The sequence below is a fragment of the Epinephelus moara genome, chromosome 4, assembly GCF_006386435.1.
Source record: "Epinephelus moara isolate mb chromosome 4, YSFRI_EMoa_1.0, whole genome shotgun sequence".
NCBI classification, from domain to species: domain Eukaryota; kingdom Metazoa; phylum Chordata; class Actinopteri; order Perciformes; family Serranidae; genus Epinephelus; species Epinephelus moara.
In genome coordinates, this window is record NC_065509.1 from 23,499,738 (window position 1) to 23,623,124 (window position 123,387).

At 41.4% G+C, this 123,387-nt stretch overlaps 10 protein-coding genes across 16 annotated transcripts; 7 read left to right on the forward strand and 3 right to left on the reverse strand.

Annotated features, from left to right (window-relative positions):
* Positions 1–2,323: 2,323 nt before the first annotated feature.
* On the forward strand, positions 2,324–19,150 carry p2rx3a (purinergic receptor P2X, ligand-gated ion channel, 3a). Its single transcript, XM_050042003.1, has 12 exons — positions 2,324–2,664; positions 4,779–4,914; positions 5,207–5,278; positions 6,998–7,067; positions 9,266–9,362; positions 9,465–9,542; positions 9,706–9,847; positions 14,237–14,373; positions 14,459–14,552; positions 16,165–16,230; positions 16,326–16,403; positions 16,522–19,150. The coding sequence occupies exons 1-12, from the start codon at positions 2,531–2,533 to the stop codon at positions 16,663–16,665; spliced, it is 1,248 nt and encodes a 415-aa protein (XP_049897960.1). The 5' UTR covers positions 2,324–2,530; the 3' UTR covers positions 16,666–19,150.
* Positions 19,151–19,257: 107 nt separating this feature from the next.
* zgc:113229 (uncharacterized protein LOC550612 homolog) lies at positions 19,258–28,930 on the reverse strand. 2 transcript variants are annotated; one of them, XM_050042002.1, is made up of 8 exons: positions 28,794–28,930; positions 26,824–27,139; positions 25,666–26,523; positions 25,434–25,579; positions 22,429–22,828; positions 22,153–22,267; positions 21,816–22,030; positions 19,258–20,158 (listed from the first exon to the last, which is right to left on the reverse strand). In XM_050042002.1, the coding sequence occupies exons 3-8, from the start codon at positions 26,521–26,523 to the stop codon at positions 19,907–19,909; spliced, it is 1,986 nt and encodes a 661-aa protein (XP_049897959.1). In that variant the 5' UTR covers positions 26,824–27,139; positions 28,794–28,930; the 3' UTR covers positions 19,258–19,906. The 2 variants fall into 2 exon arrangements, with proteins under 2 accessions (XP_049897959.1, XP_049897958.1); XM_050042001.1 differs by having other exon boundaries at positions 25,666–27,139.
* On the forward strand, positions 28,381–34,876 carry rad9a (RAD9 checkpoint clamp component A). The gene is made up of 12 exons (XM_050042004.1): positions 28,381–28,676; positions 28,801–28,871; positions 29,004–29,077; positions 29,198–29,246; positions 30,604–30,718; positions 30,899–30,998; positions 31,364–31,467; positions 32,088–32,194; positions 32,442–32,506; positions 32,600–32,698; positions 33,627–33,879; positions 34,420–34,876. Exons 1-12 carry the CDS (start codon positions 28,643–28,645, stop codon positions 34,528–34,530), a joined length of 1,182 nt encoding a protein of 393 aa, XP_049897961.1. The 5' UTR covers positions 28,381–28,642; the 3' UTR covers positions 34,531–34,876.
* Positions 34,877–35,475: 599 nt separating this feature from the next.
* Positions 35,476–44,830, reverse strand: tbc1d10c (TBC1 domain family, member 10C). The gene is made up of 11 exons (XM_050042443.1): positions 44,741–44,830; positions 44,258–44,398; positions 41,373–41,472; positions 40,899–41,006; positions 39,749–39,855; positions 39,326–39,440; positions 38,950–39,015; positions 38,482–38,671; positions 38,211–38,368; positions 35,597–37,866; positions 35,476–35,545 (listed from the first exon to the last, which is right to left on the reverse strand). The coding sequence occupies exons 2-11, from the start codon at positions 44,392–44,394 to the stop codon at positions 35,476–35,478; spliced, it is 3,321 nt and encodes a 1,106-aa protein (XP_049898400.1). The 5' UTR covers positions 44,395–44,398; positions 44,741–44,830.
* Positions 44,831–45,331: 501 nt separating this feature from the next.
* Positions 45,332–50,152, forward strand: ndufs8b (NADH:ubiquinone oxidoreductase core subunit S8b). Its single transcript, XM_050042353.1, has 7 exons — positions 45,332–45,404; positions 46,421–46,469; positions 47,168–47,227; positions 47,338–47,427; positions 48,067–48,239; positions 48,763–48,891; positions 49,641–50,152. The coding sequence occupies exons 1-7, from the start codon at positions 45,372–45,374 to the stop codon at positions 49,770–49,772; spliced, it is 666 nt and encodes a 221-aa protein (XP_049898310.1). The 5' UTR covers positions 45,332–45,371; the 3' UTR covers positions 49,773–50,152.
* A 1,237-nt stretch (positions 50,153–51,389) lies between these two features.
* ran (RAN, member RAS oncogene family) lies at positions 51,390–54,983 on the forward strand. The gene is made up of 7 exons (XM_050042701.1): positions 51,390–51,484; positions 52,433–52,490; positions 52,648–52,732; positions 53,736–53,861; positions 53,990–54,177; positions 54,305–54,475; positions 54,592–54,983. Exons 2-7 carry the CDS (start codon positions 52,458–52,460, stop codon positions 54,634–54,636), a joined length of 648 nt encoding a protein of 215 aa, XP_049898658.1. The 5' UTR covers positions 51,390–51,484; positions 52,433–52,457; the 3' UTR covers positions 54,637–54,983.
* A 1,888-nt stretch (positions 54,984–56,871) lies between these two features.
* stx3b (syntaxin 3b) lies at positions 56,872–81,429 on the forward strand. Of its 3 annotated transcripts, none has more exons than XM_050042730.1 (11): positions 56,872–57,252; positions 67,877–67,951; positions 68,059–68,158; positions 69,575–69,649; positions 69,777–69,847; positions 70,024–70,132; positions 70,208–70,281; positions 72,244–72,378; positions 74,958–75,068; positions 80,575–80,667; positions 80,756–81,429. In XM_050042730.1, the coding sequence occupies exons 1-10, from the start codon at positions 57,223–57,225 to the stop codon at positions 80,650–80,652; spliced, it is 858 nt and encodes a 285-aa protein (XP_049898687.1). In that variant the 5' UTR covers positions 56,872–57,222; the 3' UTR covers positions 80,653–80,667; positions 80,756–81,429. The 3 variants fall into 3 exon arrangements, with proteins under 3 accessions (XP_049898687.1, XP_049898686.1, XP_049898688.1); XM_050042729.1 differs by lacking the exons at positions 74,958–75,068; positions 80,575–80,667; positions 80,756–81,429 and adding exons at positions 74,593–74,703; positions 76,986–77,102; positions 77,438–80,145; XM_050042731.1 differs by lacking the exons at positions 74,958–75,068; positions 80,575–80,667; positions 80,756–81,429 and adding an exon at positions 72,558–72,650.
* A 1,527-nt stretch (positions 81,430–82,956) lies between these two features.
* Positions 82,957–96,892, forward strand: kdm2ab (lysine (K)-specific demethylase 2Ab). Its single transcript, XM_050041720.1, has 23 exons — positions 82,957–83,151; positions 83,589–83,629; positions 85,133–85,271; positions 85,864–85,942; positions 86,096–86,142; positions 86,334–86,512; positions 86,775–86,881; positions 87,055–87,148; positions 87,426–87,579; positions 87,689–87,804; positions 89,681–89,807; positions 89,919–90,208; positions 90,343–90,420; positions 90,607–90,867; positions 91,047–91,175; positions 91,292–91,378; positions 91,472–91,696; positions 92,193–92,222; positions 92,339–93,387; positions 93,853–94,016; positions 95,546–95,692; positions 95,824–96,039; positions 96,171–96,892. Exons 2-23 carry the CDS (start codon positions 83,594–83,596, stop codon positions 96,350–96,352), a joined length of 3,936 nt encoding a protein of 1,311 aa, XP_049897677.1. The 5' UTR covers positions 82,957–83,151; positions 83,589–83,593; the 3' UTR covers positions 96,353–96,892.
* Positions 96,893–97,978: 1,086 nt separating this feature from the next.
* Positions 97,979–109,169, forward strand: ankrd13d (ankyrin repeat domain 13 family, member D). 3 transcript variants are annotated; one of them, XM_050041722.1, is made up of 17 exons: positions 97,979–98,870; positions 98,986–99,121; positions 99,226–99,350; positions 99,630–99,675; positions 100,985–101,128; positions 101,292–101,481; positions 101,685–101,751; positions 102,952–103,033; positions 103,365–103,426; positions 103,537–103,667; positions 103,776–103,933; positions 104,257–104,370; positions 105,050–105,222; positions 105,463–105,542; positions 106,014–106,247; positions 108,577–108,671; positions 108,780–109,169. In XM_050041722.1, exons 1-16 carry the CDS (start codon positions 98,787–98,789, stop codon positions 108,638–108,640), a joined length of 1,890 nt encoding a protein of 629 aa, XP_049897679.1. In that variant the 5' UTR covers positions 97,979–98,786; the 3' UTR covers positions 108,641–108,671; positions 108,780–109,169. The 3 variants fall into 3 exon arrangements, with proteins under 3 accessions (XP_049897679.1, XP_049897678.1, XP_049897680.1); XM_050041721.1 differs by having other exon boundaries at positions 108,577–109,169; XM_050041723.1 differs by having other exon boundaries at positions 98,989–99,121; positions 108,577–109,169.
* A 593-nt stretch (positions 109,170–109,762) lies between these two features.
* Positions 109,763–117,865, reverse strand: LOC126388543 (signal-transducing adaptor protein 1-like). Of its 2 annotated transcripts, none has more exons than XM_050041725.1 (10): positions 117,584–117,865; positions 117,335–117,406; positions 115,723–115,839; positions 115,543–115,599; positions 114,700–114,902; positions 113,944–114,075; positions 111,996–112,065; positions 111,808–111,910; positions 111,600–111,734; positions 109,763–111,473 (listed from the first exon to the last, which is right to left on the reverse strand). In XM_050041725.1, exons 1-10 carry the CDS (start codon positions 117,683–117,685, stop codon positions 111,316–111,318), a joined length of 1,149 nt encoding a protein of 382 aa, XP_049897682.1. In that variant the 5' UTR covers positions 117,686–117,865; the 3' UTR covers positions 109,763–111,315. The 2 variants fall into 2 exon arrangements, with proteins under 2 accessions (XP_049897682.1, XP_049897681.1); XM_050041724.1 differs by having other exon boundaries at positions 111,561–111,734.
* Between the last annotated feature and the right edge of the window lie 5,522 nt (positions 117,866–123,387).

Here is a 123,387-nt window from a genome sequence, read left to right on the forward strand (position 1 = left end):
GAAGTTTTTAGGGCGACACCTGTGACATATCTATTCTTTTTTTTAATGCAGCAAAGTTTTTGATAAGAGTGCCTCGAACTGTGACATATATGCACTAAGTGGGACATTTTACAGTTTACATTAACTTGTCAGCACTTCCTGGTGGTCAGACTATGTAATTAAGACACCACATCTACATTTTCAATAATATTTAATCATCATGGTTCCCATGGGTCTTTGAAATTCTTGAAAGTTTGTAAATTTGAGGGGGGAAAATAGAGGATTTTAAAGTTTTTGAAGGTAGACGAGACGGGTTATTTAAGGTGTTTGATTACATTTGTATACATGTTTGTACACACTTTGTGCATTAGAATAGAAACTGAAATTCTGTTGATTATTTTATTTAACGTTAATAGGCTCTGTTTAATTGTCTGTGAACCTCTGTAAAGCCTGCTGGTTGTTGTAACAGTAATTAACCCTGATTAATGTCTCAAACTATGCTGTGTTTGGTCCTTGAATTTGTGGGAAATTGGCCTTAAAAGTTCTGTTAAAGTCCTTGAATTTGATGTTTTAGAACGTGTGGAAACTCTGAGTCATATTTGATATTATGATTTTATGTCAATCATCAGTTGTCTTTTACAGAGTTACCAATATAACGATAATGCACAACTATTGGGGCGGCACGGTGGTGTAGTGGTTAGCACTGTTGCCTCATAGCACCATGTCAGCGTGGGTTTTCTACAGGAACTGGTTTCCTCCCACAGTCCAAAGACATGCAGGTTAATTGGTGACTCTAATTTGTCTGTAGGTGTGAGCGTGAATGTTTGTCTGTCTCTATGTGTCAGCCCTGTGATAGTCTGGTGACCTGTCCAGGATGTACAGTTGGGATAGGCTCCAGCCCGCCTGCGACCCCCAAGAGGATAAGCGGTGAATGAATGAATGAACCAATATTGGCTGATCTACAGGGTATTGGCTCGGCTGATTCTTTTGTCAGGCTATAATCTGATCTGTTTATATGTGCAGGCCTTCTGATGTGTCACAGCTTAACTGTAGAATAGATATATGATATATCTAGAGCAGACTTAAAGAGCAGCCATTTTGGGTATTTTGAAACTGATGAAAATAAAATGGCCATTAAGGCCAAACTGTACAAAAATACAATTTCACTTATTTGTTAAAAATAGCGCAGATTTTTTAAAGACTTTAACAGATGGATTAAAAAAAAGACGACATCATGAACCATTAAACAGCTTGAAATATGAAATTTCATGTGTAGCAGATATGTTAAAACTTCCCATTTCGTTATGTTTCAATTTTCAGTTTTATGTTGTGACAGTGCTGTGGTTAACATGGTTAGCAAACCAGTCAGTAACATCCTGTTTTGGCTTAAAATATCCAGTTTGGTTGCTACAAACATGACTGGACATGCTGCTGGTCCCTATCAGTGGTCTGTAGCTTGGCAGCCGTTTCACCTCGGTGTCATGCTATCCATCATCCCCTCCTTCTACTGATGAGAAACTCAGATTATACACATGTGATCTGAACTGTGTCACTTTAGAGTTGTTGATATGATACGAATGAAACGTACAAATGTGATGTATTCATGTTTTTTTTAAACGTATATTGCCAACATTCTGGTGACTTGGCTGAAAATTTCAAGTGGTTCTTCTTCTTTGTATTATTATTATTATTATTATTATTATTATTATTATTGTTATTATTAATATTATTATTATTATTATTATTATTACAGTAGTGGTTGTAGTATTAGGGAGTCTGCATAACATTTGACCAGAGTGAAGAAACGAACCTTTTGATTGACTCTGCCCATTTATAGTAGCGCCTGTTAAAGAGCCTCGTTGTGAAATAAACTAATTAATTAGCTAATGCATTACACAAACCATTATTATTAATTTTACAGCTTGTTGTTATTAAACAGCTTTAGATGTTGAGTGAAATGTGCAGGTCTGAGGGTTCGATTCCCTCTGAGTCACTTCCTAACACTGAAACATGAATGAAATGATGGTAGTGTACTTCAGATGAAGGCATCCAAGAAACATTAAAACCCTCTGAAAGGATGTCAGAAATGTGTCTGGAGTACATGAAAATGGATATATGGAATATTGATTAATGTCCCTGAATACTGTGTGTGTGTGTGTGTGTGTGTGTGATGAGTTGGTGAGAGAGAAGAGGCATGGGAGATGGGGATTTGTGGTGAAGGAAGAAGGAGAAGGAGGGAGGGACAAAAGAACATTTTCACATTTTCCTCTCGCTGATTTGCGTAAACGAAGGGGAGGTCCAGTTGGAGTCATAAACCAATGAAACAAAGAGGAGAGACAATGAGGTTTAACCATCAAATATGCAATGTAGCAGATGAGCACAGGCCACACCAAGTGAGTGAGAGACAGGAGGATTAAGACCTAACAGTGAGTTGCAGTTTTACCCCCCTCTCTTCTCTGAAGGCACTTGTTGAGGCTGAGCAGGAGCTGCACTTTTCTCTCAGACTCAGGAGGACCCGACCCCGTCGTCCGTCACTCTCTGACAAGCAGCCATGGGTTCCATGGTGTGGGGCTGCGTCACTGACTTCTTCACCTACGAGACCACCAAGTCTGTGGTGGTCAAGAGCTGGTCTGTGGGCATCATCAACCGGATCGTACAGCTGCTCATCATCTCATATTTTGTCGGGTCAGTGATGTTTTCTTGCATCTCGTAATTGTCATTTGTTATCTGTCCATCCCAGGCTAGAATCTTTGTGGCATTAAAAGCTTTAAGATTCCTCCCGTTAAAGGATCAGTTCTGTCAGATTACAAATACACATGCTCTTTTAAATCAAGCCTTGCAGATAGTTTTGGTTTTATTCGGACAGGTTAGAGATGTTCTCCTCAAGAATTTTTTCAGAGGAAATAGTTATGCAATAAACAACTACACACCACCTGCATTTGGTCTTAAAATATGTCCCTTTGTTGCTTTAATTTTAAACTAAAGAAAAAGTGAAGTGAAGGTGAAACTGAGAAACACCACCTCAACTTCCCCTTTATTAAACTTTCAAACAACAGAACCATGACAATTGAAAATTGTACTTAACTAATGGAAAGGAAGCATTATCAGCAAAATGTTATTAAAGTATCGAAAGTAAAAGTATTCACTGACCCCTGTTCGTGTTACATTATCATATATCTAATTATTTGAGTATAATTGCTGATGCATTAACATGTAAGAAACATTTTATTGTTTTGTTTACTGGCATAGAGTGAGATCATTTTAACTGATTTATACATTTGGGTAGTTTCAGAGTAACTTTTGCCTGTGGTACAGATACCTCAGAATTGTATAGTAAAGTACATACATGAGTAAATGTACTTAGTATTTTAAGTGCTCAGTTTATCTATAGTAGAAATAGACAGGAAACACAGCTGATATCGAACTGGGAATGTTTTAATGAAATGATATTAAACCAAGGACCAATCGGCAACAGGCATTCCCCAAATTTAATTTCAAAGTGATAAAAATCCGCAGGTAGGATCAGACTTTTTCGTGCTTACTTACATTGCAAGTAAATTTACTACTGAACTTACTTTTAGCCCCAGTTGCACCTCTCATGTATAGTAATCACATTAAACTTGCATATTAAAATATGAAATACAAAAAAGTGATGTGTTTAACAAGACTGCTGCTCTGAAAGTAGTTCAAGATTCCGTAAAGATTTTTTTGTTAACAATCTGGATGAAATAAGTGATCAGTTCGCGGCAGGATGAAAATAAGTATACAGTATATTGTCAATGCTTTGATTCTGCTATCAATACTTTTTTACTTATTTTACTTTACTTTACTTTACTTTACTTTACTTTACTTTACTTTACTTTACTGGCATCCTGAATATATTTTCCACCGAGATGGTTAAAAGAAATTTTTGATACATTCAGAGCTGCAGTAAGTGTTGTTAAACAACCCCGCTTGGGTTTACAAAGAGTGCTAGGTATTTATTTATTTTAATTCTTTTGGAAACTGGGATATTAGCTCTGTCACTTGAATGTAATACATGAGAGGCACAAAATGGGGCTACTTTATTGTTGAACAAAAAAAAAGGTAAAGATATTATTTTATTCGATTTTTCCCTTATTTTTTATCTAGCTTGTCTACGCATATTATCATCTGTCCTGCTGCCTACTGGTGAGCATAAAGTATTAAACTAATACTGAACTAAAATAACAAAACATTAAATGTTATTTTAGATTGAAGGTTAAAACCTTTTTTTATTAAAATAAAATTTGAAGGAGCTGTATATGACATTCAGCGCATATCTATGATTCAGAGTCTGATTCGGTTGTCTGCACATGGTTCCTAACAGTGTGTGAAACCACTAATAACGGCAACAGTGCTGACACAGCTAACAATGTTAATCGGGGGGGAGAATCAAAGGGCAACGGTACAGGATGTTGTTTCCAGTCATAACTGCCGTATTAGCGCAGTGCAGAGCAGCAGCAAATGTATGCAGTTTACAGTGGGATACAGTGGGGTGCAAATACAGCGACTCACATGCACACGCCGGCAGACCATCTACATGAACAACAGAGAAGCTTGAGATCAGAGCGCTGTTACTCTACTATGTCTTTACATAGCAAACAGTTGTTGGCCGCTATACTAATGTTCTGAATGTCATTTGGAGCTGCTTCAAGGCTGAATTTGATATATTCAAAATAAAAAAAGATGGATAATTGTCTCCACAAACAAGACTCTTAATGTTCTCCACTTCTTTAACTAAACTCTTAACCTGCTGTTAACTCTTTTGTGTCTTGTAGCTGGGTCTTCATCCACGAGAAGGCTTATCAGTCGATCGACACCGGCATTGAGTCCTCTGTGATGACCAAAGTAAAAGGCTTCGGTTACCATCACAACCAAGTGATGGATGTGGCCGACTATGTCTTCCCCCAACAGGTGTGTGACCCTGATAACCTCTGACCTTTGACTGCTTTCAAATATCTATCTTGTACTTTGTCTGAAGTTCCCATCAGACGGTCTACACACAGAACCTTTTTAAGGTGCAATGAAAGGTTTGGTGGTGGTTTGGGTGCATGTGAGTTGATAAAGCCATTGTTGGTGGAGATCAGTTTCATGATGAACAAGCTGTGTCTCAGTTTATGAGCTGATCCATTTATCTATGTGCAGCACATTCTGTGAGACAATACATAAACATACAGTATGCCACAAATGTTCTGCTGTGTTTCAGGGCGCAGGTGTCTTCTGCATCATGACCAAAGTCATCATCACACAAAATCAGTTTCAAGGAAAATGTCCAGAGGTGAGGACACATTCAAATCCATTTCACTGCTTTGTAACACTTCCCTTTATCTACATTAATGACCAAATGTGGCTTTTGTAGCCAGGACGCTCCATGAAGATGTAAGGCCTGGCAACTCAGGACCATATTTATAATTTTCTTTTTTTGCAAGGCTTTTCCTGATTTTTATTTTTCCAGTTCATGTCTTAACTTTTATGCTTATTTTATTCTTCTATATGTATTGTATTTTATTGGTGTACCTGATTTTAGTTGTCTAACGTCAAAGAACTCCAATGCAACCATTTATTTGAACATATAAAGACTGACATAACAGCAAACTGCATCTAACAGTCACCTGGCCAACATTTACAGTTGACAAGGGCAGGTGTTTTAAATCAGGGCAATCGTAGAAATAAGGCTCTTTTCATTTCTCTGTTTTGTGCCTCCTCGTCTCCTCTTTCCTCGATCCTCAATCTCAGCACGCTTTCTTGAAGGATGTCTCACTTAACCAATCCTAAGTCCTGCCTCCCTCAGTTAGGTTGCAACCAACCTGTCTGTCATTTTCCAAATCTCATTAATGTTACCACAGAAAAAAGGAGGAAGCAAACATATATTGGTTATCTGATAAAGTGGCTTTCTAATGAGTCACTACATTGTTGCATGTCAATGAGACCTGATTTACACGTACAGAAGGCAACAACTTTTCAGTTCATTCATTGACTCCACACATTTCTCTGGATTTTCTTTCTTTCATTACTTACATTCAATACTGCTTGTATCGAGAGACCATCAAGCAGAGTTGGGTAGCTTAATCGCATTGATTATCGTTTCACTATCTTCTTCCCTGATGCCATGACCAACGTCAAAAATGGTGTGCTTCCCAGGCACGCAACACACCTGGCTGCATTTCCCTGCCGATCTAAATGAAGCCCTGTTTCTATGCGACTGAGACATGTTAGCTATCTAGTTAGCTAATGTTTTGCCAACATTAGCTTAAGATGTGACTAAATATATAACGTCCCAGTCCCCCACAAGCCTAGCACGAAGGACATCAAAGTGTAACAGAAAAGGGGAAAGTTGACTGAGCGTCTGCCGAGTTCAAACTTGCTCAACTGTTACTGGAGCACAGAGTGAAAAGGGGCGGGACTTCGGATAGGCTAGTTCCTAAAATGCGTCTCAATGAGAGAGGCGTGACGAGTGAGCTTTGAAGACAGAGGAGGCTCGCCAGAGCGAGGAGGCACAGGTGTATCCTTTGCGGAAATCTCTTCGGCGCCAGATGATGCAGCTTTGCCTGGCATCATGTTTAAGTGATGTTGCTTTAAAATGGCGGCTCTGAAGCACGGATGTCTCATTTTGTTTAACGCCTTTTGCCTCGACTCTTCTCTTCTCGTGTCTCTTCCTTGCCTCTCCCTCTTGCATCACACACGGGAGTGACTTAGACGCAAGGAGAAACTGAGAAATGAGAAGAGGGGATAAGTTCTTAGAAAGGCCAGTTCAAGGAAGGTCGTGCAACCAAAACATGGTCACATATGATATCTTATAACTTATTTGCTTCTTCATCTCATTACTGCCATGTGTGATATTGAGATGTTTAATCATTTTGTCCAAAAAAGCTGCACACTTAATCCACATTTACTGAACCAGTAAAAAGGGTGTATGTATGAGGTCACACTTTAAGTTTCTGTGTGTGTGTGTGTGTGTGTGTGTGTGTGTGTGTGTGTGTGTGTGTGTGTATTTCAGAATGGACAGAGGTTTAGTTGTACCATAGATGAAGATTGCCACAGTCATTTTGGCAGCATCCAATCCAACGGTGAGTCAAACTCCTTACAATGAATGTATGAATGACTTAATTTTAAGCAAAATAAAAACTATAGAAAGACTATAGAATGAAACTTACACATAATTTTTAAAAGATGTTAAGATGTTACCCAAACATGTAGATGCAAACTGTTTTCAGGTACACTTAATATCATCCTCCTCCAAACACAAAAAGACTGCAGAGTGTTTGATTAGTTAAACATGCAGAATACCCTCAGAACTCCTCAAGAGTTTGATCATGCCAATTAAACTTTAAAGTTAATAATTGTAGGGATTTGCTGGGGTGGGATTTTGTTCGTAGAAGAATGAGGCGATCCCGGTGAACATTTTTGTAATTCTCAAATCCTATACATAGTGGCTGAAAAAATAACAAAACCAATGAGTTTTGTTCTGTTTTAAACCAAAGATAATCCAGTGGAGCAGGATTTATACTTATGTGTCAAATCGACGCCATAGCTACGGCGTAGCCTGACGTGCACCTTCCCAGTAATGTAATTACACGTTGGCAACGTAGTCCTGTCTATTTTTGTAAGCTGAAACCATTTCCCTCAGTGGAAATGAAGCCTTTATTTACTTTAATTTCACAGATAAGTAAAGTCATATGGATCGTTGTTGATTCTAATGACCAGTAGGAGTTTGTTGGGTCAGTCAGTGGTGGTGAAGGTGGGTGGGAATATGAGCTAAAAACCACATTCACACACTCTGCAAGTGGTGCACAAAGGACTGATATTTTTTATGGCTGCCACTGTTATTGACCCACCAAAGAAAAAAAGAAGACTGTGTCTAGACTTGGGGGGAATCTATCTTTTCATACCTTAATACCCTCCTGACATTTTATATGGTATATGATGGTATTATTGTGTGGCGCAACCCCTCCCCCCACTGCTACGTTCCACAGGCCCTATAAGCTTATTCAGTCTAGTAAATAAATGATACAAACTCATAAAATGTCAAGAACAGTTTTATTAGTTACAACTATACACCTTCTGAATTCAAGATTCTAGTCTAGCCTAAGTGCCTTGTTAACTCATTGTAAATCACTCTTTATTTAGACATGACAGAAACAAAATATAACTCACCAGATCATCTTGGTTAGTCTTGTTAGTCATCTAGATAGTTGGGCCACTGTTCCAACAATCACCAACTCGCAATTAATCCGTAGTTCACAGAGTTAAGCGAGATTTATACGTGTGCAGCAGAGCCTACGCCGTTGTGAGCATTTATACTTGTGCAGTGGTGTGTCTGTGTCACCACCTCCAAAACACTAGTCGGCGGCGGGGTTTCTGTGAAGTGCTGTAAAGTGTAGTTGATTCAAAAGGCACCCAAAACACACATTAAACATGGCTTAATAGAGACAATTTTAAACACAAGTACACAAATCAGCTTCACTATAACTCGCAGCATTCACAGACAAATTATTGTCTTTTGCCGGAGACATTTCCCCCACAAATACAACATGCTAATATTTTTAGCACAAGCCTATGGTATTTTACATTGTATAAATTTCCTCTACACATATGAAGCCAGGATAAATCACACACAAGACTTAAAATGCTATTTTCAATTTTCAATCAATCAATCAATTTTATTTATAAAGCCCAATATCACAAATTACAATTTGCCTCAGGGGGCTTTAGAGCATACGACATCCCTCTGTCCTTTGGACAAGGACAGAGGGATAAGGAAAAAAACTCCCCCCAAAAAAACCCCTTTAACAGGGGAAAAAACGGTAGAAACCTCAGGAAGAGCAACTGAGGAGGGATCCCTCTTCCAGGACGACAGACGTGCAATAGTTCTGTCGTACAGAACAGATCAACATGATAAATTAACAGTAATCTGTATGACACAATGAGACAGAAAGAGAGACAGAGAGAGAGATGCAGGACAGACGGTATTGACAGTAGCTTACAACAATAATCATATGTGTATAATAACAGTAGAAGTATGACGAATGACTAATGATCACAGCAGCATCAGGAGGCATCTGGCAGGACCACGGCACTGTGCTGTGTACTACGTCCAATACAGCGTCAGTACAGCCTCTCAGTATGAGTTTAAAAGAAAAGAATGAGCGTCTATATTTTTGACCGGATTAAAATTCAAACCGTCGGGATTTCTAAATACTCTGTTATACCTAATTGTGTCTCCCCGTAACAGACATCTTTCCTCTCCTTCTGGTTTGCACAACAGGGATAATAACAGGTGTTTGCATTAAATCCTTCAATGAGACTGTGGGTAAGTGCGAGATTAAGGGATGGTGTCCAGCCGAGAACGACCAAGTTAAGATGTAAGATTCACACACACACACACACATACACACACAGACATGTATGCTTGAAAGCTTCAACTGTTGTCCTCACCTCTCCTTCTCTGTCCACATCCTGTACAGCAAACCAATGCTAGATGTGAACAACTTCACCATCTTTATCAAAAACAGTATTCGGTTTCCCCTCTTCGATGTCACTAGGTATGTCACACACACATACACATGCACACACACTCAAATCTTAGCAGCTGAAAACAAATGTGTGGATAATATATAATTATCACACATAACCTGGTACATGCCCCTTTGAGAACTACACAGAAGTTTTTTTTCTAATCATAAACATGAAATTGTTTTCTCTCAGAGGGAACTTTCCCTCCACAATGACGGCCGCACAGATCAAGAACTGTACCTACCATCCGGACATCAGCCCCTCCTGCCCCATCTTTCGTGTGGGGGACATTCTGAACTACACCGGGCAGAACGTGGCCGGCCTGGCAGACAAGGTGGTTATTGCATCCTCTGTCTCCTCATTCCTCCTTTTTCCTCTCAAAATTTCCATAACTCTTCATCCTCTCGGCTAAAATGTTGCAACTGCATAGGACACACACAAAGAGACTGTTTCACTGACATGCATGGAAATAGGAGGATAAACCCAGTGAAAATCAAGTTTTTATCCTTGTAAAGATGTTCTGTGTTAACATAACATATTTGGTGTTGCTTTTATTGACATGAGCAAAATAAGCCGTCAACGCAATGGCTGAGCATTTCCAGCCTTGAACAGCAGTGTGCCAATGACAGTCTTAAAATATAGACAGGGGGCTCTAGTTTCACAGACCGGGCGCGGCGGGGGCGCAGCGCACCTGCGCTTCGCCAACTGGGTGTGGCCAGGCGGATTTTGCAAGTTTGGCACACCGTGCGCCTGGTGCAGCTACTCCTCCATCCCACCTCCGTCCCTCCTACCTGCGCAAGTCGGAAAGAGGGAGGAGAGAAGGCGTGGAGTGGGTTTTACACACATCACACCAATCAAATGAGCCCCTCTCCTCGCCCTTAAATGCGCCGCGCGAAGGCGTAATGAGAGTTTACTCAATTCGCCATGGCAGAAGAGAGCAGCAGCGTCAGACGGCCAAACTTCTCCCAGGAGGAAACTGATGTTTTGGTCCGGGAGGTCCAAGCTCGCAGTGTCCGAATATACGGAACTGCGAGCAGACCTCCACGGGCTGATGATGCAAAGGTAGCCTGGGAGGAGGTCACCACAATTGTAAATCAATGTTGCGTTTCTCTCGTGCGCGCGCGCTCTCTCTTTCTCTCTCGCAGTCTCACTCTGTTTCTTTTCTTTTGACTTTTCTAAGATGACAGATGCTGAATATATACTCCCTATCTGATGCTGTGGCTGTTTGTGGTTGGCTGAGAGGGATGTGAACTCATTAGTTTGCAGCTGTATCAGGTTGGGTTTCCATTACGGGTGCCAAACGTGCCAAACGTGCCAAACGGTGCCAATCCCCTTTGATCTGACATCAGATGTGACAGGACAGTCGATATAGAGATACATTTATGTGCTGATTGCAGATAGTTGCATTGAATAGTGTTTTTTTTTGGGTATTTATTGCATTGTTAATATGCCTGATATTCTGGTTTTGGTGACGTGTGCACACTGTCCGCTGGTCAGCCAAACTTCGGCTTACACCAGCTGCGCTCCCCCTGCGCTGACAGTAGACGTGGTTTCAGCTGGCGAGCTTTTAGCGCACCTTCGGCGAAGCCTTTTGGCACGAAACTGCAGCAGAAGCTGGATCTGTCGGCTCCTCCCCCTGCTGCGCTGCCACACCCATCTCAGCGCACCTCGGTCTGCCAAACTACCAAACTGAGCGCGCCTCGGGTTGCGCTGCTTGAAACTAGCTCTGCGTGGGGTTCGCCACCCTGCGCTGCGCCGGGAAACTAGAGCCCAGGGTTTCATATGTCACATACGTAAGGAAACAATCCCGTCAACTTGCACCTTCACTTCATCTTGTCAGAACTGGTGATCTGGAGCCAAGTTTATCTAGGATTAGCAACACATTATTCCCTGTTTTGACAACGTAGTCAAGCTTAAGGCTCTTGTTTTACTATATAATGACGAAAACTCTGAGTGTGTCTGTGTGTCTGTTCCATGTTTTTCTCCTCACTGACCATGAAATGTGGCACAGTGGTAGAGGGTCATGGGAGGATGCGAATGAAGCAATATTACATCAATTGGCCAAAGGGGGGCGCTATGCAAATTTTGAATGGGCATATCTCGTGCCCCGTATGTCGTAGAGACATGAAACTTTGCACAGAGATGCCTCTCCTCGTGAGGAACAAATTTGCCCCAAGAACCCATAACTTCCGGTTATACAGATTTTCCGCCATTTTGAATTTTTTGAAAAACACTTAAAATCGATCTCTTCCTAGGAAGTTTGACCGATCTTCATGAAACTCGGTGAACATAATCTAGGGACCAATATCTAAAGTTCCCTCTTGGCAAAAGTTGGAAAACTTACTAAAACTGAGCTTCTATAAGGCAATGAATATTGCGGAGGGCGTGGCTCATCACATAAAGGTGTATAACATCTCAAGGGTTTCACCGATCACCACGCAACTTTGTAGGCATATGACCACACATACTCTGAGGGGACCCCTCCATTATTGACCCCATCAAACAAAATGTGGGCGCTAGAGAGCTCATTTCTTATCTAGGCCTAACCGCCATATGGATTTTTACTAAACTTGGTAGGTATGTGGAACAGGACACGACCGATCGCTGTGGCTCCCCCTGTGGCCGAATGTTTTGGGGTTTTTTTCTAATTGTTGGTATGACTAAGTCATGGTATGGTATGCTGTACTCAGTGGGTATGGACTAGTTATGTATTACTCTTACAAGCAGAGGTTTGTCTGCTTGATGAGCACAGTCAAAGATGACCATGTATGTTTGAGCTGCGGGCAGACTCATTTGCATATTCATAGATCTGTGCTTAGAGTTACATCCAAGCCATTTTAAGGCATGGAGGGATATTTTTTTTATGGAAAAATCTTGTGAAGATGTAATTGTGATGAAAGGAGATGTAGGTTTTAGGTATTTAATCAATGCCAGGAAAGGAACTTTAAAATGGAAATGTTAGGGGCAAATTAAATTCACTCCAGTTGAATCACTGTGATGGGTCATTGTCAACTTTGTCCAGTGTGTGAATTCATGCTGTCGATCAATACCACACTGTCCTGGCAGTGTGGGCCCTTGAGGGGACAGAGAGCCAAAATAGGGGTAGCTTATTAGCAGTATTGTACCATTCACTATTATTTAACTTCCTCTGTTGGACTATAAGGCCTAGTCCACACATACACTGCTATTTTTGAAAATGGGGTTTGTCTTTCTTGGTTTACAAAAAAATCTTATCCACACAAGCTCTGTTTAAAAAAAATCTCCATCCACAACTGAAGCAATAGCATGCCAAAGCCATGTCCATCTAGGTCTCGTCCAAAACTAGGAACTTTTGCTTTGCCGTGTCGTGGGAGTGTTGGATTCGACGGAACTGTGTGTTTATGTTGTTTTTAAGAATTTGGGGTCTTATGATTTATGATGGATCTCACCTCTCACCCTTTCATAACCCTATGTTCTGTTTGTGTATCAAGATCAATTCAGTTCAATTCAGCTTTATTTAAAGTGTAAAATCACCATAAACATGGTCTCGAAACACTTTACAGTTTACATAGACAATAATACATAAGAAAAATACAAATTACAAATAAAAAATACAATTTACAAATAAGCACAATTATTTACAAAAACAATTAAAATAAAAACAATTATATAGGTTTGGGGATCTCTGATTAATGAGGGTGCTAGCCTGATTCCTGTCAGAGCCCCATTTACTATGAGATGTAATTGTAATTTGATATCGTTATAAGGTGCTCTGTGATTTTAAATGCCTTTTCTGTTTTCACTGTGTTCCACCCTTGTTTAATATTGTGGTACTGTATGACTAGACAAACATGGCTTCCATTTGTATGCCTCTCAGTTTGCCAGCCAGTATTAAAAAAAAAATACAACTCCCAGAAGGTGGAGCTCCAGCCACCAGGGTTGCACACAGGTGTGTTGCATACAGCCAGTGATTAGACTGAGATTGGTTACTTTTACCAGCCTGTCCATTGCTGCCGTATGTATGCTCTGATGAAGGTAGAAGCAGTATAGTGAGCCGCTGCATAGATGTAAGTGTGCGGAAATATTTTTCTACCAATCTGTACAAACATATTAAAAGTCCTGTTCACAAGGTTAGAACCAGCACTAATTTGGCTAATTTGCACAAAAGGCTTCCTCTTTTGTGACGCCTCACAAAGGAGATAATGTTTTCTGTTTTCTGTCATCACTGAAAACATTTCTGAACATCTTCACTCTGGAAGGGGTTATACAAAATGTGAACGAAAGGCCGTAACACATAATAAAAGACCACGTTTTAAAAGTTACCCGTGTACATGTGGACTAGGCCTAAAATGCTTCACAAAAGACAGTTTGGAGCTAAGCTAACAAGCTAACATGTTTGCTGACTGCCTATAAGTAAGCTTGTTAACTTTATTTTTCCTCTTCAGTAACTTTTTATCAAGCAGAATGGTGTCTAATGGTGCACAAAATGACAGGGCTGGCTGTTTAGAGGTTACCTCAGCAGCGACATAAGTTTACCAACTTGAGTAGTCATTACATCACTGAGCTTCTAGAGCCAAATATTTTGCAGACGCCCAGAAAACCTTTCACTTTACCACCTTCAGATATCAGCCAAACGCTGATTATTACAAGTTGAGCAAATAAAAGCTAAATTCGGAACTCTAGAGGTTTCCTTCTTATTTACCACATACTTACATGTGTCTCCTTTTTCTTCCTTCTCTTTCAGGGTGGAGAAATAGGAATTAACATTCAGTGGAAGTGTAACCTGGACCTGCACATTGAAAATTGTGTACCCAAGTACTCATTCACACGACTGGACGAACCGTTTGCCAAGAACGCCGTGTCCAAAGGCTACAACTTCAGGTAGCGAGGCTGATATTTCCTCTCAATGATCTTTTTATTTGATTTCAGTCTTCACTCACTTTTCTTTCCTTCTCTTTGAATGCAGATTTGCCAAATATTTCAAGACAGAGAACGGGACTGAGTTTCGGACACTTCACAAAGCATATGCAATCCGCTTTGACGTCATGGTCACTGGCAATGTGAGTTGTATGAAACTGTGGTAACTTGGGAATATGTGTGTGGATGTTTGTGTAAATATTTAAAAAAATATTTTTGAACCTAATGTTTTGGAGATTGCACTTAACATTTATTGTAATGATGTTTTCCATTGAAATCGCAATAAGTAAGTCCTTTGATGTTTTATAATGCTATAAATTGTTTCAAACATAAAGGATTACTCACCACGATTGTCAGTTTGGCAGCAACATGGTTGCCACTAAAATCCTGGATAGTGCTGATGGTGCTGCTGAGAGAATTAGCCACATCCCTGAAGGAATACGTGTTTACTTTCTCGCAGATAGTTAGATGAAAGCATCAATACCATTCTTGTGTCTGTATGCGAAATATGAAGCCGCAGCCAGTAGCAGGTTAGCTTAGCTTAACACAAAGACTGGAGACAGGTTGAATCAGTGAGCTTGTGTTTTTGGTATTTGGCTTTTGTTAGGAATAAAAAAATCTAAATGTAATGCTAAGCTAAACAGTTGCTGGCAGTTATAGGGCTGTAGTAAACCAAATAAACTCTAGGCTGACTGAAATTCTAATTCCTCTTCAACCAATTGATTTGCTGGTGGGGAAACAAAGCTGACGTTATCTCCTGGTTAACTAAGTCGGCACTGAGTGTGCTCTACCTGGTTGCTGTGTGTGTCCACCAAAGCATTTTTTCCCAGACATTAACACTTGCATAGGACAAGAAACCTAAACTCTGTGTTCAGGCAAGTGAAATGTCACATGCAGTTGTCTGATCGGGCAACTGAAATATTAATGTGATCTCTGACTTTCATGTAATGTTATCTGAATATTAACTGCATACTACATAATAACTGCATAATACATACTGTGTGTGCCTGTCTCAACACTAAGTGTTGAACAGGACTGATGAGAAAAATCACACATACCGAACACACAAAATAGAAGTTAACACTGGAGTCAACAATGTCGCATTCACCATAGTGTTACTAGCATTAAATATCTCTGGAACACTGGAACGCTTTTTACCCAGGTGCAATTGAATCCCTTTCAGAGGCTGTGAAACAAGCCTTGTACCTTGGTGTCTTTTTGGAGACTTTGCAATAAATCCATAACATCTTCTGTGATTATTTATCCCTCTTCCAATAGAAAAATAAGACTTGAAAAATGTTCAACCTTGGGTAAAACACTGCGCTTGGCACTGTCACTTTTTACCCAGCCTTCCCCTCACAGTGGAGCAGAGGCTGGACAAATACCACAAAGACCAACTGGCACACAAGTACAAGGGCTGAACAGCAGCTTGCACTTTCAGCTGTGAAAAAACGCTTTGGTGAACACACAGCCTTGTGATATTAACACCAGGGATTGTCCATCTAATGAAAATTTGGTCCGACAAGAGCATTTCAGCCAACCGACCAGGTGTCAGTCCTTCTGGCAATAGCTTCATTTTTAACATAAGTGTGAAAGTGGTAACTTCATCAGCTGTAAGAATTTATGCGCTATAACAAACAAGTTGTGCAGAATACTGTTTTAAAAAGTTGAATATAATTATTACTTAATTTACTTAATGTAAATTTTGGGACTGTTTGTACATCATGTTACTCAGACTGACTCCACCTTTTCCAGGCAGGAAAGTTTGACACAATCCCAACACTGATCAACTTGGTAGCTGCCTTCACCTCTGTTGGGCTGGTAAGAATTTCTAATCAGACTAAAGATGATAAAAAAATATTTTTCTTATTGCTGTCAGCTTTGATTTCACCTTTTTTTTAAATCTGTGTCTGCAGGGTACGGTCCTCTGTGACGTTATCTTACTGAACTTCTTGAAAGGAGCCGACCAGTACAAAGCCAAGAAGTTTGAAGAGGTGATGCAGTTTTTTTTTTATACAGCAGCTGCATGCATTTTGTCTGGCAATACATAAAGAGTCTACGTTAGCTTTTAGAGCTTCATCACAGACTGTCTTCTCTATTTTGTCCATGCAGGTGTCGGAGGCTCAGATTGAAGCCTCTCTTGCTCAGAGCCCAGGCAGCCAGCTGTCACTCAAACCTGGCATCAAGAGCTCTTACGACTCTGGAGCCATTTCCCTCGAAGCGTGTGACCAACCTGACCTGTCAACAACAATTTGAACAAACGGTCACCCTCCATTATCTCTCTCTTTCTCTTACAGCCTTAATTGAAGTGAAGACAATGTCTGCACACTGTCCTGTTACTTGCAATACACTCAAACTGATGAAGGACTGAGGATCAAAATGCTGTTTGCTTAATAAAGTTTATTGCAACTAAAAGGACAGCGTGCAGGAATCGTCTTTTCTTCACCTATGGACAATTTCCTCCTACGCACCTGTATACAAGTTTTTTAAGGTGTGCATGAGCCTTCTCATTTTAGTCTTAATGCCCTATTACAAGAGATTCACTACACATTTATTGTCAGGACCTTGCAGTTTGACTATGGCAAGTTTTTGGAAATGGAAAGTCACTGCCATCTTCACATTTTGCAACAGAAGGTTGGAGTCAGAAGAAAAGAATTATTGTCTTCAGCTCATAATAGTAACTGGATCCTTCTAGCCAACTCTTCACCATTTAGATTAGTTAAAACTAAAGCCTTTAAACTCATAGGGAAACATACAGTAGTAAAGAATGTTGTTTTATTGTGCGCAGTTTTAATTTACAAGGCATTTTACGGCTACAATAAACTGCAGCCTCCTGTTTTTCAGCCAAAAATATTAAAGCTGAATGATTTTCCTTCTCATTTCCTGTTAGCTTTGCTCGAACAAGCCGAGATTTTAAAAAACATGTTCAAAAAACAGTGCTGAAAATAAACTATTTGCACAATTTGGAGAATTTCTCTTTCTTGTCATGTCCACACACTCACCAACTGGCCTTTCTCTTTGTCCTGCGCAAATAAAAGCACTAAAGAGTCTCCTAATGGTGTAAAGACATAGTCAATGGTTACATGTGTGTGTGCGTTACTAGAGGGGGCTGCAGTGGGATAAATGCGTGTGTGGTTTGAGGTTTACAAATGGACCATTATTAGTCCACTTCTGGGCGATGACGCACAGTGGATGTTACTGTACAGACTAATGGACTGGTGTAATTCATCCTTTTCCAGTCTGAAATGACATTACAATTCTCTTTTTTCTCTCTGCTTATTTCTCATGTTTACTCCCACAGTTTCATGTCAGACATTCACATAATTATCTCAATGTCTTGCTCTCTCTGTCACACACATGGTGCACATTTTAGTGCCTCCCCCTCCTCTCCCTTGTTTCACTATAAACTGTGACCGGGGCACTAATAGATCAGCTAAAGAGCCTCTTAATGGCTCTGACAGCGATTTACGAGAGAAGATAGCTGTGAAGGGAGGCCGCAGAGGAATTGACAGCAGTTAGCCACCAAGTTTGATGTACTAATTTAATCATATAAATCTGTATAATGCATGTAATGGAAATGACAGAATATGATACACAGAGCCGTGAAGTAGTCTATCTCTCTGAATGATGCCTCTGGTCACTCTGAGGCAGGTCTGTAGCTCGTCTGCGGACAGCATGAACAAACAGTTTTCTGTCTGCTGGAGCAGCGCTTGAAGGCCAAGCAAGGCTGAGTATGTGTGTACACGCACACAGTTCTGCTATTGTAGAACATAACAGAATCTATAAATGTAACCGGGATAATGAGGTGGGGGGACTTGAGTCACATGACTTTACTTGACGGCATGTTCGCCTGCTGCAGCAGGTGCTCCGTCCCCACCGAGACCTGTTTCTGTCCTCACAGTGTGCCGGTGTCACACACACACACACACACACACACATTCTCATTGACTTATTAATGCTGCTGCTTATTTATATCATTGTGGCATATTGATTATGAATACAGTCCATCTGATGCTCATCTTGTTTATTTTTTTTTGCCGTTTCATCACTACTATAAATGCAGCTGTAGCCAGTATCTCATTATCACTGTCCTCATTCATATTTTAAAAAGCTACAAATTATATTCAGCCACAAAATAAGTCTGAAAAGCTGGAAATCAGAGTACAGAGAGTTGTTGCATAGAGATGATACTCCGTCTCATCTAGTTGCATTGGTGTGAACCGGCAGGTTTTTAGAATGTTGCATAACGGTGCGTTGCAAGTAGCTGCCTGTCATGAATCTTTGGTCTGAACTGGGTTTTGGAGCAAGAGTCTGTGCAGTAGCGACCTCCACGATGTCAAGTTCTTGCCCATCGCTATTAATTGTGAGCACAGCGTTTGGCACAGATAGCTGTCAATCATGACATCAAACACACTGTTTACAGCATCAAATAACTAATTGAAACCAAACTTGTGAGAAAAAGGAACAACTGAACACACAGCAGTGTGATAAGAACTACCAAAAATGACATAAACCCTCTTCGGGAAAACTCTATCTGAGGGGTACCTTCGTGTTTTAGTTTGAGAACAGTCGTATGCAAGGACTGCAGCTCAAAAATCAGTGATCTGACCACCACAACACCCAACTTAATTTGTCACCAAAGACCCATAACGAAAGGTTTGTGAATGTGTCTTTTTAGCTAACATCTGGGCCTTAGAGCCCATTTAGCTTATTTAATCATCAGAATTTTTATGACTTGACTTGTGACATGCTTGACTTGCTCAACCTGCTTAGCACTAAGACTGGGAACACAGGACAAACCCTGGCATGACTCTGCCCAAATGTAACATCAACCGTTCACTACTTAAATTATTATATCTCAGTTGTTTAATGCATACAAAAATCAAAGTGTTAAAACAACACAGTGAAGTTTTACAGGGGTTTATGTATCAGACTAGCAGCCAGCAAAGACTCTAGATTAAACATACACTTTCATACAGACATCAAAAAGGCTTTAAAATAAGGTTTTAACATTTCAACAGCTGAACAGAGAGCAGCAGACGATCGGAAACCACTGACTGTCTGAAACCACTGCTTCAGCTCCGACTCTCTTTCCTCTTCTGGGGTTAATTTCCCAGGATGGCCGGACAGGGAGCCATTACCCAGAGACAGTCTGCTGCTGGCCAGAGTGAGACTGAAGCAGCAGGAGGAGGAGAAGGGCAACACAACATCTCTGATAAAAGCCGCATAAAGCTGGTGAAAGAATATTTACTCCAGCAACCAAGCTGTCTCATTATTTACGGAGCTGATGCAACACTGGCAGTGTATAATCCAGTCTAGACAGAGAAAGTCTGTGTGTAGTTGCAAAGTCTTGAAATACTCTCAACAGCTGATCAGTTACCATTTTGAATAGTGGTGTTGTGGAGAGGAGCGAGGATCAATAAGACACAGGTGTGCTTTAAGTAACCAGAAAGAACTTGTTTTAAGAGAGATGCCCGTTCCTGCAGTTTTACTGTCTCTATCTGAGCTTCCTCCCCGTGTTCTTCCTCTTCAGAGCCCGTATCCACGCAGGGAGAGCGGCTCGGCGTGCTGGTGCTGCCACCTCCTCCATCGCTACCTGCCCCTTCTCCTCACTGTCCTGCTCTATCACAGAGTCCTCATCTGCTCCTGAATCCTCCTCCGAGTCTGTACCATCCATCTCCAGCACAGGAGGCTCTATGGTCACCACCTCCTCTGAAAAACGAACCCGCCTGTTCTCCTCGACTCGCCTCTGATCCAGAGTGGGATGAAGGGAACACAAGAGAAGGGAGGATGAACAGAAAGTGGCAAAAAGGAGTAGTTAATAAAATGTCATATTTACTTTAATCATTGATCACAATAATCTCTCAATATTTTGGGAAAACTATTATTTCTGAACAATTTACTAACAGTGTTAGTGTTGAGTGTAGTTTGGTACTAATTGTAAAAAAATGTCGCTGGTTCTTTTTCAATCAATCAATTACATTTTGCTCCAAGTTTAACTTTGAGAGTCTTTCCAATTTTAGTGAGCTGGACGTAACTTAATAATTTGTCTACAGGCAAATGTAAATTCAACATATTTGAAGCTTCTAAAGAATAATAATGAATTACATGTGTTAAAATTAAGAATTTCTCTTATGTACATCTCTATTTTTTCCCTTATAATTAGGTTCAGATTACATCATTCTTTTCCAGACACTTATTGAAAATGACTACAAAATTATTCAGGAAATACTAAACTGCAAAATAAGGTGTTGCCAATGCTTAAACAAAAAACAATGCAGACAAAGATATCAAAAATGTCTACAAATTAATATTTTTTTCCCCTTGTAGCACAAGTATGAAAATGCATTTTGTTAAAATAATCTAAATTTCAAACGAAACTTTTAAGATCTACAGTTTATGACCTCTTCAACCTCGTCTTTTTATTAAAATAAAAAAGTTCTAAGAGGCAGTGAGAGAGTGTATACAGGTCACAGTGTTAATACAAATACCTCTAGACCCTAAGCTTTTTATATTGTTTTTATTTCCACCTATTTATAACATTAGATGGAGAAAACTTTTTTTAATGGGTCTGTTATTGGTCAAAGGAGTTGTTGCTTTATCGTTGAAAAAGATTGATAAATTGAGTATGGGTTAATAGATTTCTTAATTATCTGTCTCTACCCTAAGGAAGAAAAGAAAACATTCAATCAGGGGTAATCAATCACTCCTTCACAAAATCTGGGGTCCCCTCATACGTTATCTAAAGATGTCAGACAACGACAGACAGCCCATACATATAGAGCTAGAACAGTGACAGTAATTTTTGCGGTTGAAAATAAAATTTAGCATTGAAAAAGGAAACATTGGTGCGAAAAAAAAAATCCACTAAAAAAATAAACACAGACATTAAAATCATTTCTATTTTATTTTGATTTTTTTTGTACTCTGATGTGTTTTTTTAAATGACAATCTTATTTTTTTCATTCTTTTTTCAGCGTCAGACTGCAAAAGAATATCAAAATTAAATAACATAAATTTTAATATCCATGTTATTTATTTCAGCAGGCCCTTTTCAGTGCCAATAGTTTCTTTTTCAATGCAAAATTTTGTTTTTGATGCCAAAACTGTCACAGTTGTAGCCACATACATACAAAGAAAACAATGGGTATACCATAAATAAACCTCTGTAATGTCCAAACATGTGTGCATTAGCATAAGATGTACCTAAACTGCAGTGTGTCTCCCTAAAAGGATTCTTAAATTATATATTTTTATTTATTTTATGTGCATATTTTATGTGTGTGTATGTATGTCTTTGTTGAATTCCATAAAGACATTGCTGGAATTTAAAAAAACAAAAAAGGAATCAGCGTGTAATATGTGATGTTACGTTTTATACCACAAAGAGGCAGTGTGACACATACCCTTTTTGTTGCTGTTTCCATTGAGCACTGTGAATCATGGGAAATGGAGTGTTTGAGGACGCCTCGGGGTGCAGGAGCAAAAGGAGCGGATGGAGAGAGAGGAGGAGGAGGAGGAGAGTGTAGGGTGTGTAGAGGCATGAGGTCATCATGTTGTGACTCTCCCGTCTCGTCCATCACGTGGTTGCTTGTTAGGCTCAGTGAAGATGTGGAAGCCTCTGTGAGACGAGAGCAGAGTTTTTAACTTATAAAGATCATAATGTCATTGTCGACTGACACCATCTAACATCTGTCAACTTCTAGGTGCCGGAAACATGAGACTGTGCAAAGTTGCTCTGACCTCTGTCTGCCCCTTTTCCATCATGTCCACCATCTATGTTGTCAGCTGACTGATGCTGTCTCTTCCTGCTGAGGCTGACTCTCTTCTTCAGTGCTGAGTTCAGAATATCTTCAGGCTGCAAATCAGAACAGTTCACAGGGTGACCAACTGTTAGTGATGGTAAATTTCATTAGAGTTTAGGAAAAGTGCTCATGGGTGTTGGATGTAGAGGAACTTCTTTTAAATTGAATGATTTCTGTTAAAATAGTAGATGATGTATTATTATTGATGTCTAACCTGTACAGATGAAGGAGGTCTACGATTACGTCCATGCTCCATGGGTTCTGTGCGAACTGCCTGAACATCCTGAGCCGCAGCTTGTTTTCCCTCTGACAAGTCCATGCTGACAGGTTGGAAAGCATCAGGTGATATTTGTGCCATGCTGAAATCTGAACCTGGTGATGTCCCCTCAGTTCCTCTGAAGCTCCACTGGTTGGTCACACCACCGTGTTGGTTCAGAATTGAAGATGACTGACCACTATCATAAGGATTTGTTGGAATGTTGAGTTCTGATGGTCTCTGATTGGCTGTGGCGCCTGATAGGTTGGGGTTTAGGAACTTGCCCCACTCTTGACCTGTGACTATCTCGTCCAGCAAGCTAAAGGAGCCCAGGCCAAACTCAAAGTCACCCATCGACCTGGAACAAGAGAAGAGAATCAAGTCAGGTAGATTTTAGGATATTTGATTTTAGTCAATCCACACATACGACGTAATGCTGCTGTATAGTGTTGTCACGATGCAGGAATTTCTGACTTTGATACAATACCTTCAAAAATATAATTATTTGATATCATTTTTGATACCATGGGGACACATTTACAGTGTGGGCATACAAGTTTAAATTTTTATTAAAATATTAATATGACCCTGTAAAAGGCCATCACGAAGAGATGGTTTAAGGCAGAACCACCAACACAATGTGAATGACTAAACGACAAGATGAGAGACTCAGTGACTGACGATGTTACAGGGATGAATAGCTTTTGAGAATCAGGGCAATCCTGACCTTTTTATATACTTATTTCTGTTTGTTTGTATTCTGTTTTGTATTCCCTTTTTTCCTCTACCTTTTTATAACACTTTGTAAAAACAATAAAAATAAATATTAATATGACAAGGCTGTAACATGACAACAACACCTTTTTCTTAACAATAAGAGAGGGAGAGAAAGCACAGCTGGTGTCAGTGTATCAATATTCTGCAAAATAAGTGTTGAAACCATTTTTAATATCAAGAATAAATATGTATTGATGAATCAATAATTTAGTACTGTAAGCTCTCATGAAAGCACCAAAAGTGTATAAATCAGTCATGCTTCAATTTTATGCGTAACACTTTGTTTTATATATTTATATTGTATTCTGAACAGTAAAACTGGTCCAAACCAATCCGCCGCAAAAAATAGTCCCTAACAAATGCCCTGTTTACTCATGTTAGAGTAACATTTGCCAAAAAACGAGAGTTCCCAAGTTTTATGAAATTACTGAGCCTTTTAAATTTTTTTAAAAAAAATTAAACTTTGTATTTGTTACTTGTTTTAACAAGTATGTGCTGTGAAGCCAAAGTCTGATACAGCTAATTCTTCTGTGCCATAAAGCTCCAATGTTGTTAAAACCCCCCGATTAAAAACACACAATTTAGTATCACTGTCACACTGAGTGACGTGTTCTTATGTTAAGATGAACATGGGCACTGTGGTTTGTTTTGACTCAGTCCCACATACACTGCCCTGCTGCTGTGAATACTCACTAGGGCACCACATGTGTATTAATCCACTGCTGAAAACAGTCCCCAAAAATACACTATATACTCATCTTTGAGTCAGGTTTGCAAAAAACTCCAGTGCCCAGCTGTTTGAGGACATTACTGAGACTTTTTAAAAAAACAAAACTACCGTATACATTTGTGACAAAGATTTATGTCTTCAGTTTAGGGATGTATATAAAGAGACCTGGATACAGTGTTGGAAGTGGGGCCCCGTTCATTCCTTTCAAAGTTGCTCAGTAGGAATAAAAAACCTGGATCTTCAGCATTGTGGAGTCCACAGAGCAAGCACGCTACAGACTTATATCAACCAAGCCGGCTAACTTCCGGTTTAGCCCTTTGCTAACTTGAATAGGGATACAGTTATTCAATCATGTGGCTCCTCTAGACCTTCGAAATATTATTAGACCAAATTGATCAAATTCTGATAGTGACACGAGTCATTTCATAGGGGTTGTGACACTCAAAAAAATGCATCTTCTGATTTACAGACATCGCTTTCACAATGTAAGCCATTGGGAAAATTTCTTTTTGGGCCAACTCGCATAGTTTGGTCGCTATATCAAATTGGCTTCAAAGCCTGCCGCTGTTCATCGGGCTTGCTTCCTGGCTGGCCACCAACATCTTTCGATGTTGATATTTGGCTGAATTTAGGTTGTCAGGACATTGTCTAATGCCACAGTCACTTGATGTAGAATCCTGACCACAGATGATGTTGACATTTTGTTGGTTTTAAGTTTTTTTGTAAAGTAACCGAAATCCAGCGTCTTCCTAATTCCAACATCATCCTGACATAGAATACAGACATTTACTTGTAAGGTATGGAGAACTAAATCCAACGTCTGCCAAACATCACAATGTAAACACCAACACAACATAAAATTCTAATGTTGTTAGACATTTAAAATATCGTCATTGCATTCCAACGTTTATCTGACGTCATTTTGACGTCTGATGCGAGCAGGGCAGTTGGGTTTGGTGTTGAGAGCCACAGACAGGGTAGGAAAGACAAAAGGTATTAAAAGACCGACTAAGGCAGAGAAATACAGAATAACTCCAGGCTTAACCTTCATTATATAAGAGTGATTGAAGGTCTCTGTCTATGTAAGCATGTATCTGTTTGACGATGTGTCGTCCTAAGGCATCTATGTTATGCTGTGCAGTAAAAATCTCATGAGACTTAGCGCACAATGAGAGTGTGACTGTAGATGACTGATGACAGATGCCGTCAGTGACAGGGGTGTGTTTGGCACATCAGACCACAAATATTAGGCCAAACTAATATCGCAGCTATGGTTGGAAACGTCTCAGAAATACCTTGCATATCTCAAGCATGTCGTTGTAGGGCTGAGAGACGAATCGACACAACCAGACTGTGAGAACTTTTATAAGAGCCTGTGTCATGTTGACTTCAGTACTGGTGGTTTGATTGTTTGTTTGTTTTTTCTAAATCTTAGGACAATTTGTTGGTAGATTACCTCATAAATCCCTGGTTAGTGCTGTCGTCTGTGTGAGGGGTGTTACTGGGACTACTGATGTCTTGTGATGGGAGGGTCCTTTCTTCTTCCTTATTTGATGTGTTGATGAAAGTTTCCATTGTTGATTGCTGGTTTTGAGGTGAAATCTGTGAAGTAAACAAGTTGCAGTTTCACCTCAACATGTTTATTTTTAAAGTTTTACAATAGAAAATAATCAAAATGCACTACTCACTTCAGTTCCTTCACTCCTCTGGTCCACTCGCCCTTCTTCTTTCCCCTTCTTGCCAAAACTCCCCTGCCTGTCCCTCCATCTCTCCTTGATCATCTGGGTCCATCTCCTCGTTTTATTCTCAGATGGTCGCTGTTTCCTTCTGGCGCTTCCATTCGCCGGGACAATCTGCATGTCTTTACTTTGTGCCAAAGCTCCAAATCCTCCATTTCCCATGTGCGACACTTCGTTCTCTTGACTTCCCGTGTCTGTGGGCTTCAGAGCCCACGTGTAGACTTTGGGTGTAAAACCCTGGAACTGGTCCTGATTCTGTCCCATGTTCGTGACAGCATCTTTGTCACTGGGGATGTTCCTTGTCATTGAAGAGCTGCTGCCAAAACTCCCCCTCTCCCCATTAGTCCTGTCAAAGGAAGTGATATCAGCATCCTTAAGTGATTTCGCAGGAAACAGCTGCCCTGTTCCTGTTGGGGTGATCCCAGGCTGCGTGACCTGTCCCAACACCCTGTCCTCACCCGTGCCACCATCAGTGTTGTCTTTTTGGGAGGGAAAGGAAACGACAACCCCGTCCACTACAGAGCCACGACCTGGTTGCTGGATTTCCCCACCTTTTAGGCCTAACTTACTGTCCGCAGCGGAGAACCCAAACTCTTTAGAGGGGATACCATTAGCTCCAAACTCAAAGCCATTCACAGGAGAGCTGGAGGCTCCTTTCTCTCCACCTTGCCTCCACGTGGAAGCAGCTGTGCTGGGTACAGGTGTGTGCAGGTATGGCTGGCCCTCTCTTCCTGGCTGGAGCTTCAGTCTCTGCAGCATGGACTGCAGCAAGGCCTGAGTGTCTTTTGGATCACGTGACTGAGACATCTAGGAACAGAAGTGCTGCGTATCAAGTCCAGAGGTCACAGAAAAGCATGTCAACAATGACTGCATGTAAACACAACAATATAGTCCATTAATCAGGGATGGATTCCACACTGTCTTGTGTCATGTGTTGCTTTAAAAACAAAACTGGAGACCATGACAGAAGACAATAGCTGTGTGTAAATCACGTCACCCTCTAAGCCTCCCGTGATGGTTGTGTCCCTCTGTTTTCATATTCCAGTCTTTTCCATTACTGTCTTAACTGTTTCTTAAGGAAAATATAAAGACAGATCCATCTCTTACAGTTTGAATTCCTCAGTTAGGATAGGAGTTCTTCTTTCTCTCTGTGCAGGCTGCTTCTTGTCATGGATGTTTCGCTGTCATACTCCTCCATAATCCACAAAGCAGCACTCTCTCTTTCTGTGTAGTTTTGGCACAGAGCTGAGCCAGACACTCAACTATTCCTGACTGTCGTCCTCTCGCGTCTATTCAAAGTCTCTGTCTTTCGTGGTTTCAGCACACAAATGTTGTTTTAGTCACACCTCTTCAGCAACGGCCATTTACATCAGCGGTGATGGGAGGAGAGCAGTGCACGGCAGCGTTCCTCAGATAGTACAAACTGAAGCAGACCAACGAGAAAGACCAGTGAGGTGAGATAATTGTGCATTGACAGTGACGCTCCCTCCCTCTTTCTCTCTGTCTCTGCCCATCTTTCTGTTTGCCCTTCCTTCCTTTCCCTTTCTGCCCCTGGCTCCCTTGCTCACACATGTGCACACACCCTCTTTCTTCCCACCGTGACCCCTGAGTTGTAATTACAGGGCATTTTTAGTCAGCAGCTGCTATTCATGTGTCTTCAGAATGAAAGAAATAAAAAAATGGCAGCATGAACTTTGGAATAACCCCTTTTACAGGAACTCAATGAACTCTGTGCCTTTTTTTGTGAAGTAAAAATGAAAAAGCAGGTCTTTACTGTTGTTGTGGGAATAAAAAACAAATAATAAAAAGTAGAAAAGAATAGTAAAAAAAGGGTTTTAATCAGTAAAGCTCCAATGAACTACCATACTGACAAAGAACAGATTTAAAAAATAAGATAAAATAAGATAAGATAAAATAAAATAAAATATATAGAATAAAATAAAACAAAATAATAATGCAGCTATAAACACACGAAAATAAAAGATACAAATAAATCCCAAAAGATATATACAAAATAAAATATTAAGTCTTTGAGCTTGGGTTTGTTTTCTGGTCAAAGGCGGATAATTTGTCAAATTTATAGCTGTATATAAAGCAGTTGTGGAAGAGGTACTCAAATTCTTTACTTAAGTGAAAGTAACAATGCCATAATGCAAAACAAAAAAGAAAAATCTACATTACAAGTAATAACACAAGTTGAATTATTGTGAAATTATTATCATCAAAAACTTAAAAAAGTGTGCATGCAGAATGGCCCCTTCCAGATTGGTATATTATTATTAGAATATTATATTACTGGATTGTCATTACTGATGAATTCATGTGAAAGCAACAGGCTGTATTAATGCTGCTGGTTGAGGTGGAGCTAGTTCAATGTGGAAAAATGCATCAAATTATTTTTTAACATAATCAAGTGTATTTAATTATTTTCCTATACTTACATAAAGCATTTCAATATAATCATTTAATTATAATTATTAATAATAATAGTCATAACATGTATTGCGTAATAAATATTTCATACACTGTCTTGTGTGTACAACGAGGCCGACTGTAAATATTTCACCACGTTTGTGACAGACATGCAGCTGCAAGAATATCTATCAGAAGCCCAATGCGCATGCGTTTGGTCAAACCACGCCTCTTTCAGTTTCGGCCTCTCTGATTAGTCAACTGTGAGGAAGCGGGTAATGGCGGCGTAAACAACGCAAATATGTCTCAAAGTCGAGTCGCTGTAGAAAATAAACCGTTGACATACAGCTGCTACTGAACGGAATATGTTTTCGGCACTAGAGGGATTTCTGCTCTCCGTACAAACTGTTCAAACCCCACTGGTTCACTTCTCGGTGGTGTTTAGCCGCTAGCTTTAGCTAACTTTTAGGAGAGTTCGCTAACTTAACGGAAAAGTCGTATGTAGATTGTAGAGATGGACTGCGTCGTGACGGGAGGAAACGTGAAAGGTAGCTAACATTTCCTGCTGTTTCACGCCTAATTGTTTAACCAAAACATTAGTATACGACAGTAACAAGCACCTAATAGTAATGATGTTGTGTATGTGTATGTGTGTGTGTGTGTACCGTCCAGTGCTGGCCAAAGCCATCCACTCTCTGTCCAGGATCGGTGATGAGCTGTATGTGGAGCCTCAGCAGGATGGGGTGAGCTGCTCTCATACCGTCAAAAAAAACAACACTTCCTCCTGCCATACATATAGCTTTGTTGCTTCCTGTTGGTGCACACTTTGCGTCAATGAATGGTACTGATTTGGGTGTTTTTTTTCTCTCTTGTAGCTGGCCCTGCGGTCTGTAAACTCTTCTCGGTCGGCATATGCCTGCTTCCTGTTCGCACCACTCTTCTTCAGCAGGTGCAGACTGAATGCGTGTGTTAAATATACTGAGTGTGTGAGAGAGTCAGTGAACATCACATTTTTGGTGTGTCATTTGGAGGAGCTTTATGCCAGCTTCCCCTCCCATTTCTTGTGCAGGTACACCATTCCCAGTGGGCACGCCTTCCGCTGCAAGATGGCAATAAAGGTGTGGTGAGAGAAAGAGATTAACTATGGTTCATCTAATTCTTTATACAGTCAAATACCTTTACAAGGACTGTAATCATCTATATCAGTGGTTCCCAACTTTCTTTTGTGTACGATACACACCCAAAGCCCTGTCAAGTACTCCTTCATCAACCACCTGTCCTTTGATATTAACATTTTTTCCTACAAGACATAGTGATCCAAGAGCTGTCCATGTTTAGTGTTGGTCTAGGTTTGGTCAAGCCTGTATTCCTTACCACTTTGTGAGGCAGAAGTTGGATGTTTCAATCATTTATCTATTTCTTACTGCTATCTATTTCGACTTCTCTGCTCGTGTACTCACTAGTTTTCTCTTGATCACACTATATAATGTTAAGGTGTGAGGCATGTCCTGTTTGGCTGGTAGTTATTGTCATATTAAATGTTCTGAAAATCAATATCACACCAATTTGTAATCCTATTTGTGTGTTTTTCTTCTGAAATACACACACACACACACACACACACACACACACATGTATTTTACATCACAATTTAATTAGTCATCTCTAATTTATGCCCTTGCAACTGCAGTACCGGCACCGCCCATGGTTGGGAATCACTGATGCCATTTACATGAGTCAGAGCCAAGCTGGCTTTAGGAATTAATCTGAGTGTCCTTTCAGTGCTCAACTTCAAACGCTGTCTTTCCTGTCTTGTTGATACTGTGGCGTGGCCTAATGTAAATTTTGCAAAACATCTGTACTTCCTCATTTTAACAGTTGCACGTGGCAGTTATTCAGAGCATGTGCCACCAAGAAATTGCAGTATCACAGAAAGCAAAAGCAAAGTTATAGAGTGCCGCAGGGATGACTTTTTTTGTTGTTGTTGTTGTTGTTGTTGTTTTTGTTGTAGGCCGACTCAGAAGTTGGCATCATCCTGGTTCCCAGTGGGATTTTTCCACTAGATTTTGTGTGGTTGCAGAAAATAAGCTCTGTGGCAAACAAACGTTTGTGATACTGACACGTTTTTTTGTTCAGCAAGATAACTTTCACAAATGGACACCACTTTTGTAATTTTTGAAGTGGCCATGCGATTACCAAACTGCTGACTTTGTGACAAGGGAATCGGGAGCGCTAAAATTCCTACTTACTCTGGGTTTTTAGACTTATTCCCTCACCCCTCCATAGTTTTAGAGAGTAATTTAAGGTGCATACATGTCTAAGATGTCCTAATATGTGACTGAAATGTTACTGTCATGGCAGCTTCAGTGTAGAGTATCAGCTAAATTGGGTTAATACCAGAATATTTCAGTGCATGTTGTCATGTTGTCCCTTGTGTTTTTTTCCCCTCGTTATGTTCCTCTATGTGTGAGTCAGAGTGTGCAGGCTGTGTTCAGGTCTATAGCGACTCTGGAGAAGACTGTGGAAAAGTGTCACATCGAGCTGGACGAGCAGAAGAACCGACTCACCTTCACCCTGCACTGCAAACATGGTATCGGTGCTTCACTTCCTGCTCAAATTGTTCACAATCCTTGGCAAAGATGATTTCAAAAGGATTACGTCTTATTTATAGTGGCACATATTTTAGCAAGTGTAGCACATTGTGCATTCATTGCATTGTATTCTTAGTACGTGTGAATTCAAAGTACTGGTGTTGGTATTTTCTCTGCAGGCCTCACGAAGACACATAACCTGTCTTTCCAGGATAGTGAAAGCTTACAGGCAGTGTTTGATAAAGACAGCTATGCCAATGTATTCAGGTCCAATCCCAGGTCTGTGAAATCATTCTACATTTTTTGTTATAAGACTAAAAGAGATCTGACAGTCTTTCTTTCTCTTTCTGCCTTAAATCCTCTGCCCCCCTCTGTGATGTTAATATGTGGTTTTCATATTGCTTTGTGGTCAGTGTTGAAAAAATATGTGATGTTTAAAGCTGATACAGATACTAAATATCATTTACAAATTAAGGGAAATTGTGTATCTGTTGTCAAAGAGGAACTTTCGTTGAGGCAAATGTCAACTCACCACATTAGTAATCGTTACAGTGGTCCAACCCCACAAGTAGTGTGTTTTTTTGCTTTACTTTTTCCTGTCGTTCCTCACTCCCAGCTCACTTTTTGTCTTCCCTTGCTTTCAGGCTGCTGGTGGACACAGTCGTGCACTTTCCTCCATCTCTGGAAGAAATAACCGTGTCAGTGAGTGATGAACGGATGTGGGTCAGGAACCATGTGGAGGAAGAAGGTGGTGGCTCTGTTTTTTTTTTTTTTTTTTTTTTTAACACCCAGAAGTTACAAACTTACTAAACAAAATTAGACAAACTTGTGAACTGTATATTCAAGTTATCTAAAATTAAGGAGATTAACATTTTAGTGGAAATCAAGCTTGTTTTTGCACCAAAGTTTCAAATAGTGTTTTCAGTAAAAACATTAATAAACCAGAGTTAGTATACCTTTCTGTCATAGAAGACAAGACAAAACAAAATAGCAAAATCAGCATAGCAGGAGTGTTTTTATTAATATTTACTAATCCCACAGCTCTAACAAGCCAAGGAGCTTTGTATTGCAAATAAATAAGTGGCTGTTATGTTGTGAATATTAAACATGCAGAAAATGGGTTTAAACCCAGTGGTGCCACCGTGTGGTAGAAATGCAGAACAACAGAATTGCACTGTGTAGTCTTGGCTGTTATCAGCCAATAGAGGAGGTCTTTGGGACTCTGCAAGTTCACAGCTATAGAATATAAGGAAATAAATGTGTTTATTAAAAAAAAGTTATTTTTTACAGTACTTTTTAAAAACTTGTCTCTGCTTTTGTCCCGTATTCACTTTTTTCTGTTTCTCTTGCCAACTGTTTCCCTCTCAGACCAGTCGAAGGCCATGCTGACAGAGCTGTGTCTGGCTTCAGACGAGTTTGACCATTTCGCCGTCCAAGCTCACAACAGCGTCACCTTTTGTCTGAAGGAGTTACGGGTGAGACAGAGGACAAAGGGAGGGAGCGACAGAATAGAAGGATTAGGCTGCAGGGAGAAGATTGGGAAATTTACCAGAGAGGGAGAGGACAAGACAGTTTCACATTACATTAATTTAGCTGATGCTTTTATCCAGAGTGACTTGCAATAGACGCATTTAACCATGTGGATACAACTCAAACAAAAATATGCTCTGATTGACCTTTGTTTATTTACTCGTTGTCACCATAATGTCATCTCTCCTCCAGGGTTTGTTGGTGTTTGCAGAGTCTACAGGTCTCCCTATTTCTATGTACTTTGATGAACCAGGCAGGTAAGCATACTCATATCACATACAGATGATAATTGATGCGTTGTGTAACTATAATGTACTGATGTTTACATTGTGTGTGTTTGTGTGTTTCAGCCCTGTCGTGCTTTCAGTGACAGACAGTGTCCTGGAGGGGAACTTTGTGCTGGCCACGCTGTCTGATGACCCCAACCACCGTAAAAACAACAGTAGACGGTAACTCACAAACAAATGTGAATGCATAAAATGATGTGGGGAAGAAATAGGCTGTAATTGTCAGCCAGTATTAGACAAGACCGGTGGCAGAACACAGTGAAAGTAAAACCTCTGCTATTCAGACACAACACTACCTGATGGACAAGAACATAATTGAGGACAGCTGTTTCTAGACACCTTATTTTTTGTGTCGTCTCCGTGGAGAAGTCAGCTGACCACAGGCTGCAGGTGTTCTATACTTCTGTCCAGTTGTAGCAAATTTGGTTTGTGGCTCAGTCTAGTTTAAGTTTGGCAGTAAAGTCTCACTGAATTGACACAAACAGCAGTGTAGTCCCCAAAAATGTATAATAGGACAAAATCTTACAGTGTAAAGGTGTCATAAATGTAGCATGTGTGATGCATAGCACGTGAGTGAGGTTGAAATTTCAACACTTCCTCTATCGTCACTTGTCAGAAGTGCAGCACAGGTTAGGTAACAGACATCTCGGTTTTTGATTGCTGTTCACAGTCAGGATTTCTTTAACTTGGTATTTGTAAATCCTCCTTTAAACTATTTGTGACCTCCTTCAAAAATGTGTACAGCACACATTTCTCCAACTTGCCCGCCAGCCCCGTCCAGGTAAACGGGACGTCACTTGTTGAAGATATATCACACTTTTGAAAAAGTGTCTGTCTGTGTCTTCATCACAATCAAAATCCGGTTTATTGCAAAAAAGTTTTCACATACAAATAAACGATGAATGCTCAAAATTTCGTGCCTTATATCAAGACTGAAGATACTGTTCAGATGAACAGTGAAATCTGTTCTGTACATTCTATTCAGACGTAACTACCTGCGCTGTCACTGTAACTGAAGCTAAATATGGAGCCACAGAGACATTTCTACCTCTCCCTCTCATTCATGTCATATTTCTCTTTCTGTTCTCAGAGCACACTCATCCCCTCCGCCCCCTCCTGATGACTTTATGAATGACGACATAGACTCCTACCTCATTGCCATGGATACCAGTATTGCGCCAGGCCCCTCAGCCGCAGGTCCGCCCACACCCCCGTCAGCTGCTTCCACATGTTTAAAACAGACTGCCGCTGCAGCCAATCACAGGACAAGGCTACACAGTGAGGAGGAGGAGGAGGAAGAGGAAGATGAAAGAGATGATTTAAGTGGACCGCCTAATAAGAAGGTATGGTTTAGTTGTCACATTCATAAATTAATTGATTAAAAGGGTCAAAATGGAAAAAAGCTGGTGGATCAATGTTTAATGGAAGGAGATGAGATACTGTAGCTGTCCATTTGTGTATGTGCTTTTATGGTAACTGATCAATCAATCAAACTATGAAAACAATTAATTACAAATGGTGTCATCTAGTCCAGGTCCTTAAACGCACCATAACACTGACAGCTAGATGAGAATGCCTTGAGTTTCCATGCAAAACAATTACCGAAGCCTGCTGCAGCCTCCAAGACGTTTCCTTCCTGACTGTTGTCATGTCATGTCCGTTGACGTAGGATTTTACAAAGTATACAGCTAATCTCAGACAAGGTGTACAAGATTATTCCAGTTAGAGACATCTATGACTGGAGCAAATGATTGCGATATTCATCCAGGTAACATCAGGATTAGGCTTTAAGTAACAATCGACCGGCTTGCAGAAATCGGTTGTGTTTCCATTTAAAATAAAACATATCCTCATAATACTCTTCTCTATTTTTCCTCTCACAGTTCTGCAACTTGTTCTTTGGATCGGTGCTTCCCCCGTCCTCTCAGATGACCACTCAACCAGTGACAACTCAGGAAGTGTTGGCAAGTGACAGTGACGATGACGCACAGTGAAGCAGAGTGGCAGTGTGCTGATGGATGAGAGCAGGGAGATGGACTGGACCTTAAAGTGTGTATTACAACACTTTTAAACACATGCCACCTGCAGGACTAGAAAAGAAATGGACACCTTGAACGATCTTACCAGCCTGTATCAGTGTTGTACATAGGTTATTTTTTTACGTGGTCAAAAATATGCAAAGACGGTGTACAGCATGGCCACTGCTAATGTTTCATTTTATTGAGCTATAATGGTGGACTTCAAAATATGGGATTATGTGAAACTGGACATGAAGCACTTCCTGTTTACTTTGGTTCAAAGTCTGTTTGGTTTGTGATCGAGGTGCAACAAAAAAGCTCCTCTAAATAAAGGAAACACATTTCACAAACACAAGTATGTAAACATTATTTAATATTTATGTACAAATCAAAAGGTTCAAGTATGACAGAGATTTAGATGAGGGCTTTAGATGAAGACCAATGAGACAGGATGTAGAGGACTTCGTAAAACACCTCCTCATTTTTCCAGATCCAGTCCGATAGATTTATTTATTTATTTGTCAGAAGTAAGATTCAGTAAAGGAAGCAGAATATCTAAGCGTCTGTGATGCAGTCTTTGCAGGTTTAGGCTCATCACTGCTCCCTTTCTCTCTTTGCACCTGGAAACTCTTCCCCCTCGTCTGCGGTTTCCTCCTCTCTCGCTCCCTCTCCTTCTCCAGCTCCTTCTCTTTCTTCTTCCTCGACTTTTCCTCCTCTTTCTCCTTTCTCTCTCGCTCCCTCCGCCTCCTCCTCCTTTCCCTGGAGCTTAGTTTCTCCTCTACCACCTCCTCCTCAACTGGTTTCCCCATCCCCGTCCCGTCACTGAAATCCTGGATCAAGATTTTGGGGACTTGCATTTTGGATGCCTTCTTGGGCTGCTCTCCTCTCAGTCTGCGGAAGAGACCAAAACGTTTACGGGGGTCAGGCGGCGGCTGCTCCTGCTGCGCTGCCGTCGTCTCGGTCACTGCTGCAGACGGTGACGGGGTGACATCTAAAGGAGTTTGGGTTGGATTTACAGCTCCAGGATTGGACTGTGATTCACCGAGGAGTTTGGGTTGGATTTACAGCTCCAGGATTGGACTGTGATTCACCGTGTTCAACCTCTGGGTGATTTGGGATAGATTGTGATTTCCTCTCTGGCATGATGAAGAGATCTTCAGAGAGCCGGCGTGCTAACCTGGTCCCACGGGAACTGGAAGGCTTGCGGATGCAGACATCCCCAGAGGACCGACTGCTGCATAAAGCGGAGGCTTGTGTCAAACTGCTGTCATTCGGCTCTTCCTGGTCTTTCACAAGGTGAGAGTCGTTTTCTTGGACTTGTGGGATGCTGTCAGTGTTGGGAGAGTCTGTTGGTGCAGTGGGAATAAAGACGTCGTCCTCTTCTACAGTGTTTTCTTGAACAGTTTCTGTGCTTTCTTCCTCCTCCACAGCACCCACAGTGACCTGGCTCGTTGGTTGTTCAGGTGCAGGTTCCTCAGAGATACTCATTTCCACTAAACTGGTCTCTCCATCAGGCTCAGTGGTGAGAGTCACAGCTTCAGCCTGTGTTGAAGTCACATCCTTCAGTGGAGGTGCTATCGAGTCAGTCGTCTCTGTTTCTGTTGTTTCCTCTGTTTGCTTATCAACCTGGGCCTCTGAGGGTGCAGTCAAACTTCCTTCTTCTTCCTCCTGTGTAGGTTCACATGCAGCTGCATCACACTCTTTCTCCAATGCTTCACTTGACTCTGTCACTATGTCACTTGCAGCTGGTGTTTCTGCTTCAGTCTCTGTATCACCTATTAAGTCAGTATCTTCTTGTTGTTCGATGCATTCAGGTGAACTCTGTATTAATGTTTCTGCGTCTGTGTGTGAATCTGTGTGCCTGTCAGCCTCCAGTTCATCCTGTGTGGCTGCATTGTTCTTGACTGTTTCTTGCGTCTGTGCCAGTGCATCACTTTCTGTCTCTGACTGGGTGTGGGGCTCTTCTGTCATGTCTATTTCTGCTAATGACTCATGACTCTGGTATTTTCCTTCAAACGCATCTCCCTGTGAGCTTTGGTCTGTCTCTGTGATCACGTCTTGCTGTTGTGTCTCTGTCTCTACTGGAGGATCTGTGACAGTTCGAGCTTCGATTTTACCGTCTGTCTCTGTGATCACGTCTTGCTGTTGTGTCTCTGTCTCTACTGGAGGATCTGTGATAGTTGGAGCTTCGATTTTACCGTCTGTCTCTGTGATCACGTCTTGCTGTTGTGTCTCTGTCTCTACTGGAGGATCTTTTACAGTTGCAGCTTCTGTTTTACCGTCTGTCTCTGAGCCCGGGCTTGTCTCAGCTGTGACTGCGTCCACCTGCGTCTGTTGCACATTTTCAGTTTCTGTGCTCTCCTCTGGTTTCACGTCCTGTTCCTCACTTGAGGCAACACTCTCTTGCGTCTCCACCTCTGTGCTTTTATCTGCATCTTCCTGTATCTCAGTCTGTTTCTCCTCCACAGCAGCTGTGTGTCCACTTTGTTCTTCTGTCTCTTTATTTGTGTCTTTCACCTCAGTTTCCAGGTGCTTGCTCTCTGGACTCTGCTGTTCCAAGACTTGTGACGGGCTGCTGGAGTCCAGCTCCTCTCCCTGTTTGTGTTCAGGCTGAAGAATATTTTCAGAAGTCTGATCTTCAGCTGGACTGTTGGTTCGTTCTGTCTCCACGTTTGTTTTTTCCGTCTCTTCTGAAAGCATTTTAGTTTCCACTGTCTCTTTGAGTGGGCTTTCTTCCTTTTCAGTTGTTCTTGTTTCCATTTGTACAATCTCGTCTTTTATGACTGTTTCTACATGCTCTGTTGGCACATTTTGGATCTCCATCTTTTTAGGTTCTTCTAAGAGTTCTTTCTGTTCAGTTTCTCCTGTTAGTTTTGTCTCACTCTGTTTTTTATGTTCCTCGAAAACTACGTCCTCCTCCTCCTGAACGCCCTGCACCTTCTTAAAATTCAACTCTGTGCAGCTCCTGAAGTCCTCTTTTGCTCCCATTGAGAGATGCCTCACAACTTTGCCGCCGCCCTCCCATTCGCGTGTGCTCGCCTTTCCCCCTTTCTTCCACCTCTTTTGAAGGAGGGAGGGAGACAGCGATAGAGTGGAGGCCGAGCGGGTAAGAGGCACAGACAGGTTCCCTTTCTCTCTCGCTTCCCTGTCCCGTGCCTCCTCACTCTGTCGTGCCCTCGCCCACGCCATCCGGTATCCCTGGCAGCGACCTCTGGGGTCAAAGGTGGATGAGGGTCTGTCTTTCCTCCACTTTTCTAACTCCTTCTCCGTGTGCTTCTCCAGATCTCTGGCTGACAGCTGCACCGAGCACACCTGAGAGAGGAAGAAAAACTTTAATCTCTCTTTTGTTTAAGTGTTACTTTCAAAATTTTTAAATAAATGTTCCCTCATTTGGCATTTTAATCTCTAACATGTCAGCACAAAATTCTCAACAGGTGTTCAGCTGGGTTGATATCAAGTTACTGCAAAGGCCATTACATGTGATTCACGCCATTTTCGTCTCAATCAAACCAGTCAGTGATCCAGTGTGCATTGTCATTCCTGAGGAGACCTTCCATCATGATAGAAATGTTTTGGAATTATGGGATAAAGGTGTTTACAGAGAATAGCAATTGGACCCAAAAGATGCCTGAAAAATGCACTCCGCTCATTCTTACCTCTGCTATGAAGGTGTCATCTTCCTCGTGGACCTCCTCCCTGACGCCCCTCAGCCTCTCCAGAGTCTCCATCTGGCCCTGACACTGCTTCCTCTGCTCGGCCCGGCCCAGCACCCGACGCACCAGGACCACCGCCACCTGGAGCAGCACCCGCACTCCTGCACAGAAGAGAGGAGAGGTGAGAGTGGGTAAATGATTTCTGAACTGATCATTACTCCTTTCAGGATATAATTTAGTTTTTATGACACAGCAGTCTATCTGGAGGATGTACCATAGCAGAAAAAGAGATCCCAGACTCGGAGCAGCGTGTTGAAAGGCAGGTGACGTGTGAAGAGACACATCAGCCAGTCTGTGGCGAACATGAGGGGCTCCACTCCGTGGTGCTGCAAGTGTTTGTGTGCAGCTGGACACGTTCTTTTCAAGACCCAGGTCAGCATGGCTGCATCAAACAGGACTCCCTCCTACAGAGGCACACACATACAACAGAGGTCCAGGTCATCATTTGCGTCATGGGTTTGTAATTTCATAATTAGATGTGTACTACATAAAATTATGCACAATAATCTGGCACTAATTATAGGGGAAAACAGGCTTTTCCTTAAAAGAACAGGTCTTAATTTGTTGTTAATCTGCTTTCAAATTCAGTTTACTGGCCCACATGTAAATTATTCATGTATAATATAAACAAGTGCAGTGTGAGGTACAGTATGTGTGCGTGTACATGTGTGCAGGTTCTCACCAGCAGAGGGCTGTAGTATCCAGGCAGGTACTGCTCGCTAATCTGCACCAGACACCAGAAGGCCTCCTGTCAGGGGGTTACATGAGGGGAAATGGCACATAACAATACTATAAGTCAATATCAGATGCCACACCTTTATGCTTTGGACAATTGTAAGTATGCAGAATTTTGTCACTCATTTCTATTATCATGTGTCTGTGAGACAGAATACCAAAAAACAGTATTTTAACAGATACATGAGACAAGAATTGATCCAGATTTAATGTCTGATATGGGCTTTTGTTCTCCACTGAATTCTAAATGAATGAAATGTTTCTGAGATGCATTTGCAGGCTTTTTATCGGACAGAAGGGTACACAGTTTTATTGATGGCTACCTCAGCAGGCATGTTCATCAGCAGCACTGCAGCAACAGGCCCCTGTGCCTGGCAGTAACCCTCCTCTGGTTGGTACTGAGTGTACGCTTTCAACACCCGGAACAAACCACGCTGCCTACACACAAACACACCACAGGAATCAGTCACACAAACCACATGTTCAGTTCACATGATTGTCTTTTAATAAATGTCACCTTTGAATAGAGAGGTGAATTTATAAAGTAAAGATGTAGATAACATCACTACCTTGCCTTATTGTTGTAATAACTTTTTTTTTTGGTAAAATACAGACACAAACTCGGCAGGACTTATAGAGATGGGGTGGTAACAACCGAGGCACACTGACGACTAGGGGAACTGTAGGACTGTTTTGTAGCTCTCAGTATGACAACAGAAAGAAAGAGAAGTAGAAGTGTTTCTCACCCGTGTCCGTCCTTGGAGAGGAACATCTCATGGAAAGGAAACTGTCGGTCCAGGTCTCTCTCAATCACATCCACCCAGCTCTGCAGAGCAGGCTGCGAGTCCAGAGACTAACACAGAGATGAGATAGTTTAAGTCAACAATTTACAAACTACTGGTCTTTAAGATCAGTCAAAAAACATGGACCTCCATTGTCTGCTGTAAGCTGTAAAATAGTTCACATATTGCACTGGGATGAGCCTAATTTAAATTTTGTGATGCAAATAACTGATTTATTGATTAGTTTGTGGAAAGAAAATTTGTTTGAAAAGTTCCTGCACCCCAATATAATGTGTTTAAACATCCTAAAACCCAATGATTTTCCATTTATAGTGATGTAAATCAGATTATAGCGACTTAAACAAGTATTCAATTTGTTTATAGAGCCCAATGTGTTAAAGGCACAGTCCACCCCAAAATCAAAAATACATATTTTCCCTCTTACCTGTAGTGCTATTTATCAATCTAGATCTTTTTTGGTGTGAGTTGCTGAGTGTTGGAGATATCAGCCATAGACATGTCTGCCTTCTCTCAAATATAATGGAACTAGATGGCACTCGACTTGTGGTGCTCAAAGCGCCAAAGAAATACATTTGAAGAACTCAACAGCAATGTCTCTCTCCAGAAATCATGACTCAGTTACTCAAGATAATACACAGACCTTGTTGTGAGCAGTTTCATGTAGGATATATTTTCTTTCAATAGAGCCACACCCACCAACCGAATCACTGCACAGAAGGAAGCGTGCATTTACTCATGGACACCCGTCTGCATGGCGATACAGATACTGGGTGTAGTCTGGTAGAAAGAAAGCAGTTTCTACATGAAACCGCTCACAACAATGTCTAGGTCTAGAGAGGGCAGACATCTCTACAGCTGATATCACCAACACTCAACTCACACCAAAACAAGCTAGACTGATGAATAGCACTACAGATGAGAGGGAAAATATGTAGCTTTGATTTTGGGGGTGAACTGTCCCTTTAAGCTGCTAAATTTTCTGCCAAGCAACTTATCAATCAAACACTGTGATTCAGATGCTGTAACGATTAGTTGTTGCTGCTGATATCATAGCACACATTTAGCACACAGTGAGAGCGTTTGGTTTTCGTACCTGGTAGAGGTTTTCATTCTGTTTCATCCTGTCAGTAGCTCCACACAGCAGAGGCCAGCACTTGGCTCTGAGTGAGGCCGGGATGCCTTTCTGACACTGCACTTTGACCTGACGGGACGTTGGCAACAGACACAGGATCAGCTCGGTGTTGTCGGCAAAAATGACTGTTGTTAGTGTGAATAATAACAGGCTTTTTTCACAGCGGACATTTTGACTCATAGCAGGAAAATTGCAGGCGTTACTTATCATATTAACACCAACTCTGTTCCAGTCAAGTGTCCCAATACGCCATGACAGTGAGCAAGCATGCACAATACCAGGACCCTGAAATTGAAGCGGCTAAAAGGAACTCAGCCAACATTGATTTTATTAATTACTGTGCTTTTTCCTGCTGTGACTGCATGTCTGTCATGAAAAAGGCCTCTCAGTCTCCATTCAGTTTGAAAGATTTTAGGTGTCTAAGACAGGACACACCTTACTGGTCTTCTTCAACAACATGCGATCCCATTGGCTAATGATGTTTATCCACTTGGTCTCCCTCTGCCTGACCAGCTCAGGCGGTGGGCCCACACTCCTGCGACAAAACAGCAGGTAAATATTTTAAACATGAAATATTCAGCACCAGAATCATAACCTTTTTTGTGTCTCATCTAATGTAGCATATTAAAGCTCTCCAGACACAAGTCATTAAACTGGAGACCTTTAACTCAGTGTGCAGAGCTGCTGCGTACACTTTTTGTGTGTTGTCATCATAGAAAGACAGCACACCGAAAAACAAGACAGGAAACAGGAAAACCACACGGTAGCACTGTGATGTCTCCATGGTAACATGTCAGGATGTTATCAATGGGGAAAGTGTGAAGACGGCAGGTAGCAGTTTGTTCAACTGGTCTTATCCTGAATTTACACTGCTTCAGTCTGGTCCGCCGCCAAGATTTGTTGTTTCATTGCTGAATAAATGATGTAAATATGTTGCTAACTGACTCTGAAGGGGTTTTGTTGGTAGCTGAAAGTAAAAATGCTCAGTTTTTTAGTTTGGATTCTCTTGTAATGTTACAATAGGTTTTGTCTCTTTCTGTCTTGCACTGTTTCCCATCATGTACATTCGGGTTGAGGTCTGACAGCTGCTTGCACTTCAAACAGGTCTGACACCGCTTTGCAGTAAAGGTCTCTGTCCTGCTTCAACATTAAGCCCTTTCAATACAATACCCAATCTGAAGAGGCTGCAGAGTTCCTAAAATAAATCTGCTCGTCTGGCACTCGGCTGCTCATACAGGACAAGTGTCAACTGTATGCATATCTAGCTAGGCTGATGGTTGAAAAGAAAATGTCTCTGTGTCTCCTAATGTTAGTGCAGAGCATCATTCGTAGCATCAACCCATCTGGACTGGCTTAGCAGATACACATGACCTCTGGACATGGTTAGAGAAGACGTGCAACCGTGCAAAAATCTAACTCTAAACTCGAACGCCTTGACTTTTCAAAACTACACAAATAATCTAGACATTAAATCCTATTTCCAGATCCTAAACAGCAACTCCAATCATACACTTCCTGCTCTACTTCCAAGTCACAACATAAGACAGCAACACATCACCTATTCCTGTACCACCTTACAAAAACAATTACGGTCCGAGATCATTTTGTCACACTTACACTAAGATCTGTAACGAGATCCCACACTACATTAGAGCAATAACCTCTATTACACATTTCAAACACGCATATAAACACTATCTGATGGAAGGACATACCTGCAACCACCGGTTTAAATCTCATATCCATATTTTGCTCACTCCACTTCAGTCCTCAACTCTGCAGTGTCTACATCGCTGCCTGTGTTTTGTTGTGTTGCCTCTGTTTATTTTGTATTGTAATGTGTTTTTGTTGCATAACAGGAACCTGCTGAAACCAGTCTTTAACGAGTCAGGCCAATTTAAACTGTAACACACAAGGCTACTTTTAATTCCTTTCCTGTATAAATAAATAAATGAAATGAAAATGACAAGATATAATAGCTACTGTCAAAGACAAAATTACCTCTAAAAAGAATTACAAAGAAATATCTTGCCACATCCAAAGATAAGCGCAGCGCTACTTGTATGTATATATGTTCTTTGCTGTGTCTTATGTTATATCATATTCTTTCATAACTTTATCTGTTTAGTCTGCTTGCCTTAGTGTCACTTTATGTATGTCAGGCATACTGACTGTTATTATATCTTAAATTGTCTGTACTATTATTGTAAGGCTGTAATGTACTTCAATGTGCAGGACCCCAGGAAGACTAGAGGCAAATTCATGTGTTTCTAATGGGAATCCTTGAATAAGCAATAAACAACAACTTAAAGCTCGGGCCGGGTGATGTGGAGATATTCAAATATCACATTATTTTTGACCACATACCTCAATGTTGATATTGCGAAGATACTGTAGGGTTGACAGTTGCTGGTTTCACAAACTGTTTACACAATGAGATTTTTGATAAACTATGATAACAGCTAGAACAGTCTGCTAAGTTCAAAGAAGCAAATCACTTGAGTTAAGCTGCATTTAAAACCAGGAAAAGACAACGCTGATGATATTATGATATCCAAAACCTCAGAAGAGTCTCACGAAACCAATGTATTTCCCAGCCTTCCTTAAAGCCATCACTGATGGACATGGATGCCTCTGCAGAACTGAGTAGTACTTTTGTAGATGAACCTCTAGACATAACCACTCATGAGTATTTCTGCCAACATGTTTAACTGCACGTTTATGTGCACTGGTTTATTGACCTGTCATGGAGCTCACTGTAAACTCCAAACTTTACCTTCTGTGCGAACAAAGCTTTCTTTCACTCTTTAGCAGAAACATTTCGCCCATGTTTGGCTTGTGCTGTGCATTTATTCTCAAATATATAATGTTTTGGAAGCTGCAGCTTTCTTATTACGACCTGTTTATTGTCTTTTGACTGCATTGTACTAATTGGAGCAGCGTGTTGTTGCCCAGTTGGCTCTGTGTCATGGATGTAGACGTTGTTTTGTCTCATAAAAATACTGGATTAACATTCCGGTCGTCAGATAATGTGGTCTCAGTAGAAATATGTGGTCTTACTTTGGGAGAAAATGACTTCAGGGCACATTGTACAGCCTCTTAGAAACTTTCAATTAGCCTGTGATCTACTGAGATAGTTTACCAGCATTCAGGGGAACAATTCATTTTGAACTGTCTCTTCTGACAATGACAAAACAACTGTAAAATATTCTAACCCTTAATATAAAGGACTATTTGAAAAGAGAATTAAAACAGATAACAGTGCAGAGCTCGATGACAGTACAGTAACAGTACACAAGCACAAATGTAGAGCTGCTCACCCAGCTGTGGATCCATTTGTCACAATGAAGCCAAACCGGTCTGTCTCAGGTTCAAGACCAACCTCTGACCCCACATCAGATCCAGAGCTGTCCTCTTCACTGAGGTTCTTCTGAGCCGGACCCGTTTGACTTGACATCTTACTGACAGAGAAGAGAAGGCTCTCGTTATTCTGCATATTACCGTGTCGTCTATCATCATGATTATGTAAGGCTGATGCCTCCTACATGTAGATATATCAAACATGGTCATTACCTTAACAACATCCAAAAACACTGCTCTGACTGGAGTATGTTTAGGCAGAATGCTGAGTACATGCTTTACAACACCCCTTAAAATCAAGCTTATGACATCTGCTGGCCCAGTTTTGTTAAAATTAGTATAAAGTAGTTTACACCAGCTTCCTTCCATCCAACCATAAACACAACCGCAGCAAGAGGACAGTCGTTAAATATCCTGATAAATATTAATTTAAGCAAAATTACCTTTCACATTTCCGTCATGTTTGATCACTCGGCTGTTGAAGTGGTGAAGTGTGAGGCTCCAGTGATGAGGAAGACAAACTTCCTCTCTCTGAAGTGTGAGGCTCCAGTGATGAGGAAGACAAACTTCCTCTCTCTCTCTCTCTCTCTCTCTCTCTCGCTCTCTCACACTCACACACACACACACACACACACACACACACACACCCTTCAATTAAATTTAATAGGCTTTATTGGCCTGACATTTAAGATGTGTTGTCAAAGCACAATTAAAGGACAGTAAATCAACAGCTGATCTGACACTACATGATGCCCCATAAATCAACTTCCTGTTGACTTTTAAAGCAGTAAAAAGGACTATTTGCGGACTATGTTCTGTATTTTTAGCTGACATGGGAGTGACACTCAGTTACACAAACATGATTCATCAAACATGACATCAGCTCAGTGATGATAAATGTATAATACACTCAGATCATTTATGTCCTTAAAAGTGCTTCCTCTTGTATGAGCAATATGTATGCTGCTTTACTTGCTGTAGGAAATACCGTCTCGAAGGCATGAATGGGAAGTTAACGAGGAGCACCTGAATGCAACATTAATACAATTGCGCAGTTCACGGACCGCTGTCTGCATGCCTGTTGCTCATCACAAACTTGTGACAGAGGTAAGTCTCGTAAAAATAATATTATAAAGGCGAACAGGTTTATGTTGACGATTGGTTTGGGCTTCCGGAATAGAAATGACATTGAATTTATTGAGCTGTTACTCGTAGTCTGCAAAATTAGCCTAATTTAACCAGATAATATGACAGGTAAGTTGGTGAGCGACGTTGTTATAGTATATTTTAATGTCCGGATCCACAATGTGGTGCTACTGAACATTTAACGTCTGAATAATTAACGTTAAACCAAATAAAGGTTTTTAAGAAAACTGCGTCGTCATGTAATCACGGCTTAATTTGCTAACGTAATATAATGTGTAACGGCGCGTTCAAGTCATATCGTATAGACCATAAACACGGTTTGCTAAGTTCACTGTGTAGCGGAAATGATGCCTACAAATCATGCTACAATCTAGTTATGAAACATCGACAAAAAACGCATTGTCAGCAGAAACGTTACATTTCTATATAAGCATTTTTACAGTTAAACCAGCTAAATAAACTGGGCAATGCATGCTGCCATTTGTTTATAATTAATTTCACCTAAAATCATGATAAAACAAATATCTAGTTACGTTTATATGACGTGTCTCCGGGGTAACAATTTAAGTAATCATGAATGCTTTCAAACCGTGTAAAACTACAAACTGGACATGTTCCCATTCTTCCTATTCTGCCGGCATGCCGTGAATGTGGCAAGCCGCTGATGTAACGGCAGGGATTTGGGGCGCAAGATTAGAGGCTGTGTTGTGCACTAGTTTGCGTGTGCCTGACGTAGTATGCACTTGTTTTTTCTTTTGCTAAGTACGTTTAGTGTAATACTACTGATAATAATGAACTAGAGGATTCACGTGCCCAGTTAGCCATAGTCTCCCTTCCTTCCACACCCCTCCCTTGGTTTCAGTGAGGAGTTTTAGTCTATGTTGCATTAATGGAGGTTTCCTGTATCCACAATATACATTAATCCTGTTGCTAGTTTAAACTGTTTCACTGTGCTTTACACTGTTTTCTCTGCTCAGATGTCTACTACACTGAGTCTGCGTCTCCTTCACTGCTACTCAAAGCCAGGTACTACTGAAGCAGGTGTCGTAAAACAAAGGTTAAGGGAATAACATTGATCATCTTGTTACAATACACGTTTCTGCCGGGAAACTTTTGCCCTACCACAAAACTGCTCAGGAATAGCCCGAAGAATGTGACAAAGAGTTCAAGACTTCATCTTGACTTCCACATTCCCAAGATGTCAGTCTGAATGAGCAGTGTCAGAGGCCCCATGGTGGATCGTACTCAGCTCTGTCCTGTTGAGCCATGGACACAGGATCACAGGAGGTGTCCTTCAGTGTCTGGCACGAGTGTATTGGCAGCAGATCCTTTGAGTCCTCTGGGCTGTGAGGAAGGGTAGGGGCATATCCCATGGATGCTAAATCAGATCGGGATCTGGGGAATTTGAAGGCCAAGTTGACACCTCAAGCTTTTTGTCACATTCCTCGGGCCATTCTTGAGAGGTTTATGCAGTGGATCATCCTGCTGTCAAGGAGTGCTGTTGCCATAGGGTGGCATGCTTGGTCTGAAACAGTGTTTAGGTGGTGCGTGTCGAGTGACATCCACATGAGTGCCAGGCCCCAGGGTTTCCCAGAAAATCATTGTGTTGTAACAAGATGATCAATGTTGTTCACTTAACCTGTCATTGATTTTGATGTTTTGGCTGATCAGGTATACGCACAACATGATATGCATCATCTGATTACGTTTGTATGTCTCTCCAGGCACATTTGGTCCAGGGGTCATTCGTCCATTCAGTCTCAGTGTGCAGAGAGAAGGCTACAGTAAGTACTGCTATAATCCAAGCTGTTCATGTATGTCATTCTTAGTGAGTGATCTCATGTGTTTGAAATGATCTAACCATTCACTCTGATCTCTTTTTATTCTCCTGCAGAGTATGTTAATGCTCAGGAGCCGGCGACAGACCTGAGGTCCATCACCGACCGGGCGGCCACAACCCTCCTTTGGACCGAACTTTTTAGAGGTTGCACATACTGTGATTGCTATACAGATAGCGTATGTCGTGCTGAGGCCTAAAAGCCTAAAGTTATTCTATATTTTTGTTACCGCGAACCAACAATTGATTTATTCTACCAAGACGTATTGTCTGTGTAGTCAAAGCCTGATGGAGCTACTAGATCTCCAAAAACTATTAAAAACATATAGATGAGTCAAACCATTGGATGACTTGATCCTTCACTACAGTGAACACAGCCACTGTAGCGTGAGTCAATCCTACATACACCACCTTTCTTTTGCTATAAATACTCACTAGCACAACAAATATGTAATAATATAAGGGTGAAAATAGTCTTTTTGGTTTATTATTTGATTTGACTTTGGCATAAAATCAACTACAACTACAAAATGTTTTTTTTATAAGTCCATAACAACCATACCATTTCCTCCAGTTTGTGTGACATTTGCTGAAAACTGTACTGCCCAGCTGTTTTAGGAAATAACTGTCCCTTTTTATAAATAAAACCATATATTAAACATGACCTATGAGCTTGGGGCCTTATGCCACAGACAGGATGGGGAAGTCACAGAATTATAGAATTTCTTGACCATAAAAAATAGCAATAATTAAGTGAGTTATTACTCTTTGAACACCTTCCTGCAGGTTTGGCGATGACCATGAGTTACCTGTTCCGTGAGCCTGCCACCATCAACTACCCCTTTGAGAAGGGCCCTCTGTCACCCCGCTTCCGCGGAGAGCACGCGCTTCGCCGCTACCCTAATGGAGAGGAGCGCTGCATTGCCTGTAAGCTGTGTGAGGCCATCTGCCCTGCTCAGGTGAACACAAACACACAGTCATTTCCTCTTATAAAGATAAAGCAGTATTACTGTAGTGTACTTTTAGGCCAGTCAGTCATTATCAGCAGCTCTTTGATGCTTCTCTCTACATTTTTGTCCTCACTCTCTTTTAGTGGACACATATTCCAAGCTGTCCTATAGGATGACCTTCTTTACTATAAAGTGTCCTTAGGCAGCAGCAAACACAACTAATGTGGGATGCTTGGAGACGTAGTATTTAGGGAACAATCATCTAAAACATCTGGGTATTTTCTGAGTGACAATTGCTCAGAAGTTATGAAAGTCTTCTTAAGTGTGTGGTCAAATTCATGATGCTAATATTTGAACACACTTTTCACATCATACCTACAGTACATCCTCTGTTCTGTTAATGCTATAATTTGATTTCAACAGACTAGTACGTTTCTCCACCTGTGCTCAGTTAATTTCACAATACCTGCTGTGTCTGTCTCGTCTGACTTTGTTATTTGTCTCTTCCCTTTTCTCTCTGTGTGGAACCCAGGCCATTACCATTGAAGCTGAGACTCGAGCTGACGGCAGCAGGAGAACTACACGCTATGACATTGATATGACCAAATGTATCTACTGTGGCTTCTGCCAGGAAGCCTGTCCTGTTGATGCCATTGTTGAGGTAAGAATGAGCTTATCCTGTTCACTGAATGTTAGATTCTATGGAGCTGAACCAAGTTGGCTGTTAGCACTGGCTGAATGTATTTCTGTTACTTAAAATACATATTTAAAGAAGTATTTCACAGCTGGAATGATGGTCTTTTCATAAAACTAGGCTGTCTATGCAGGAGAAAGACACAAATGCTTTTGAAATCGGTGCTACATGACCAAGGAAAAATACTGGAGACAGCATGGTGCCTACTTCCTGTTCATAACTTCTCATATTACAGCCAAACAGTGCACTAAAATATGTTTCTGGAGACATTCTAGGCAAGAAATAGGCAATGCAGTAACAGAATCTTGGTTTGATCAGCGCTGCCTAGTTTCAGCATTTGATCTGAGTTTGAGAGAGACAAAGGGAGACTGCTCTTTCTCTCAATCTGCTTCTATACTCGTACTGTCTGGCAAATATCAGATCAGAATCAGTTTCACATTTACATGCCCAGTATTTATTTGCTATGCATGCCAGCATCTACAGTAAGTATGTGACACTAGGCTTCAGTATGCTTCAAACGAAGTACTTGTCAAATCCGGACATTAAACAGCATCTGACCTACAAAGGGAAAAAATGTATTTAATGATTAATGGGGAATTATGAACTCAACCCACCATTAAATAATAAATGTAAAACATTGAAACTACATATCATCTGTGTGTGGATTTAAACCTATAGATGCTTAATGTGAATTTTTTCCTCTGTGTCGCCCTCAGGGTCCAAACTTTGAGTTCTCCACAGAGACCCACGAGGAGCTCTTGTACAACAAAGAGAAGCTGCTCAACAATGGAGACCGATGGGAGGCTGAGATAGCGGCCAACATAAAGGCAGACTACTTGTACAGATAAATCTGTACACTGCCAGCGGAGATGTGTCATACATCATAAAAATTATATATCTTATTATCCTCCTATGCATTAAAGAGATTATTTGTAGCTTTAAAGATATTCCAGTGAGTTACAAATGAGCAGTGAAGCCTTGCAGCCTCAGGACTGAGAAAAATACAAACACGCACAAATCAAATGTCTTGTGGTGTAAAGACTGATGATACTGTACTTTATGAGGTTGAGTTATTAGTGTGTAACTCATGTAGTTTATGCACAGTCTGTGATGCACTTTTTCTTCTGCTGCACTTTATAAAAGCACATTCTATCTGACGTAATAGTGTGGACATTTCTGAAAGAGTATGTTTATGTAATTTTGCTCAGGCAACTTAAGATACTGAAATAAATCATGTTTTAAAACTATAACTGTTTGTTTGCCTGTTACATTAAAGCTGATGCTTAAACAATTACTTGATTAATTGATTAGACGGTTTAGTTTAGAGGTCAGCCTTGAGATAGGGTGAGGAGCTCAGACATCCGGAGGGAGCTCGGAGTAGAGCTGCTGATCCTTCGCATCGAAAGGGGTCAGTTGAGGTGGTGTGGGCATTTGATCAGGATGTCTCCTGGGCGCCTCCCGTTAGAGGTGTTCCAGGCACGTCTCACTGGTGTGCAGACCCAGAATACACTGGAGGGATTACATATTTCTTCTTGCCAGGGAACGCCTTGGGGTCCCCCAGGAGGAGCTGGAAAGCAATGTTGGAGAGAGGGACGTCTGGGGTGCTGCCCCTGCGACCTGGCTCCAGATAAGCAGATGAAACTGGATGGAAGGATGGATGGTTAGCCTCCCCTTAAGTCCAACTGGTGGGAGGCCCCAGGGCAGACCCAGAACATGCTGGAGGGATTGTACATCTTGTCTGAGCGGGGAACGCCTCAGGGTCCCCCAGGAGGAGCTGGAAAGTGTTGCTGAGGAGAGAGGCGTTTGGAGTACCTTGCTCAGCCTGCTGGCTCCGCAACCCAGCTTTGGATAAGTGGTTGAAAATGGATGGATGAAAGGATGGATGGATGGATGGATTTAGTTCAGTCATTTATCAAGCCAAAATACCAGACAGTCTGGATCCAGCTGTAAAAATGTGGGAATTTGCAGCTTTAAATATCAAAGTAAATAACTAATGTTACATGCTGGCACATAAAAGAAGGTCTTTCGTTCTGTACTGTATTTCTCTGTCTTATATGATAGAACAGTTTGGGATGTTGGGCTCTGGGAACTTGGGATGAGCATTTTACATTGTTTTCTGATAGCTGTGCCAAACAATTAGGCTATTGATTTATCGAGAAAAAAGAAAGCAGCAGATTGATCAGTGACTAAAATGATCATTACAGTCCTTAAAATGACTCGTTTTTTTAAATTAAATTACCATGGTAAGGACTGGCAGTTTCATTTGCTTTAAATTTGTCACAGAGGTATATATAAAACATACAGTCTATGCTACAAAACGATACGTTATTAGCATTAATGCTGGGCGAAAAGAGGCTGGATTTCAGCATATATTCGTCTTTATACGGCCAACAGACATGCTGAATCATGATCTGTGCATACCATGGTGCATGCTCTCAAACTAAATGCGTTTTTACCGCTGCGCTGGTCACATGATATGGGCGGAAACTGACTCATAGTCCACGCTGAATCTCCCGCGAACGCAGCCATTTACCTCTTTTCTCTCTAAGCAGTGACACCGGTGAGTCTCTATATTCTTCTCTCATAACGGGCCCGCCTGTATTTCAAGTTTGTGTTTATCGGGAAAGTCAGTTAAAAGAAGGGCAAAGTTAAAGGTAGGATTTGGGATCATGCGGCTTTGCGAGTGCAACCATGTGAGGCCAGGGGAACTACATTACGCCATTGATTTTCTTGTGCTAACGCTAGCTGTTAGCTCGGTGAAAAGAATGGCTTCCATGCTGTGCTAGCTAACAGGTTAGCATGCACAGCGTTCCCCTCATTTCACTGCTTTGTTCTTGAGACCCGCTAATATAACTCTAATTTGGTGTATTTGCTAATGTCGAGTGAACAAATACTGAATGTGTAAAGTCAGCTTGATGCGAGGTTTCTGTTTAAGTTGGGACATTAACCGCAACATGGAACACATTAGCTGCTCTCACAGTCCGATTGTTCCAGTCGAACAAGAAAAAGTGCGGTCTCGCGACGTATGGCGCACTCAAACTAACGTTACTAGCTTGTTAGCTAGCTAGCAACCGCCTGCGTTGAAATACGGATCCATACGTTAGCTTGTCGTGGTTTCATTCAAAAAAATCCGCGTGCTGCCTTTCATGTATTTATTTCACAGACGTTGAGATTTCAACGTTTTCAGACGTTTACATAACGGCTACGTTAGCTACACGTTATTGTGTTGAACGTTAGCTTGTAACGTTATAGAAAGCGCTAGAATCGGGCAACGTTATCGCACGGTAACAGGCAGTGCAGTAAAACTGTAGACTAAACCAAACTGCGTCAAAATAAGTAACTGTACGAAACCGTGACTGTAGCCACACAACGTTAGTTAATTTAACGTCAAATTGGGTAAGTGCTAACAAGTGCTAACAACGCTGTGTTAGCGTAACCAATGACTGTGTTAAGTTAGCAGGCAGGAGGATAACGTGCTAACCATCCCGCCTTGTTTTGTTTAACTTAGAAAAATCGCAACCACGGCGGACTCAATGGCACAGTGTGTTCCGGTGGTGATCTTCAAGGTAAGCGTTTTCTCTTTAATATCACTTAGCGGCTATTTGTCATCTGTCTTGCAAGCACAGAAAATGGTATTTGTGAAATGAAGGCTAGCTGTGCTAACGGTTAGTGTGTCGAACCAGTACCAACCAGTCTAAACTAACTGCTGTCTCTTGCTTACAGTTGGTGTTGGTAGGAGATGGAGGCACCGGAAAAACAACTTTTGTGAAGAGGCACATTACAGGAGAGTTTGAGAAGAAATATGTTGGTGAGTAGCTGTTAGCTCCATGTTGTCAGGTGAATGACACATCAGTATATTAGAGATAATGAGCTAAAAACGTTGTACTGGCTTGAAATCCCAACTCTGGTGCTTCATCAGCAGCAGCAAACCATGAGGCTAACTTACACATCCATTAGCAGGGCCTGATTAAACGTGAGCTGTGAGCCCCTTTAAACCCCCCCCTGTAGTCTGAAATATCTGTAGTGATGTAATGTTACATATCAGACCATAAGTAATAACTTTTTGTACAGAAATAACAAACTAGGTTTTAGGGCATGTAGAAACAGTGTCACCTTTACACAGTTTGTCCACCAGAGAGCACTGACAAGTCAGCTTTTCAGTGTTTTCAAGCATGTGTCCTGATTCACAACAAGAAGGAAGAAAATATAGTTTGGAGAGATCAGCATCTTGTTTGTTTACAAAGTTGTTATGGTGACAAATCCTTATCATTTTTTGAAACTCCAAAATACCTATATTATTTGGGTTATCGCCACTTCAAAGTTTTGTCTTCTAGTGATTCTCAACCAGGATTCCTTGAGGGAGTTTCAGGGGGAAAAATGTGGTATAGTACTCTCATAAGTATTCATATACGCCATGTAATTCACAATGGAAGTTATCCCCAACGTGAGTAAGAGTCACAAGTGTTGACTATTAACACAGGTTTTTTGTCCACCGCAGTTACCACCTCAACTGTAGTTGACAACTGTAGAATTCAGGGCTTAAACATTGAATCACCAAAATCTTTATAGCGCAATTTTTATCAAATAGGGGTCTGTGACCTAATGTTTATTAGTCAAGGGGTTCTTGACACTAACAGGGTTTGAGAACCACTGATGTAGCTCCTATTTTGGAGGTGGATATCAAATCCAGGAAGTCAGTGTAGAGGATCATGTACTTTCTTCAGACTGTAATTTTACACACAAAGAATAGTGTTGATCATATTTTCCACCTTTCCTGCTCTTATACATCTCGTCTTTGCTTGTGATTCTAGCCACCCTGGGAGTAGAGGTGCACCCGCTGATGTTCCACACCAACAGAGGACCTATCAAGTACAATGTGTGGGACACAGCTGGTCAGGAGAAGTTTGGAGGCCTGAGAGACGGCTACTATATTCAAGGTGCTCTTCACAAACCTTATCATGGTGTTCTGTTATTAAAGCTGGACCAGTCAGCTCAATCATTGTAGATTTGAATTAAACCGTCCCATGTTGAATTGTGTGTTAAAACTTCCTTTCTGCCTCCACAGCTCAGTGTGCTATCATCATGTTTGATGTTACCTCTCGAGTCACCTATAAGAACGTGCCCAACTGGCATCGTGACCTGGTCCGTGTCTGTGAGAACATTCCCATTGTCCTCTGCGGCAACAAGGTGGACATCAAAGACAGGAAAGTCAAAGCCAAGAGCATTGTGTTTCACCGCAAGAAGAACCTGCAGGTAATAACTGTGCTCACAAGATGATCGTGTGTCACAGCAGTCTCATTTGTGAATAATAAAAAGCATTGGTTTGAGTTGTTTGGTCTGAACTATCTTTTCTAACTGCCATAAACTGCTCTGTCCTCAGTACTACGACATTTCTGCCAAGAGTAACTACAACTTTGAGAAACCTTTCCTGTGGCTAGCAAGGAAGTTGATCGGTGATCCCAACCTGGAATTTGTGGCAATGCCTGCTCTCGCTCCCCCAGAGGTCCAGATGGACCCCAGCCTTGCTGCGAAGTACGAGGAAGAACTTCAAGTAAGTATGACCATACAGGTGCAGTGTTTGGTTTTTGGTGACTGTGTAGTTGTACCTGAGCTAAAAGTCTACATTGGGAGACTGAAAATGCCTCCATCTTGTCTCCTTCCATCCAGGTTGCATCACAAACAGCACTCCCAGATGAAGAAGATGACCTCTAACCTGTTACCTGGATTTTCCCCTCTCTCTCTCTCACCCCCAAACGTGGACAGGAAGTTGTTGGAGTTTTGCCCCCCCCTTTACTGTAAAATCCCTTTTCAGATTTTTTATTTTTGAATTTTTTTTGTTGTTTTAAAACTAAAGAAAAAAAAACTTGGTGGAAAAAGTTGTGGTTCTAATTTCACTGTATGAGACACACCCGCCCTAGTGTTGTTGTTGGCATGGCAACATGCTACTCTTCATCATCGAGCACCCTCCACTGCACTTGCCCAGCTCACATAATGCTGTTGTACGGTGTACTGGAAACACTAAGGGGAGTTAACTTTGAATAAAAACATTCTCAATATAACGTCTGTTTTTTTTATTATACTGGTAATAAATGTAAAGATGACTGTTGTATTCAATTGTCTCGTTAAGCTATGACGGTGAGCTAGCAAGCACAATACCAGAACCCTGAAACTGAAGCAGTTAAATTAAGGACTATTATATTTACATCTGTGATTTTCCTGCTGTATCCTTATGTAAAAGTTTGCCATGCAGTGGGCATTGATTTGCAACATTGCCTAAAGTGGGATATAGTCCAATTGTAATAAAGTTGAGGGTAATATACCTGTGCAAACAGTGGAGAAAGTTACTGATGGTACATATCACATCACCAAACCCTTACACAAATTGTAGTCAACTCTTATTTTGGGCCAAATCTGATGTTTTAAAGCCATGGCAAATTAAACCCTACAAGGACAATGTGGTTCTTAAATTTTGTTGAACTCACCCTTAAACATAAGATTGTTGTATTATGCGTCACTGGGATTCAGATCAGATAAAAGCACGTGTCCCGGGGCCCCAAAATGTCCGATGTTTAAAGTGTGTCGGTGAGTTTTGTTAAGTACAATATCAACAAAGCAAGTCATGCATTGACGGATGGATGGAGATTGGGGAGGACCGGATGTGCACGTACACAATCACAGAAGCCTGCTGAGCACATCCATGGCCACCAGGTGTCAGCCGTGTTCTTTGGAGCACAGTGGAGGATTTCAACAGGATTACGTAATAGCTTTACTCCGCAAGTTCATTGTGACGTGTGCCTTCCACCCGGCCGTTACTACAGATCGGGGCTAGGATCTACAATGCGCCTACGTCAGACATCCTCGAGACTGCACAAAGTGTTGCACACATTTAACTGACATTGTTTCAGCTATTAGACATAGTGTGGACAGTTTAATATCAGCAGCCTGTTCCCATTCAGGTACAAGCTGCAATAAAATGTTTCATTATGGACTCAACTGAGAGCAAGGACCCCTCATTACAGCATACAGACATTTAAAAGGATACTTGTCACATGCACAATTTAATTTGCTCAAGTTTTTTGCAAAGCACTGCCTATCCTTTGCCTTTCACATCACTGCTACTATGACCCTGTGTACTGCATTCAAATTACATTACCAAACCGGAAGTTCGACTTTATTTCATGACCATAATGCTTTCTTTAGATTTTTAACACAGATTGGGGTCTTGAGGTGGAATATGAAACTGCAGTAGTTTGTCGTTGCTACATTTACAAGCCTGCATACAACAAGAGAAGACAATGTGCCTATGTATTTGTGCTGTTGTGCACAAAAATTGTGTGAGATTATTTTGTCCATGGTCAAGGGTGACCTTTCAGTCACAAGTCTTAAACCACATCCATATCATGGATGTAAAATCTTTACAGTACAACAATTCCAATTCCATAACAACTGCACAACTCATCTGTGAGTTTGGTGTTCACTGGTGTGGCACCTTTATTAGTTATAAAGGATAAAAAAGAGTTTGAATATTTTAGATTAATTTGGTTTAATTTAAGCTTTTATGAATGGACTTCAATGTATTTAACACACCCCGATGAGTTGTAGAAAGTTTGCACTCTGCTTTTGTATGATTGCTGTTGTTTGTTGTAAATAAAAACAGTTAAACTAGACGTTCAGAGAAAGCAGTGTATTAATGTGCACCAAAAGATTATTCTAAAGATCTGATTTTCAAATCAACATGTCAATGTGCCAGATTAAGTGGCATTTTCATCTGTTTTTCCTTGCAGGCTGAGTTAAAGGTCTTTTAAGCAGTGAAGTAGGTAGCAACCATTATCATTCCGACAACACCTGAATGCATCACTAGTGCAGGTGGCTCAGGGCGTGGCTTCATCTCAGAGGACACGGACTCGTCTGCGCATGCGCCGAGCCAGAAAAGTGCGTTTTAGAATGATTACTGGTGGCCAGCGGAGAGACAGATTATACGGCTCTACACAACTGTTGTTTTAATCCCCTGGGCGAGGAGATTTAGCAAAGAAAAAACACAGGTTTTAAACCCAGCAGCCATATTGTATGGAAAAACGACGGAAAGACTCCTCTTTTCAGAAAAAGTCGTGTTCTCCCACACCTCTGTCAGGACTTTTGGGGAGTTTAATTGTTTTTCTTACTGGCGGTGGGTTTGTGTCGGACAGCTAGCTTGCCAGCTGGCTGAGGAATTCAGACATTTGGACTAGTTTTGAGCCATTTTACACAATATTGTGGTTGTGTCTTTGGGTGAAAGGTGTTGAATTAACCGTCTGAAAGATGAAGGACCGATTGGAGCAACTTAAAGCGGTGAGTAATGTCCAGGAAATGTCAAGTTTCCTTACAGTGTCTTTTTTCTTTCAGTGTTTTCACTTTAATGCCCCCCTGTAAAACGTTTCTCATATTAAGAATTTGGAGGTGAAGATTAATATTATTTTACTACTTTTATTATAACTAAAACACCTGACACATAACATGCTTATCATTTGAACCACTACAGCACCATGTGATGACATAACTCATCCGGTGGATGTAGTAACACTGCAGGTGGAAAGTGATTTAAATCGTTCAGTCACACAGATATCTTTTTTTTTAATACATGCTGCCATGTTGTGTGATAATGTCAGAGATGTTTTGTAATTAGTGTAATTGTTATTAGTTGATCTGTATCACCAGATGTTCTTTTAAAAGTAGTATATTTAAATTGGTGGTCCTGATTCCTACAATGGGATGTTGACCTGTGTATATTAAAAACTAATACACTTCCTCAGCCTTTGCATTGGGAAGTCTCAGCTGAAATTGGCAACAGATGAATCACTCATTTTCAGTGTTTTAACAGTTGCCATTAAAGCTGAAAACACTGAATGACTATTAGAGTTCTTGATCAGTGGAAAATTAATCAAAGATTTTCAAGTAATTTTTCATGCAAAAATGTCAAAACGGCTGCTTTAATGTGTTTTATACCAATGCTAATTGTAAATCTTTGGGTTTTGGGCTGGTTGACAAACAAAAACAAGCAATTTTAAGATGTCACCTTGGACATCCTGGGAGATTTTGATGAGTATCTTGAAGTATTTTATAAAATTTCATCAATTAAGTGATTGATCTACAATAAAATCATTGCACCTGCAGTCCAAGTACTGCTAAAAAACATGTTAAACTATCAAAAATATATTATTTATGGTGCGTAGAGAGTTGTAAAATGCATACAAGATCTACAGTTGGGATGGACTGAACCAAAATGATCAATACCCTTTTATATTTAGCCATCACAACCACATTGCAAATCTTATCCAGAAGCAGACGTCCAATCTTAACAAACTTTTCTCCATTCAAGCCCGAGCTAATGACAGTGAACACACTTTCTTGCTGCCCATGGGGGTGAGGCCTAGATCCAGTTGTAACCCAAGTCGGGATGTGTTGCCATAGCTACGTGAAACTGCTGGCCAAATATTTGCTATGTTTCACGTTGCAGTGTGTCCCCCCCGGCGTCCTGTAATCTCACACAGCTGGCTTCTTTTCAGGGAAAGGAAGTTCAGATAGCAAGTGAAGTGGGCGAGTCATTTGTTGGGAAGTTGACGGTGTCTACAGTATGTTAACACCTGTAAAACAAAGTGCAGGTTGCCTCCACGATCTCACTAGTGTTTTTCCAATCTGCACTCCTCTTTCTTTATCTTCTTAATCTACATTCACCCACTGCCTTTATTTTCCTCTTCGAGTTTCCTATCTAATGTTTAACCTGCGGCAGTAATCTAGGCTGTATATTGGTGTGTGTGTGTGTGTGTGTGTGGGTGTGGGCATATGTTCATGTTAATGTGGCGTCATGCCTTCACCGGTGTAATCACATCACCTGACAGACTGTAGACTTTGGAAAAGAGGAGCAACAAGAAACGCTGAATTGTAGTTTCACCTAGAGCAGTGGTCACATGTGATGGCTCACACTGCATGCTGTTAAAATACTTTGGATACAGTTGCTCAGTACGTTTAAAAAAATGCCAGTAAAGGTAATAAAGTAGCCATGTTTGCTAACTGGACGGAAGTCTTCTGTAATTCAAGCTCGCGGTTTCACTTCCCTCGTAGTATTTTCAAACGTTCGTTCAGTCAGAGTCATATCCTCCTCAGTTCTGTGTACGGTGTTTCCCCACACTGTACAACAGGCCTGTTGGGATACTGTTTCTTCACCACTTCCCCACCTGGCTCAGATATCAGCACAGTGAATGGAGAAAGCTGTAACTGAACTGACATGACTTCTTCTGTGGCACGTGGAGTTTTAAATCCCATGTCAGAGTTTAGCGTTGCATTAACACAAGTCCTGATGGAGTATTTTGGCTTCTGTCACCATGCTGCTGTAAATCTGACCCCAGGTCCCTGTCCCGCTGCTGTTGTGGCTCGTGGCTCATTTTCTAAATCATCCCGTGGGAAAATCCAGAGCACAGGGCTACAACTAACCATTGTTTTTATTATTGATAAATCTGCAGAGTATTTTCAAGATTCATAGGTTGGTCTATAAAATGTGAAAAATAGTGGAAAATATAAAATAACATCATAATTTCCCAAAGCCTTGCTTGTTTTGTCTAACCAACTCTCCAAAAATACTTATTTATTGAAATTATACAACCAAGCAAATCCTCAGAGATGATTGGCAGAGACTAGGGTTGAGGGAAAAAATGTATTCTTAGATGCATTGTGATTCACTTTTAAAAGATTGTCTTGATGCAGAAAAGTCAGCAATAGCAAATTTAAAACCCAATTCTGCACATTATGATCGCCTGAAACAATTTTGTTGGACCGTGCTGTAGCCTATGTTTCTCACGGCTTAACCATAGACTTTATGAAGTAATGGACATAACCACTGTGATGTCAACCATTGGTTTGTGGACTTCTTCTCTCCCTCGACTGAAGGATTTTGTGCGATGCCATTTTGGATTTTTGAAGCCAGAAGTGACCATATTTTGACAAGAGGGTGATAACCCAAATGCTAGCTGCTACTTTGTTTAGGAAGGTTCATTTACAGCTATGATTAACTGTGATAATGCTATCGCTAATGCTAATTTTCGCCCGTGAATAAAAGGTTAAAAACCATTAAAACAAAATGTGCTTTTCAGAAAAACTGATCATCTGACTCTGTAGACTGTTTAAGTTAAAACAAACACTGAACAAGACTTTTTTGGCCAAAATGTACCATTAATGTCATTAACTGAAAACTCACTGTAATAGTGACAGCAACAGTTATGCCTACACTTTGTGAATCCGGGGTTACACCATGGTTATAGAGAGTTATAGAGACCTAAACCGTTTTTTTGTACCAGGCTATTTATTTCTGCCATAAAGTTGGACGTTGTAAGACGAAGGTCTTTGGGGATTGAGTGGCTTCTGGAGCCACCCTCAAATGGCCGTTTAATGAACTGCAGTTTTTGGCACTAAGCGTTTGCTTCATTTTTGCAATGGAGCTGAGCCAACTGAATGATAAAACATAACAGATGTACACATGTGCCTCATGTTTACACTCTAAGCTAAGCTACTTCTTAAGTCTTGGTGAGGATTGCTGATCGTGAGCAACCGCAGATTAATATAATGTGATCTGAACTTCCTGGTTCTTGGAATGCTGGGAAATTTGTTAGTAGGGCTGCCCCCGACAGAGAATTTTCCTAGTCGACCAATAGTCATCATTTAGGACCATTAGTCGACTAGTTGCCCGCATGTTAACGATATTAATTTAATTATTAAACTATATATTTTGGGCGGGGCAACACAATGGTTTGAGTTGAAGGTGTGAGAAAGAATAGTATCGGTAACATTGTTAACACTGTGCTACATTACAGAGAAATACAAAACCGTACTAATGAACCTTCATTAATATAGGCCTATATTTTATCTACAAGTGCACGTCACACACTGAGCGAGCCGCCTGTTAATGACGCTGTCGGCAAAGCAGTAATGATTGTGCTAACTGGCTAATGGGCATGTAGCTACTGACATGTTTCAGATGATACGTCATGTTTGTAGTTGACGAATGATAGACAAATGTTTGCCTGCAGAGTTTACATATCACTTTGGGTTCGTCCTTCACCTTCTCAAAAATGATCCCACACTTTGGATTTCCTGCCCGACATGTTATTAACTAGCCTGTGGAATAACCACAGGTACCAGCCCTGTAAATTAACATGACTCCTAATGACTGCTGAGCATGGCCACTTCCTGTGTCTGTCCTTTTAAACTAAATTCCCGCATGGTCCAGTCATATAGGTTTTGATTTATTTTGACAAGGTGCAGCTCCTTATAGCATTTCACTTTTTTTTTTCTGTGACTAAGCGACCAATGAAATATTGCCTAATGACCTCTCTGGTCGACTAACGTTTGGTTGAGGGGCAGCCCTATATGTTAGCACACGTAATCCTCCACTTTGCACATCTCTTCTATTTGCAACTACTATTGTGTTAATAAAAGATATTGTAAAGAACTTCATCAGTTTATTTTATTTATGAATCAGTACAAATATGATTTTTTATAAAAGTAGTGAGTAGTCACATAGTGAGAAAAAATAAATCATGTAAAAATCAGAAATTTAGATGCATCAAGATGCATTGATAACCACTTTATAATTGCATCTTTGCCGTTTGAAACGAACTGACACTCTGAAAAGATTGTGTTTTGTTTGTTTTAAAAAAATAAATGACCAGCTCATTATGCCTATTATTTTCTAACGATAAAAAACTAATTGACTAAATGTTACAGCTCTCTATTCTGCGAAGGTTTAGCCTTTACACCCTTGACTCTTTCAACTGTCCTCTTTCTCAACCTTCAAGCAAAGTGTGTTGTCCAAGAGTGTTTCGTCATTTATGATCCTCAGAGGCAAAGTCTGACGGTTAATCACCTCCCAGTTTCTTTAAGACGACGGAGTGCTTTATTGATATAGCCTTGGGTTTACCCTAACTTTCCAAACAGACCAGTACAACAGTCTTCAATTCAGGCTCCTGTGGATCTGTGTGCTCAGAGAGCCAGTCGGTTTGTTATGTTCGCGCGGCAGTGGATCACTACGTCTGCTACAGTGTAAAACCTCTGTCTAGTCATTGCCTTATTGAGGCCAGTTATGCAACAACATGACATATGGTGCTTTGTATGCAGAATAAGTGTAATTAAGTGATTTGAATAAAAGGAACAAGCCAGCGTCCAGGCTAACGTATCAGTCATTCATGCACTGATGTGCAGTGTGTGCTCTATTTTTCTTATTCTTTTATTTCATGATTACACAATCTTCATGTAACTAAGCATGAGATTATAGCATTTTGTGGAGTTTCATAAAAAAAAAAGAGAGAAAATCTAATTTGCTGCCTCATCGTTCACTCTGTCAGTCAGCATTTTGGCACATTTGCACAGAGTGGCATTAAATCTACTTTGTTCACGGTTTATTTATTTATTTCTCTAAAAATAATGAGTAGAGGATGGGCGGTATTTTCTATTAGTACCGGACAATATTGGAAAAAAATGCTGTTATTGTGAATCTATTTCTATAGAGCAAACATGCCTTTCACACACTAGATATCTCACAATGCTTCTTAAAAACTAGCACTAATCATGAAGGGTTGCACCGTGCATTAAACACCTCCCCACCCCCATGTTGTAGCAGTTATTTGATAAAAGGTTTGATGTTTTATGAATGACGTTTTGATCTAAAACGATAAAGCAAGTCTCATGTCTTCAAACAGTAATATGCGTTTCCAGGTTGAGTCACATGATGAGCAAGTGGGTTTAACGAGCAGTGTTGTGAAAGTTTTCTTCCTGACTTAGCTAAAGTAACTCCGCCTGACTGTTCCTGTCAGTATCAAACTGCTGTTTCATAAAAGCGAGTGCCTGTGTATGTAGCCTTTGTCTGTTTGGGTTGTTAAAACATTTGTTGCACACGTCCATCCCTTTCCCCTCATTTTTGCTGAATGAGAGACACTGGAAGGAAGTGAGCGCTTGTTCTTATCTCGCTGCTGCAGAAACACTGTGTGAGGGAGCATAATGTTTTAGGCCACAGGGCTGCAGCTGTATGCTCGATGAATAAGTCAAAGAAAGGTCTAAAAACAAGCAGTGTGGGAGTGTCCAGGGAACTCTGTGTTCACAACTGTTGTTAGTTACAGCAGCCTGAACCAAATAGGCTAGGCTGCATTTGCAATTCAAATTTTAGATGAGGGGTAGAAGGTTAAGGACTGTGTAAACCTCGGCACTGGACGTGCTGTTGCATTAAATGTAAGATCCCAGAAGGGCTGCACCTGCTGAATATTTTAATTATTGATTAACCTGCTATATTACTGTCTTTGTCATTACAAAGTGAGTAAAAAAATAGTAATGCTCATGATCTCCTCAGCCCGAGATGATGTATTAATGTATTAAAATGGCAACGGATGCACAATTTCGGATTTTTTTTGCCAGTAAGCTGATATTTTCCAACTCATTTTGGCTGATTGCAGATGCCTGTACTGATACATTTACATAGTTTTTCCACATTATTGCAGAGAGCACCAAGTCACTCCTTAAGTGAAATTAACATATTATACTTAATACTGTTATAGTGTACCTAATGTAAGATGCAGACGTAAAAAAATACAACCCATTCAGCTTAGATCACATGTAAAACATGCCATACTTATATTTATGCTACACTTTCAAACAATAATGTTAAAGTCCAAAATATATGACTAAAGTTGGCATATGAGTCACCACAGTCCCTCCAGCTTTTTGATTGTGTATTACAGTTATATTTAGCTTGTTGTGCTGGTGTTGTAAAATAACGTGATTGTACTGTATGTTCCATGCATAGTTGTGTGAACATTCTGATTCATTTCTTTCCAAGTGTCCACAAATAATATGCATATTAAGTTTTTCCTCCCATTTTATTTTGCCTTTGCCTCTTGTTGCTCATGACTGTCTTCTCCAACAGTGTAAAACGCTGAAATTTGGTGTGACACTTTGGCATTACTACAATTCTTTAGGACTTGCACAAGAGGATGAAGGTCGTTGCTGGTTTTCCTTCCTATTTTACAATTCTGAATGTAACTTCTCATTTGTAGATATTGGAAGAAGTGAGATTGTAGTAAATGGTGAAGTTGCCTCAGAGATCCAGACAACATTACTCCATTTTTTTTATTAAGACATTGTCCAAAAATGGTCAGTCCCTTTCGTGCCCATATATGAAAAGCTGTTTCATGTTTATTCGGGAACCTGAAACCATTTGCAAAAAGGTGGTCTAAGTGGTCAAGTTACACTCATATGGGAAAAGAACAATGATAGAAGCTATTGGAATGTATTTCTCTATATTAGGTCTGATCGTCATATAGAGGAGCACTTTTTTCTTTTACTCTTTTAGTATTTGCACCTTGAAATACAGCAGGCAGAATTTTGAATATGAAAAGGGATCAAAGATATTTTTCTATGATTTCAAAATTACAGTAACATACTTTATACATTCAGGGCGTGTTCACACCAGCATAGTCTCGGTTCGATTAGGCAGGGAATGGTGAAAAATTTCACACCTTCATTTGGTTTGGTTCACTTTCACACTGCACTTTTTAAAGTGGACCAAACTGCCTGGAACAGAGAACAGAGTAAGTGTATTTGGAAGTTAAAGAGTAATTATTTGTACAGAAATGAAGTGTAATATTGATATCTGTTCAGATTACTAGATTAAAGATTGAGGCAGAGTCAGGTGATATGAGAGAGCAGGGAGGTCGACAGGTGTGTTGGCTAACATGTTCCATGCCTTGACTTTAGTCCACGCTGACTTTCTCCAGGAAAGTCAAGTGTCCAGACTTCAGACTCTGTCACCCGTTACAACATAGACACACAAACTGCCAGGCTGCATGTCAAGAGCCCAGTCGGCCGGTAATGCTCTGTAGACGCATTTGTTTGTAAAATGCAGAAGTTATTAACAGGGAGGGAACAACGTGAGCTTATTGTCCCTTTCCACTCATTGTTTCACTCTTATTTCCTCCGCCTAACTCCGTCACAGCGTAGCCCTGTGATGTGTGTTTACACTGTTCCTTAACTGTGGTTTCTTTAAGTCAGTTGAAACAGGTTGAGTTCCTGGAGCCCGGCCCTCGTCCTCCACCGTGTCAATATTCACTGGCAGTGCTGAGCTCTTTGTGGCCAACCTGCAGCACTGCCCTGTGTGTACTGACTTTAGCTTGTGATATATTTATGACTTCAGCGGACTGAAATTTTCTGATAGAGGTTATTGGGTGTAGGCTGATTAGGGTCAGACAGATATTTCTGGCTGATGCATCATGCTGAGCTGCTAACCAGGAAGCAATTTCATCAGTGTTTGTTCATGGTCTAAATGCTGTTCTCCACTCTGACAAGAAATACATGACCAGGGAATTAGAAATTAGTCAGATTCAGTCATAGATATTGGTGTTATTGGCCTATAAATACTCAGACTTTCTTATAAGTGGATCATAGCAGTGTTGATCATTTTAAACAATATTATTTGTAGCTACATTTTCAAGACTTGGGGCTGGGTATCAGATCTCAGTACTGCATCAGTTTGTCCCATAGTGTCAAAAACGATCAAGTTTGGCATTGAAGTTTGGTCAGACTCTTAGTTTTACTTGTTTTTTGACTTTCTCTTGTTCTTTGATTATTTAATTTTCTTGTTTAAATGATAATTTTGTCTATTTCTGACTTTATTTTAATGGGCAAAGTTCTTGCTCAGTGTTGAGATTATTAAACTAATAGTTAATCTTGTAAAAGACAGTTTGTTGCTCACTTGTTGAGAGCGATATGAGAAGATTGACACTAATCTCGTGCCTGTACTGTGAACATGAAGCTACAGCTGGTTAGCTTATCTTAACACTGGAAATGGTGATACATTCAGCCTGGCTCTGTGGATGGGTAATAAGATTCACCAGCACTTCCAAAGCTCACTGATTAACACTTGACATCTTGTTTGTTTAGTCTAAATATAAACCAAAGAGTAAAAACATCAGTAAAAAAAACAGGCTGTAGTTTTATTCATAGTTATGTCGCCAAAAAACGTGGATTCAGGACAACCCAAGTTAATATGCGACAGCAGATGTTACTAACGTGAGGTCTGCTGTGGTGAAACTAGAATTATCTAAAGATGACTATTAAAAGTTCATTTTAGATACTTTGTGCATTCTTACCATGTTGTTTCATAAAGGCTGTATAAATGTGGAAAATACAGTGAGAAATACCACTTCATTACCAAAGTTGGAATTCAAATTTAAAAAAGCAATGTGGGCTACAGGTAACAAAAGTGAAATGAAACAATTGTCAAATTGACAATCAAAATATTCCCTTTTTTGCAGCCGTGCGTACTTTGATTAACACGCCCAAACATGTCATTTATTACATAAAATATAGAGCGACTGGAGTTGATTGTGCCGTTTTGCGTCTTTGCATAAAAATAATGTTCTTTTATTTCTAAGTTTTCACTGGTGTCAGACTTATTCGACTGTGTGATCACAGCTTCCCTCTTTCATTCCTCCAGATACCCTCTTGAAAAGGTTTGGGTTGCCATATTTGCACATATCCAAAAACCTGTTGATACCAAAATTTTGATTAAGAGTCAGTCTTGGTATGTTTCTCCTCCTGAACAGAAATGTTGGCTGTTCTTTTGGGCCTGCATCTCTACCCCACAGCTTTACAAACTGTTGGCTAGTTGGTTTGTGTATGACGTATCCATGACAACACAGAGCTGCAAGACACCATGTGTCGCAAACTGTGGTAAAAACCCTACACGAGATGCATATTCTGAATGAGCTGTAGACATATCCAAAGAATGCTATTAACATCCGTTGGCATATCCCACATGTCTCACTGAAAATTCTACATTTGGAAAAAGGGCTATTTCGGAAAATCCAAATGGATATGGTGTTTACATGACCCGTGTCAGATTCGGATTATCGTCATAGTCGGAATAATGGTGGAATATTAGTGTGCATGTCAATGTAGCCTGAGAGTCACTGGTTGCTCAAGCTCACTCTCCTGTCCATTCATATTGAAAATCATGAACATGAAATCCAATTAGTATGAATGTAAGAAAATAATTGTTAAATTAATGCAAGATAAGCATGTCGTTTGTTTTTGTGAACGGCCCAATTGTGCGTCAGTTGAAATGTTGCTAACGTAAGGTTCTCCTTTCCTCTTGTAAAGGATGGTCCAGTGTATCCTGCGCTAAAGGAGATAAAAAAGGAAGCACTAAAGCACCTTTCCTTGGCATTTCAATAATTCGACCAGCTCTTATCGTGAATAGTTCAGGGTCATCTCACTCATCTCTACCGAAATTCAGGTTTTGCATTGACTCCAGTATCAAAACTGTGATTAATATCTAGCCTTACAATGGAAATAGGGCGTTCACAAAGCATCAAAGACAGAAACCGTCAGGCTCACATGCTGTCTGATGTTTACTGGCAGGGCTGTGAATGAGTTTTAAACACAGTTGGTTTAGAGTCACGTTTTGGCTTCAGGCTGATTTGTTTAACAGGATGTTTGTGTAATTGTTACCAATGTAGGGTTCTGCGTATTTATCTGGGCTAACCACTGAAGATAAAACTGCAACACGGCCGTTGGATTGTTATCAGTTTTTCGGTAAATGTAAGTTTGTTTGTAGAGCACCCACCTTTCAACACCCAGGCGATTTAAGTGCTTTACATAAAACCTACAAGGCATTAAAAGAAGATATACAGGAAACACAGGGTGATTAAAAGCATTTAAACGAGATGTAAAAGAAACACAAGGTGATTTTAAAAAGATGTGTCAATAGGATTTAAGAAGTTCACCCTGTTGAACACTGAGTATTTGAATGAACCTCCAATGACATGCCTTCTACTTTGAGCCTCAGAAAAACATGTAACACCCTTCACACATTCTCCCTGGTTAGCTGTAAACTCCTTGCACCACTCTGATACAGCCTTTACTTTTATTCTGTTAGACGTGTGATCAAGATGACGACGAGGTGGAGATCGCTGTGGATAACGCAGCCTTCATGGACGAGTTCTTCTGTCAGGTCAGTGGTTCGATCAGTGTGTGGGGGCCGTGTGCACGTCTTCACTTATTATTGTGAGGGCGTCATTTGCTTACGTTTGAGATTCATGGTGTGTTTGTTTGTTTCAGATCGAGGACATCAGGAACAGTATTGATAAAATCGATGAGAACGTGGCTGAAGTCAAAAAGCTTTTCTCAGTCATTCTGTCTGCTCCCACATCAGATCAGAGTAAGATACAAGCTTGACTTCCTGTACCTGCCATTTTGTCTCTCGTCTGCAGATTCATTCACCCCCACCTACCAACTCAGGGTCATATTGAGGATGTTATTCTTACCTAACTCTTTCTAATATTTTTTCTGTACAAGCAACATTTGTTTGAATTTTTTTATTGCCTGAAGTCAAATTAAATCAGGCGATTAGGAACATAGTTTTCTTGAAGAGAAACTTCATTTAGAGCATTAAAGTAACGGCAATCAATTGTTTGCTGTGTGGATTAATGGCATCCTGAGCAGAGAATGAAGTCACGCTACCTCTGTGTGTTGTAATCCAAGCTTCTCTGCTTGTTGTTGTGGTCAACAGTCCAGTGGCGTGTGCATGTTAGTGTATTTAAATCCCTGTGTGTGCATCCCACTGGTTGGCTAACCTCCAGTGCTCTGCGTTGCCCTCATATGGTGGTTGATGACACTGTCCAGATTCATGGCGTTGTTGCAGGAACATAACACCCACCCTCCAGTTCCCCCCAGGTTAACACCGTTAGTTCTGTTACCACTAGTGCCATTATTATTACTATTTAGGCTGTTGGCACCATTAGCTGCTAGCCGCTGGCTCAGTCACCTCTAAGTTGAGAGCCGTGTGCAGACAGTCCTGGCTCAGGCTCTGACTACTCATAGATGTGCTCTGAATGTCGTGTAGAGCTCCTTTAAAGCTGTAGTTCGTAACATGTCAGTCACTGTCCATGTGCGGTCAAACTAGGCAGCGTTGGTCAAATATGAATCAAGATTCTGTAACTGCTTTGCCTATTTCTCACCTCAGATGTTTTCAGAAACATATTTTAGCACAGTATTTTGCTGTAAAATGAGAAACTTGGGTCTGGTTGGTGGGCGGTGCTCAGTCGACTGCTTCCAACATGGCGACCGAGTCACAGACTTTCTCATTTCACAGCTAAACAGTGCACTAAAATATGATCAGTGCTATCTAGTTTGACAGTTTGAGCGAAGTTCACAAGCAGTGATTGACAGCTGTGTTAGAGACTCCTCGGCTCTGATTGTTTGTTTTCGGTGCTCCGAGGTCGATTCTAGTGAATGCCATTAGGAGCAGTAGGAAGATGAGAAGGGCCGTGTTTTTTACACCGACTAGCTGTCTCATGTTGTTCTTGACAAAGTTATTTTAATTAAAGTTACCAACTGTAGCTTTACAGCAACATTTTAAAAATATGTCAATTAATGCAGCCTCACTGGTTTGAATATTTCAGAGAATTAAGGGATAGCATTTTTAAAGATGGCAGATCTGTCACTGGCATCATGTAAATGTTGAAACCTGATTTGACGACATTATCAGTTTATTAGAACTTACATCAGGTGTGGTTGTCTCACTCCATTGCTAATGTTTTCAGCCGTTTATTGCTACATGTCTCTTCCTTCCCAGAAACACAGGATGATCTGGAGGCAATTACCAATGACATCAAGAAGATGGCAAACAATGCAAGAAACAAACTTAAGAGTGAGTCTGACTAACACTGCCACACACAGTGCGTATGTTTGATGGATTCGAAATGTTGCTAAGGAATCAAACAGTGTGCTGTGATGTTGACTTAAAGCTGAATCATAAATCAATATTTTCCTCCCAGCCATCGAGAGGAATCTGGAGTCAGAGGAGCAGGAGAGGGTGTCGGCTGACATGCGGATACGTAAATCACAGGTAAATGACACCCCTCTGAAGTTTGTTCTGCTTTTTTCTCATATTCAAATTCAACAGGCTCATTGGCAGTGACCATATTCACATACAGGACTGCCAGAGCACTGAATAAACGCTAAAAATTAATATATACATTCAGAACATTCTGTGCTAATGATTTTTTTCTTGTCGTCTCCCAGCATGCAGTGCTGTCCAGGAAGTTTGTGGAGGTAATGACGAAGTATAACGAAGCCCAGGTGGACTTCAGGGAGAGGAGTAAAGGACGCATCCAGAGACAACTAGAGATCAGTGAGTGATGGCCATAAAGTCATGTGATGGTCCCACGATCTTCTTTGTCATTAACTGTTTTCTTTTCCTTTCCAGCTGGAAAAGCAACAACAGATGACGAATTGGAGGAGATGTTGGAGAGTGGCAACGCTGCTGTGTTTACTGCAGGGGTAAGTGTGTGTGTGTGTGTGCACATGCATGTCTACCATTTTTAACAGTGCCCTAACACCCACTGTGCCTTGGCACTGATAGTGATGTGGCTGAAGTGAGAAAAAAGTTGTCAGTTGCTCTGTGAAACTCCAAACTCCTTGTGTCAACTGGTTAAAGATTAGCTGTGCTTGTAATCTGTCCTGTTGGACTCAAAGTCAGTGTGCTCTCTTGTGCCTTCTTGAGTGCTCCAAACCTCCTTTCACACACTAACTCACATCCAGTGGGCAAAGACTACATTTTTTAAACAGTTTGAAACAGCACAGTCCAGCTGGTGACAAGCCTCTCTTTCAGTACAGTTTGGGAAGAATTTCTTGCACAAGGATACACGGCTCAATTTGACAGACCTGAATAAACCTTACCATAAACTTAAATAGAAGGGGTAACTCATTTTGTGTGTGTTGTGCACACACTAGTGCAGAGTCATAATGTGCCTGGTGGAATTGGGTGATTGCTTGGCCTCTGGTATTTCTCGTGAATTGCTCATTCAAATAAGGTCATACTCGACACTGTGCTTCCTCTGGTCCTGAGTAATACATCTGCCATGACATAGTTGAGTCAACTAGCAGTGCTAGAGTATACGTGTCATTTTGGTGCAAAAGCTCACACCAACATTTTATGGCCTCAGTTAAGTCAGAGCCCGATTATTTCCAGGAGGGTTGATTCTTGCATCACTGATGCTTGAAATGTTTGAGTTTGCTACAGTGTAACGTCTCCAGTCTCTCCTTATCCATCTATTCTTGAATGTAGCGAGTGATGGAGAATGAGCTGTACCCAGCATGTTGTTCAGCAGTGTAAAACTTAAAGGGGTCCCCTCTCAAAAACACTACACAATGTGTACGTAAGGCACTACTAATAAATATGTCCTGTAGTTTTAAGAACTTGCAGTCGACACTGTACTTCCTAGGGTCCTCAGAAATATACCTGTTAGTGTTAAGTCGATTGGTTGAACAGTTGTCAGACAGACAGGGAGACCCCGTCCATTTTAGTTAGATATTTCATATAAACAAAGTCTAACAAAACACAAGATAACTTGAGTCAAAACTGCACAGCACACAATGACAGTAGCACAGTGATACAACATTAAGTAGTTATGACTTCATGTACATTGTCCTAGAGAATTGAATTTACACATTTATACATTTAATTTGTTTTCGTTTTCTGAGGTGCGACCCCACTGTAAGATTGGTGTAGCCCTATTGTATACGACAAACGGGAGTTCCATGTGTTATTCAAGGACACTTTGACATGTTGACAAGAGGAGACAGGAATCGAACTGCCACCCCCGCAATCATTGAACCACAGCTGACCCATATATCAAAATTTTTTCTAGGCCAGCAAACTAACACGGGGTCCCAGGTTTTATAAACTGAACAGTCATTTCCTTTTAAAGCAGCTGTGACACTTCTCTTATGGAGAATTTTATGTATCACTATGAGCTGTACTCATTTTCAGTTCCTCCTGTCTTTGTGAGCTGCCTTTTTAACTAAGATGCAAAGTAAACCAGATCATGGCCAGTCTCTATTAAAAATTGTGGCATGCAGTTTCTGGAAAAGGCTTTAAAAAAAGAAGCCAGAATTTGAAAATACAGCCCTCTTCCTGCAGCTCTCCCCTTTCTGTCCCAAGCTTAAGTGCTGTATCATAGGCATCTTGACTTGCCTGAGTTTCACTTCTCATCCAAGAAGCTTCTTCAGGTCTAACGGACTGGCGCAGAGTCGCAGGCTTTAAACCCTGTGTGGCTGTGAGCCCTTACAGAGTCGTTGGGGTGAGTTCTGAGTTTCAGAATCATAAAGTTCCACATGATTTAAAGCCTGCGACCCCACACCAGTCCGTTAGAACTGAAGACGCCTCTTGGATGAGAGGTGTTTTCATTCATTTATCTGAACTGGTCCTGAGTGGTAACAATAAACCTCTCCTCTCGACAGATTGTGGACGCTGGGATCTCTAAACAAGCCCTGAGCGAGATTGAATCCAGACACAAAGACATTGTCCGTCTGGAAAGTAGCATCAAGGAGCTGCACGACATGTTTGTAGACATCGCCATGCTGGTGGAGAGCCAGGTACACTCCCCCACATCCACCTGCCCATCACTTCATCCACCCATCAACTACTTCACTCATTCTAAACATTTTCCTGTGACTGTGTTCGACTTTATTCAACTCCTTTTCTCCTCTTTACCTACCTTTCTTGTCTCCGCTGTGGTCTGACTATCAATCTGCATCTGTTTCCTCTTTTCCAGCTCCATGCCTTTCTTACACCTCTCTGTACTCTGTTCTGCCTCCTCCATCTCATCTCATCACCAACATAGATGGAACCAACATGAAAACGTTTAGTAAGATGTACCATTCAAGCATCATTTTAGACATCAGAGCAGAATTCACACAAGAATGAATACAGACACATATTGTTGATCATTCAGGCACTGTATGTCTGTGAGTACATAAGTCTAACCACATATTTCTTACTGCTTAAATCATGCTCTCTGAGGGAAAGGCTTGTTTGAGGTAAGGGCCACACTCCTGCTATTTGTCATGTGATTTTCCTACAAAACTCTTTCTTTTTCAAACTGTTTCCAGCTTTTAGTTTGAAGATGTTTGTTTAAATAGAAACTCAGCATTAACGTAAATATAAATGCCTCTCCGTGACATTTAAAAAAACACCTCCTCACCAAGTCAGTATTGAAGCTGCCACTACAAGGGCGAGTCCATCTTTGTTTTTTTCTGGGTTTTTCAAATGTGAAAGCCCACTCAGGATGTAGGTTAGAGCAGACATCACTGATACTAATTACTAGTAATTACTAATTACTAATTATAACTAAAAGGTTTAACCCAGAATTTTTGTTTGGGGCTGTATGAGGTATTCATCCATAGACAGTGTAATATTATTACCCCTTCACCCTGCTGTCAGACAGCCCTTTCTGATGGGGAACTGAAGCCTTTACATCGCTCTCTTCAAAGCCACCAGACTCCAAAACAGTAATATTATCTTGCAGAACACGGTAGTTTCTGGTCTACTGCTGCCTCTGATCGAGTAGTACCAACTCTCAGATCCGAACTAATGTGGTGTCCGCAGCTGTGCATTGCTTAGCTTCTATGCCGGTTAAGGGGTTAGAGTAATATAGCTAATTTGGAAGATCATTAACACACAGTTCTCAAAGAAGGCTTGAAAGAGGCCAGAGGGTTCAAATGTAACAACATAATCTTGGAGCGTGAGATGGATCGGTGGTTTTGCGCAGCGTCTGCAGTGATGAGGGGGCTGCGCCAGACTGCCATGGTGAAGAGAGAGCTGAGCCAGAAGGTGACGCTTTCGAATCACTGGTCCATCTCCGTCCCAACCCTCACCTATGGTCATGAGCTCTGGGTAGTGACCGAAAGAATGACATCGCAGATACAAGCAGCCGAAATGAGTTTCCTCAGAAGGGTGGCTGGGCTCAGCCTTAGAGATAGGGTAAGGAGCTCGGACATCCAGAGAGAGCTCGGAGTAGAGCCGCTGCTCCTTCGCGTTGAAAGGGGTCAGTTGAGGTAGTTCGAGCATCTGATCAGAATGCCTCCTGGGCACTTTCTTTTAGAGGTGTTGCAGGCACGTCCCACTGGTAGAAGGCCCCAGGGCAGACCCAGAACACACCGGAGGGATTATATATCTTATCTTGCCTGACTACGCCTCAGGTCTCGTAGGAGGAACTGGAAATTGTTGCTGGGGAGAGGGACGTCTGGAGTACTTTGCTCAACCTGCTGCTCCCATGGCACATCCTAGTAGATATAGATAGATCATATATAGTATAGACTTTATTGACAGTCAAATCCACACCGTCAACAGTGCTCATAAGAACGAAATTTCATTGCATTGACTCTCCTCAGATAAGGGATTGAAAATGTAATGGAACATCATCTTGAGGAAACCTACGTCAGGTCACGTGTGACAACATTTTTAGAAGGGCTTTGGAGGACCGTATTTGGACACTAAATCATGCACACCTTGACCAAAATTTGACTGTTTAGATTTAAATGCATGACGAACTCTACGGGGAAGCTACAGAATGATGTAAATAAATCAAAAAAGCAAAACATAATGGACTCTCTCTTGAAGTAACAGCAGAGGTTTTGACAATAAAAGTTCCAGAAATCTGAATATAAGAAGAACAAAATATTGTTCAGTGTATTTCTAGTATACTTGAAACCAGATGTATTACTGCACTGCTTAAACCAATGTACTGTACTGTTCTTCTGCTTATGAAGTGTTGCTCTGTATCTTATTGACTGTTGTGTGTTTTTCAGGGTGACATAGTAGACAACATAGAGCGGAATGTATCCAAGTCAGTGGACCACATAATAGTGGCTAAGGAACAGACCAAAAAAGCTGTAAGGCACCAGACCAAAGCACGTAAGGTAATGTAATATAGCCAACCCCAGTCTGCTGGTGACCTCTTTCTGTTTTTGTCTAACTATTATCTATACACATGTTTACACATTTAAACCACACAGTGTGCGTACAGATGATACTCCCTCACCCTGCAGACACACAGCCAATCACACACAACTGTTGCATTCTGTGTGCTTCGCTTTTTGTTTCTCTTTCTCTGTTGTTTCATGCATCTTCTTCTGTTGCTTTCCGTCACGTCTGACGCCGTGCGCCATGTTAGGGTGGAATGATTGACAGGATTGAGAGCAACATGGACCAGTCTGTGGGCTTTGTGGAGCGGGCTGTAGCGGACACTAAGAAAGCTGCAAAGTTTCAGCAAGAGGCTCGCCGTGTGAGTGACCACAGTCAGGAGGAGCGGTCCGGTTTCCCAAAAGCAACAGAAATAATTTTATTTTTCCAATTACAATAGAACAAAAATCATCCTGAGACCAATTTTATTCAAACTAAATACAATCTTGAGGATTTTTTTGTTTGCTTTAAAAAGCAGCAGAAAGAGCAGTGAAATAGGAAAAATTAAATGGAGTTGGACGCCACAGTTTCACAAGCCTGGCGTTAGAAAAAGAAAAAGATTCAGCACTGTAATCTGTCATTCTGGTGACCTTGAGTCAATGTGAACATGCACTTGGGACGGCAAAGATGCCTTCCTGACAGGGCTGAGCAGCAGTCGGTGGTTAATAACGGTTCAGGCAGAGAATAACACAGCAGGAGAAATTACAGCCCATTCAGGAATTTTTGCACAGCAGGCACTGCGTACACACAGAGCTCCTGCACAAACTGAAGGGCTTCCCTGGCTCAACTGTGAAGGCAGCACAATGTCACATAATCGGTAAGGCCCAGTATTGTATCTCTACTGTTAACTTTATGATCATCGCAACAAAAGATAAAATTATTATTAATATGGTAATTTCTTTTGAAGAGCTGTTAAATCCTCCCCACTGTGCAGTGTAGTAGAATCTGATAAGCCTTCAAACTCATGTATCTGTTACTCAAACTGGCCATCCTGGATTGCATTTCATATCTTTGGTATCTAAAACAACTCCACTAATGTAGCTCCTTGCATTTTATTTTTTTAAGACAGGGGTGTTTTCAATCTAAACAGCTAGTTAGTTTAAATCTAGCAAAAATCTTCTGTCACAGTACATGTAATTTTATATTACTGTAACGGTATATATCACAATACAGTAACTGTTGCGTAAATTCAATTAAGAAATGGTTTACAATAACCATTTCCGTTATAACAAATACAGCAGCCTCACATGAGACAACATAGTCAAAACGGTATGCTTCTTTTAAAATGGAAGCATAAAGGTTCATGAGTCAAGTGTTACAGATTTCTGTATTTAAAACTTCACTCTTCCTCCTCCATGTCTGCCTAAATCATGTTACCTTGGGAGGCAGCTGGATTCACAAGATCACAAGAGAATCACAAAAGAATTGAGCCCTGATTTGCTACAAATTCTGCCCAGAATAGCTCCCACAGTAGAAACGGTTTTGCCATGTAACTACCGGTGGACACATTTCTACCCTCACACAGTAAATACAGTCATATCGCTCATCTCTATTATGAAATAGATGAAAAGAATTCCACTTTAACACAAAGATGCTTTTGGGAAACCTGCCTTACAATATGAAGACCATCCCCACCATCAAGACCCTGATCTCCACCTTGACCCACTCCTGTGATGACTTGTGATGACCCCCTGACCCTCCTACCTGCTCCGTTCCTGAGCCTCCACCTCCCTGTGGCCTGCGGATCCCTGTGCTTTGAAAAACCCAGTGACCTGCCCGGCACCACGACCACCTGCTTACACAGACACATAACACACACTGACAGCTTCCACACTCTTTTCTCTGTCTCCTCTCTCTCTCTGCTTTGACCTTAACTTTGTCTTTATTTACAGCTTTCCATGGCTGCTGTGTGATTCTTTGGTGTTGTCTGTGTTTGAAGATGGCTTTAGGCTTTTAATAATAATAATTTGATTAACATTAAGTCAACACACCAAGACAAAACTGGTTTATCAGACTTTTGCAAGACTAGTGCACTGAGTTTGTTACAAAGCTACACGGAGAATTCATGATATTTGATATGTCCGTTGTTGCCATATATTATACATATGACCTCATACTGCTAGGACATACACTATATAACATTCAGTAGTGGATGTTCACAAATTAAGGATATACTTGTCGTTGTGTTCCACTGAAAATGGTACTAATGGTCCTGTATGTACTTGCTTGTCCCCAACAGAAAGTGGTGATAATAATCGTGGTTGTGCTGATCTTGGTGGGCTTACTAGCTCTCATAATCGGGTTGTCAGTGGGATTGAAGCACTCATGAGCTATTTGAATAAGAGGAGAGCTAAGGGTGAGTAACTCTGGAGCAAATAAGCTCTGTAGAGCCACAGTGGGTGTGGGAATGAAGCATGCTTTAGAAAAGGGTTTGCACACTCTTTTGCTCTGCGTGTGTGTGTTTTCTTTCTATCCCGAGGGCTTACTTGAGGTGTGTTTGTGTGTATTTGAAGTCCTTGGGTGTGTGTTTTTTCTTTCATTCTTGCGGTGCTCGCCTCTGGTGACTGCTGAGCAAACAAAGCAGTGCCAGAAGTGAGTTACAGTTTCAGCTGGTGTTTGGTCTGTGGGATCTTTTCATTGCTCATGTCCCCCGTCATAAACGCCATATTCTCCCTTTGTGTCTCTCTGCAGAGGATGATCATTATTGGTGCGGTCTGTGCTGTGGTTGTCATCCTCCTTATTGTCATCCTCTCCTGGACACTAAAACAGGACTGCTGTTTTGCTACCATCATCAGTTTATCCATCATCCACTCCACCCCATCCTCCATCAGCCAAAGAAAAACTCATACTGATCACTCCATGTGGATGTAATATTTTTAAACCTGCAGACGCAAGTGCTAGTGTTACATTTGACCTCTGGAAAAAAAAGAAGACCTGCAAGACATGATACTTGTAAAAACTTTTAGCCCAATCAGAACCGTCCTTCTGGTCTGTGAGGGTCTGTCTGACTCCTTCAGTGTGAGGATGCTCTGCTGCAAATGAGGAAATGACGCTAAAGCTGACTTGAGCTACAATAAATCTTGTATCTCTGCGGAGGGGGAAAAGGGAATTGAAAAATAACCGATCATAATGTCACTCCAGTGCCAACACTGTACATTTCATTGTCCAACATTTAATGCCAAAGAATCAGCCTGAAGGTCATCTGAAATTGATTTTAAAGTCCAGTGAGTTGGACTCTTGTGAAGCGCTGTAGAAGCACCCTTACTGTTATCTCTTGCCTTTATGAGCCTTGACACATTCTGTGATTGAAAAGCTAGCTGCTGTACGTTCACTGTATTTTGGATTTTGTTAGTTTTTGGGAGGAGTTCCAGCACTTTCACATTTAAAAATATGTCTTTATGTCTGTGATTATTAAGCTTAGATGATCCTGTGAATAATAGAATTATTATATTGCGTAGCCCTGAAATAATGTGGCTCTGTCTTTAACTGGAAGAGGATGGTGTGCTCACTTATGATTCTTCAGTTCAGAGAGCCCGGGGGTTCCTGATTTTAAATATGAAGGATGGTGATGATGGAAACACATTTCAATGACAGGTGGAGCCAAAAAAAAGACAGACTAGGTGGATAAACATGCACCTATTGCTTTAAAACTTAACACTGCAACATCTGGGAGAAATGCCTGGGTACTTGTTTTATATCTTTGCAAACCTGTGTCACCATCTTGCACCGTGACCATCTGTTATAATGCTTTAAAAACATGTTTTAATGCCAAAGGACATAAGGAGAGACTGGTAGTGACACTAGTTTCAGTTTCAGTGCCTGAATAGTCTAATAAGTAAGTAATAGTAATATATTTATTATACTTTTTGATGCTGTCGTTAATGAAGTCACACACACAGGATGAAGTGTAAAAGGACACTCTAACTAACCCTATACAAAGGTCTCCCTGATCGGTGGCTATTTATGACTAGTGTTATGTGCATTTCCTGACGTATTTTAGGTCTCATTACATTCTTACTGTAAACACACACCTCAGTTTCCAGTTTATTAGGTACAACTATGTAAAACAAACAGCCCTGCAATAAATCCCCTGTTGGTGAAGGTTTCAACAGCTTTATAGATTGTTACAACAGCCCTGAAATCGCTATGCCAAACCCACCAAACTCCATTTAGAAACCAGCAAAGTTAGCATGTATAAAGCCAGCATGTTTTCCCTGTTAAACATTTTTCATTCAAAGTTGACAGAAACAAAATAAAACTGTCTGGGTTCATCTTTCCAGTGTTTCAACAATCACATACTCTGTTGGCTGAAATAAACCTTTAATGCACTCAGCTGTATGTGAAAGAATGCTGACACTATACATGCTAAAATTACTGTTTATTTAAATGGAGTCTGGTGGGCTTGACGATGGTGTTTCTTGGGCTGTTTCTGGTTCAACAAAAAGGATCTGGCTCCGGAACAAAAAGGTCTATCTCTGTAGGGATCCTTTCCATAATGTTGTAAGACACAGAATAACAATCTGAGCCTGTCAGTGGCAAAACACAAGCACCTTTAGTGGACGTACATTGACGGTGCAAATTGCCCCTAGTTCTTACATTGCAGCCTGTTTGGCCGCTGCTGGCTGCAGTCTTCTTTCTCAATACTGGACCACTTTCAAAAACTGTTGTTCCCATTAGTTATTTAGACAAACACATGGTAGAAGCGGGTGCAGATTGAAAAATATTGAAGTTACCCTTTAATCTATCTCTGCTTGTAGTCTGAGATGTTGTATAAACCAGATGCAGGGCTGTTGTATTGGACTAGTTAGTTAGCTAGGTGTACCTAATAAATTGGCTTTGATTCTGGTTGGTCACCATCATTTCATTAGACCCTTTCATCTTGGTTGAGGGAATGTGTCAGACTGAGAGTTTAGTTAACTACAGAGCACATGTTGTCACCCAGAGGCTTTAATATGGCAGTTGAAGCAGGTGACTCCAGCTGTGCACACAAGGACTCTCTCAGGGGCACTACTGTCAGTCATTAAAGGGACAGGTATTGACCACATGCAGGGTTTTGTAGTGTAAGATGTCCCGTGCCTTATGAGCTCCACCATCACTGAGGGAAGTCTTTGTTTCTGTGAGACCACAGCCTGAATGGTTCCTTTTAACTCTGGTTGCACGGGGAGCACTTGAAAGTGAGAGGCCTCCCCAGCTTGCTCTTTTGACCACGCAGTCTGCTCTTTGGGCTCCTGCCCTCGACTGTTCAATCCTAATGCTTCCATTCAAGCCTTTTTTCCTTCACACACCACTTTAGCCACCAGCATGGGATGCAAGGCGAGAAGAAGGAGAAAACTGATGCTGTTGTACACTGTTTTAAATTAACAGATTTTAATGACAATTAAAGATTTTATGTTTTTTAATGACTGGTTGACTTGTGTTTTCTTGCAATCTCATGCCTGTCCCTTTGGGAGCGACAAAATAAATATGTGACAGTGTTCCCCCCCCCCCCCTTTTTGATGACTAAATGTTAAGGAAGAGCTGTGTGGATGCTTTTTATGGGATGTATTAGCTGTTGTCAGCAGATTCTTGATACAGCATGTTAACCACTGTGTTTCAAAGTGCATGTTTTAAAGTCAGGTGCACAACAAGTGTCAAAGAGGAGGTATGTTTTTCACCTTTCCTCTCTCTTTACACACAAACACACACACACCCTATTCTCTGTGAACCTTTGTTCCCCTTTTACTCAGTCATTTCCTCAAACCAATGTGCCCTTCAATGTGAATTGTGTGGCATTAAATTCCAGTGGATGCTGCTGCCTGACTTCTGTATTTGTTTTATTAAACCTGCAGAAGAAGATGATGATTACATTGTGCTGTGCCATCATTGGGATCGTTGGGTTCTCCTATCTCTACAGCTTCTTCTCGTAAAAAGGCTTAACACAGGTAAAGCACCTGCATCAGCCTGAAACACTATGACCTATGTTCTATCAAATTAAATGTTAAAGTAATGTCCTTTTTTGTCTTTGTGTAGTGTTTCCAAGGAAGATAGGGTCAAGAAAAGAAAGTTTCCTGAGGTGCTCCCCTGTTTTTTACCCTGATTATCATTTGAATCTGTTTTAAAATTTAATAAAAGGTTAAAAAAAAAAGAAAGAAATTGACCCACACCAGCCCTGCACACTTACCCTTTTATTAATAATTTAATTATTTCCTCGCTGTATGAAGTGTTTAAACGTGTTATAAATGTGTAGATTTTTCTCAGTCTGCCTGTTCATAATTCAACATGTGACTTATAACCATTTTGGACCATCCTGGTCGACTGTAGTCTGCCGCCTCCTGGTGGTGCATAGAGGGGACAGTCATGTTTATTATTATAAGGAATCTATTTCTAAGGATTTATCTAAGCTTAGTAAATATGCATGATGGTGTTTTTTCTGTCTTTGGGTCCAGACGTTCATTCATGCACAACACATATTATGCTCTGGTTAAAAATATCCAGTCAAGTAGTATTTTCTGACTTATTTGTTGTCATAATTTGAATACATTTGTGTGTGATTTTGTTGTGTGTGATCTGTCTGTATGCGTCTGTGCTGATGAAATGCTTGTACCGATGATGGTCTTTTCTGTAACAGCGGCTGCCACTCGCTCACTGGCTGTGTGTCAACCCAGTAAAGCCTGTTACGTAATAAAAGATTTCTGTGCGTTGTACCCAGTGTCTGTGTGTGCTTGGCTTCATGTGTTGGAGGGTTTGTACATGGCTCAGGTGATCACCTCTGGGTGCATGGAGGCAGACACATGTTTTACTCTCAGAGCAGCCTTTACTGTGTGTGCTGTGCAGATATGGCGATGCACGACATTACATCCGTGTATGAACGGCTTCCCTGACCTCATTTCATCCCCCATCTCGCTGTTCGTCCTAACCAGAGGCAGGCCCGGCCCATCAACACCCCGTGGGGCGGGGTTTGACACAAGGGCGCGCTTGTTTTCCTGCTTCGTGTGTGGAGGATAAGCGGGGATAAGATTAGATTAAACTCACTACAATATATTGGTCCTTTGGAGGACGGAAATTTAACATTACAGTAACACACAGGGACAGACAAGGTGAATAGGATGCAGGTAGGTAGAATAAATAGATACAGAATGAATAAATAAATTAAGTTATATACAATGAATTAACCGAAACCAGTGTACATATGCATGCAACACCAGTGGTGCACATTTCTGGTATTCCACCATAAAATGAAATGCTGCATACATTATAATGTTAGTATGCATTCATGCACAAAAAGCATACTGTGAAAATAACACGAAACAATATCTGTAACTACTTTTTTTTTTTTTTACTTTTAATTTTGAGCCTCCCTAAGTGACTGACGGACCATAAATTAGTAAATACATTTTTTAAAACTTACCCTTTGATGTTTGAAAGTTAAAAGTTAAAATTTAAAGACAAAATCCTTGAGTTGAAAAAAAAGTATTTCTCTCCCTTATTTTTTTTTTTTTTTTTTTTTAAATCTGCTGTAAAATAAAAATAAAATACAACCTTTTAAAATATACATGCCCCTTCCCCAAGCCAAAAATAAAAACATTAGACCCTCCCTAGAGCTTAAAAATCATTTGACATGCTTCCCCCTCTTTTTGAATCTCCTCCTACCTCTTAAGTAACGACCAGTCCCTTATTTCTACTTAGATATAATTTTCTTTGCTTTACATCAGTGTGACTGTAATGTTTTACAATTTACCTCCAGCTATCAATTAAGTATTTCTAATTCTGAGGGATTTGCAGGGGGTATTAATATAATGAAGATAGTGAATATTTCTTTGGGTACTGGTGGGGTAAGATGGGGGAAGAACAAATTTATTTTACTGAACTGGTGGATTAAATCTCAAGAATGCAGCATGTCAGATGAAATGTCACAATTCACTACAGCATAGTCATTAAATACATGTGTTAAGAGTGGATTTAGTGCCATATATACATATTTGAAGAGAGGAATTAAGGGAGCATCTTATCCCATCTCACCTCAGTGCAGAGGGAAACTAAACCCACCTCTCCACCGTCACACCGGGGAGCACAAACCGAGTACACATGTCTATTAACATATGATAATCGGGTTTAAAGAGCACATGTTGTGTCCAATGAGAGCGTCTCTATGCTAATGTCTCGGAGCAGTGAGGTAAATAGGGGGGTGGGTCATGAGCTTTTTTTTTTTTTGGTTTGTGTGTTATGTGTGTGTGTGTTATCTGACCAGCTGAAAATGGCGGCTCGAAGCGTCGAATCCGTCTAACTTTATCGCACAATAATAAACATAACAATATACACCGCTGTTATCACATAACATGGGGAGAAACTTTACTGGGAGGCCTCAGACGCTCTAGCTGGGAAACATTACTTTGACCACCACGGCTAAAAGGAGTTAAGACGCAGAGGTAACGATAAAGAAGCTTACAACTGCCGTATAGACGCTAATGTCAGCTAGCTAGCTAGTTAGCCAGCGTCAACGTTAGCCGACGACTTAAGAAAGGGATTGGCAACTGAGCTAGTTTACGTTAACCGATAGCGACAGTTAAATAGCGTCAGTAAATGGACACACGAGTGCAGGGTATTCCTGTTAAAATGTTGCTGCTGTAGTCGGCACTTGTCTTGTACAGTGACGCAAGTTCAACGTAAATGTTTTGTGTTGTGTTGCTAACCGTAGCTAGCTGGCTAAAGCAACACTGTTGGCTAACGTTAGCAGCTAGCTAGGCTGTACTCAGAGAGAGGTGTGTGTTTCTGTTTCACTGAATGTAAAAACACACTGAAACACTGGTCGACTGTTTAATCAGTGTGGTATAACGCTACTGACGATACTTTATTTCTCTTCTAGAGATCATGGAGGATCCTCATACACGGTACAGCAAACGCCTGGTGAGTAACTTAACCAAACTGCTAGCTTCCTGGAACACTTGTTTTATGTTTACAGTGCAACTGCTAAGCGTTTTTCACCCAAGTTGCGTGTGTGGTGTTAGTCTTTAAAACTCACAAAGCAGTCTACTAGACGTTAAACATTGTATTTGATTAAAATAGTCCACTTTTGGCACGTTGTGTTTAAAGGCAGTGATCCTCTCTGTGTTGTGTGCCACCCTAACCTCGGCAATGAACCTGTCTTAAGACCCAGGGTTCAAGAGAAGGTCAAGTCCACTGTCTAACCTGACAACATTTGTGCTGTGACCTTGCTTCACCTTCTTACAACCACATCCCCCTTTGTAAAGTAATTACCCCAGTGCTTACAAACGTCCCACTGTGTACTCAGACAAAGACTGGTACTAGTGTTTGGGGACATAAGCAGTTTCATCTCTTTATATAATAATGCCTATCCTGCCATTGACGATTTAGCTTTGGGAAACATGTCTTTGGTTATTTGTTGAACACACCAAAGCTTAATAAAAGCACCCATAAATTGTTGCTTAATTGCAATCCATAAAGTCCCTTTGTCATTTTTATTACTTTTCATGAAAACAATGGTGTGGGTGGCTTTCCTCTACTGTATTAAATAGTTTTCTGTTGCAAATTAGTAGCTACTGTGCAGTGCTCGGTTGTTATAATAAGGAGTATCTGAGTTTAAATAATACCACACTTGTGGGAAAGGGATGGGGGTGGGGAGATCTGAGAGCGGGGGTGTTGTGCTTTATCCATCTGTCTAGCCAAGCAGTGTTGCATAGGGTGAAAGGCAGGAGGGGAGTAAAAGAGGGGGGCAGTGTGTGGAAGATTAACCCCTGCTATTGTGATGCTGCATTGTTTGGATCCCACATGAACTGATTTGGTCTCTGGCTGACTGATCTGCTTGGATTGATTTTATTGTGATTATGTTCTTGTCTTGGGTGAAAGTGTTAGTTTTGTCCCTAATGGCAATTTTAGATCCTTTTTTTTTTTTTTTTTAACCACTGAGAGATAAGGGACAGCTCCCTTGGGTGTAACCTCATATCTTGGAAATTAGACTCCAGTAAGAACATTTTAAAAATACATAAAGCAGTGTTGCAGGGATCTTGGATTTTTTGCATCCGTGTTAGATACAGCTCTGCTTGCCTTTGGTGGTGTGACAGAACCAGTCACCAAGAGTTTTGTGACAAATGACTGATGTGATACTAGTCATTGCTTTCAAGGTTTTCCTTCCAAGCATATCCCCTAAGTCCTTTTTATTATGTGACGTTGTACATATGTACTCTTGTTATCAGCTTTGCTGGGTCTGATAGGCTGCTATAACACAGCTTTGTCATGGCACTGATATATCTTCAGTGCAGTAAAATATCCCATATTTCTTACTGCCAGTTGTTCAAGCCCACTCCTCCTGTCCTTTTTTTGGTTGCTCATCACAAGTCTTCTTCTCTATGTGTGACATAGAGGTTAACAGAACCCTTTTGCTGTCCTCAGCGTACAGGTACGCGGCGCCGCTACCAGGACGATGGAATCTCAGATGATGAAATCGAAGGGAAACGAATGTTCGACCTGGATGAGAAGTTGCAGTGCACCAGGTTTAACAGTGACTTGATCAAACACATGGAGGGTAAAGGTAAGAGGTTCGCACCAACCCAAGAGATTGTTGGAATAAAATTTCAATGCAACCGCTCTTGAATATATCTGATGCCATGTAAAGGCAATTAAAGGCTCAGTCAGCAATTCTAATCCAATACACCTTTTGTCAAGTTCAGCGAATATCTCCTCACGGTCCGCTAGCTTTCTGTTCTGTGGTTGCGCTCTGAAATTAAATCCGGTGTACATGTACAGCCCTGGCTCTGTAAGTAGGAAACAAACAAAGTGGTTCGGACTGAGCTGCACAACACTATGTCGGCTACTCTCCCTTTTCTGCGTCCTTGCCCACAAGGAACAGATGTACACGTGACATAGAACTATTACAGGAGCTTCTGAAGTAGCACTCACGGGAGTGGTGTATTTGGGTGTTGAGTTTAAGTATCACCAATGATTCTCCAGAATCGCTGACTCTACCTGTAATGTTAGCCGCTTGTTCTGTGCTGTGTTTCTTGATACTGCAGATTTTGGAACACTGTATTGATCAGACAGAATTGTGTCTGCCAGTTAATGTTGGTTTGTTTAAGTCTTGTCATTGTAACTTTGAGTAATCTTAGTGTTTGTCGTCTTTCTAGATTTCACATTTGAATACATCCAGAGGGAAGGGCTCAGGGACCCCATTATCTTTGATACAACTGAAGGCCTTGGCATACAGTAAGTAGCATACGTTTACTGGTAAATCACAGATTACTCTTTCTCTAATCGCATACAGTCTTTTTTTTACTTTGTTATATGGAGACATATACTGACTTAGTTTAAAATAATTTCAAAACACATGTTAATAAACCTGTTACCTCTCTCTTGCAGAATGCCAGACCCTGATTTTAGTGTGAGTGATGTCAAGTTGTTTGTAGGTGAGTTCCTCTTTTGTGCCCTTTCAGAGTAAATGGTTTTGCTTGGCTAAATGGCTAGCCTTAGAGGAAGATATTACCATGCTCCAGATATATCTTTGAATATGCCGGCTGATAAGTAACGACATTTAAATGCTAAATCGAAACTGATTACAGTGGTTTCAGACGTTGAACTCCTTGTGATTCTCTTACAGGTAGTCGACGCATTGTAGACGTGATGGATGTGAACACCCAGAAGGGAATCGAGATGTCGATGGCTCAGTGGCGACGCTACTATGAGACGCCGCCATCAGAAAGAGAAAAACTCTACAATGTCATCAGCCTGGAGTTCAGCCACACCAGGCTGGAGAATCTTGTCAAACGACCGGCGTCGGTGAGAATGCACACAGTCTAACACTTCAGGGCTTTACAACAGCTTATATGTGCACATTGATAATGTCATTTTAAAGCTCTTACTGGCACATACTCGACAGGCTACTTATCCTAATAATTCGTGTGCTGCTTTGATGGCTACAGAGCTTTGGCTTGGTTGTGGGGTCAAAATACTTTGTCTACATACAGAAGGTGTCTTAATAGAAACAGTCTTGTCAATTTGAATGCATGTTTTATACCTTTTTCTTCTCCTTATTTATCAGGTGGACCTTATTGACTGGGTTGACAACATGTGGCCTCGCCATCTCAAGGAGAGGCAGAGAGACTCCACTAATGCCATCATAGACATGCATTATCCCAAAGTACAGAAGTGAGTAAACCATACGCCTCAGAAACATAGAACATTTCCTATGACGCTAATCACATGTCATACATCAGTGATACATTTAATACACTTCAATTCAAAGTCTCTTAATGGCTGTTTTTTCCCCATTTTAACCTGTTATCCTGTTGTGTTCTCCATCCTTCCTCTGCTCCTCTCAGGTACTGTCTCATGAGTGTGCAGGGCTGCTTCACAGATTTCCACATTGACTTTGGAGGCACTTCCGTCTGGTACCACATCCTGCGAGGAGGAAAGGTCAGTCTGGAGGTCACAACACACAAGAATGGTAGATTTAAAGGTTTGACTACCTTCAGTGACCCAGTGGAAACTTCTTAGTCATAATGAGAGACAGCTAATTTTCTCGCTCTTCCTGTCAGAGTAAAAGTAAATATGATTGTGAACTATCATTTCATCTTGCATTTCAACTTTCCTGTTAACATCCTGTAAATGCACATCAGTGATATGGTCACATTTTTATGTATTTGTTGACCTCAGTTGAGACGCTGAACTTTTTTTCCTGTGACCTCTGCAGGTGTTCTGGCTGATTCCACCCACACCACAGAACCTGGAGATGTATGAGAACTGGGTTTTATCAGGAAAACAGGGCGACATCTTCTTGGGGGACAAGTGTCACGACTGTCAGAGGATAGAGCTCAAGCAAGGCAACACCTTCATAATCCCATCAGGTATACGTTGATGTATTACGGCAGCGACGCATACTGACCTATTAAATAAAACACACCACTCACTTGACAACTACATTCCTTAAACATTCCCCATCGTGTATGTTGTTAGGGTGGATCCATGCCGTGTACACCCCAGAGGACACGTTGGTGTTTGGGGGGAACTTCCTCCACAGCTTTAACATCCCCATGCAGCTCAACATCTACAGCATTGAGGATCGCACGCGGGTGAGCAGCCCCTCACATTCACTGTAAACCCTTTTACTGCTGTTGATATATAACTGTCCTCTTGACACACATTGGTGATTGCTTAAGATTTTGTGATTATGCAAGGCATGATTCAGAGTCTTATCCTGTGGAATTACTCATCATAGAAAAACACTTGGGACAGAATCGTTTCTCAACAACATGAATTTAATTTCAAGAATTTGTAAGTGCCATAAAGTAAGCCATGCACAGATTTTTATTTATTATGATTTCTCTCCAATACTAATTCCAACACATAAACCCAGGCTACTGAGATACAGAGTAGCATCGTGATATCAATACCAGTGCTCACTTATCCTCAACTTCAAAATCTGAATACCTCACTGATGAAGTTAACATGGAGATAGTGTTTACATGGACATGAATATCAGGTTATTGTATTGATGTGTTTGATCATGTAAACAAACAGCATGTCTCATTTTCAGAAACCAGCATGAAACCATACCACATTTATGCGAAACCAACATGTAATATGCAAAGTACTCCAACTATTACTGCACATATACACCTTATCCCGGTTATTAAACACTGCTACGTACCTGTGCGGACACAGCTTTTGCCAAGTAATGTAACAAATACACAAAATGGCAGCAGTGAAAGCATCTCATCTCTGGAGTGATGAAGGACCAGAGTTTTTTTTGTCTTTTGGTAGTATCTTCATTCTCTGCTCCCCTCTCCTTTGCGGTGGTAGTGACAGTGACAGACTAGCACTGATCAAAGTGGAGGGCAGTGTTATATGAGTAGAGTAGCTGCTTTCAGGAGTAACGGTAGCTTAGTGGGTAGTGTGTGTGTGTGGTTAGAGTGAGCTAGAGAGAGACGATGGTTTGGTGAGAAAGCTATTGGTGATCGGAGTCAAGAAAAAATAAGCAGTTGAATTGTTGAGTGGTGGTAAATGTACAGTGTCATGTTTAATATTTCTCTTAGGTCTCATCTGAATTGTTTGTATAAATATCACAAGCACCTGCTCAAATGGACTGTAATAATCAGTAATGGGATTACTAGTATTTTTTTATACTGGGAATATGAACAACCTGGTTTCTTTGTGCTCATGTAAACACTATATCCTGAATATCATCAAAACCGGGGCAAGCCTCATATACAGGTTATTCATGTCCATGTAAATGCACTCTGTGTCTGAATTAATTTAATGAAAATACTGAATCTTTGAATAACACTTTCAAAGAAGCTGGATTTAATGTGCGTTGGTTATGTCATGGTCTGACCCAATCCACCAAGAGTCTGTATTATTGCTGACACTAATGAGGAGTATGTGATTGGTGCATTCACACATAAGGCTGCACAATTATGTAGTCATAATGTGAAGTTGAACTAATCATATTACCATATATTCCTCCCACTTCTTTGGTGTAACAACATGACTCTTGAATCACACTTGTACAGTAACACAAAATCAAGTCATCTCCAGGAAACATAACAGTCTCGTGGGAGACTTTTTTTTCTCTGAATTTTGTTAGAGCACAGGTGTGGTTATGCTCGGCTTGAACACGCTTTTCAGACACTGTCACTGCCTAGCCATATACAGTATGATCAGCTGGTTGAGGGGAAGCACGCAGGTGTTCAGACTGCATCCGGGCGCTAGCCACTGCAGTCACACCGCACTTCCCCCACCTCTTCCTAAGCAGAAGTGCAAACCACAACAAAGCTGTGACAAATGCTTCAGAGCAGCTGAAGAGCAATTTGTTAAAGAAGCAGAAAATGTGCAGTCCTGTATATCATTGCATTGTCTCGCTGTGGTATTTGACTAAACGGGGTCTTGAAGATGCAAAAAATTAATAAGCAGGATTTTTCCTAATCTGTTTCTGTCCTCCTCCTCTAGGTGCCAGCAAAGTTTCGCTACCCGTTCTACTATGAGATGTGCTGGTACGTCCTGGAGAGATACCTCTACTGTCAGACCAACATCTCCCACCTCACCCCTGAGTTCCAAAAATACTCCCTAGGCATAGGTGAGGATGGATACACAAGGCACACAAGACAACACTGCTGTCCGTACAAAGACCTGTAATCTCATCCATCACTGTCATGAGATTCAACCGTCATGTCCACTCTCTTTTCAGGACTGACTCCGGCTGACCTTGAAACCAATGACCACACCAAGAATGGCACCTCCAATGGAGTTGACAGTGACACTGAAAACAAGGAGATCAAGTTCAAGGAAGAAGAAGTCAAAGAAGAAGAAGAAGAAGAAGAGGAGGCTGCTCAAGTTACTAAACCTCGGCAGGTCCTGACTCCCTTTGAGTTAGAGGGACTGTGGAACCTCTTGGGGAAACTAGAGGAGCTGCCGGCCCAGAAAAAGTGTGTCCCTGCAGGCATCATGAACCCCACAGCACTGCTCGAAGACATGAGGGTGGGTGTCATTCCCTCTCACACTGAACTCACACTGGCTACTGATGCTTCATGATGCTATTTCAGGGGTAAAAGTTCAGGTATATTTGAGATACATATGTGTTAATACTCCTTTTCTCTTCTCCGCTTGTTCAGACTCTTCTGAAGGAACATGCCAATGATGACTCTAAGCTGTCCTACACTGGAGAGCCTATTGTCAAGTGGCCCAAAAGGGTGAGTAGAGAAATATTTTCAGCTAGCTGAGAGCACAGAGAATTGTTTGTGAACAGATAGCGTGTTAAGAATTAGTGTTTTAGTATGATTTATTATAAATGATTAAGCCCTTCATTTAGGCTCATCATGCCCCAGCTCGTACACAATTCTGATTGTTTAATTTGTTTGCTTTTCCTGTCGATGCAGCCATCATGGTACCAGCCGCCCATTCCCCCTCCCCCTGTTATTTACCGTCCTCGCCTGGGCCCCACCCTGCACAAGCCTCTGGGCCAGAGGTCCGCCAAACGCTCCTCCATCTCTGCCCTGAGGCGCAGACGGGTGAGGTGCAAGCGCTGCGCCGGCTGCTGCAGGAAGGAGTGCGGCACCTGCCAGTACTGCCATGACATGAGGAAGTTTGGTGGGCCTGGACGCATGAAGAAGGGCTGCATCATGAGGCAGTGTCTATCGGTGAGTCGTCATTCTTACCATTGTCTTTGTATGTGTGGCATCAAATGATGCTGTACATGTATGCATGGTGTATACCAGGAGAAAATGTTCGGTCGAAACTCAGAACTGGGTTAAATTATTGAATCTGCAATATTTAGGGCCACACCCCTGGTGTAAATAATGATTATTTCTTCCTGCAGCCTGCCTTGCCGAACACAGCGCGATGTGCCATATGTGGAGAAGGAGAATCTGAGGAGTCAAATCTGAGCTCTTGCTCTCTTATGGAGTGCTCTGTCTGCTCGCAGATTGCCCATCGTCAGTGCATTAAGGTAATCTGCCTCAGACATAGCGGAAGCTATAAACTGAATACATTACCCAATAATTGCTGTCACTGTTTGTGAATTTGTAGCCGCTATTTCAAACCTTTAACTGTTTGCTCTTTCAGGAACCTGGTGAGGGGAAGATCAATAAGGATTTGCCCAGCTGCTGGGAGTGTCCCAAATGTTACCAAGGCAAAGACTCGGCATCAGAGGTACGATATGGCAGATGTTCTCACTCAAATTAACAATTACACTTTATCTTCTTCAACCCCCTCATCCATCTCTTCCTGTCCTTCCCACACTAGTCTTCCAGCGATGAGGATAGTGATGAGTCGGAGGGCTCAGGCTCCTTGCCACCGTCCAAACTCGCCTACCGGGAAGGCATCGGTGTAGGTGAAGGAGGGAGCCGAGGGAAACGTAGGAGATCCCCATCCCGACCCACAGCACCACCACCTTCTCAGAAACTGCTACTGCAGCATCAGCAGAGCCGCAAAAGAGCAAATGCACTGGAGCTCAGACTCAAGAAGAGGGTAAAGTGGATTAAATGCATTTGTTGAATTTGCTCACAGTTTAGTGAAAGCATATCATGACAGATTTAGTTCTGCAACATGGGCGAAATGTGTCGATTGAAAGCATTTTGATAGTTCAGCATGTCTGCATTTACAAATACATATTTAGATGTCTGATTAACAGTAATCTAGCTTGAAAGTTTTCCTTTCAGTTTTAGAAGCCTTAAAGGTTTAGGTGCACTAAAAATCCAGGAGTATGAAATATACATAGGGAGCCCATTGATTTTGATCTGTTTTAATCACTGAAGATGTTACATATTTAAAAAGAGCTTAAAAAATTGAGTGTTGCCTTGATGAAATTTGCAGTCTCCCTGAAACTGATTAGGCAGATGCTGAAGATACAGTTATTGGCACCTCCTCTGACTTAGAATAGCAGACAAAAAAAAAACAACTGTTTTTTTCTCTCCATTAAACATGTATCTCCTTCCATCTCCAACCCTTGTTCTGTTTATTGCAGATAAAACTAGAGCGCAGCAAAATCATAACAGTAAGCAGTGCACTTATTTCTGTAATGCTCCCCATTGCATTTGAATACTACAGATTCATCCAAGTAGTATCTTGTTCTCATTTGCCGTCCTTTCTTTGTGCTTTTCTGCCAAACAGAAACAGTCATCTCTAGAGCGTTCACCCAGGCTACTGGGCTCCAGGGTGCTGTCCCGGCTGCGCTCCTCAACCAGCAGACTATCTCAGGGCAGAGGCCGGGGCTCCACTTGGGCAAGTGGCTCCCCTTACCACAGCTCTTTAGGAGGGACCGGGTCCTTTCAGCAGCAGTCTTCCCTCGGTCTAGTACTTGAGCCCAAAGGAGAGCCCCGCAGAGGGAGGGGGAGAGGAGTGCGGCTGCGGGGGGGAGGAGCAGGAAGAGGAATCAGAGGTGGTAGAAACCCTGAAGGTTTGGACGAGGAGGAGGAGGAGGAGAGCGAGGACAGCAGCAGCAGCAGCACCAACACCAGCAGCAGTGACGATGACGAGGAAGAGGAGAGGGGGCAGAACAGTGGGAGGGGATTGGATAAAGAGAACCGGCCACAGTCGAGGCGAGAAGGACGGGCAGCCAAAGAAAGAGAAGAGGAAGGGAGCGAGATGACCAACCAAAACGGTGCGGAGGAGGATGACGAGGAGGAAATAGAGCAGGACAGTGAAACAGGGGGCAAAGATGGTTCATATCTTAAAGTGACACTTCAGCGGCCAACCAGGGCCAAGCGGGACCCATCAGCCATTGTCCCTAAATTAGAAGCCATTGCCTCTCAAACTGCCACTTCCACAATACACAACCAGAGCCGAACCCTCGCCAGACCCCCCATTAGAAACCGTGGCCCCCGTCCCGATCAACACTCCAATAGGCACACACCACCACACACTCGCAGTGGACACACAGACACTCGTACTTCCCACACAGAGAGGGTGGAGGACTCTAAAAAAATTAGGCTGAGCAGGCCGGCCAAATTGAGCAATGGTGCCTCCTCTTCTTCGACGTCTGAGCTTCCCCATCTCCGCATCCCTCTGTCCGCCCTGCAGGAGGGAGGGAGCGAAGCAGACAGGGAGAACGGTGGGAGTGGGCCAGGCTGTGAGAGGGAGGTGTGGGTATCTGTCTTCCGTTACTTGAGTCGAGCAGATCTCTGTGTCTGCATGGCTGTCTGCAAGAACTGGTACAAATGGTAAGACTTATTAATGGATATGCATTTATTAGGGATGGGTTTTAATAGCTGCTTCCATTTTGTATCTGGGTCCTGGTAGACAAAATATCAGTATCTCTTAAACTGCAATGCTAACATAACTTGTCTCCTCACGTAAGTAGGCTGTGTTAAAAAAAGTGTTGCGTTTCTACCTTTGCAGTCAATAAAATGTGATTAGACATCTTTAAGTTGTAGTTATGTTTGTCTTTAGTTTCTTGCAGCTGTGAAAAGAGAAAGGGATTTAATATGTTTTGGATTTGATACATAGATTTAAATTTCAGGAAATGCAATCAACCCCCATCCCTAATTTTTTTTTATATCTTTTGTATTGCAAACTCATTAGTGAGGTTGTGTTTATCCATGCCAGGTAATTTGTAGTGTCATATCACTCTGCAAATAGATACCCATGAATGGATGCGTTTTTAATCAGTGTGTGCTTGCTCGCAGGTGTTTAGACAAGCGGCTTTGGGCACGGATTGACCTGAGCATCAAACGCACTGTTACTCCTCAGGCACTAACAGGCATCATAAAGAGACAGCCGGTCACGCTCGATCTCTCCTGGACCAACATCTCTAAAAAACAGCTCAACTGGCTTGTTGGCCGCCTGCCTGGTACATAAAAACACACACACACACACAAACACACACACACACACACTGTCTTCCACACAATGTTATATTTATTAGATTCCAAGTTGGTCAGTGTTACATATGTAAATAAATATGACACCATGAAATAAAAGAATGACAGAAATGAGTGCAGTTTAAAGGAACAGTTCACCACTGAAATCAAAAACATATTTTTCATCTTACCTATAGCGCTATTTATCAGTCTAGATTGTTTGGTGTGAGTTGCTGAGTGTTGTAGATATTGACTGTAGAGATGGCTGCCTTCTCTTGAGTATGATTGAACTAGATAATACTTGGTTGTGGTGCTCAAAGCGCAGAAGGAAGTTTGCCTTCATCTTGTTACAGCTCAGCCAAGTAGGACGCCATTTGTGTTTACAACTCACGCTGTTACAAGCACAAGTCTCTCATTCATGATTAGCTGCTCACTTCCTTGTGTGTGGTGATACGGTTGGTGGGTGTTGTTCAGTAGACAGAAAATAGTTCCTACATGAAACTGCTCCCAACAAGGTCTGTGGATTATCTTGAGCAACTGGGTCATGGTGTCTGAAGAAAAAAAAAAAGAACATCGCTGTTGAGTTTTTCAAATGTATTTTTTTGGTGAGCACCACAAGCCAAGTGCCATCTAGTTCCATTATACTTGAGAGAAGGCAGAAATCTCTATGGCTGATATCTCCAACACACTGCAACTCACACAAAAACAATCTAGGCTGTGAGCAGCTTGGTTGCTTTGTTCATATCATTATATCATACTGTTATGTTACACAGGGTTTTTTAAATCCCAGGGTTTGCAAATGAATTCTAATTGGTCACGTTTGCACCAATAAGTCGTTCAATCTTCATCCATCCATTTTCATCTGCTTATCTGTGGCTGGGTCATAGGGTCAGCAGGCCAAGCAAAGCACCCCAAACATCCGTCTTTCCAGCTCCTCCTTAGGGACCCCAAGGCGTTCCCAGGCCAGATAAGATATGTAATCCCTCCAGTGTGTTCTGTGTCTGCCCCTGGGACCTCCTACCAGTTGGACGTGCCTGGAATACCTCTAATGGAAAGTGCTCAGGGGGCATCCTGATCAGATGCCCAAATTACCTCAACTGACCCCTTTCGACGTAAAGGAGCAGCAGCTCTACTCCGAGCTCCCTCCAAATGTCTGACCTCCTCACCCTATCTCTAAGGCTGAGCCCAGCCACCCTTCTGGGGAAACTAATTTCAGCCGCTTGTGTCCGCGATCTCGTTCTTTCGGTCACTACACAGAGCTCATGACCATAGGTGTGGGTTGGGATGTAGATGGACCAGTAAATTGAAAGCTTCGCCGTCCCTCTTGACCACAATGGTCCGGTGCAGTGCCCACATCACAGCAGAAGCCGCACCAAACCACCGATCCATCTCACGCTCCATACTACCCTCACTCATAAACAAGACCCAGAGATACTTGAACTCCCTTGCTTGAGGCAGTAACCCTTTCCCAACCCAGATACATTAAACAGTCTATTTAAATCTTTTCTTGATTTTGCAGGGCTTAAGGATCTAATGGTGGCAGGTTGTTCCTGGTCATCTATTTCAGCTCTCTGCTCCTCTGGTTGCCCTCTCCTCCGTTCTCTGGACCTGCGATATGCAGACGGGGTCAAAGACTCTCAGATCAGGGATCTAGTCACCCCTCCAGGTGTGGAAAGAATAGCCTCATTATCTCTAGCATCTTTCCCTACTTTATACCCCATGTCTTTCCTTTCATTTTACTTCAGTCCGTATCAAACTTTTTTAACTTTTTCTTCCCACATAATTCCTCTGTTCCAGGTTGTGACAATCGCAGTCAGTTGCGGACCATGCAGTGTTTGCGACTAGCAGGCCTGGACATCACCGACTCCACTCTGCGCCTGGTGATCCGCCACATGCCCCATTTAACAAAACTGGACCTCTCCCACTGCAATAGCCTCACCGACCAATCCATCAACCTGCTGACTGCAGTGGGCTCGTCCACACGAAACACACTCGCAGAACTAAACCTGGGAGGTGAGAGAATGATGGGGATAGCTAATATACTAGACACAGCTATTTTTCAAGGAGAGTGAACATGCACACACAGGTTGCATTTGTTTTATTTCACTAACAATCATGTGTTTGTGCACTTGTGTCTTTCCCAGGTTGCAGTAAACTGACAGACACGTGTCTCAAATATCTCCGCCGCCTCTCTTGCATCTCGCTGCTCGACCTGCGAGGCTGTAAAGGTGTCTCCCGCAAGGCCTGCGAGGCCTTCATCTCCGAGCTGTCAGTCAACACACTCTACTGCCTATCAGATGAAAAACTGATCCAGAGGATATCCTAAGCGCCTGCCTCGTCTGACTGCAGAGGCATTTTAAAGACGCAAAGGCAACAGAGTGGATCCTGATGTGAATCTGTGTGACACAAAGGACTAAGACAAGCAGGGAAGTTCACATGCACCTGTATGTACCTGTTAAAGGAGGGGTGGGGTCTAACCTTGGAGTGCTTACTCACTTAACTGGTGTTGGTGTAAGGGGTTGTCACAGCTGGAACAATGTTTCGTTTCAACTTTCTATACATTTTTTCCGTGTACCCTGAAGGGAGATTCAGCTTTCATTTTTTTTTTTCAGTTTTTTGGGGAAGCATTGTGGTGTGGGAAAAGCAAAACTGCTTTCTTTTTTTTAGTCAGGAGTGGGAGGACATGGGCGATTAATTATCTGTATCAGACTGCACATCCTTTGGATAGTTAAGTGCTCAACTCTTCTGTGGACAGACGCCAATCACGACTCCCAGTCACAAACTCCTGCCTTGAGAAAGACACGAGTTTCATCTTTGGGGTATGACTGCATTACGTTTGGCTGATCTCTATAAAGTCTTATTTAACGTGATTTCATTCATTTGATATCAGCTATGTTTGGGTGCTCTAAATAGATGGTTATTTTTTGTAAGATTCAGAGAGCAAATTTTTTAGAAGTGTGAAGACATCTGCTTTATGCACAGCAACTATGCGTTAAGATTTTTTTTTTTTTTTTTAAAAAAGACGACTAAAGGTGAAAGGTCTTTGACATTATGACTTATAAAGTGAGTGACTGGAATGGCCTGCGTTTACCAGTTGTATGTTTAGCTTAATAAGGCATTTGGATGCAACAGCAGTCCAGTGGTATACACGAGAAGTATACACGGACATTGAGTGGATGTGGTTGTATGAAAGGGTAAAAAAAGACAGTGTGAGAAGGCAATCGACATGGCAGCAACACCTCACCCCGATAAAGGGCAGGTTGCATTAAGTATTCGGGGTAAGCCAAGGGTTAGGTGTCAGATAAATGGTGCATTTTCAAACAACCGTTAGACTTCAGGTGCTATTATTTCCAAACTCCTTTTGCTTTGTTTTTGTACAGAGACAACATTTAGAGCAAAAATGTTAATATTCTAGATGAAACTTGCTCCCCCACCCCCTCTTTGATACACTTTTATTTCATGGATGAAAAAAATGTGAGTATCCACTTTTCTCTCAACTTCATGACCTTGTCCGATTCAATGTAGATTTTGTTTTTTGGGGGGTGCTCGGGTTGCCCATTTCTTTGTTCCCCTTAAAAAGTGTAGTGGTTCTGTATCAAAGGTCTCCTCCCAGACTCCTCTCCCGGCCATATCCCTTCAAAATGAATATAAGTATATAAATATATACTTTTGTGTAAATGTGTTTTCCTCCTTTTTTTCGATTATCAGAACGGGAGTCCGGTAGCATTGTAATTATTTTCAGAAGCCTTTTTCACTTTATGTTATTTGTGTTATTTTTCAAGAAAAAATAAAAAGCTGACAAACAAGCTGTCGCATTCTCACTGGAAATGAGATGTGCATCCTGTTAACAATGTATTATCAGCTTCACGGCTCCACCCAGCTCCTCTCCATAACCTGGAAATAAAGCGACGCCTGAATAAATAAATAAATAAATAAATAAACAAGGCAGCTGCGTCTGTAAATAGACTTCACCGTAGCGACGCTGCACGAGCGCAGCAGAGTCTGCCAGATGTTGTCCGCTGTTTAATGATCGTTAGCCAGGCGGGGCTGAGTGCTATCGGCAGCAGCTGTCACCTCCATGATATCGGATGCCCTCGACTGGACTGACCTGGATGTGAAACTGGAATAAAGGCCGTATCTCGCTTTATTTTGACACACCGTAACAACCCTGCGATATAAACAGGGGGTGGCTGCAGTAACAGCGGGGTAGCTAGCTAACTTTATCAGCCGGCGATTTCACCCGTGTTTTTTCCACTTCACATCATTTTCCTTCGTGGGAAAAAATGAACGGACTTTGGAGGTGTATTTCTGCCCGGCTAAATTAGTCGTCTTGCTTTCTGAATAATGGAAAACAGGTGCCAAGAGGAGCAGGAAACAATGTTGTTATTAGCCAGTTAGCTAACGTTAGCTAAGCTAGCTGTTAGTTAACGTTAACTACATCAAATTAGTGGGCTGAGTTAGCCGAGTCTAACTCAGCCCACTAATTTAAATAGGCACGTTATTTTACTTTGTTTGCTGCCTACTGTTATCTTATTTGATAGATTTGCTTAGCGACAGGTTTTTCCAGTGAGACACTTTTCAGCGTTTGCCCGTTTTCTGCCGTTAACTAAGCTAGCTAGCAAGCTAACCAGTTGTGCCGATCAGCGCTGAGCTGAACTCGTTGCTAGTCTGCCGTTGGTGTCACTGCAATCTGTTGGCTGCACAAGTCAAATTGCAAATATAGCTTTACTACTGTTTTAACTGTCAAGCGGACGACAACCATGGCTCAAGAAGCGTTTCCGTTGCATTTTCTGGTGTGGAACAATCAGTATCTGGAGCTGGATCGGGAGCTGCAGAAGAAGGAGGTGAGTGAGGAGGGTTTATTTCGCAGCTGCTGGCGGGTGATGTGTTTTACAGATGCGTTTGTCAGGTCGCACTGCATTGCGCTGATGCTGCCTGTGTGTCTTTTGGTTCCTGCAGCAGGATGTGGAGCGCTTGGATCCGAGAGGGCGCACCCCGCTGGAGCTGGCTGTGTGTCTTGGCCACCTGGAGTCCACCCGGGTGCTGCTCAGACACACCGCAGACCCGACACACAACAACGCGCAGGGCTGGACCAGTGAGTGCTCTCTGCTTGTGGCTCCCACTCCCACTGTCATGTCCCGAGGCTGCTGAGGGAGTCAAGGCGCACCTGAAGGCATTAAATGTGGATGTATGTTTCAGTCTTGCAGGAGGCCGTGAGCACCGGGGACCCTGAGCTGGTTCAGCTGGTGCTTCAGTACAGAGACTTCAAACGTGCCACTGAGAGATTGGCGGGCATCCCAGAGCTGCTCAGCAAGCTAAGACAGGTAAAACTGCACTGTCTAACATTTGAGCAAAAAAATGTACGCCTCCAGGTATTAAACTACCTGTTGCACAGAGCAGCACATCAACCACACCTTAAAGCTTTGTTAAATATTTATAGAAAGTGTTGTTTTTAGTTTAGGCTCCTGTGTCAGTGCATCTTTTTCATTCTCTGGATGGTTCACAAGTCTCAAGCTTGACTGAATCAGGATGCACAAACACAAAGCTGACATGGAGCTTTTGCTTTTGTGTGAGTACAAAAAGTTTCCCTGCTGTTTTTCCAGGCGAGGGACTTCTATGTGGAGATGAAGTGGGAGTTCACCAGTTGGGGTGAGTGTGTTTCATTGTGTTTTCACAGAGGTCAGCTTCAGCACCACAGTAGTTGGACAGCTCCACTCAGCAGCGGCTGTCAGTCAGTCACTTTCAGTTTCCTAAACACAAGACAGGGCAGGTATACCTACATCAAATTACTGATTTTTCTTTCTAAAGTTTTGCTTGTTATGTATTTAACAAGACTAATCAGTAATGTACTGTGTTTTTGTGTGTTGGGATTACTTTGCCTTCTTAATCTGCAGCAGATGCTCAAGTAAACAGTTAATTATATTTTGCATCTTAAAAGTTAAGTACCATTATCATTCAGTATTTACAAGACAGATCGTAATTTATGTAATGTCAGTGCATCTTACTTTGTATTTTTGACAAAAACAAATAAATTAGAGAAAAAAGCATTTTTTAATGAAGCAGTCTAGACATAGTTGACATGTAAATAAATTATGTTAAAGATAATTTTAGTGCATCTTTAAGAAAATAGTTTTCTCGCTCTTATCTGTTTTGAATCATTACACTTTGTGTGTCTTAGATTTTAGTTGGAACGCAAAGAGAAATTTAAACGCCATTACGTTTACGAAATTGTAATGATCATTTGTTTTTTGAGCTTTTTTAAAATAAAATATATTAACAGTGAATTAATCTATGATGAAAACACTGAGTAGTTGCAGCTATGGCTGGGTATTGGTACTTGATACCTTTTAAGGCACTGACCGAAATGACCCAGTACCAAGAAGTATCAAAACTTCTTCAGACAAACAATGCCTGCATGCAAGCCATCCTGTACCCAGTTCTATATTTGTGTGGCTTTCTCAAAGCTGATCACCACAAACATTTTCAATTTAGTGCAACGTGTTACTGGCCCACTACTGCAGCAGCTACAGCCCATACAGTCTGTGTTGTGGTGAAGTTGAGCACAGTGTATTTGGCAAGAATTGAAAGTTTAGCATGCTGTGATACAGAGCTGCATCGATTAATGAACTACTTGTCAACTATTAAATTAAATCGCCATCTGATTTTGAGTAATTTTGTTTTTAAGAAAAAAAAAGTCAAAATGCTTTGATTCCAGCTTCTTTAATGTGAATATATTCTGGTTTCTTTACTCCTCTATGACAGTGTACTGAATATCTTTGGATCGTGATAGCTGTAGCGCTTTGTAACAAGCTATATTTAGAAAAAATGACAGAAAACATCTCTACATGAAAATCTGCTTTTCTTTTCACCGTCCTTCGACTGTCCTCTGTTTGGTTACATCATTCTGTTTGCCTTTTGTTTCTAAGCTTCTTCTCCTCTTCTTTGATTGTCCTCTCAGTGCCCTTGGTGTCGAAGGTGTGTCCCAGTGATGTCTACCGGGTGTGGAAGAGCGGCTCGTGCCTCCGTGTGGACACCACCCTCCTGGGCTTCGAACACATGACCTGGCTGAAAGGACGGCGCAGCTACATCTTCAAGGGCGGAGGTGTGTGTGCTTAGAACAGTATCACATACACACAAGTAAATGAACAGCTGACATTGATGGATTGATGATTTTGTCGTAAACACTTGACTTGGATTCACCCTTAAAGATGTAGGAACAATTCTCCAAGAGAATTAAATGTGTCTTCATTGTGTGCTCCTCTTAGATGACGGTGCTGTGGTGATGGAGGTGGACCATGAGAAGCAGGTGGTGTACACAGAGCCACTTGTGTTGTCTCCCCGCGATGCGCCCTCCCTCCTGGCAGCCATGCAGCCGTCGCAGGAGAACACAGCCCAGAGACTCACATCGCCCATCGTCTCCACACACCTCAACACACGCAACATTGCCTTCGAACGGTATTAAGCGCACCGTGTGCACACATCTACAAACTAGAATCATTTCATCATGATCACGCTTGTTTGTTTGTGTTGTACAGATATCTGCCTCACTGTTCCTCATTATGTGTCCACGTACATACATCATGTCCCCACATTGAACAGTACACAGACACTGATAACCTCTGTGCCAGGAGCTCTTACTTTTTGTCCTTGCCTTTTAGGAACAAGTCAGGAATCTGGGGCTGGCGTTCTGAGAAGAGTGAGGTGGTCAGTGGGTATGAAGCCAAGGTAAGTGACCACTGAGCCAACGTAGTCTGAACAATGGCTGAAACACATTATTCAGGTCATCTAGAAGATAATTCGGTATGATGTTGTGATCATCAACTATTCAGCATTGCCTGAAAGATCAATTAGGGGTAAAACAAACATATATATTTTATCCATTCCAAAATTTTTCTAAAAAAAAAACTGTTTTAAAATGTTTTGGCAGAGATTTTGATTTAAAGTTTTATATAAACATTTGTTATGCCTCTGTGAAAGGCAACAGCCGTGGCGGGAGGCATTATTTTTTCAGGTTGTCGCTATGTCCGTTATGTCCCATTCTTGTGAACGTAATACCTCAGGAATACCTTGAGGGAATTTCTTCAAATTTGGCAAAAACTTCCACTTGGATTCAGTGATAAACTGATTGAATTTTGGTGGTCACAGGTCAAGATGACTTGTCTGCATCCAGACCTTGGTATCTGCCCACTCCACCAAGATAGTGACATGAAACGGTCGGTCTCTCAGTTGAAATAACATAACAACCAATGAGTGCTGCAGGTGGACTACGATTAGCCAGTGACATGAGCAGGAGTAATGCTGTTGTCAGGCATGGTCAAGCAGTGTGCTAGAACCAATGATAACAGCATGCAGCAAATGGTCATGAGCTGGAGTCGAACCCGTGACAGCTGCAGCGAGGCATTGCCTCTGTATATGGGGAGCCGGCACTATCCACTACGCTACCGACGCCCCATGATGTATGATTCAGGAGGATTCCTTGGTCTGGGATTGATTAGGGAAAATCTAATTTCCCTCCCTAATGGAAATTTGTTAGAGTGGGCGTAATGTCAGACTTGAAATGAAAACGAAGTGCAAGAAGTTGACAGTTCTGTATGATATCAGGCAACAAAGTCACAGTGACCTTACAAAACAGGTTTTTGGCCATTTTATGTAAACTGCAACTTAACTGGTTGGTGGAGGCAAACAGCTGCAAGGTGCTAATTATAGTTTACTTAGGTTGTTGAAATTGAAAATTATTTTTACGAGAGATGTAGACAAGACAATAGTGTGGAAAAACACAGTCACAATATGCTGATTGCTCTGATAAAGATAGACCAGAAGAGACTCTTCTACCTGACACTACAATAACCCAAACAAATGTTTCAACAAAAGGCTTACAAAGTGTAATCAAGAGTGTTTTTTTCTTTTGTTTGACATTGTGTCCAGGTTTACAGTGCCACCAATGTGGAGCTGGTGACTCGTTCAAGGACAGAGCATCTATCAGACCAGGATAAGTCGAGAAGCAAAGGTGATTATACGCCCAAGCACACACACAGCTTGTTCTGCACTTGTGATGGGGACGCAGCATTGTGTCAAAATTACTGTTATTTAACCAAAAACATAAGGACAGAGAGGTCAGACTGAGCCTCAGAAAATTTAAAGATAATGTGAAAAATGAGATAATAACGAAACACAGTCGATCACTGTTTAGTTCTCTTTGTGACTCGTAGTACAAAGATGTGTTCCCCTCAATGTATTACAATGCTATTTTTGCTCCATGTGTATACCTTGTAGAGCGAAAAGTAGAGTGAATTTGCAGAGCACACTGATGATGATCTCCTTACATTATTCCCACTCAGGCTCAAAGACTCCTCTGCAGTCCTTCCTGGGGATTGCTGAACAACACACAGCTCACAATGGGGTGAGTCTCCACTGTACCTGTGCATCACAGCCCCACCACCCACACCTCCTGCAGCTTTCTTTGATGAGCACCGTCACTTATAACTCTCTCTGTCTCTGTGTTCCTGTCAGAGTAATGTGTCCCAGTGTGCCAGTCCTCACAACCCCACAGCCATCACAGCCGATGAGTACTTCAACCCAGAGTTCAACCTGAACGGCCGGGACATTGGGCGTCCCGTCGAGCTTACCAGTAAAGTCCAGAGGTGCGATGCAGACATGGGAACATGCAGCACAAATGTTCAGTGCAGAAAGCAGCTTCCTTTGATGACCGGTTTGCTCAAACTCTCTGTCTGTCTCTGTGTCCTCTCCAGGTTTAAAGCCACACTGTGGTTGAGTGAGAGTCACCCTCTGTCCCTGGCCGAGCAGGTGACACCCATCATCGACCTCATGGCCATCTCAAATGCCCACTTTGCCAAGCTACGTGACTTCATCACCCTGCGCCTGCCGCCAGGCTTTCCTGTCAAGATAGGTGGGTATGAGAGGTCACACAGTGTGAGTCATGGATATCTTGAGTTTATTGAACCTGATAACAAGCCCACACGTTGATTCTCTGCCACTGTAGCTCTGTGCAGCTGTAGCTTGGTCTAATGACACATTAGAACTAAAATAATGAGGACTAAAAGCTGTATTCTGGAGTAATTTCTCTGCGTGGTTCATGCTTTTTGTGTGTGTGCCATCACACGCCTCGGCTTTCATGATTCTTACTGTGTGTTTTCATTCCCACTGCCCACTGGTGTTACAGGAATAATCAGCCCATTTAAATCTTTCAAACACTCCCCTTCTGTCCTGCAGAGATCCCCCTGTTTCATGTGTTGAATGCCAGAGTGACGTTCAGTAACCTGTGTGGCTGCGACGAGCCGGTTAGCTCTGTGACGGTTCACACACCAGAGGGCTCCGAAGAAGCTGGTAAATACACACAAACTCAATTAAAGAACATTAAGTACCTGACACTATATTTCAGTGACAAAGAATTCAAATATGAGCTGATTCTGAAACCGAAACTTTTGGAGTTGAACAAGAGTGAGTAGAGGATCTGTCATCTGAACGTGGTAATCGCCTCTGTTTTTAGTTCAGTTTGTTTGTTTGTCAGTTGGATTATGGAAAAAAGATTTTCATGAAACCTAGTTGAAGGGTGTAATATTGGCCAAGGAAGAACATACTGATTCATCAGTTAGGAACTGACGTTAAACTCCAGGGAATGTAACGTCAGTTCCAACTGAGTCAGTTAGGAACTGACGTTACATTCCCTGGAGTTTCAAAACAAAGTGACAAAACAGCCATTTGTAGAAATACGATGACTCCCTATCACGATCCACATTCACGTGTTACAGTAATCCTCTGTGAGGTAACACTGCCACAACTGTAGCAATGCCTTTTTTGTCAAACTAAGGTGCGGCCATGGCACTCTTACTCACATTGAAATGTGAACTGTCTGCAATAAACTCCACCAGAAATATTAATTTAAATTTGACTTGATGCTGATTTGAGACTTAAGGACAACAGAGCACAGGCTCCAGTGTAACTTTTTGACATGATGTACCTTTTACTTGCAGGTACAGTAATGTTGTAACCCATCTTCACCCAGGTCAGGCTCCCCCTCCCTTCAACTGTGAGGTGGACCCCTCAGTGTTTGAGCCACCCGCAGACTACACCACCCTCGGTCCAGGCCGCAGCGAGCCAATGAGGGATGAGGATGACAACCTGCTACAGTTTGCCATCCAGCAGAGCCTGCTGGACGCCGGCACAGAGAGTGACCAGGTCAGAATCAGAGAGCTCCTAATTAAACGCGCTCTCTCCGAACACTTTTGGCATAGTACAAGTTACAACTGGTATGTAAAACACACGGACATGTACCTAAACGCAAGATCTGTTTGCCGTTTCCACTGCAGACAGTCTTTAGAGCTTTAGTTTTAGAGCTGTGTGTCAGACGTGGGAACTGATTCTTTTTCCTTTTTTACATCTAAAGCCAGTTGTTCAACAACTATGTGTGTTTTTTAGGTGACCATCTGGGAGGCCCTGACCAACAGCCGCCCGGTGCCCCAGTCGCCGCTGTATGAGGAAGACACTCAGCTGGAGAGGTGAGCTGACCTCCAACCTTTACTTGTTTCCTTTACAGGCAGGTTCACACAGCTCAGACTGGAGGGAAGACTCTACCTCTGTGTTTATAGGTTAGCTTACTAGCTTACTTTATCAGCTCAATATCATTCGCCACAGCTGGATTGTGTTTTGAAACTAATCTAGAAAAAGTAGGGGTCTTTCAGAGTTTATTCTTAATAGGAACATTTATAGTTATAGTTATTGTAGAAACATCATGAGGATTAACTTGTGTCTTTTCATAATTCTTTCTTATTCAGTGAAAACTCTGGCTCGTGAAGTAATTTAATTAAACGTCTCTAAATAGAGCTCAGTGATTAGCGTTTTCTTTCCACCTTCTCCTGGGAGCAGCAGCTCCCAGTCATCCTGTAATGAACTTTCCTGTTCAGATCCCCTCCTTTGTTTAATAAAACTTCAGTTTAAGTCTTAATATCCACGTTTCTTTCCTCTCTCAGGGCAATCCAGGAGTCCCTGTCCATCTCACTGGCCAGCAGAGAGGGAGATGACACGGCCGACCCCAGCCAGCCTGCCTCTCTCTCCCCATCGGACCCCGCAGGCAACTCCCCGCTCTCCTACAGTCAAGTGACCGATCCGCGGTTGTCAGGACACTTTGGTGTGGCGTCGAGCTTCGACGAACAGCTGCGTATTGCCATGGAGCTGTCGTGCCGGGAGCAGGAGGAGATTGACAGGTGAGGAAGGAGGGAAAAAAATCGTTAATGCAACCACTGATCATCAACAGAAGCTTGTTTGAGATGTCCAGAGGTGGTTTGACTGTTTCAGACATCCAGAGGTTTTCTGACGATTTGATTTTGTTTGTTTCGCTCCTGCAAGAGAAAGCTAAAGATGTGTGCCCTTTTGTCCATTATCTTACACCTGCTTATCCTGTGCAGTCCCAGCATGCCGTGGGCTATAGGCACGGTACACCCTTGACAGCTTGTCTGTCTATCCTAAATATGTTGACAGATGTTCATGTGGAAGGAAACCCACACACCAGCACTACTGCAGCACCGTGCAGCCCGTTACTAGAGATGGAAAATTAAAATAAAGACGTGTTTTGTTTTGGATGTAATAGAATGTGGTTTTGAGTGGACCGCTTTTTGTGGGCTTTAGAAAATGCCTGGCTTCTTCCCAGCTGTTGCCCATGGTCTCCCTTTATTACACCTCTTTGTATTTTTATTTTTCATGAGTGAACACACAGGGAGTGCTGCAGTCTGTTCTTCTATCACAAACTCTGTTTTTGGCACAGTAGGGAGACAAACAATGTCTGCGACACAGTGGGGTGTCAGAATGTCTTCTTGTCTTCTGTTCCGTGTTGTTTGTTGTGCGCCTTAATACAGAGGTGGTACAGTAATAACAGACAGGGTGTAGACGAGGTTGTGTAGTGTCTGATGCTTGACGGTCATGCAGTGGAGCACAGCTTTGGCTGACTCATTATTGGCTGCTTGGGGAAAGCAGTCAGATTGACTTGTGAGGTTTTGGAAAAGTTGAAACCTACAATTAAAAAAACAAGTTTGCCCCAGTGAGCTTTGATCTGTGACCAGAGTTGAAGGTGTAAAATTGAGATTATGGTATCAACAGGAAGTTCTCCCACAAGTCTACTTCCTTAATTTACCTGTAGGAGCCTGATATTTTCTCCTGTCTGTTTTTGTTTCTCTTTACTGAAGCCTGTCTTATGCACAGAAACAAAGGCGCCTTGTCAAAACTCCATTAATGTTACCACGTAACTATCATACCTAAATGCTTACGTCTGACATCAAAACACCCCTATTACAGTAATATAAACCATTCTGCAGTTGCTGTTGTGTTTTACCACTTTCAGGATTTTTGTTTTTAACTTTAAAAAGCCTCTTTCACACACTACTGGAATAACCTCAGGCACTGCTTGTGATTTTCACTGGACTCATGTTACATTCAGGAACATTTTAATTTTATGCTTTTTCACACATCATGGCAGAGGTGCAATAGATGGGGCAAGGGACAGTCCAGCAGATGGCGATAATGCAACACTCTGGATGCTAAAAATTCAAGAAGGTGGGGCAAGGCAAGGCTGTTCAAAGAAGGCTGGGATACACTCTTTGACCCTTGTGCTCGATGTTGGAGGGTTACAGCAGACAGTGCTAGAAATAAGGGGATGGTGTCAGCTCAGCTTTGGGTGCGCTCGGCCTGACAGAACAATTTGGGTACGCTCAAATGGATGGCAGCAGATATACAATAGATCGTTTTTATGTAGACATCATTTTTTTAAGGTCGTTTATTAAGGACCTTTATAGTAATCGCAGGATTGTAATTGTCACGCATATTGTTACGTCTCATATAAATACATTCGGTCTCAAGACCATCTGCAGATTCTTAGGATAGTGTGCCACCTATTGAGGCTTTTGACATGTGCAGACTGGATTTCACTGTGCATGTGTTGTACCCTGGTGATATGATGCCATGACTCCTCTTCATTTTAACCTCTTTGGGGCAAGGCTGGATGTACATGTACGCAGCAGAAGACGTTGCTTAATATTTTCAGGAACATGGCGGATGAGGAGCTGTTTTTGTCCAGTGCCAGTGCTTTTGTGTTGTATTTACTATTCAACAAGTTCATGAGACAAGTAATATTAACCGTAAACAAGTCACGGATTTGAATACGTCATCAGTGAAGTCTTGACGGTTTGTTCGCTCCACGCATCTTTCGTCAGACAGATGTAACCCTTTGTGTGCTTGTCCCTGCATTGTTACTGCTTTCATTCACAAACAGCCACACCAGCATTTTCCCTGAAAGGTCACAAGGTGTTGAGGTGGGAAATTGGCAGTACAGATTTCCCCGAATATCGACCCCTACTCCTGTTCGAGTGCATGTGTGAGAGAGGCTTAAAAATATCAGATGATCCTACAAAAGATCAGAGAAGTTACGATGGTTAATCACAGTTTTTTCTTCTGTGACAAAGTGAGACATACCTGCGAAGTAATAACAAAGTCACAGCTGTCATTGTTCTGACTGATGAGCTTTATTTCTTATTTTTGTCACAGGAAGCAGAAGGAGGAAGAGGATGAGCTGGAGAGGATCCTGCAGCTGTCACTCACCGAGAAGTAATGTCACAACAACAACAACAACAACAATGGAGGCGCGTCTTCATTGGGGAACAATCTCCTTAATTTATTCTGTTTTTATTTTTTAAAATCCTGAGATGTTAAGTTATTACAAATATTTTATTTGTGTTTCTCACATGAAGGCTGCTACAGCAGAGTGTAAAGGACCAGAATATAAGAGGTGTGGAGGGATAAATAAGAAGAGGTGGAAACAGGTACTCTGCAACACACTACAGTGAAGGAGGAGACAAAAGGGAGAGAGTCTTTGTTTTTTCTTTTTTTATTGACTATTTTTCACAGTCTTGCTGTCTTTATGGAGTGATGAATGATCCTTAAACTTTAAACCTATAACATGTTCCATGATAATGATGAAAAATAAGAAAATACAATCTTTAATGGAATAACTTATGAAAATATGATTATAATATTTGAAACATTTATGTTGGCTTACTCCTATGTGTGGAAAAATAAAGAATAACGACCATCCTCGATCCTTTTATTCAGTGCTTTTGAACAAAGGGACAAACATAAGATTCACGTGTGTGTGTGTAGTTTTGTATTTTACAGTTTCATCATTGTTTCATAGCGAAAAAAAAAGGGCAATCATTCTGATCTGTACAATAATTGGCTCATGTTAATTTTTACAATTTATAAAAGCATGATAACCTTCCAAACAGTGACACAAAAAACATCCATATCACATGTAATTCATCGATTGGTTTGAGTTGTTAATAATAAATATAAAAATAATCTTTAGCCCTTGTTGAAATTATCTAATCTTTTCAAAACTGGGTGATAAAGTTGTCTGTATCAAAGAGCTCTTTATGTTGTTATCTCTCGTCATATAGACACAAAGGATCTCAACCTTACTACATGAATAAACAGTTACAATGATTTGTAAATCTTTTATCAAGAAGCTAATAATACACTTCATACTCTGTTAATGTTCTACTATATGAAGGGAAAATCCCGGATATTCAAATGTAGGACCGCCCCTGTAAAGTCAAAGATTTTAATCATCAGGCAGAGACCTCTTCGTTTTCTGAGATTCCTTCAAGTCCAGCAAGAAGCCTTCTTTTATTTTTGTCAGTCTGTACTTCTGGGGACATTTCGGTGTCTTCTGCTTTGGTGAATTCCCAGTGCACAGCAACTTGTTTTGTTTGATATCTAGTGTTGGCAAAAAATGTTGTTCCACATTTCCGATCTGTTGTTAGCATAGTTAACACGCATTAGCTCGGAGGGCTAACTTGGCTTGTTCACTGTATTACGTGAACATCACTGTCACCCTGGATGTCCCTCTGAACCCTGTGTAAACTCCTTGGGGCTTTTATTGCCCTTATTTTACTGGACAGTTTTAGTGTGAAATGGGGAAGGAGAGGGGACTGACATGCAGCAAAAGGACGTGGGTTTGAATCAAACCCACAGCCGCTGCATCAAGGACACAGCCTTTGCACATGGGGCGCCTGCTCTACCAGGTGAGCTCGAGGGCACTCCCAAACTCTCAAACTCTATATGGAAAAAAGGAATGAATAGTCACATGGTAATCCCAACTTTTCCTCTAGTGCCACCATGACTTTACAATTTCATTCTTTTTGTCGCAATGTCTCAACAACTGTCGGATAGATTGCCAAGACATTCACGTCCCCCCATAGATTTTATGAAAGACGTGGAGGATGCATTAGTCTTTAGTTTGTGGACTTCTGTTTTAAAATCTCTAGGCGAGATGGGTGTAGCTGCACTCTCGTACATGGCAGTCGTTTCCTAACCCTGACCTTAGCTACTGTGTGTCCGTAGCTAGACGTCTTTGCTTCTGTTTGGCATTTTGACCAACCCCATTTTAATTTTTTGGATCCAGAAGTGACCATATTTGGATGACAGGGTGTATCCGAGCAATAACCCTGAGGCGCCTATATCGTCAACCTCACTGCTCACAGTGAAAGGGTAAAAGTTCTAAGACGCATTCATAGACAAAGCCGGAAAATACATTATGTATGTACACTGCCATGGATACACATTGCTGCGCCTCTATCCTGATAAACAAGTCGCTTTGATACTTTCAGTCACAAAGTAGCCATGCCCTAAAACATACTCTGCTTTATGGTCTATTTTTTTTGGTATATTTGACCATAATTTACAAAAGGAAGACTTAAATCTAAAGATTGAGACCATAAGCTCGTTAGGTAAATGTTTACTGAGGTAATAAATCAAGTGAGAAGTATGGTATTTCTCGTAGTCTTCCATACAATTGGACTTCTTTTTGCAACCAGTGAAGTCGCCCCCTGCTGGCTATTAGAAAGAATGCAGGTTTTTCTCTCTGCAGATCAGGAGGCTACGTCCACTTTTTTTTCATAGTCTATGTGATCCCCAACGGATGGGTTGTAATCATTTCGATGCCCTGGCTTTTCATCTCGCACCCTCATCAGCTCAGTTTGGCAAATATTAGCAAAACTAAAGGCCATGCCATCAGCCTCTGCAGTACGTTGTGTTAAGTGCTAATTAGCAATGTTAGCATGCTAGCACACTAAACTAAGAGACCAACAGAAGACTGGTCCACATGGCCAAGTGTATTTCTGACAGATTTTCACAATGCTAAAGAATTTTGTCGAACCTTCAGGAGCAGTATGCAGTCTCTCACCTGAAGATGAACATCAAATTACAATACTCGTGACAGTTTACGCCTCAGAATGCTTCAGCCTTTATGTTCTTATGTGCTGTGCTTGGTTGAGATTTTTCAGGGGTGTGATTCTCATAGGTGGTGTCCTGCTCCTGGTCATTCGCACAATATATGATATCCCTCCGCATCTTTAAGACTTCCTGAAGCTCTCCATCCAACTGAACTATATCAGACAAAAACATACAAATGTTATTTTCTTGAACTTTACTCGCTTATATGTACATAAAAACAAATATTGAGTCATTCTCACCGAGCTTTTGTTCGTGCTCATCAGGAATCACATACTCACCCCCCGCTGGTTCGGCTGAAGGCGGAGGGAGCTCGGCTTTGGTTTGTGAACGCAGCATAGGTGCCACTTGTGCCTTGGGTACTGTTTTAGGTGTAGGTGAGGTGATGCTAATGCACTTAGGAGCAGGTGACACCTCTGTTGGACACATAAACATTGTCAGGAGCTGTGTACTTGTCACTGAGACTGTTTGTAACAGTAGTGTTCTCACCGATGCGAGTGTCGTAGGGCTGAGACGCCATGTAGGGGTGGAGACGATACTCTGTCTTCTCAAGGAAGTACTTAAGCACATTATTTAAGGAGGAGACGGTCACCTACAGAGAGGAGGACACATGAAGACAAGCAAAGAGAAAGAAGAAGAAGAAGAAGAAGAGAAATTTGTGGAGCTGTGGGACTTACTGGTCTGTCCAGTTCGATGACAAACCCTGAGTTTGTGGAGGTCACTCTGTAGTTCTTCATGACAGGTCCACTGAAACAATAAAGAGCAGGATTATTTGCTGATCTGGCCTTTGATAAACAACAACTCATGCATTCTTTTCTATATTTTAGATGTATTGTAAACAAATTGGAATGAGCAAAAAACAACCACCACCTATCCACGTGTTCACCCCTTTATCAGCCTCATGGTTACTGGTTGTCATGATAACACACCTACATTACTAACAGCACACCACCATGCAGATTATCCACATGCTAATGGGGGATTTTGTCAATAACACACTGTTGATTCTAATACTTTTACTTTATATGTACATAACAGGTGAGGACTGGGACGTTACAGCATAGCTAGTGATGGGTAGGGCAAAAAAAAAATTACAAGTCTCGATGATTATAACGGTACCATTTTCTCAGTATTTATACCCCTTCTTTATTATGTTGATAACAAGGGCAATGAAGGGAGGGTTCCTCCAGAGCCACCATTTTGATTTTTGTTTTTGTTTTTTTAACTTTCGGCCAAAAAAACCTGTATGTGTCACTTTTACTAAGACCCATGAGAACATTTCCGATGCACATAAAGCTAAAAAAACAAATCAGGTTTCAGGCCAAGAATCTCTGAGACCAAATGGCCCACTCCTTTCCAAAAATCAGTTCAATTCAACTCAACTCAATTTAAATCAATTAAGTTCAGTTCAATTCAATTCAATTCAATTGTACTCAATTCAACTCAACTCGACTTGACTCGATTAAGTTCAGTTCAGTTCAATTAAGTTCAGCTCATTTTAAATCAATTCAATTTAAATCAATTCAACCCAACTCAACTCAATTAAGTTCAGTTCAGATCCAGTCAGTTCAACTCATTTTAAATCAATTAAATTAAATTTAAATCAGCTCGGCTCGGCTCAATTCAAAACAACAGCCATTTAAGAAACGTACTGTACACACAACTACAATAAAAATACTATCAACAACAACACAGTAACAAAGACTCTGAAAACAACACGTGATCGTAAAAATGTCTCATTTGCAGAGTGCATTGAGTAAAAAAAATGCAACTTGTGGAATGTGCAAAGTGCAGCAATAAGAGGTATAGTTTATGGCAATCGCCATAACCACAATCTGTAATCCACCTCGTAAAGGGTTAATATAATGGGCAAGACCAAAAAATACGTGCATGGTCTGTAGAAGCTGATCCACACTCCATCTGGCAGGAGTGCTGAGACCCAGTTAGTCTGGATTTGTGGTGGTAAAGACTTTTTCCAACACAAGTCTCTCAGAAACGAAGTGCTGGTGGAAGTAGACTGGGTTTCCCGTATTTGAGGGCAGTGGTGAAGTGGAGGGTATACCCACCTCTTCCTCTAGCCATTCACAGCTAAAAAGCCATGGGAATATATAGAGTATACCCACTTCCTCTTTCGTAACCTACCAATTGTAGTACCACCCACCTCATCACCACACCATTACATAAAGCCATGTTTCCTCTGATATTACTCGATATAGTTTGATTTTTATTCATTAGTTTGAAGCCCTTGTATATTTTACCTATGATGCCTTTTTTATTCACAGAGGAAAAACTTTTGTCTTTTACTTTTACGCAACAAAGTTCAAATTAACTCTTTTGCAAATTGGAAATAATAGTTAATTATTTCCTGGTGGATTCTTCTCTTCCTGTACATGTATCTGTCAGATGACTCACACATCCATAACACTAGTGATACAGCACTGACATAAGGAAATCTATAAAAACCAAAGACTCAGATTCATGTGACGAATGAATGGCAGCAAAGCTTCCTATGAGGCAAGGAAAGGAAACCCGATATTCGATATCCGATATTGCAAGGATTAACAAGATTAACCTAAATATAAGTCACTGTATTATTCTGTAGTCGGTGGTGCATTTCAGACACACCTGGGCGTCAGTTGTCGGAGGGTCAGGGCGTAGTTGTTGGCCAGGGTGGACGGGCGGAGGATGATACCTCCATACTCGGGGTTTGCCTCTAACATGTGCTCAGCTTCCTGCCGAGTCACATTGAAGAAACACCTGTAGGAATCAAAGACATAAACATAAACACTTCCTCATTGCCAGTGAAGGGAATAAAGGTGTAGGCGTTATGTTTCAGAGGGCAAGGGACGAGAACATGTTCATTGATTTAGGATGATAATTTGATTTTTTTCATGATACAATCAGTTTTTAAAGCATTTTATTGATATGTACACAGAATATTTGTCTCGGGAAGGTTTTAACGGACTGTTTTTCTGGAGATACTTCAGAAATTGAGGATATTTCAAGTCATGATGACGAATTCAATACAAAATATATATGTAAATAGTTTCAAAGCATCACTTTATTCGTTGATATGAGTTAACCATTCATGAAAAAAAAATTAACTCGTGTTTTTTTGTTGAAAAAGGTCTGTTAAGACCGTTTATTTTTTATTTTTACTGTTAGGAGATTTCTGTGTAAAGATTATTTGTGCATTGGAATGGATAGAAAAAATGATAAAAAGTACAGTATCCTAATCAAAAAAATTTTTTTCTAATGACTTGTGAGTGTGAGGAGTGTAGAAATCCACCCTAACAATATTTTTTGTGTTTGCAACATAATTGGGTTAAACATTTATAGACTGTTATTGTGTTTGCTTGTGGAGACAGAATCTCTACTCACGCAGGGATCTCAGGGGCGCTGGAGTCAGGCTTGTCTTTGGGCGGTGAAGGGGAGGGCGTAGGGAAGGCTGTGCGGAGGAAGGCTGGACGGGGTGGGAGAGCAGGACGTGGCGAGGGGGGACGTCTTTTCTTCTCCTGATCCAGAACATCCTGCAGGAGCAACATCTGGCCAGGCAGCAGCTGTAGGGTACTGGGAATCTCTTTCTGCAAGGAAAACAAAAAGCTTGTCATTGTTTTATTGCTAACATCATCAATTTTACACAGTTTGTAACAGGTTAGAAATACACATCCTGGTATGTGGTTGTAAAATCCTCTCTGACTTCCCCTTAGAAATCAAATGTATCGACTTTTACAGGAAATCTGTGACGTTTGTTTACCAGGTAATCATAAACTAACACTTGCTGACACCATCTATCACTGTCACGTACATAAGAGATTAAATGGATCTTCAGTTTGCAGATATCTCTGCTTCCTTGTTTGTCAATGCCATGATCATTTTTTCTCTGAGTCCGAAGGGGAGTTTGTCCCTAGAAGCATCACCAGTCAAGTTATTGTCTAATTATTAACCAGGAAATACTTGTTTCCTTTTGTTTGTTGTGCTTGGCTTTGTGTGTCAAATAGGTAAACTATTACTCACAGAAAATCTCAAGAAAATGTGTTGTTTATCCAGAGTTATGTATAGTTAAATGCCTGTCCTTGGAGCAGGTTTGAACTCAGACATTAAGGGATTGTTTTTTGCTTTTCTTATGAGCACTTGGCAGTATTCTGTACCATAAGCAGCAACACACACTGACATTTATCCATCAGAGTGTGTCTTTAAGTTTGCATGTGTGTGTTTGCTTACTTTGACCACAGTCAGGATGTAACCCCTCCACTCCTCTCCTGTGTCAGAGTTGTCCATCTGTGCAGTCACATCAACAGCAGACATTTTGGTTACGTTACAGTGTCCACATAATATTTCTTTGTAGATTTAAAGTTTTTATGACTTCCAGATTTATATCTAATTTAAATTTGAACATCACACCTTTAGCTGCACCTGCGCTGTCGGCAGGGTGAGAGTGAAGATAGTTGGTGTCTTCCTCTGATACGGAGAGTCTAACTCCATGGACTTCAGGTGCACCAGGTCCAGCTTCTCTGTGTACTGACAAGGTCAACAAGAATCATCGGAAACATGCCTGATCAATAAAACATGTATTAATTTAATTGATCTAAAATAGGAGTGACTTATAACATGATTATGAGAAAAATGAATCTGTGTCTCTGTGTGTCAGTGCACCCTGGCCTCTGTGCAGTGGTGGAGTGAGAGGGTGGCACCTGGGGTTCCAGCCCCATATGCTTTCTCAAAGTCCCAAAACTTTTAGGTTTTGAAAATACCTCAAACTTTTTATCATTTTACCTCAGTCTGTCTGACTGGACTGGCAAATCAGGAGCAAAAGTTCTGTTACTTTGCTAAAGTCCCTGACACATCAATCCGATGGTTGTCCAGTGGTTAATATCTCTCTCAGTGAGCGTCTTTCTCCGAGATGGCAGAGCCTGTCAGTGAATTGAATCACTCTGATTGACAGTTCAGCTCAGTGCTCGAGAAGAGAAATGAAAGTGAGGAAAGTAAACAAATGGCTGAAGTGAGGAGGGAGTGAGATCAAAACAAACAAGATTAATTTTTAGCCATTGGGCTCTTTACAAGAAACTTTTCGTAACTGTTTGTGCTATTGTTCACTAGCGCACTGTAAATATCAGTTGTTCTTTCAGTATCACGTTGTGTTGTTTATGTGCTAACTGGCTAACTAGCATCTAGCATCGGTTTTCTGGTTACCCATTTTGAATGACTAATCAGAGTTCAGCTGCCTGCTGGTATGGAAACTTATTTCCTCTCGCGTAGGCACAGAACACGTGCTAGTTGGCCATTGGCTGTAATCTTTGCAGTGTGTTCTAGTGCAACTTTTTAGCCAAGACACAGGCAACGTAAAGCGACGCAACAGTCCACCTTCATCACCACTAATTGTTTGATGTTGGTTTAGTGTGTCTGGGCCTTAATGATGCTGTTTAGGCCAAATTCCGCATAGGAAAAATATGTAACTTAAAAATAGTATCATCAGGCAATTTTTTTAGGTGGCAGGAGTGAAAATGATTCATCCTCAGTGTTTGCTGTTTTATGTCTTCAGAATAATGAAGACAGTTGGAGAACAATTAGAAACCAAATAGTATGACGGCTTTACAGGATGAATATTTCCCCTCATTCATTCATTCATTCAAATCTTTAGTCAAGACTCGGGTAATTAATTGAGGGAGACCCTCATTTTCAGTGATGCCGAGCATGGACAAAGACATTAAAAACAATCAATAAGCAAACAAAGAACCATCATGCTTATCAATTTAAACAGATATGAAATCATACAAAACAACAATAGTGATAAATGATCGCTAAAAGTAGAAATACAGTGTGATAAACGTGTGGCTCCACCTCTGTGTCACCTTCTTCGGCAGTGTTGTTGTTGTTTAACAGTGTACATCTATCTCTGGGAAACAAATGTTAAATTCAATGTTACAGTAAATATTAATTTGTTATTTTGTAAATCACAGTGTTGCTGTCACTTTCAAAACCTCAGATAGGAGAACAAATGAAAGTGTTTGCTTACTGTGTCCTGTGTGTCATCTTTGTACAGAAAGAGCGTGGCTCCACGGAGCTCTCCGTAGTACTTCTTAAAATCCTGAAAATCAAAAGGTGTCAGGTTGAATGTCTATTTTTGACACAAGATTCACAGACTTTAATGTAGTCATGAAACCTCATCTAGGAAAGTCACTCGTCATCATTTATTTCCCATTTAGTCCTCTCTTATTTTCTTATACATATCTGTCTGCATGACTCTCCCCATCTTCATCCTCACCTTCTCTTTGCTGAGTTTCTTCAGCAGGTGTCCAGAGTAGTAGAGAGGCAGATCTGTGATGGTCGCCCTCCTCTTGTAGACAACTCTGGCTGGCATAGACATCGTCCAGCAAAATCTGTGTGCTTCGTCTGGCCTGGTTTGGTTCAACTTTAACTTTTCGTAGTTGGGTCCTGAGAAAGTATTGTTCCTTTGTTTCCTCGTGAAGCTCTGACGGATTCACAACAAGCTGATTATTGGTCTATAAACCTGCACTGATAAGCTCCTCTCCGGCTTTTCCCTCAGTCCTAGTGCTGTTTGACTTGAGAATGAGGAAATGCTGCAGTGATTTATAAAGAAGGAAGTAGTTAGGGAAAAATATCCCAAATAAAAAACTCTTTTGTACTTTGAACCTGGGTGTAACAAATATGACAAAGAAAGGCAGCTCTGCACCACAGTCTCAGGAGCAAGGAAACGTGCAAGCATGTGTTTGCACGGATCCAAGTTAAAACTGTGCAAGTCTGATTAATTATCTCCATTTATTGTAACACGTGTGAGTAGATAGGGAGCTCAGTATCAGCGTGGTGACGATACATTCAGGAGGATTTCCCTTGTGAGAGCTTGACAATATTCACACACACACACACACACACACACACACACACACACATGTAGATGTAACCCACACTGGTCCAGCTGAGGGTTAAGAGTTCAGTAGATGCAATTCATTATGATATCAAATAAAGTTTCTCTATAAGTAAAACAATCATTTCAGTGAGTGTCAGTATACTGCAAGAGGACAGAAAAAGAGTCAGGGTTATTCATACCTTTATTAATAAACTCCAGCTTGTTGTATTGCACCAGAAAATATATTAATATTATCCGTTACTTCAGTGGTCTCCAACCTTTTTCTCTTAAATAACCCCTTTTCTATCACTGAGTAAACTGACGACCCCAGACTAAGTGACATATATGATGAATGTTTCATATCATAATCAATGCAACAATAACGGTACAGATTAACTGATAAACAGCACAATTAACCCAATAAGTGAACTACTGCACTAACGGCAGGAAGTTTGTGTAAAAAAGCAATTTGGATGAATCTTGAGCAGATTATTTCCTGTGAATTTCACATCAGAGATGCGTTTTCTTGATATTTTTAGGACCTTTTAATATGATTCTCTGTATGTATTGTGTATTACTTTCATTTTTAATAATCGTACATACTTAATAGAACTGTTTTCATCTCCCTGACACTTTGCCGTTGTTCTATTAGCTCTTGGTTGTAACTGTATACGTTTCTAATGCAGGACGAGGCAGTTGAACAGAGAAGGAAGGCTCTGTGAATATAGCCTGTGTTCAGGTCTTCACTTTCTATCTGTCTATCTACATGTATATAAAATCTAGCTCCTCTTTCAGCCCTTGGTATGTTTCAAGCTTCTCGTGTCCGTTCTTCCTGATGCTGCTGTTGCTCAGGATTGCTACATCCATCACCACTGCCTTCTTCTGTCATTTGTCGATCAACACGATGTCCACTTGATTAGCCGTCACCAGTTTCAAGTCCCACAGGATCTTAGCTCAGTCACCCTCCATCGTGACCTTGGGACTTCCAGCCTATACTCAGTGCAGATGTTCCCGTACACTATGCCAGCCACTCGGTTATGGTGTCCCATGTATGCTGTTCCTGCCTGCATCTTACACCCTGCTATTAGGTGGTGTAGCCCCAGCGAGAGGGGCTACATGCAGAGGATGTGGAATATATATATATTACGTTTTCCTACACCCCATAAAATCCAGAAGGCCTCGTGACCCCCTGTGAAACCTTGCCGACCCCTTGTGGGGGGTTGTAACCACCAGGTTGGGAACTAGTGATTTATACTATCATAAAGAAACGTATCATGATGCTAAATTTACAACATGCATCAACAAAGCCACATCTATAATGCATTAAATAAGAAATTGTGCTGTAAGAAGGTTCAGTTTGTATCCGTTGTATTTCAGTAGTGATTGTCACATGTAGATAAATACAAATATTGCTTCTCTGGTCAAAAGTGACTGTTATGTTAAATTCTAAATCTTAGTGTTACACTAGCCGCCATTATACCAGAGCAAATCAGACTGTAGCTGCAAATCCCCTGAGAGTGTTCAACTGAGCAATGGTTTTGTTGATTTTAAATCCAACATTCATTTGTAAGAGAGAGAATGTGTTAATTCTTCTCTAAAATATTATTTAGCGTTGCTTTAAAGCCTGGTCAAAATCAAAATCAAACTCAAATAAACATTGTGCAGTGAGACAACACTGAGGAGCATGCTGTAAACGTATGCAGGACAGGTGGTTGCAAAAAACACAGCGTCGCACGTGTAATGCAGCAGCAGCAGGGCGCAGGACTGGAGGAACGACACGCAGCGACACAGTGGGGACGCAGAGATGGAGATGAACCACAGCAGGCCTTTGATCAACCAGAGGAACACCTGGAGGAGACGCAGGAGCGACCAAACAGTCCAGGACAGCAGACATCCCAACAACCACAGAGCTTTGGATGGAAGAAAGACATCAGCATCCTAAAGGACAGAGACAGGGAGTGTTTCTGTCTTGTCTCAGGACGTTGGGAATGCTCTGCAGAGTGTTTGGATTAAAGTGGGCTTACATAGTCTTGTGCATCACTGTCTCCCTTTCCAACTGATCCCACTTTAGATAAAGAAAGGAAAAGCACAAAAATTCATACTGTAACACTGACAGAGGGAAAACGCTGGTATCACAGAGAGCATATTCTTTGATTATTAAAGGGACAGTTCAAGGTAAAATCAAAAATAGATATATTCCCTCTTACCTGTGGTGCTGTTTATCAGTCTAGATTGTTCTGGTGTGAGCTGCAGAGTGTTGGAAATATCTCTACGGCCAATATCTCCAACACTCTGCAGCTCACACCAAAACAATTGAAAATGTTGAATAGCACTTTTGATTTGGGGGTGAACTGTCCCTTTAATTCCCATATATGATAAAAGGTCCTTGCAGACTGCTTTTTCATGTATATTGAGCTCTTTTATAATGAGGTATACATCAAAAAAATTCAGCATTCAACATCCAGTGTTGTCACTCACTGAGGAATGTCAGGAGGACAAAGAGCACACATGCCAACAGCAGCAACTTCCCTCCATGCCCACTCCCTCTCTGTGGCTCAGCCTGTAGTGCATTTATGACAAGAGAGATATTGTTTTTGACTGTATACTTATTATCCACAACTCAATAAAGATTTATAAATAAATTAATAATAAAATATCGAATGTAAGCACATTTTGCCTAACTATAGCTATAGAGCCTGTGTGTGCAGGAATGTAGCCTAATAAATAATAATTAATTGAACTGTACTCATCAATATCATTATAAGGCAATGAAAGTTTTTTTTTAAAAAAAACCTTTAAATTAGCCTTTCAAATATTTGTTTTTAGTGTCACACTTTGGTGTCTATTTATCATTAATATTATAAATAATAATAAAGGCTAGTACTGATAATAACATCACTGCCTATAGTTTATTGCTACAACACCATCAGCAGTAGCTAAATTAATAATGGGAGCAGCAGTAGAAAGTCTTTTACTTCGTCCTACCTGTGAGGAGAACTCGCCCTCTGCTGCCTGCTCACATGTCCTGCAGATGCTGATAATGGGAACCAGACAGAACGAGTCTTTGATCTCATCACAGCTGCTAAATAATGAACTCAGTGGACGAACATCATCATCACCATCATCAGAGCCCCTCAGGTGGCTGAGACAGCAGGCTGAACATTGTTCCTGTTGTGGACCGTCCAACAGTGACTGAGCAGGTTTATCCTCAGTGTGCCAGCAGGGCGTGAAAGTGAAACTAACTGGAGGCCGAACAGAGACACAACTGTGCCTGTGTTTAGTCACCTTAGAACAGGGACAGAACATTTCAAATCTACAAATCAGTGTTAAATATGAACACATACCTCTTCTGTTGTGGTGTTTGTCATAATGTATTTTAGGGAAAACTGTGATGGTATTCCAACATTATGTCATCTGTGTCCAAAGTTTTTAATGGTTAACTGCATATTTTAAGTGTTTTACAAAATAGGTCTCAGTGAAAACTGTTAATGGCAACTGCTTAACTTTTATTTGTTGTGAGTAGGAACATATTTGCATGTCTCCTCCTCCTATCACAATGTTCTGCAGAGAGCACCTGTGTGGAGAAATGATGAGCACGAGAAACATTTGCTCAGTAATTAAAATGATGCACACAAGTCTGTCTGCATTCCTCACCCTACATGCTGATGCCTTCAGTGTCATTATCCTCATTGTCGCCTTTAAAGGAATAGTTTGTGTGGTTTCACATTAAATATCTTGTGTAGCCATGCAAAATAAAATGAAAATAATTCACTAGAAACGTTTTGCTTTTGACTGCCTATGCATATACACAGAGTGATGTACTCTTTTGTTGTTGCTCCCATTTTTTTCATAAGTTCAAGTCAACGATCTAAGACTGTTTTAATGCACTCAATAGATACATTTCTCTCCAATTTTGGTTGCAAATTTGTTAAAGTTCATGTTAGCAAGCAGCATCACCATCCAGACAGGTGTAGCATGTCAAGGTTTTTATTTACTTACGTGTTTATTTGACAAGGACAAATGCATAAGACATTGCTTCATATGTAAAATACAATGTAGATGCAATGCACACAGACTTCTAGCCATTGCTGTTTTGCAACCTCTGTCCCTGGTTAGGCTTTTAGAATTAAAACAGTAGGTGTAAGATTACTGAGCATGGAGTAATTCAGTACAATAATACAACACAACATATACAGTCAAATACAGACAAAGACTAAATCAAAGAAAACACCACAATAAGAATAGAGACAAAACAATTACAATGACTATGTTATTTAAGTATAAGGTCTTTGTGTGTATTTGTCTCTATGTGTACATGTCCAACACATATGTATGTATGCTCACAGGCTTGGTTCAGTTTCAGCCATTGCTTTACATGTGTTTTTACAGGTGCTGATTAAACAGCATCATTACTACACAGGTGTGCCTTGGGCTGGTCACATTAAAAGGCCAATTTATAAGGATTTCACATGCCTTGCGCTACAGTCATGCAGTTTTTGGTAGCCTAAAGAATCAGTCAGTATCTAGTGTGACCACCATCTGACTCATGTAGTGCGACACATCTCCGTATAGGGTAGATCGGGTTGTTGATTGCGGCCTGTGAGCGTTGGCCCACTCTTCAATGGCGTTGTCGTACACGCTGATCCAGATCATGTTAAACATGCTCAATGGGTGACATGTCTGGTGAGGGCATGTAAGACTGAGATGTTTTCAGCTTTTAGGAACTGTGTACAGATAGTTGCAACATGGGGCTGTGCATTATGAAGCTGCAACAGGAGGTGATGGCGACGGATGAATGCAATGACAATTTGGTCTCAGATCCCGTCATGGTATCTCTGTGCATTCAAACTGCCATCAATAAAATGCACCTGTGTTTGCTGTCCGTAGCTTACACCAGCCCATACCATAACCCCAACGCCACCATGGGGCACTCTGTTGATATCACTGACATTAGCAAATGGCTCGCCCACACAGAATCTGCCATCTGCCTGGTACAGCGTAGACCAGGATCCATCTGTGAAGAGAACACTTCTCCAAAGTCCCAGAATCCATTGAAGGTGAGAAAACTGCTATCAGGTCAAGACTGGTGAGGAAGGGTGACGAGCAAGCAGAGAAACCTCCCTGAGATGGTTTCTAACAGTTTGTGCAGAAATTCTCTGGCTGTAAAAACAAATTGTTGCATCAGATGATCTTTCACATGA

What these genes read in the sequence shown, in the direction of transcription:
- ndufs8b (XM_050042353.1), top strand. Translation starts at nt 45,372, where the DNA reads ATGCCTGTTGCTCATCACAAACTTGTGACAGAG. An exon ending in TGTGCAGAGAGAAGGCTACA is followed by an intron (nt 47,228 to 47,337) that starts GTAAGTACTGCT and finishes ATTCTCCTGCAG; the next exon opens with AGTATGTTAATGCTCAGGAG. An exon ending in CTGTTGATGCCATTGTTGAG is followed by an intron (nt 48,892 to 49,640) that starts GTAAGAATGAGC and finishes TGTCGCCCTCAG; the next exon opens with GGTCCAAACTTTGAGTTCTC.
- ankrd13d (XM_050041721.1), top strand. Translation starts at nt 98,787, where the DNA reads ATGGCTCAAGAAGCGTTTCCGTTGCATTTTCTGGTGTGGAACAATCAG. An exon ending in GGGAGCTGCAGAAGAAGGAG is followed by an intron (nt 98,871 to 98,985) that starts GTGAGTGAGGAG and finishes TGGTTCCTGCAG; the next exon opens with CAGGATGTGGAGCGCTTGGA. An exon ending in CTACATCTTCAAGGGCGGAG is followed by an intron (nt 101,129 to 101,291) that starts GTGTGTGTGCTT and finishes TGCTCCTCTTAG; the next exon opens with ATGACGGTGCTGTGGTGATG.
- LOC126388543 (XM_050041724.1), bottom strand. Translation starts at nt 117,685, where the DNA reads ATGTCTATGCCAGCCAGAGTTGTCTACAAGAGGAGGGCGACCATCACA. An exon ending in AGAAACTCAGCAAAGAGAAG is followed by an intron (nt 117,407 to 117,583) that starts GTGAGGATGAAG and finishes TTTGATTTTCAG; the next exon opens with GATTTTAAGAAGTACTACGG. An exon ending in CTCCGACAACTGACGCCCAG is followed by an intron (nt 112,066 to 113,943) that starts GTGTGTCTGAAA and finishes TTATTGTTTCAG; the next exon opens with TGGACCTGTCATGAAGAACT.
- stx3b (XM_050042729.1), top strand. Translation starts at nt 57,223, where the DNA reads ATGAAGGACCGATTGGAGCAACTTAAAGCG. An exon ending in CTGCTGTGTTTACTGCAGGG is followed by an intron (nt 70,282 to 72,243) that starts GTAAGTGTGTGT and finishes TCCTCTCGACAG; the next exon opens with ATTGTGGACGCTGGGATCTC. An exon ending in ACCAGACCAAAGCACGTAAG is followed by an intron (nt 74,704 to 76,985) that starts GTAATGTAATAT and finishes TGTCCCCAACAG; the next exon opens with AAAGTGGTGATAATAATCGT.
- zgc:113229 (XM_050042002.1), bottom strand. Translation starts at nt 26,523, where the DNA reads ATGTCTCAGTCACGTGATCCAAAAGACACTCAGGCCTTGCTGCAGTCC. An exon ending in ACTAACCAGGGATTTATGAG is followed by an intron (nt 22,829 to 25,433) that starts GTAATCTACCAA and finishes CTCTTGTTCCAG; the next exon opens with GTCGATGGGTGACTTTGAGT. An exon ending in TGGAAAAGGGGCAGACAGAG is followed by an intron (nt 22,031 to 22,152) that starts GTCAGAGCAACT and finishes CTCGTCTCACAG; the next exon opens with AGGCTTCCACATCTTCACTG.
- p2rx3a (XM_050042003.1), top strand. Translation starts at nt 2,531, where the DNA reads ATGGGTTCCATGGTGTGGGGCTGCGTCACTGACTTCTTCACCTACGAG. An exon ending in ACTATGTCTTCCCCCAACAG is followed by an intron (nt 4,915 to 5,206) that starts GTGTGTGACCCT and finishes GCTGTGTTTCAG; the next exon opens with GGCGCAGGTGTCTTCTGCAT. An exon ending in TTCAAGGAAAATGTCCAGAG is followed by an intron (nt 5,279 to 6,997) that starts GTGAGGACACAT and finishes TGTGTATTTCAG; the next exon opens with AATGGACAGAGGTTTAGTTG.
- rad9a (XM_050042004.1), top strand. Translation starts at nt 28,643, where the DNA reads ATGGACTGCGTCGTGACGGGAGGAAACGTGAAAG. An exon ending in TGGAGCCTCAGCAGGATGGG is followed by an intron (nt 28,872 to 29,003) that starts GTGAGCTGCTCT and finishes TCTCTCTTGTAG; the next exon opens with CTGGCCCTGCGGTCTGTAAA. An exon ending in TACTTTGATGAACCAGGCAG is followed by an intron (nt 32,507 to 32,599) that starts GTAAGCATACTC and finishes TGTGTGTTTCAG; the next exon opens with CCCTGTCGTGCTTTCAGTGA.
- ran (XM_050042701.1), top strand. Translation starts at nt 52,458, where the DNA reads ATGGCACAGTGTGTTCCGGTGGTGATCTTCAAG. An exon ending in AGACGGCTACTATATTCAAG is followed by an intron (nt 53,862 to 53,989) that starts GTGCTCTTCACA and finishes CTGCCTCCACAG; the next exon opens with CTCAGTGTGCTATCATCATG. An exon ending in AGTACGAGGAAGAACTTCAA is followed by an intron (nt 54,476 to 54,591) that starts GTAAGTATGACC and finishes CCTTCCATCCAG; the next exon opens with GTTGCATCACAAACAGCACT.
- kdm2ab (XM_050041720.1), top strand. Translation starts at nt 83,594, where the DNA reads ATGGAGGATCCTCATACACGGTACAGCAAACGCCTG. An exon ending in TGATGTCAAGTTGTTTGTAG is followed by an intron (nt 86,143 to 86,333) that starts GTGAGTTCCTCT and finishes ATTCTCTTACAG; the next exon opens with GTAGTCGACGCATTGTAGAC. An exon ending in GCTTGTTGGCCGCCTGCCTG is followed by an intron (nt 94,017 to 95,545) that starts GTACATAAAAAC and finishes TTGATTTTGCAG; the next exon opens with GGCTTAAGGATCTAATGGTG.
- tbc1d10c (XM_050042443.1), bottom strand. Translation starts at nt 44,394, where the DNA reads ATGTCAAGTCAAACGGGTCCGGCTCAGAAGAACCTCAGTGAAGAGGAC. An exon ending in CTCTCCAAGGACGGACACGG is followed by an intron (nt 39,441 to 39,748) that starts GTGAGAAACACT and finishes GTTTGTGTGTAG; the next exon opens with GCAGCGTGGTTTGTTCCGGG. An exon ending in AATCCAACCCAAACTCCTCG is followed by an intron (nt 35,546 to 35,596) that starts GTGAATCACAGT and finishes AAACTCCTTTAG; the next exon opens with ATGTCACCCCGTCACCGTCT.